Below are 123,529 nucleotides of genomic sequence, written 5' to 3'. Positions count from 1 at the left end.
ATATATATATATATATATATATATATATATGTGTGTGTGTGTGTGTATGTATTAAATGAAAGCAAAATATTTATTAAAAAATAAATAACATATTTATTATTCTGTATACAAAAAATCAGCAATAATATTAGGACGACGACAGTAAAAGTAAAAGAGAAAGCAAATTAAAAAAAAATAAGAGAAATTTATCGAAACTATTAAAAAACGAAAAAAAAAGCATTTCTGTAAATTTTATTACATTTTTTTTTCATGATTTCTAATAATAAAATATTCTTATTATTTATCTAGGTCGATAAGCTTCTATATTAGTCGTTACCAATCAATTTATATTGTGCTTACTTGTTTAGCTATGTAGATTTTGTAAATTGTAATTAAAACTACTTTTGACATAAAAAAAAATGTCTTCAATTTTAATCTAATATTAATTTTTAGTGTAGCTTTCAAGTATATTAACATTTAGGTTGTATTTACTACTTATTATTCTCGAGAAAACTATATTCTATGTTGATTTTACATAGGATTTTATATTATTTATTGACTCTGCGTAGAAAAATATGTCATTTCATGTTATTTGTTTTAACGTTGACTATAAATCTTCAAAATATGTCATTTCATGTTATTTGTTTTAACATTGATTAGAATATTGATAGATTTGGTAATCAATTTCGAATTATTAAATATATCGAAGGTGGTTCAAAATTCTGTATAATTATGATATATTTAATATAAAATGTATATTTTTATACACCAATTCAAATCCTTTTATTTTTATTTCTAAATTTTTTATTGGATCTTGTTTTTATCATCATAAAATTCATTAACATTACAAGAAAAATAATAAATTTTAGACGGAATACGCAAAGTGAATCAATAGTTAACTTAATGATCAATTTACTTATCAACTTGTGTAACTCGGTGTAAGCTTGATCACCAATGCTTAATGAACGAATCAATACTTAAATCAGTGATGAACTCAATCAACGATTTAATGACAAAAATAATTATTATTTTTTGATGTCAATCATTTAACAAGTTTATGATGTTTGATTGCAACACTAATTAAGAAATATCCATTATTGATGCAAGCCATTCATATTGTTTAATATCAAGGAACCATAAGCAACATTTTCAGGGATTAAATCTTATCCAAGAATTCAATATTAAATATAAAATCTGAAAAATGATTTACGTTTAGTAAAATTTAGAAAAATACTTTTATTTAATTTCAATTCATATTTCAGAAAATTCTTTAAAAATGAATAAAAAACAAAAGCAGCTCATATTACATTTTCTAAAACACATTAATCTAACATGTTATACACATTGTCATTCTAACTTTGTCTCGAACCTGACCAAATATGCCCTTATTTTCTTTTTGCGTCAGTCATATTTGTAGTTGGGCTTTTGCCTATTACATTTTACGGCTCATGGTTTAATTGTTTTGGGTCAGTAAATTAAATAGGATCAAGGGTTTGCCACTTCCTGCACCCCACAAATTTCTTTCTACACCCCAAACCTTTCTACATCTCTAAATTACCCCTAACAGCTTTTAGGTTTAACTAAGATTTAAAACCCCTTGCCACTTCATTCTATTTGCGCCTCATTCCTCACCAGCACCTCCTCTCGTCCCATTTGTGCCTCATCTTGTACTTCATTCCTTTCTCTTCTCATTTTCCTTCATCAAAGAGAAGTAAGATATCATTTTTCTCGTCTAAAACCACAATTTGAAATCTGATAAACAAAAATACTTAACACGTAATTGAATTTTGAAATCCATTCAACAAATAAATCCATAATCGTATTTAGAAATTTGGTTTCCGAAAATCTAAAACCGAATTCAAAAATATAGGAAAGTCCAAAACTTTATTTTGAAATTTGGTTTCGGAAAATTAAAAGTCAGATTCTGAGAGCTGAGAAAATTTAGAATCAAAATAAAAAATATGGAAAATCCATAACCTTCAAAATAATTTGGTTTATGAAAATCCATTACCGAATTTCAAAAATCGAAAAAACCCATAATTGGATTTCATAATCCAAGAAAATCCTAAACCATAGCTTGAAATTCAAAAAAATCTAGAACTAAATTTCAAAATTATATTAATAATTATAAAATAAATTATACCATGTCAAAAGACTTGTATGTATAGAAGAATTATATTGGACAATATATTCATTATATTCTCCATTTATAATTCATGTATATTTATACTTATATGATATATAGGTGTATTTTATTATCGGTGCATACATTTGTTATTTTAGATTGATACATAACTTAAACCTTTAATTGTAAATTTTAAACATATAACAATATTCTCATACTATATATTATTAATCAAAGTTTTAAGCTCAAATTCATGTTACACTCATTTTGTTTAATGGATTTACATGATACAATGTCTTGTATTTGATTTTCATGTATATCTTACTTTTATTTAAAATACTTCAAATTTAATTTCATTTTTTTCTTTGCTTTCATTTGGCCAATTCTTTTTCGATATTTCATTGACAAATTTTAACCTAAACTTCGTATTATATGTTAATTAATTGCCTTTTTTCTACAATTTTTATTATTATTTAAATTAATATTAACATTAGTTATATTATTATTATTATTGATTATTGATATTATTATTATTAGTAATAATATTAGTATTATTATTAGCATTCATATTATTATTATTATTATTATTATTATTATTATTATTATTAACCAACCATTCCTATATCTTAAATCTATGAACAAATGAAGAAGACCAATTAGAGAAACTAACACATTTTATTTCATAAAATATTTAACTAAAATGTCTAATAAGAAATTTTAGTCATATAAATACACATCACTGATAAATTATCATGTCAATTTTATAATTTAGTACAAATAAATTTATATATAAATGTTAGTTTTTTTTTTTCATTTTAGTATTTATCATCTAAAAGAATAGAAATTTCTTTGATTCATCATATGTCAATATCTTTTAGTAGTTTTGTATGAGTATCTGTCTATTTATCTTATGTCAATGTATGCATATGTTTTTATTTATAAATTTTAACATCAATTTTGTGTTTTTATTTTGTACGAGATCATTAATATTGTACGATGTACCTACCCTTTACTTTTATTTTGTATAAACATTTAATTTTTATTTTGTACGAGATCATGTATCAATTACTTGCATATTTTATTTTCTCTATATGACCATATTATTTGAATTAACATTAGCACATGGTAATAATATTAGTTATAATACTATCATTGATATTACTATTGTAGTAATGTTATTGTTATTATTATTAGCATTAACATTTAAGTTATTATTATTATTAGTAACAATTAATTTATATACCATAAATTCACAAAAGAAAACCTAGAACATTTCATTTTAATATAATATTTAATTTTAATGTCTAATTTGTATTTTTAATCATATATATATATATATATATATATATATATCACTGATCACTGACAATTTTATAATTTAGTTCAAATAAATTCATATCTAAATGTTATTTTTTAATTTTAATATTTGTCACGTAAAAAAAATCTCTAATTTCTTGTGTTATTGTCTTTATATATATATCTTTATTTGTCTATATTTGTATGTACTTCTGTATTTCTATTTACAAATTTTAACATTAATTCATGTTGTTTTCATTTTGTACAGTATCATTCGTATCTCTCAATATGTCCACACTTTACTTTTATTTTTTATATACATTTTACTTTTATTTTCTACATTTTGTACATACATTCTACTTTTATTTTTTACATTTTGTACATGCATTTCACTCTTATGTTTTACAAGATTATATTTTAATAAGTTACATATTTTCTAGATAATCATATTATTATTTGAAATAATATTAACATTAGTAATATTAGTATTAATAATAAAATTCATATGTGTGCTTAATTATTTTCTAAAACAACTTATATAGATTTTATATAATTAAAACTATTTTTAATTATTTATTTATGTCATATCAAAATATGATTAATTATACATCATAACAAATTTAAAACTTATCCGTGTTACATAGAATAAAAATGTCATATAAACTAATTAAATTATAGTAAAAAATATTGTTATTTTATTATAAAATATATTATTATTATAAACAAATTATGATTACATGATAGTAATAAATCAATTATTCTTACTAATTCATACACGTTAAATTGATTGATAGATATGACCAGGGAAAGTATATATATAACGATTCGTGGATACACACAAATATAATACTAGTTCAAAAATATAAAACAGTCCTTTGATTTTAATATTCGATTTCGGAAAATGAAAGGTCGGATTATGAAATCTGAGAAAATTCAGAATCAAAATTAAAAATATGAAAAATCCATAACCTTCAAATTTTGGTTTATGATTCATAACCGAATTTCAAAAATCTGAAAAATCCCATAACTGGATTTTATAATCCAAGAAAATCCTAATCCATATTTTGAAATTTGAAAAATATTTAGAACTAAATTTCGAAATTCAAGAAAATTCAGAACTAAATTTTGAAATTTAAAAAGTCATAAACCGAATTTTGAAATCTCGAAAATTCGAAACTAGATTCAAAATCCTGAAAAATCCCATAACCGTATTTTAAAATTTGAGAAATCCAAATTTGGTTGTTGAAATTAAAAAATTCTTTAACAGTTTTTCAAAATCTTCTAAAAATTATAAACTAAATTTTAAAATCTTGAAAAATCCAGAATTGGATATCAAAAATCAATAAAATCTTACACTGAATTTTTAAATTTGAAAAAATTCATAATTAAATTTCAAAATCCGAAAAAAATTCAAAATCAAATTTTAACATCGGAAAATTAAAATTAAAACTAGATTTCACAATACGTAAAATTAGATTTAGAAATTCGAAAAATTCGAAAAATCCTCTTTCCAACCTTTCAGAACCGGACATATTTCAAAATTCAGAACCAGATTTAAAAATTAAGGAAAATCTAGAATTAGAATTTCAAAATTCATTTTATATGGAAAAAAATTCTTAAACCAAATTTTTAAATTTGTGAATTATATATAATCTACAGAGTTATAATGGGTATCACAATCAAATTTGAGGTGCAAAGGAGGACGAAGGGTGCAGAAGAAAACGCCGCTTTATTTTAGTCATTGGAGTTTCTATTGTTTTGAAATTTCTGATACTTGTGTTTATCTAACTTATAGTTTAGCTTAAAGCTGAAACTATTAACAAAATATTAAATAATTAATATAAATAATATAATAATTAACATTTTAAATGGAGATAATTATATTAATTCAAGTAAACACAGTATTTATTATTTCTCTAAATAAAGAAAGTATCTTTATGTATAATGAAAATCGAACTTAAAACCTTTTAATGCACATAATCCAATCTTAGAATATTCCACCTCATCTCTATTGATGGACCAATCGACACTATCATTGCAAAGAATATGACACTTCAAAACGACGGCGTCAAAACTTTTTCGATTTGACCACTGACGTCTCTTCACCTATCCTCTGACGGTTACTACTTTTTTAGCCTTAACACTGTTCACCATACTTAAAGGCTGGGGAACTAGTGTATCACACCTAGCCGGTTCCGCTAGCTTATCAGCACATATCATCCTTAACCAACAACTCATATCGGACAAGGCTGGGGGACTGATATACCGCACCTAGCAAAACTCGACCAACCTACACATGTTTATGACCTCCACATTCTAACATTAGAATTGAAAAAGGTGTTGAAGTGAAGTTCTCCTTAACCTATGACTATTTATTTAAGCTATTCATTCATAATTAAATTTGAAGTTATTTAAATAAATTGCGCATTGATTATAAAAATGAAACAATTAAACCTTAGGATGACACAGTTTTAAATTAAACCGGTGCTTCTTATGTTAAGGTCAACTTCCAAGTCTATTTCATGTTGGATACGGATACATTAGCATCCATAACTACTCTATAATTATAATTATTTAATTAAAAAATTATTGAGGTACTTTTTTTACAATTAAAACCCATTGTTATATATTTCATTATTAAAAAATCATCTCTTTGTCAAGTGGTATGTAATTATATATCAAAATATAATTTTCCATTTTAATACTTACTGGCACTCAAAATCAGTTTATAATTATAATTTTTTTATAATACTTTTTCTTTTCTCAAAACCTCCAACTCAAACCAAAGTGTTTTCAATTAGGAAAAGATCCATTTGTGTTTGTTTTGTCGTGTAACCAACGTTCTATCTCGGTTAAGCATCAACTGGGCTCAAATGTTTTTAATGATTAATGTTTGAAATGTAGCATCTGTAGGTCCAAAAGTGGAAATATTTTAATGTTGAGTTTGCTTAAGAACATTTATTAATTTGGACAACTTGATGGTCGCTGCTACGTAATCAATCGGATATTGATCTGCATGCATAACAGTACTTAAGATAATATTGTTAATGTTATATGATATTTTAAATAATAAAATAACATAACACCGTAGAGAAAGAGATTTCAATATATAAGCATAACAATTTAGGTTTAGTTTTAATATTTTAATCTGCTTTATTATCTTACAGTATTTTCTTTATTAAATTTTAAAAATAGTTATTAAAAATACTTCTCTGATCTGTTTTTTTCTCTGATTTTAACAGGTTTTTAATAAGAGTAAATTATTTTTAAGGATGTTTTTTTCTTTTTCGCTGAATGAAGCTATTAGCAACGCACTAGAACAGGTCGCATTTGACAGTATTTGGTTTTAGTGGTTGCGGTATGGATCCCATTGACGGAATTTGGACTAAAATTGTAGGGGAGCCAAATTAGATTTGTTATATATAATTTTTTTTAGAAGAAAAATTATTCATTTTTTTCTCTTCATTTCCTCTTATAACAAACACATATAATAGTAGAATTCAAAAAAATATTACTATCATTCGCTATTATATCATGATATCAATTCATGAATACCATTTTAGATCAAGCATTCGTATTTTATCAATTTGATTTGGTGGTATTGTCAAATTTGATGTCGTTTTTTCCAGATCACATTCTATTGAATTGTTAAATTCATTATATGTAACTCTGATAACTTTAGAGATTTGTTTTATATTGTCTTAAATTTTTGGTTCTTATTAAATTTCTCAAGCTTAGTTAACGTAAATGCATTTCTTTTTTATCTTCATCACAAACCTTCCTCTTTGAAAAAAAGGAATCAATTTTTTTACTTTGTATCATAATCTTTCTAATATAAATTTATCACCTCTTACCTATTTAGAATAAATAAAATTTATATTCATAAATCACAATTATCACAATGTAAAACATAATAAAACTCATACTACTTTAATTAAATAAGCAATACTGTATAAATTCAAAACTTAAAAAAAAAATACCATAAGTAACGAAAAACACAAAATTCCTAAATTTCATAATTAAGGATTATAATAATTTAGGAAAAATTATAATTAGGGTTCATACCAATTTCATAAAAGAATCCCTAAAATCATAATTAGGGGTTATATTAATTTAGGATAAACTTAATTTGGAAGAAACATCCTAAAAAGAATCATAAACTAACATACATAAATCATAATAAGATACTAACCTTGATTTGTGATAGATCATGCAATAATGTATACATGAATCTCAATCTATGTGTTTCCAACCTCTATTTCCCAACCTTTGTATTTATCTCTCTTCACAGACTTTCATGATAATTTACATGATGGAAAGATCTTATAGTCAGAAAAAAACCTAATCTCTTTTATAAATTAATGTCTTTATTAAAATTTTTTATTTTATCTTTTATTATAATTTTCCATAATATAATTTTAATATAAATAATATATAATATAATTTAAAAAAATATATAAATATATATAAAAAAAATTAAAAAAAAAATGGGGAGCCGTAGCTCCCCTGTCACGTCCTAGGTCCGCTAGTGATGGATCCACTCATATTTTATATTTTTTGTGCGGAGAATATTGGTCATTCACTCGTTCACATATAATCAATTCCAAATTTTAACATTACATTTTATAAACATTTAATTTATCTTATCAGTTAGAACATATATCTCGTCATTTATTTAGCTATTAAAAGAAATGTAGAAGAATTTGGATTTTTTTGCTAATTTTTTACCGTGTTTATATAATATATTAATTATCAGTAATTTTAATATTTTAAAAAATATTAAAAAAATATTTAAAATATTGATATAATATATTTTTAATGTTGAACCCAATAAAAAATTAGAATAGTATTTAGATTCATAGTTGAAAGTGTAGAAAAGAACAACGTTTGGTAATGATTTGGGTGCTGATTAAGATGATATCGACATAAATAATAATCAAATAGAAGCTATATATTAAAATTAGTTTAAAACTTACACACTTGAAATTGTAGGAAATGTTTGACGAAATAACAAGCGTGGAGATGGGCTTGAAAAAACGTGTATTAGAATAACAGACGAAAATTAATATTTAGTCGCTCGTTATTTTTTAAATTTCATTTTAAGTCAGCATTTATTTTATTATTTTAATTATTCATTTATTTTTCATGCTGTTTAATGATTTAAATTGAGTTTTTCCTTTAAAACAGTTTCATTCAATACTAAACAGACCCTGATAAAGCATAGTATATTCTTGATTTGCATTTACATAGAAAGAATATATTAAAAAAATAGAAATTAGAAATGTACGTGAAATGAAATATTTTTATTAATAAAATAAGCAAAAATCACCCTTTATTTTCCACAAATAAACAGATAAAATGTAAATTTACTGATAAAAATACAAGACTAATTTTTTTAATTTCTACATAACTTTTTTGTTTAAATTTTTAACCACACCTTGACATCTTTGAAAATATTAAACGTAAAAATAAAACTTAACGTAATTATTATAATTTTCAGACTTACTTTAGTCATAAAACTTTTAAAATAAAACCATAAACAATGAACAAAATCAATACCTCCGTGCATGGTGAAACACGCTGAAAACGGACAAATAAGGGTTTCGGGTGAATTAAAAAAAAGTTTAAAAGATATTATATATAAAATGTGAAAAAATTATAGAAAGATAAAAATATGAAAATTTTATAACAAAATGTGTGTGTGGTGGGGGGCGGGGCGTAAACCCACGTAAAAATATTATACATAATTCGAATTTTATGGAAAAAAAAAACTGTTTGAAAATTTATATCATGTACAAAGTAATTAAATTCATAAGAATAATAAAATAATTAATAGAAAACATAATTCATAGCGACTTATTTTGAGTAATTTGTAATATATTCAGTTTCATATACTATATTGAATAAAATAGATTAACAAAATGAAAATCCTAAACTTAAAGGTGACATAAGAAAATTAATAAAATGTATCAAACATTCAAACTTCCCAGCTTTCAGTCTTTAATAACTCGTAGACATAATACATAAATCAAACTAATCATTGTAAAATTAAATTAAATTTTAAATTTTATTTAATATAATTAAATAAAATTGTATATTGTCTACATAAATTAGAGTGAGCTACTAGTGGATCTAATTAAACTAAGTTATTTCAAATTATCATTAAACTAGGTAAACTGTTATTAGTTAATGTCTTATTCCATAATATTTTTGTCGATAAATAATTAATAGTTGGATTAAGTTGAATCTTTTTATTTAGAAATAATTTAATTTTTAAAACATAAATTAAAACAATAATTAAAGGCATCGTTGAAGATAGCATTTAACAATAGGTTAAAAATTACAAGTGACGGTCCACAATTCTTTCTAAGGGTGTGTTCGATTTGTGTGGATAGATTTGAGAGAGAGTGTAAAAATGAATTTGTGTGAATTTGAGTTGATGAATATGTGTGTTTTATTGAATAGATTTAGAGGGTAAAGTGAGTGGATTTGAAAATAAGTTTTATGAAAGTTAGTGAAAGATTTGATTAATGTGATAGATAAAATAAATTGTAAAAATAGATAAAATTAAAAAGTTACTAAAATACCCTTGATGAAAAAAATGATTTTGTAATTTGATGTTATAAAAATAATTTGAAATAATTAATACTAATTAAAAAATTAAAATTATATGAAATTTAAAAATAAAAAATTAAAATTTTTATAAATATGAAAAAAGTTATACAATTAAATTTAAAATTTGTGCCTAATATAATAATGATAAATAAATTATATATGTATATAAATTTAGGATTTTTTTCTATTGAATTTTTTTTACTTACATATCACTCACCTGCACATATAGCATACTTTTGCCCACTGAAATTTATAAAGACATGGATATAAAGGACATAAAAATAAAAATACACTTAATTCCTACAAATCTTCACCCTTGTGAGATAGAATTATTAATGCATCTTTAAATTTGTCTTTGCATTCGCTTACAAATCATTGCATGAGAACACCATTTAACTTGCAAATCCATCTTCTGTAATTTATGTTTACGGTAAAGTTATTTCATACAAACACACGCTAAGGGCGTAACAATCAAAGTTGGTCATAGTTCCATGGTGACTTTAATCTCTAACCAATAAATCGTGAATAACCTCGTTAGAAGTCATATTTTTAAGTGTGAGTCTAAAACAAATCTATATAAAACACTAAAATATCAAAACTTTAAATCAATATGTTTATAAATTTATATATTATTTATCTTATTCATCTCAAACTAACACAATTTTTAAGTTACTTTGAATCTATAATTTCTGATATAGATGATATTTGATACATTCACCATGGATGGATGGTAAGAATAATTGCGATTTGAATTATTGTTGTCGCTGTTGGCTAATAGTGACCCACAAACAACTTGAAACCTAAAGGACAGAAAACTTTCAGAACCCTACCTTGGCCTTATTAGGATGTGTTGGTAGGTTTAGAATTAACAACATGTAAAGAACTCGGTTTTCAACAACACCTACCCAACACTATAATAAAATAGTATTTTTATTTTTAAATATAAATAATTTAGAGAATCAACTAATAAAAAATAAATAAAAAAATTATTAGAAGGGTAAAAAAATATTAAAATATACACACATGTAAAATTTTCCATTGCTAATAGATCTTGAGAGCAGGATGCTTGTTTAGTTATAGCTAATATTATGATTCGTCATTTTCATTTCATTAGCAACACATTTTATAGGTAATGATAAACATTTTTAATCAATCATCCTTTCAAATAAAAGGTATAACTTTGTCGTTTATATAATATCCAGGGAAAATAATAGCTAATTAATATATATATATATATATATATATATATATATATATATATATATATATATATATATATATATATATATATACACTAAACACTTTTAATTTTTTGGTTTGCAATAAAATTCATTCGTATTTCTAAGATATTTTTCGTTTTATCACAACCTTTATGTGTTTATGTTCAAAGGATATATGTCAATTAAATATTTGTTATGTTTCACATTTGAATATTTTTATTTATTGTATATTTTATTTTCACATGACAACATTTAAGTGTTCAATAGCATTAACCTCTCATTTATCAGGTAATATAAAAAAATAATTAATTTTTATTCTATTATTATTAATTTTTGTTTCATTTGAATAACTCATTTGTTTCACTAAAATAATTTTCATTATCTCTCAACTATCAACTAGGTTGATATTGATCAAGTGATATATTATAACAATGTTCGTAATTGCCCTAGATATTTTTATCACCATCCAACATATATTGAAGTTCAAAAAATAAAAAATCTACGTTAAAATTCTATTATTCTTAGTTTAATATTTGTTCTTTGTGTGATTTTGATAAAATAACGTATTATAACTTTTATTATGGTATAAAATAGAGATCTCATTAGAATTTTAAAACTAAAATAAACAGACATTTAAATATTTTTTTAATTTGAATATTTATTTTTCTTTTATATTTTTTAAATATTTTTAAATTTTCTAAATTAAGTTTCATTAAGGTTCGTAAATCTAATACATGTTTTGGTTTTCATTAAATTTATTTGGTATTTTAATTTAAAATGTATACAATTATAATTTCTTTATAAATATTTGATAGTGAAGAAACAACTCTCTTTTTAATATTGAATATTTGATAATATTATGTTTTTTTACCATAATTGTTTATTATTTTATGTGTGGATACACGTACAAATTGATGGGAAAAACAACAACACAACCAAAATACCACATAATGCAGCGGATTAATTTCCCCTAACTTGCAATAATTTATGAGGATCAACAACAATAAAATGGCAACAATAATCACAATCAAAGAACACACCAATTTTAGCGTGAAAACCCCTTAATTCAAGGGTAAAAACAACGGGTTGTCTAGACCAAAGAAATCGCTCCACTATAATCAAAAGAATGTACAAATAAGTCTTAACAAACTGCACAAACAAGTGCTAATATGCAGCCAAACACAAAACATCAAATCTTGCTAATTGAAGAACAAAGTGAGAAAAATCCCTAAAATAGAACTAGTGCGCGGGACCAATATCTCAAATTTGAGACCTCAGATTGACGATCCAAACGGTCATAATGAAGAATTATATTCTGCGAACTTTGTGTCAAAGTTTCAGCCCACAGTGTGAAAAATCTGCAGAATTTTCTCCCCTTTCTCTCTTCTTCTTGATTGTGTTTTTGGTCACTCAATGCTCTCACACTCTACTGACTTGGAAGCTCTCTCACTTACCTTAAGTGAGTCAAATGGGTCTGACTAAGTATATGGGCCTTAGCATAGTTGGGAGGTCTTAGCATAGTTGGGAGCCCAAACTCAACATAAATATATACCCGTTATCCGTTGTGAATGAAGAAGAGACATAAATTTTATATTCAATGAGTTTGGTGACGGGGATGGAAATGAAAATTTTCTTTGAGAAAAAATATGGGATAACAAAATCCATTTTCATCCCTCCCCGATTCCATCTCGATCTACAAGAAAAACCCGTAACTTTGTAATTAAAATCTAAATTTTATCAAACTCTAACATTTGTGCGTAACTATAAGGTTTATCTTAGTACAAACCGTACAATATGAGTCTTTTTAAATTAGTATCATAGAAAGTAATTCTTCTTTCTATTCTCGGCGTGATAAATTGAATGTATATCAACATGTAGTATAATTTTCAAATGGAAACAAAAGAAGGAAAGGAGAGAACTTTACTTCGTAACTATAAACCTATACTATATATAAAGTTGAAATATATATAGTTAATAGAATGTTTCATATTTCATAAAAAAGTTATGTGAATATCTCACAAGATTTATAAAATTGTAGAAAAATCTACAACCAACTTATATTTTTCAAGTTTTTTTAATAAAAAAAACTACAGTAAAACTTTTGTAAAATATGAAAAACACAGTAATTTATATACTTTCTTTTTATTAATTTATCGAGATATGATTGCCTACATTATCGATCTTGTCTTCTATATGTATACACTTGTAAAAAGAATCCAACTAAACATATAACCATAAAACATAATACCAATAAGAATAGTTTAAAAAACAAAAACAACTGGATATTATCATAAGCTGATAAAGTCAACAAGAAAACAAGGAAACAGTAGTCCTAGATGTATATAAAGATGTAGCAAGGTTTGGAATAAGGCATTGATGTGTATCAGCATCGATTAATTCATGCATTTTATGCTCCCTACAGCAATGCGTATCAAACTCTTTCTCCTTCTCCTGTTCATCTCAACTTCATCTGCTGCAGCCACAGATACACTTCTAGAAGGTTCGTCACTTTCAGTAGAGAAACAAAGCGACATCCTCTTTTCATCTAATGGTGATTTTTCAGCTGGCTTCTTCCAAGTTGGTGAAAACGCCTTCTGCTTCTCCGTTTGCTTCACGCGCTCCAAACAACCCACCGTTTTGTGGATGGCCAACCGTGACGAACCTGTCAACGGCAAAGGCTCCTTCCTATCACTCTGGAAAAACGGCAACCTCGTTTTGACGGATGCCGGAGGAACCGTTATCTGGGCAACCGCCACTCTTTCCTCCTCCCAACTTTATCTGAAGCTAAGAAACAACGGAAACCTCCTTCTCCTCAGTTCCAAAGGCACCATCATTTGGCAAAGCTTCGCTTCCCCCACCGACACCCTTCTTCCAACGCAACCACTCACGGAGCGAGCCGGTCTCGTTTCTTCAAGAAGTGCAACCAACCATTCCTCTGGATTCTACAAGCTTTACTTCGACAACGACAACGTTCTTCGCTTACTCTACAAAGCTCACACCTTCTCCAGCGTGTACTGGCCAGCTTCGTGGCAGATCCTAATTGACATAGGCAGATCCACCTACAATGTAACCAAAACTGCTATTTTAGATTCCTTTGGACTCTTCACTTCCTCTGACGGCTTTAACTTTCGCTCCACGGATTATCCCAAAAAAGTGTACAGGATACTCAAGATGGATTCTGATGGTAATTTGCGTTTGTATAGCTTCAACGAGGAGAGTAAGACGTGGGACGTGACGTGGCAGGTTATTTCCGAGCCGTGCATCATTCATGGAATTTGTGGACCGAACAGCATGTGCAATCATGATCCCGTTATTGGGAGGACTTGCTATTGCTTGAAAGGGTATAAGGTTAAGGATCCTAATGACTGGACTCAGGGCTGTGAGCCTGAGTTTTCTCTTTCTGATATTTCCTGCAACAGTCGCCAGTCATTTGGTTTTCTCCGTCTTCAAACCATGGAACTCTATGGCTATGACTGGAACGTGTCACGCGTTTCGAGCTTTAAGGAATGTCTGGATATATGCCTATCACTTTGTGATAATTGTGTAGCTGTTCAATTAAAGTTTAACGAGTTTGCTACCTATAATTGTTACCCGAAAACGATGGCATTGAATGGACGGGATATTCCTGGTTTCGTTGGAGAGGTCTATCTAAAGTTGCCGAATTCGATTTTGGGCTCTTCCACGAAGATTCTAAAGCATTCTCGGATGAATTGCTCCGTTGGTTTGTCTCAAAAGTTGAACAGGGTTTATCAATCGCCAAAAAAAAACTCCACATTGATTTTCTTGGTTTGGTTCGCTTGCGGGGTCGGGGTGTTTGAGTTTTCCACCATTTTCCTCGTGTGGTTCTGCTTGTTCAGAACAAGCAAGAACCCTGACCCGCTGGATAAGAAGCAATACCTTCTGTCTGCCACAGGGTTTCAGAGGTTCACCTACGCAGAGCTAAAATCAGCGACAAAAGGATTCAAGGAAGAGGTTGGGCGAGGAGCAGGCGGGGTTGTTTACAAAGGGACATTATATGATAACCGTGTTGCGGCTATTAAACACTTAAACGAAGCTACTCAAGGGGAAGCTGAATTTTTGGCTGAAATAAGCACAATTGGGATGCTGAACCACATGAATTTGATTGACATGTGGGGTTACTGCGTTGAAGGGAAGCACAGACTTTTAGTGTATGAGTACATGGAACATGGATCCTTAGCAGACAATCTATTTGGCAACACACTTGATTGGAAGAAAAGGTTGAACGTAGCTGTGGGCACAGCGAAAGGTTTGGCTTACTTACACGAAGAGTGTTTGGAGTGGATTTTGCATTGCGACGTGAAGCCACAAAACATTCTCCTTGACTCAGAGTTCCAACCCAAAGTAGCAGATTTTGGATTGTCAAAACTTTTAAACAGAGACGAGCGTGGAAATTCTAGTTTTTCACGGATAAGAGGGACTCGAGGGTACATGGCTCCGGAGTGGGTTTACAATCTCCGTATCACTTCGAAGGTGGATGTTTATAGCTATGGGATTGTGGTGCTGGAAATGGTGAGTGGAAGAAGTCCTGTGGCAATCCACAGTCTTGAGAACAGTGGGGACATAGAGCAGCACCGGCTGGTGACGTGGATAAGGGAGAAGATAAAGCATGCACCCACTTGTGCGTTTTGGATGGAGGAGATAATTGATCCCAGCTTGGAAGGAAACTACAACGTTTCAGAAGTAGAGGTTTTGGTTAAAGTGGCTTTGCAGTGCGTGGAAGATGACATGAATGAAAGACCATCCATGAGCCAAGTTGCAGAGATGCTGCAGGCCAACGAAAATAAACTCCTCTCTCGTTAGTTATATTTCGTCTTTTAATTTTCTTATTCTTCTTGTTTTTTCGTTTTTCCTCTACATGAGAACAGCTTCAAGATGAAGGAAAGAATGAATTACAAAACAGTAAAGTTTTAATATCAAAACTTTTAAACTATAAAAGAATTAAAAATATATTTCTGTAAGAGTTTTATATTTGGGTTGGAATACCTCTTAAATTTTTCTTCTTATTAGAAAATTGTTCACGAAGAATAAGGATAATTACTTCTTTTAACGATGGTTGAACATTGTGAATGTGGAGAGAATAGAGAGATTATGAATGAGGATTAGAGATAAAAATGAAAACAGCCAACAGTAAATAAATAACATTAACCAAAAACTCTTGGTTGTAATAGAGGGAAAGATTAATCTTGATTTTCTTACATAATTTTTCAACTTCCTTTTATACTTACCGTTTTAGCTTAATGTATTTTAACAAATCTTCTTAACTCAGCCTTGTTTTTTCAACGATAATGGTTCTTCATGCTTCAATCTGTTTCTCTCTTTTCTGTCAAATACTCTTTTGGTATAATATTCTTACAGAAGATATTTTTTAAAAAAATAAAATTCGATAACTTTCTCTTATAATATATTATATTATATTGTAATATTTTTTAAATAATTTTTTATTTTTATATATTTTAAAACTACTTAAAAAATATAATTTCTAACTCAAAATCTTATTTATTGCAGTTTAGCTTCTGTTATTTTCTTTCATTTTCCCGTTTTCTTCTTATTAAACAATTTGAAATGTTACATAAAAATGTAAAGAAGAATAAGAGAGAAATTATGTGAGCCAAACATTACTGCAATACTTGATGAACAAAGAAATCCGAGTTGCCATTATTAAGCGCCATTAATTCCAACCACATAAACTGTGTGATGATAGCTCATGGAAACCAAAACCACTGAACTAAACATCCACTGACAAATTTGGGTCAATTTGAGACAACTTTGGGTATGTTATAATATTTTACAAATCAGCAATGCAGACATATTTCATTTTCTATTTATTTGAGTATTTTTTCAGTCTAATTTCATATAGTCTTCCATTGGAGTCAAGCAACCAATAAATATATGTATATTATTAATTTAATCAAATAATCCAATAACGACCCAATTGGTATGTCCTATACATAGCAACTTGGCACATGACGATTATTCTATGCTTCAATTGGTAATGTTGGTCAAGTTTTTTGGCTTTCGGCAATCAACTCAATAGTTGGATTGGAGTTGTGCGTGAACTTTGCGAATCCAAGATTAGATATTGCAGAATAGAGGTCGTCTTACGGTGTAAAGTTGTGGACATTAAGAATGAAAATTTGACAGGATAAGTTGCAAACTCCAAGTGGCCAAAACGAAGTTCAATAATCAAGAAAAAGAGTTTTGCATCTGAATTCATGACCTTATTATGCCATGCAAAAGGCAAATGAAGGATTTAAAGAAGGTCTTCTGGTGGCAAACCATTCTCAAATGGACCTCCGTAGTCTCCTAACATTATATTTAGTTTTTCATTTTGTTTTTCTTTTCACTTCAATTTACTCTCATCCAATCATAGAAGCCACATTTTATATTTACAACAAAACTAGGTAATTTCATATTTAAAGATGTAAAAACAATTAAGCAAGGTAACAAGACAAACTAATAATCACATTATCAAGTAAACAACGACAGTAATTCAATTGAAAAATATTGAATTTTCAAGTATGTAATGGACAAAAAATAAATAATGGGAACTCGATTAAAGCCATTAAATTTATCATAGACTTAAAATTTAATTAAGTTTTGGGTGTATTTACCCATTTTCCATTTTCTTGAATCCTGTACATTTTTTCATGAGTTTAGATTCTCTATTGTTTTTTTTTACTGTCCTCTACTGAGTATTAAAAATACATTATGTCAGTATTTTAAATATCTTTTTAATATATTTTAAAATGTCAAAATTAATGATAATCAATGTATTATGAAAACACAGTAAAGGAATAACACAAAAAAAAACTTAGCAGAGAATCCAAATTCATTTTTGACTCTTATTTATTTATCATTCAACCATAATGAACTTAAATTTGGATATTTATAAAGGGGTACTCCTAAGATATTATATATATATATATATATATATATATATATATATATATATATATATATATAATTTTTTCACATTTTGTCAGTAAAATAGGCGTCTTTAAGTCTTGACCATGACGAAAATTCATAAATAATTAAATCTTTTTGATAAATTTATTAGTTACAATTTCTTTTAAATTCTTCGATGATTAAATTTTGTAAAAATCCTTCGGTAAATCAGTTGATAGTTTAATTTTTTAAAATTTATTTTATAATTCCACCAGTAGAATAAACACCAATTTGTGGGTTTTATCTAACTAAATATTTATTATAAAGTAATGAATAAAAAGAAGAAGAGACGGGGAAGAGAAAAAGAGAAAGAAAAAATAATTCTAATAACAAAATCATATTTCAGTATATAATTTAGAATTTAGAATTTGAAATTTAAAGGTTCAGCAATTTTAAAACAGTACTTTGATTGTATTTCCATAATTATGGACCCTTTCTTGTTTCTAAAATCATGCTCAAAGCACAATATGTGCTAAGAAAAATTCAAATATACCCTTTATGTAACATTGAAAAAATTACCATACTATGGTAAAAAAAAAGGCGGTGTACGAGTATCCACCTAAATATAAGTAAAATATTTCTGTGCAGAAAAAGGGCATTTAAGCCATTCTCAAAAGTATAATTAAAAAACCCTAAGCATTATGGACATGACGTCACCCTCTTCATTCTTCTCCTCTTAGTTGAAGATGGATCTTAACGGCATGTGTAATTATGATCTGTTACTGGAAGGCCTTGGTATTTGTGAACAGTTGAAACCTGCTGTGAGAAACTCCACCGTCAATTTCTTGGTTTGATTCGCTTGCGTTTGAGTTTTCATTGTTTTCCTTGTGTGTGCTTCTCTTGTTCAGAACAACCAAGCACCGTCGCACGCTGGATCAACAACGATACCTGCTTTCTGCCATGGAGCTTCCAAGGTTCGTATTCGCCGATCAAAAAGCCCCAACAAAAGGGTTCAGAGAAAATAGCTTGGGCAAGGAGCAGTGTATATAGAAAAGACTTTTTCCAAAATAATGATAATGACCTTTTCATCTATTTTTTTATTTATTTTTAATTCATTATTCTAATTATTATTTAATTATTTATTTTAATTTTTTTAATGATAAGATGTGATAATTTAAAGATAATTAAAGTGTGTATTAAAAGTGGGTTAAAATATCATTAATTTATTATAATAAGTTTTTTTAATAATTTTAAAGAATATACAAAAGAAATAATTTTTTGGAGATAGCTTCCTTAATTTGAATGAGTTTATCGAGATAAAATTTACACGTTAATATTTTTGTGACACAAACCTTTTTATTTTAAGCTCATTAGCTTATGGAGGTGACTTTTTTGTTTATTTATTTTTGTCTTATAATTATAATAATATAAGACATGGCTCAAAGAAGGCACTGATCGTCTTTTTGAGTTATGATATGTACCTGTATGAAAACACGAATTTGTGTGTTTGGTCTGGTTTAAGAAGGGAATATTTTTAATTTTGTTAAAAAAATTTAAATTGGTAATATCAATCCCAAATATTTCTTTCCACTTTAGATTAAAAAAGAATTATTAATAAGGTGTACATTTCAAATATGAGATTAAATATTAATAGGTATTTTGACAACGGTCTAAAGAGAATTAAATTCAACAAATAATATCTTTATTTATTGAATGCGTTAATTTAGTTTACATAATCTAATCTTGATGATTCTTTTACTAAATCAATTTTTAACTTTTATAATCTGTATGTTTTTCTCTTAAATTGAATCAAACATGATTTTTGCCACCATTAACATAAATAAGTAATCATAATTAGATAAATAAACGTAAATATCTTAAAAAAATATACTTAAACTTTTATTTTACTATTTGTAATGATTTGGTGTGCTAGCAAAAGAATTAACACATCTTCATCTTATGTGTAAATAAAGAATATAAAATAATTATATTTTACATAACTACTAAAAACACTAAGTCTAATCTTAATTAACGAAAAAAAAAAAAGTGGATCTGACTATAAAGTTTGAAGGAGAGAGTATACCCACCTTTATTAAGATATCCACCGATTATGAGAATTTTTTCTAATAGTATTTTTTCTCTTTATATCCAATTTTAGTTTCTCCTATCTGTAACAATAATGGCAGACATGGCACCAGAAAAACCAAAAACTCTTTGACAAAAAAGTAGCAAGTTGTGGTAAAACAAGAAGAAAAATACAACAAATGATGGACGAATGCTTGGCTTAGAACGTATGCGAAACAAAAAAACTTCACAACCTCACTGATTGAAGCTATAATAAGTGCCATTTGCCAAGTTACTATCCATGTCTTTATTAGATTACTTGATAAATATAATGTTTATACCAAATAAAATTAGCAATACATGACTGATCTGGTATTTTAAGTTCTACTTCGAGTGACAGAAAGTGTTAAAGATGAGATATTACTGATGGTGATTAATTATTATTTTTTTCTATAAAGATAAACTATTAATAAATGGATATTCAAAGTAAATACAAATGCATATTATATTGGTTGCTTGACTCCTATGGACAGGTAGACGAAAGTAGAAGACAAAAATACAGAGAGAAATAAAAAATGAAACAGGTTTGCAAATTATTTATTATAAACTAACAGCCGCCTTAAATTGACCTAAATTTTGAAGTGGATGGTTTTAGTTGCTTGCTCGTGGTTTCCACCAGCCATCACACTCTGTTTTGTAGTTGGAACTCAGATTTCAACGATAATGACGAGAACACAAACTTGGCGGATAATAATCTTTGCTCACACTCTTTTATATATTTTTTATATGAAATTATTTATAATGGATTTTCCAATTTCGTCCCTAAAGAACTGAGGTGCTTTTCACTTGTTTTTTAAGAATAAATCACTTATTAATGTATAAAAAATATATTAATAGTCAATATAAATTTATTAAAAACACTATTAATTTTTTTTTTTGTAAGAGTATACTAGTGATAACAAACTTAAAAAGAGAGAATAAAACTAATTATTTCATGAAATCTAGATAAATTTGATAAAACGATAAAATATATAAAACATCTTATATTAATTATTATTTTTTCTCTTTTTAAAGATTGTACAAATTTTATCTGATTAATTATACTAATGGCATACCAAATTTCCTCTCCACTTAATTACTATATATTTAAACAGATTTTAAAGAGTGACAAAGAATATCTAAAGAAAATTCACTAGATTAGTTGGATGAGATATAAAACATGATCTTCTAGGTATGAAAGATATGAAGTCCTTAAATGAAAGTCTCATAAAGAAATAGAAGTGATAATTAGTTCATGAGAAAAAATGTTGTAGAATTCTCCTATCTAAGTATGGTGATGCACCAGTTTGGTAAAAATACCGTATTTGCAACACCTTAAATGTTTAATAATTAATCATTCTTAAGATGGCTATGGGCTTATCACATCCGAGTTATTGGGCTTTTAAGTTCTTCAGTATCAGCGGACATAATTTTTAAAATTACTTCCCACAACTCTACATTTTCTTCGTGTACTTCCTTGTGTTGTGATACTCTACATAATACAACCAAGATTGAATGGGCCTTCATAGTAGAAGAAGGTACCATTGCTGCCTCCTTTTAATACAACATTAGTTGATTTGTTTGTTATTGCTTGTCTATCTTCTAACCACATCAACTTTAAAGATCAAATTGAGATATTTTCAAAATAGAAAACTAAAACTTCTAAATTTAACACAAAATTTAATTGATAATAATATATAAAGAGATATCATTTTTGTGTCCACTTTTATTTTTTCAGTTTTATCTTTAATTATTATTTTAATAATAATTTATTTTTAATCGTTATTCTATTTTTTTTAAAATTATTTAAAAAACTTCTTTTAGATATATATTTTAATTTTATAATTTTATATTTAACAAACTATTTTAAAAATTAATTATATATTTTTTATTAATTTGAACTCAAATTTTTTAAAAAATGTGGGGCTGAATTCGTTAATAGATGGCATTGGGGGCATATGACGTGAAAAAAGGGCACTAAAACTTTTCTAATATATATATATATTTGTTAAATAAGCATTTTATGACCTCTAAATTTACTAATTTTATACATGGTGTCCAATTTATTTTTATTCAACCATGAAACTAAAAGATAATGTATGTATAACTAGTACATTTTTTAAAAGTGATTTTATTTGAATGGAAATGTTAACAATGTGATTCAAATAGTGCCATTTTCCTTTTATTAGGGATACAAAATTCCTTTTTTATCAACTTTTCGTGTTTGATGCTAAAATTAAAAATAATAAAAATCTCAGCAAAAATCTTATACTTACCATTCTTTATCTTCTTTAAGTTTCAATGCTAAATATAAAATGATAATAACAATAGCTTAAAAGATAAATACAATTGTATACTATCTTATGGCAGTCATTAATTTTGATACACTCAACAACAAAAAAAAGGAAAAAGAATAAAATGGTAGACGTATATAAACAGGTATCAGGTTTGGAACAACGGATTGATTGGTGTATCTACATCCATTAATTCTTGCACTTTATGCTCTGTAGAGGAATGCGAAACCACCTCTTTCTCCTTCTTCTATTCATCTCCACTTCATCTGCAGCCAGAGACACACTTCCAGAAGGTTCCTCACTTTCGGTAGAGAAACAAAGCGACATCCTCCTTTCATCCAATGGCGATTTTTCCGCCAGTTTCTTCCGAGTTGGTCAAAACGCCCTCTGCTTCTCCGTTTGCTTCACGCGCTCCAAACAACCCACCGTTTTATGGATGGCCAACCGTGACCAACCCGTCAACGGCAAAGGCTCCTTCCTCTCACTCCGGACAAACGGCAACCTCGTTTTGACTGATGCTGGAGGAACCATTATCTGGGAAACCGCCACTCTTTCCTCCTTCCAACTTCACCTAAAGCTAAGAAACAATGGAAACCTTCTTCTCCTCACTTCCGAAGGCACAACCATTTGGCAAAGCTTCGATTCCCCAACCGACACCCTTCTTCCAACGCAGCCACTCACGGAGCGAGGCGCCCTCGTTTCTCCGAGAAGTGCAACGAACCATTCCTCCGGACTCTACAAACTTTACTTCGACGACGAGTCCTTTCTTCGCTTACTCTACAAAGGTCACACTTTTCCCGGCGCGTACTGGCAAGCATCGTGGCAGCTTCCCACGGGCAGAACCAACTACAATATAACCAAAATCGCTTTGTTAGATTCCTTTGGACTCTTCACTTCCTCTGATGGGTTTGAATTCCGCTCCACCGATTATCCCAAAAAACTGTACAGGAGACTCAAGATGGATTCTGATGGTAATTTGCGTTTGTATAGCTTCAACGAGGAGCGTAAGATCTGGGAGGTGACGTGGCAAGTTGTTTCCCAACCGTGCTCCATTCATGGAATTTGTGGACAGAACAGCATCTGCAATCATGATCCTGTTATTGGGAGGACTTGCTATTGCTTGAACGGGTATAAGGTTAAGGATCCTAATGACTGGACTCAGGGCTGTGAGCCTGAGTTTTCTCCTTCTGATTTTTCTTGTAACAGTCGTCAGTCTTTGGGTTTTCTCCATCTTCCAAGCACGGAACTGAATGGCTATGATATGTCCTATGAATTCGTTTCGAGCTTAAAGGAATGCCAAAATCGATGTCTGGCACTTTGTGATAAATGTGTAGCTGTTGAGTTCAGGTTTAATGAGTTTGGAGAACATGGTTGTTACCTGAAAAAGGTGGCATTCAATGGAAGGGTTAGTCCTAGTTACGATAAAGATACGTATCTAAAGTTGCCAAATGCGATTTTGCGCTCGTCCGCGAAGATTCCAAAGCATTCCCGGATGAATTGCTCCGTTCGTTTGTCTCAAAATTTGAACAGGGTTTATCAGCCGCTAAAAAAAAACTCCACATTGAGTTTCTTGGTTTGGTTCGCTTGCGGGGTCGGGGTGTTTGAGTTTTCCACCATTTTCATAGTGTGGTTCTTCTTTTTCAGAACAAGTAAACAGCCTGACACGCTGGATCAACAAAAACACCTTCTGTCTGCCACAGGGTTTGAGAGGTTCACCTATGCAGAGCTAAGATCCGCGACAAAAGGGTTCAAAGAAGAGGTGGGGCGAGGAGCAGGAGGGGTTGTTTATAAAGGGACATTATATGATAACCGTGTTGCGGCTATTAAACGCTTAAACGAAGCTACTCAAGGGGAGGCTGAATTTTTGGCTGAAATAAGCACAATTGGGATGCTGAACCACATGAATTTGATTGACATGTGGGGGTATTGCGTTGAAGGGAAGCACAGGCTTTTAGTGTATGAGTACATGGAACATGGATCCTTAGCAGACAATCTATTTGGCAACGCACTTGATTGGAAGAAACGGTTCAACGTTGCTGTGGGCACAGCGAGAGGTTTGGCTTACTTACACGAAGAGTGTTTGGAGTGGATTTTGCATTGCGACGTGAAGCCTCAAAACATTCTCCTTGACTCAGAGTTCCAACCAAAAGTAGCAGATTTTGGATTGTCAAAACTTTTAAACAGAGACGAGCGTGTAAATTCTAGTTTTTCACGAATAAGAGGAACTCGAGGGTACATGGCTCCGGAGTGGGTTTACAATCTCCGTATCACTTCGAAGGTGGATGTTTATAGCTATGGGATTGTGGTGTTGGAAATGGTGAGTGGAAGAAGTCCTATGGCAATCCACAGTCTTGAGAACAGTGGGAATATAGAGAAGCATCGGCTGGTGACGTGGATAAGGGAGAAGATAAAGCTTGCACCCACTTTTGGGTTTAGGATGTTGGAGATAATTGATCCCAGCTTAGAAGGAAACTTCGATGTTTCCGAAGCAGAGGTTTTGGTTGAAGTGGCTTTGCAGTGCGTGGAAGATGACATGAATGAAAGACCATCCATGAGTCAAGTTACAGAGATGCTTCAGGCTCATCAAAATAAACTCCTCCCTCGTTAGTTATATTTGTCATCTTCTTGTTTTTGGATAGTTGCCGCTGCTTCTTCTTTTGGAGGAAAGGAGGAATGACAAAACAATGAAGTTTTTTTTGTGCTGCATTACTACTGTTTCTTACGCAATATTATTTAGGTTTATTTTTTGGTTGAGATAGTTATAAAAAATCTCTATTTCGTTATAATTCTCTTTTATGATGGAATAGCTCTTTAAGTTTTATGTTTTTATTCTGTTTTGAACTTGTAAGAGAGTTTTATGTTTGAATTAGAATAGCTCTTTAAGTTTGCTTCTTTATAGAAAACTGTACGAAGAATAAGGATAATTAATTATTTCTTGAACAAAGGATTGTTAATATGGAGAAAATAGTGAGATTATGAATAAAGATTACAGATAAAGTTGAAAACAGCAAACAATAGAAAAACTCTTGCCGTAAATCTGTAGGGAAATTACCACTTTGACAAATTTAACAAAGTTTCTAAAAATAGAATTAAAACAGATTAAATTTTTATTTTTTAATTAAAAGAAAATAATAAAATAATTCTTTTTACCTAAATAGAAAACTTTGTCAAAAACTTTGTTAAAAACTTTGTTAAACTATCATAACTCATGGGAAGTGATTGGTTAACAAAGTTTTTTTAACAAAGTTTTTAACAAATTACCAATTTAAGTAAAAAAGTATTATTTTATTATTTTATTTTGGTTAAAAAATAAAATAATAATCTATTTTAATTCTATTTATTGTAATTTTGTCAATTTTGTCAAAAAAAATTTTGTCAAAAACATTATTTTCCTTATTAGAAACTTCGTTCACAGTTGCAACAGAGGGAAAATATTTCACTCTACTATCTTCTTTAATCTTGATTTTCTTACATAGTTATTTTACTTTCTTTTATACTTACCATCTTAATAATGACAAATTTTCAAAAATATTTTAAAGGTTCCCACTGATATGTTACGGGAAAATATTATTTTAATTTATTTTTTCTATCTATTTTTAATTTATCATTTCAATCATTCTTAAATTATCATGACATATCATTAAAATAATTAAAATAAATAATTTAAAAGTAATAAGAGTAAATTAATTAAAAATGAATCACAAAAATAAGTTAAAATATCATTATATAAATAGGACAATAATATTTTAAATCATCATTTCAATTATCTCTAAAATATTATATCATATTATTAAAAAAAATTAAAATAAATTATCTATAAATATAATAAGAATGATGGATTAAAATTGAATAAAAAAATTGGATTAAAATATTATCTATGTTAAACATTACTCCGATACTTGATCACAAATCCGAGTTCCACTTATATAGGTCAAAGTTGGGTTCTCATTATTAAGCGTCATTTCCTAGTTTCAAAGTCAAAAACAGTGAGATAGCTCACGGAAACCAAGACCACTGAACTAAACATCCACCAACCAATTTGGGTCAATTTGGACAACTTTGGCAATTTTTTTTACAAAATAATGTAACTTTTTTACTAAAATTACATATATAGGTATATTTTGAAAATTTTATGTAAATAAGTAAAGTTTAATACTGTAAGTATCACTTTAAAATATTAAAAGTATGAAGTAGTCTTTTACAAACACGACTTTTAATTTTAAAAGAAGTCGTAAACCTTATTTATAACTTCACTGATATATATATATATATATATATATATATATATATATATATATATTTATAATTTTATATGCTTCTCTTATTTTCATGAAGTCATGAATTTAATATACGATTTATTTTGTTTTATTTTCTAAATTTTTCTTATTTTGATTTTTTTATTCAAATTTATCTTTCTATATTAAAAATATTTCCTAATAATATGATTATTGAATTTTTTTAATATTTTTTACGTTTTCTTGATTTTTATACAATTGTATATTTTTTATTTTAAGATTTTTTAATAATTTGATTAATAAATTTAAAAAATGTTTTAAGTTCTTTTACTTTTTTAAAAAATGATTTATGTTTTTCTAATAATTTTATTATTAAATTATATATATATATATATATATATATATATATATGAATATTAATTAAACAAATTATAAATACATTTGTATTTTAAGATATTTTCTATAATTTGATTAATATATTAAAATTTAAAATGTATATCTATCATTGTTTTAATGACTAAATTGTATAAATATAATTTTGATGATTAAATTATTTGAAAATTTGAAAAGGATAAAGACCGAGAAAAGGAAGTCGTATGTTCATACTAGACTTCCATACGTTAAAATAAAAAAGAGACGTATAAAATTTAAATATGTAACATTAATAAGTGAAGTCGATGGTGACTTCTTTGTAAAATTAAAAATACTGTTTATAAAATACGATATAAAGGAGAAGAGAAAAGAGATAGATAGACTTTTTTGGAACCAAAATTACTGAATTTTAAAAAATGAAAAATGCATATCTACTAAGAACCAGAAAGATAATTTGTTTTTGGTTTTCATCTCCATGAAATTCAAGACCGAAACAGTTATTATAATAATAATAATAATAATAATAATAATAATTTACAAATCAGCAATGAAAATCTATTTCGTTTTTTATTTGTCCCTTGAATATTATTATTATTATTATTATTATGAAATATTCATCCATTTTATTAATAGTTGTTTTTTATATAAGAAAAAAACAATTGATCGTCTTCAATAATATTTCTTCTTTAACACTATTTTCCCACTAAAAATAAAAGTAGAAACTTACTTAAAATACAAATTAGGCACTACTTCAATCGAGTATATGTATTTAATTTGGTATAAACATTATATTTTTCAAGTAATCTAACAAATCTAATAGAGATAGGCTCCATGCCTATAGCAACTTGTCAAATGGAACCTACCTTTAATTTCAATGAGTAAGTTTGGTGAAGTTTAATTTTAGTAAATGATAATTGAATTTAAAGGTCGTTCTCTGAAAATAGTATAATTAAGATTCGAAATCTATGTAGAAATAGTAATAGACCTAAGACCCGAGTCAGTGGAAATGATTTGATTTTCAAATAATATAAATTAATAATAATTATCATCATGTAATTAAATAATAAGTATAAATTTTTTAAAGAGTAAGAGGAGCAGAATTAAGAAAATAAATAAATTATTTGAGGAGATAATTTTTTTTTTCAAATATTTAAAAAATATTTTAACAAAAATGAGGGAGAACGTTTGACCATACTTAATTATATATAGATCCGCCACTATGCTAGAAGTTATACAAATTTAATATTGAATCAAATGTAAAAATAAAATTGTTTCTAAAAAAGTGTACAGGTGGAAACAAACTTGAAAAAAAAAACTCAATATTTATAAAATCTAGATAAATTTGATAAGATGGTAAAATATATAAATCACCTTATATTTAGTTTTTCTCTCTATAAGGAACCATGATTGTTCAAATTTTATGTCATTAATTATCCTATAGAAAAATTCTTTGCCGCAGGAAATTCAAAATAGATTCTTAGGAGTGACAATGAACATATAAAGAAAATACATTGTATAATTGAGATATTAAACATGAAAGTTTGAGTGTAAAAAATATAGGGCCTTTTATGAATCTCTTATAAGGAAAATGGAAGAACATTTATCGAATGGGAACAAATCTAAATATTTATATAGTAATACTTTGATTTGGTGAATTCTAAAAGTATACGTGGGATTGATCGGCGTATGATCATCCATTAATTCTTGCACTTTATGCTCTGCAGAGGAATGCGAAACCACCTCTTTCTCCTTCTTCTCTTCATCTCCACTTCATCTGTAGCCAGAGACACACTTCCAGAAGGTTCCTCACTTTCGGTAGAGAAACAAAGTGACATCCTCCTTTCATCCAATGGCGATTTTTCCGCCGGTTTCTTCCGAGTTGGTCAAAACGCCTTCTGCTTCTCCGTTTGCTTCACGCGCTCCAAACAACCCACCGTTTTATGGATGGCCAAACGTGACCAACCCGTCAACGGCAAAGGCTCCTTCCTCTCACTCCGGAAAAGCGGCAACCTCGTTTTGACGGATGCTGGAGGAACCATTATCTGGGAAACCGCCACTCTTTCCTCCTTCCAACTTCACCTAAAGCTAAGAAACAATGGAAACCTTCTTCTCCTCACTTCCGAAGGCACAACCATTTGGCAAAACTTCGATTCCCCAACGGATACCCTTCTTCCAACGCAGCCACTCACAGAGCGAGTCGCTCTCGTTTCTCCGAGAAGTGCAACGAACCATTCCTCCGGATTCTACAAACTTTACTTCGACGACGAGTCCTTTCTTCGCTTACTCTACAAAGGTCACACGTTTTCCAGCGTGTACTGGCCAGCACCGTGGCAGCTTCCAACTGTTCCAACTGACATAGGCAGAACCAACTACAATTTCACCAAAACCGCTTTGTTAGATTCCTTTGGACTCTTCACTTCCTCTGATGGGTTTGAATTCCGCTCCACCGATTATCCCAAAAAACTGTACAGGAGACTCAAGATGGATTCTGATGGTAATGTGCGTTTGTATAGCTTCAACGAGGAGCGTAAGATCTGGGAGGTGACGTGGCAAGTTGTTTCCCAACCGTGCTCCATTCATGGAATTTGTGGACAGAACAGCATCTGCAATCATGATCCTGTTATTGGGAGGACTTGCTATTGCTTGAAAGGGTATAAGGTTAAGGATCCTAATGACTGGACTCAGGGCTGTGAGCCCGAGTTTTCTCCTTCTGATTTTTCTTGCAACAGTCGTCAGTCTTTGGGTTTTCTCCGTCTTCCAAACATGGACCTGTACGGCTATGATATGTCCTATGGAATCGTTTCGAGCTTAAAGGAATGCCAGAATCTATGTCTGGCGCTTTGTGATGAATGTGTAGCTGTTCAATTAAAGTTTAACGAATTTGGAACATTTCGTTGTTATGTGAAAAAGGTGGCATTCAATGGAAGGGATAGTCCTCATATAATTGTAGATACCTATATAAAGTTGCCAAATTCGATTTTGCGCTCGTCCACAAAGATTCTAAAACATTCCAGGATGAATTGCTCCGTCGGTTTGTCTCAAAAGTTGAACAGGTTTTATCAGCCGCCAGAAAAAAACTCCACGTTGAGTTTCTTGGTTTGGTTCGCTTTCGGGGTCGGGGTGTTTGAGTTTTCCACCATTTTCCTCGTGTGGTTCTTCTTGTTCAGAACAAGCAAGAACCCTGACCCGCTGGATGAACAACAACACCTTCTGTCTGCCACAAGGTTTCAGAGGTTCACGTACGCAGAGCTAAAATCCGCAACAAGAGGGTTCAAAGAGGAGGTTGGGCGAGGAGCGGGAGGGGTTGTTTACAAAGGGACATTATATGATAACCGTGTTGCGGCTATTAAACGCTTAAACGAAGCTACTCAGCGAGAAGCTGAATTTTTGGCTGAAATAAGAACAATTGGGATGCTGAACCACATGAATTTGATTGACATGTGGGGTTACTGCGTTGAAGGGAAGCACAGGCTTTTAGTGTATGAGTACATGGAATATGGATCCTTAGCGGACAATCTATTTGGCAACGCACTTGATTGGAAGAAAAGGTTCAACGTTGCTGTGGGCACAGCAAGAGGTTTGGCTTACTTACACGAAGAGTGTTTGGAGTGGATTTTGCATTGCGACGTAAAGCCTCAAAACATTCTCCTTAACTCAGAGTTCCAACCAAAAGTAGCAGATTTTGGGTTGTCAAAACTTTTAAACAGAGACGAGCGTAGAAATTGTAGTTTTTCAGGAATAAGAGGGACTAGAGGGTACATGGCTCTGGAATGGGCTTACAATCTCCGTATCACTTCGAAGGTGGATGTTTATAGCTATGGGATAGTGGTGTTGGAAATGGTGAGTGGAAGAAGTCCTATGGCAATTCACAGTCTTGAGAACAGTGGGAATATAGAGAAGCATCGGCTTGTGACGTGGATAAGGGAGAAGATAAAGCTTGCACCCACTTTTGGGTTTCGGATGGAGGAGATAATTGATCCCAGCTTAGAAGGAAACTACAACGTTTCAGAAGTAGAGGTTTTGGTTGAAGTGGCTTTGCAGTGCGTGCAAGATGATATGAATGAAAGACCATCCATGAGCCAAGTTGCAGAGATGCTTCGGGCTCATCAAAATAAACTCCTACCTCTTTAATTATATTTCGTCTTTTAATTTTCTTATTCTTCTTGTTTTTGGATTCTTGCCACTGCTGCTTATTTTGAAGGAAAGGATGAATGACATAACAATGAAGTTTTGTTTATGCTTCATTGCTACTGTTTCTTACGCAATATTATCTAGGTTTCATTGTTGGTTGAGATAGTTATAAAAATCTCTGTTTCCGTTATAATTCTATTTTAAGATGGAATTGCTCTTTTATTTTTATGTTTGAATTCTGTTTTTAGTATTATTTAGGTTTCAATTCTCTTTATTCAAAGGAAAAGATTCCAGTCATCTAGAGTCTTTATTTTACTCCCATTTCAGTCCTTCAAATAACACAAAAAGTTAACATATTAAAATTCATACTGATCATTAATAATATAACCTTTTATATATTGACAAAAAAAATATTCTTAAAAAATCAAATTAAAAGCACCTCTCAGGTCTTTAAGGACGAAATTGGAAAATGCATTCTAAATAAAATAATTTGATATCGTAGGTGGAAATATAAAGTATGACAAGGATGGTGTTTGCAGAACATTATTTTATTTCATCATTATTATCCGTCAAATGTGATGGTTGGTGCAAACCACGAGCAACCAACTAAAAGCGTCCACTCCAAATTTGGGTCAATTTAAGGCGGCTGTGAGTTTATTATAATAATGATAATTTACAAATCAGCAATGCAAACCGATTTCATTCTATATTTGTCCCGGTATTTTGGTCTTCTACCTCATAGGAGTCAAGCAACCAATATAATGTGCATTTCTAATTTACTTTAAATATTATTATTATTATTATTATTATTACAAAATATTCATTGTATTGATAGGTGGTTGTCATGAAAAAACAAGATTATCATTAGAGTTATACATTCATTTTCTATATAATCAAATAGTATAAAGGACTATGAATAGTGGCTATGTGATTATTGACCCGATCCTGGTTATCGATCCATTTCTAATCAATACCTTCCATCAAGTGGGAAATAACAAATTTTCGGAATAACTCATAATATAGTTCCAACATCAATGTAAAGTAATAAAGTCACCTCTAAAAAAATTTTTTTTTTTTACGACTACATTGATTAAATCAATAAATCATTATTTATTGAGAACAACATTTTTTAAATTTTGTGTATAATCGAAGTCCCATTCATATTAATATGGACATAGAATTTACTAAATTGGAATCTCTAGTCAAATTGACACTATTTTATCTCATTTAATATTTACATTTCATGTAGTTTTATGCCTTCATGAAAGCCTTATAAGAAAAAAACTCCTGGAATGAGATAAAAAACCTAAAAAAAAAAAGAAGAAGCAAGCAATCGATAATCAAAACGAAGATAAAAAACACATTTATTAACTATAAAAAAAATAAAAAATAAAAAATTTATAATGTTCTACATTTTTTTTTATGATTCTTTGGTCAAATGACTTAATATAATAAGGTTAAGTATGTCTTTAATTCCTGAACTTTGACTAAAAATTGAAATTTGTTTTTATTTGAAACTTTGATATATTTTTATTTCTAAACTTTAAAAATGAATTAATATAATATTTTAACTCAATTACTTTAACTTTTTTCTAAGGTATAGAATGCATTTCTCATCAAATATTAAACCGAAATGTGTCAAACAGTGTAAATAACTTCAACACTAACATGAAATGCATTCGACACTTCCAAAAAAATTAACGTAGTTTGGTTAAAAAGACTATATTTATTTATTTTTAAAATTTAGAAACCAAAATGTATCGAAATTTCAGAAGGAACGAATCCAATTTTGAGTTAAAATTAAGGTACTAAAAACATAATTCACTTATATGGTAATCTCTCACTCTAAATATTTCGATAAGGATTTATTTATCGAGATATCAATTTGTTATTCATTTACTGTAAAGGCTTGGGACATAGCCTCTTTTTCCCTTATGAATGAGAGTACATTATAATACTTTGATTTGGTGAAAAAATCTTTTAAAAGGAACAAATCTAAATAACAATTTAGTTTGGTGGAGAGTTTTTTCTAAAAGTCTACGAGGAGAAAGTCAATTAAAATGGTCTGATAAAATATATTTAGGAGTACAATATCATTATTGAGAATAACAAAAGTGGAAAGTTTTATAGTTATCAATAACATGGAGTATTTGGAAAATAAAAACAGGTTTGAAGGAAGATATATTGCCTATGGGCTTACGAAGTCAGAGTTACTGGGCCTTGAGTTCTTCAGTACCAGCTGAAATAATTTGCTACCTAAATTGATTAATTACCACAATTGATGATCCACTTTCATTTGAAATAAGATTGAATGATCTGTGGTGAACCCAAGAGAAGTATTGAATTTGTGTCATGTGGTTGGGGTCTTGAAGGTGCTTTAAAAAAATAGAATTTTATATTGTGATAACTAAAAATTATTCGTAAATATTAATTTTAATAATATGTTCTGATTTCAAATCTTATAAGTTTCAAAAGTTCCTAAATTATTGTATTATATTTAACATTTATAATGACATCAACTTTAAATATCAATTTGCTATATATTTAAAATAGAAATGTTTGTTGTGTGAAAATAATATATATATATATATATATATATATATATATATATATATATATATATATATAAGTGCACTATTTGATTACATATCAGTATTATTATTTTGTTGATATAGATTAATGTTATATCTTTTTTCATATAAATAATAGTTTGTTATTAACATCAATTGTATGTTTTGTTTGATTATTTTTTTTCGTTGAATCAATTAAGATTTGCTTTTGATTTATAATAGTTAAGATTTTTTTTAATTATTATATTAGGATATATGCGAAGATTATTTATCTTTTACTATTGATGAGAGTTGTTTCTATTAGTATTAATATAACTATTTTTTCTAGTAATATTGATTAAGTTTATTTAGATAGCATTGATAAGAGTTATTTTTCTTAGTTATCTACCAATACTTGACAAAACTATACTTTTTGTTTATATTCTCAATCCATATATGATAAGTTATATTGAAGTCTTTAATTATTATTTTTGTATGGATGCTTATTTGAATTATTTTTCAACAAAAGTTACCTTATTTAGGTGGTGTACGTTTTGTATTTAATGATAATTTAAATATTTTAAATAAGCAAATAAAAATTCAATAAATTTGAATTATATTATCTAAATAAAATATTTAAATAGTTTGATAAAAAAATAAATCAAATTTAATATAGTTAATTTTTTAATAAATTATAACATTTTTTATTCAAACATAAGATTAAAATCTTTCGAAAGAAAGATTGTTATTAGAGTTTTATTATGAATAGAATTATGCTTTTAAATTGTATTTCATAAATAAATATAGATGAAACTTACTTATATAGGTTCACTTTATTGATAAGGAGCTAGGCTTATAAGAGCACATTTAACATTTGGGCTTACAATAATTATCATTATTATTATTATTATTATTATTATTATTATTATTATTATTATTATTATATTTACAAACCATTACACTGAATTGTAGTATTAGTAGAAGTATACACTTTTATTGAAAAATTTATAGTTTTGTATAAATAACTTATTTTTATCTTTTTTACAGTCAAATTATTTATTTATTTATTTTACTATTTTTTATGTTTAAAATAAATAATTAATTCAAACTAATAAATATTGACATATATTTTTTATTTTAAAATATATAAAAATAACTATAATTTTGGTACAAATTTTTTAATTTCGTAATTTTATTTGAATTATATTAATAAGTGAACATATAATTAGTTTTAAGTAAATTTCAGGTTTTGATAAATGCCTTTTTTTTATAAATTTAAAATTCATAGTAATTTTTATAAAACATAGCATATATTAATCTAACTATTTTTTAAAAGGTTTATTTAAATATAATTATAGAAAGGAAATAGTTTTCATAAGCATATTTTATTGATCAACTTAACAAACGTTATTATTTAAGAAATTGACATTAACTATAAAATTGAAATTTATTTTATGTTTCAAATATTAATATATTTTAGTTCCTAAACTTCAAATATAAAATATATAATTGTTTTAATTCAATAACAAAGTTTTAGTTTTTCTTAATCATTAAATATTTTTAACTACCATTAAATTTCTTATATCATTTTGCACTTTGTCAATTCTACCATTTAATATTTAAAAAGTTAATTTTATGAATTAAAAAAATCATATTCATTCTTTTTAAAATTTTGTGACTAAAATGTGTTAAATTTTCGACAAAAGATAAATTTCAATTTTAATAATAGGAAGAAGTTATCCAAACAAATGTAACAATATCTTAACTTGTAATAAGTTTATACAATCAAATTCTTTTATTTTGTATACTTATATTTTTGGAAATAGACTGACCTATATATAGTTCTTCAAACATTATTTTCCTGTCCACAAACAAGCTTGATCACCTTGTTCAAATCACTCAGTTTCTGCGTAAACCGGCCATGGATAACATAAATTATGAGATGACACTCACGTGTGATGATCCCAGATTATCATCTTCGCGTCTACATTTCAGAAGCATTTCTACCACTTGACTCATTGTGGGTCTCTTATCCTTTTCTTCTTCAACGCATTGCAGAGCCACTCTCACCAAAGCTTCAATCTTATCCTCCTCGTAAACTCCTTTTACATTGGGTTTCAATATTTCACCAACCCAACCACATCCATTTTTCTCTTTATCTTTAAGCCACGCCACCATGCCCAGATGCTCTTTCTCCACTCCATTATCACTGCCATCAACATACTTCGTTGCACTCTTTCCTGTCACCATTTCCAAAACAACAATCCCATAGCTATAAACATCAACTCTGGACGTGATTCGTTGGTTCAAAACCCACTCGGGAGCCATGTAACCTCTTGTTCCTCGTATCCGTGAAAAACTAGAGTATGTACTACTATCATTTCTGTTTCGCAGCTTCGACAGCCCAAAATCCGCTACCTTTGGATGATAGTTAGAATCTAGAAGAATGTTTTGGGGCTTTACATCACAGTGTAGAATCCACTCCAAACACTCCTCGTGAACATAAGCCAATCCTCTTGCTGTACCTAGTGCTATGTCAAACCTTTTGGTCCAGTCCAATTCATCGGACTCGATATTTTGTGCTAGAGACCCTTGCTCCATGTACTCATACACCAAGAGTCTATGTTTTCCCTCAGCACAATACCCCCACATCTCAATCAAGTTCATATGGTTAAGCCTTCCAATGCTGCTTACTTCTGCAAGGAAATCTTCTTCTCCTTGATTCGCATCCTTCAGTCTCTTCACAGCCGCAACTCGTTGATCCAACAACACACCCTTGAATACAACCCCTCCTGCACCCCTTCCTATCTCCTCACGAAACCCTTTCGTGGCTTGTTTCAGTTCAGAATAGCTGAACTTTCTGAAACCATTCATGGCCAAGTTATAGACTCGTCTATCCACACCAGAATATTTCCTCTCCCTTGTTCTCACCACAAAAAAACAAATCACAAATATGCACAAAACTTCGAATGCCCCCAATCCTCCTACAAACCAAAGCAAGAACTTCACATATCTGTTCTCATGACTCATGTCATACGCTCTCTCAAGCTGCACCGTGCTCAAACTCGAAGAGCAATCAACACTGTGCTCGTCTGTGGATCCTTCAAAAGAATATGAACTATTTGCTGGAAGTTTCAAGTACAGATCAGCGTTGAAATACGGTGTCTGATACGCATTCCGCAGCTGCAACTTCGGGTAACAAGTATAAGTGCCACTGCCAAAGACATATGTATACTGAATGCCTTTACAGTCGCATAATTGAAGGCATAACTGCTGACACTGATGGAGAGTGTAATTTGTCAAAATCCCGTAGTCATAGCCATATAACTCCACGTTGCTTATATACAAAAACCGAGACTGGGTTTTGTTGCAAAGCGTAGAGAATTTCGGTTCACATCCAAAAGACCAATCGTGGTCATTCTTCCACTTATACCCGGGAAGGCAAGAGCACTTCACACTTGAATTTTGGTGGTAAGAGCACAAACTGTTAGGGCCACAAACACCATGAATACTACACGGTCTTGCTTTGGCTTGCCACGTAATAGACCATTTCTCTCCACCATTTTTGCGACTATGAACGCGAATGTTTCCATCATGATCAAGCACTAATCTTCTTTGGATCACAGTGCCATAATCAGATGTCAGAAAAGAGAAATCATCTGAAGAACTAAAATTGCCGAGTGTGTCCATCACCGCAACTCTACTGTTGTTGTAAGTGGAACGTCCAGCGTCCCAAGTGGCCAACCATGGATCTGGCCAGTAAAGGCCAGAAACTTCAGGACCATCGTAAAGAAGACGAAGAACGTTGTCGTTGTCGAAGAACAACGAGTAGAAACCGGAGGACTTGTTGGTCTCGCTTCTAGAAGAGACCAGCTTCGCGTATCTCGTGAACACCTGTTGAGGCAAAAGCGTGTCCGTAGGGAAATCAAAGCTCTGCCACAAGACGACACCGCCGCCCTTCGTTTCGCGCAGAACGAGGTTGCCAGTGTTGTCGAGAAACAGTTGCACAGACGACAGTGAAACGGTGTTTGTGGACCAAACGTGGGATTCGTCGGCGTCCCTTAAGGCGAGGTTGCCGTTGGGAAGAAGGGAAAGCTTGGAACCCTTGCCGTTAACGGGGTAGTCACGGTTCGCCATCCATACGACGGTTGCATCCTGGGTTTCGCCGTTGGTTTGGGAGTACCAAACTGCGAAGGAATATGCGTTTTGGCCAACGGCATAGAAACCCGCACAGAAGATGGCATTTGGTGAGAGCATGACATCGTTGGGGTCCTCCACCAAGAGGGATGAACCTTGATGCAGGATTTCTACTGCTGAAGATGAAAGTTGCAGAGACATAACGAGAGAGAGAAGGATGAACCACATGGTAACAATTGAGTTAAAAGTATTACACCGTTAACAATAATCTAAGTTCATCACTCTCAATGCATATATATATTTCCACTACCTGCAATGGTGTCCATGACTATTGACTATTATCCTTTCATCTCATCCATTGACTATTGATTTAGCTTCATATTCAAATTAGTTGCTTCCTGGTTTTGGCATTGGTTTCGTTCTGCTTCCCTGCGCAGACTCTTTGACAGTGATAGTTATGCTGTGTTCAAAAGAATCATAGGATGTGTTGAGAATAATTTAAAAATTTAATCTTAATCAACAAAGAATATAATCCAAGGCTCGGGATATTCTAATTTTTATAGCCAACAATTTTATACCAAACTAAATTCCATCACACATAAAAAATATCATCATGTTTAACGTTTTATTATTTATTTTTCTCGTACATGTCAGTCTTTTTTTCAAGTCAACTATCAAGGAATTCAGTATTTTGGAATAGTCTCATAAATACAATCATAAGGGAATATATATATATATATATATATATATATATATATATATATATATATATATATATATAATAATTAGAATAAATAGTCTGTATACAATGATTGTAAGAATTTTTACACTCTTATTCAAAGGATAAACTAACAACAGATCTATTAACTTTGATAATAATTGTTCTAGCGAAAGAATGATGATTTTTCGGTATTAAAAGTGTTATGTCCTTTTCATATCTTATGTATTCTTTTATTTAGAAAGTCTCAAGCTTTTAACTTTTAATCTGTAATGTAATTATTTAAGATTTTTTAAAAATATTTCTCCTCTTTTATTTCTTTATTAAAATCGCCTTTATTTTTGGAATCCTTGTATCAAATATAAAGATACTTTTACCCTTATGACACTGTCCTAGGAATCGATTCCATCTTTTTGAACTTATTTCTCGCAATTTTTAATTGACAAAACTTTTGATACCATTTCGTGAGAAAGACAAAGAAAAAAAGAGTACAATGGAGAGTTTGAGGAAGATGACAAATTCTCATCACACATTGCTCAACAAAGCGCTTGGCGTGTCATCATCCCAAGAATGTTGGTGAGTCCCACCTTTAGATAAATTAAACATTTTGAACTAATATTTTCTATTATATAAAGTATAATTAAATAAAAATAATTCTATTTAATATAAAAAATTACATTTTGAATTTATAAAAAAATGAATTTCGTCTGCTTAATAAAAGCTTCTAACTTAACTGTTGGGATATTAATGTTCTAAGATAAAATTATTCTAATTTAATTTTTGGATTATCAAAATTCAATGTATATTGGATAAAATAACTCTAAATGACTTCATTCCTATCCAAAAGATATATAAATCATTCTAATTAAAACACTTTTTCTTTATTCAAAAAGGATGTTTTAAAATATTTATCATTAAATCGTAGACTTTGAACTCGTATAAGATGGTACTATTTTGTAACAATTTGTTTTATATTCAACGTTTTAGGATTATTATTTGAATACCATAAAAATATTTAATAATAACAATAATCATAATAATAATAGTCGACTTCATGGCTATATTTAATAATAATCATCATGGTGTTAAAATTAAAATATATAATAGTTCAATAATGATAATACCAGTCAGAAAAATTGAAAGACGTGATATCCACATCCATTGTGATTTGTGATTCAATGATTATGATCACGATATTTTTCTTAAAATAGGAAACTAGGTGAACGATTTCATAGTTTAGTTTTGAATTTATAAGTTTTTTTAATCTTCGTTGTCTATATACACATATTCTCATGTATTTTAAAACGTGATTATTAGAATTGATTTAGAAAAAAAAAGTTACTGGTAGCATAGTTTCATTATTTTAAAAATATTGTCTTACTAATAAATATATTTATTTTTAATATTTTAATAATTTACTAATATAACTTACGTTTTAATTATATTTATAAAAAATATTTAATGTTTTAAAAAAATACAGATTGTTTTTATTTATTTTTGGCTGTACTTGCTATTCTAGTCTGGTATCCCTGGGTGGAAAGAAAACAAATGTTTGACTTACTAAACTTTCTCATTTGATGAAACCCTGGAATATATGGAATCACAATTTTGTTTATAACACTTCCTCACTTTTTTATCTCACAAGAAGATATTACAACCACCTACCATTCACAATGACCTAATTTGCAGGCATAAAGTTTATCATATTGAGGCTGCAGTAGGAAGTTAGGAAAGTAATTTGATTTTAAGACTTTGAACTGTGAAACCAGGGCATTATTTGTAAACGTTAAAATCTGAAACAAAACTAAATCAACTGGTATTTAAAATTAAGGATCAGTTGGCTAGTAATTTCCTTCCACAATTGGTAGTCTCCATACCCTCTGAAAACGTCATTTCCCAAAACTAGGTTTACACCAAATCTAATTTCACATCATATTGATAAAACGAAGGTAAAGGTGCAACTGTGACAAACATTCTATACCGGCAGCAGCTCTATGAACTATGTACAAAGCAAAATTAATTGTGGCTGACAAGCCTAGTCACCTTTTTTATCGGAGCTAATCTCCATATCTTCAGCAACATGATAAGTAGAAAGGAAGAGTGTGCTGTGATTTTTTTGCAAGAACCTGCAACATAAAGTGGATAGTTATGCATTAAAATTTGTTAGTAAAATGTCAACTGTCAACAGAGTTATTCTCTTATTCTCTCGTTTAAATCCATCACCAAAGAACATTGGGACATTGGTACCTGAGAAAGTCAAGAAACTGTGCCCGAAGCTCCGTCAATGTCTCCTCTTCAATGCTAGCATGGAACAATAACTCGGGCAACTTAACTTCAAAATTCAAATTCAGAAAAAAAGAGGCACCGATAATTAGAATCTTTAAGCATAATAATGATAATAACCACAACAATAATAATGATAAACACAATAAAGATCTACAAGATGTGACAGAAACATAAGCACATGGAAATAAGGCAAAACCAAAACGGCCAGCACTTTGCTGTCCACTCGGCAAAATAACCACACCACCGTCTGTATTATTTTCATTACAACTTGATGCAACAATAAGCTAAACTTGAAATCCTTCATCATATAGTAAGTTTGTCTGGTGGCAGACAATCGAGCATACCAAAGAGGCGTAACAAATGCTCAGCACCATATATAGCAGAAGGAAACACATTGGCTGGACAAGCTTCTTGGTACTGTTGGCGCTCGGTCTTGTACAAGAGCATCACTGGCAGTGCTTTATCAAAGTAACGACACAATCCTTTCATAATTTCTTCAACCGAATCAGCCATCCTATTTCAAATAGTAGAGATAAGAACCATGCGTAAAAAATATAAATACTGAGGTTGCACAAAAAACAGAGAGCCAGAGTAGTAGTAATGAAATTCAAGAAGATAAACAATTACAGAACTTAAGAAACAGATTGTCATCATCCTAATGAAACTGAAACTTTCCACTTGAATATGCATTGACTGGCCCAAAAAAAAAAATTTATTCCAAAACAATACTTAAAAAGATGCGTAAAAGATTAGTGAATAGGTTATGAGGCAGGGGGTTACTCTAAATAATAGTAACTTCAGTTAAAATAATTGCTGGCTCCAGGTTTCCGTTCAAACTGCTAAACTGTTTGAAATAATTTTACACACACTTCACTTCCCAATATAGAAAAAAATATTTCTACATCAAGCTTAAAAAATGGAGGGGTGTGCCAGTATAAACTTACGAGCCACATTTCTTCAATCTGTAATCAAAATAATTTTTCAATATGTCTTTCACATTAGGAGAACGAGGAAGTTTAACGAGCTGCATAGGAAAAAACATATATTCAACAATTTGAAAATGACTTCGCGAAAGTAAAACTGTGTTCAGTAACTATTAACAAACTATATATGCATGACACGCTCCTAAAGAAATGAAGTACTGAGTAATCATCATAAATTATATTAACATTTTCAAGATGATATCACTACCTTGCCGAGATGGTTAATAAACTCACAATCATCAAGTAGTTGTTTCTTCAGCGTTGGAGGAATTTGAATGGTGACAAGCTTGTCAGGATCAAGAGCAGTTTTGGGCTACAAATAATCAACCAATAAAATCAACTATACTGATTCTTTTGGGAAAAAGGAATTGTGAAGAACCATTGCCTTACCTCCTCACGGAACAAAACATCAGTGAAAAAGGTTTGCAATTATGTACACACGAATTGTCCAACTAATTTGACTAACAATTTGTATTGATGTTGAAGAGTTACGTGAACTTTGAGTTGAGTGGATATATGACAAGAGCCCTATATAAATTGAAATTTACAACGGGAGACTACCTTGATGACAGGTTCATTCCGTCGCTTCCGGCCTCTTGAAACTGCATTTCATATTTCAAACATCTCAAAAATATTAGGAACACAAACTAAGTAAAAGTTTATTTTTTACATATTTGCATTAGGTCACAAACCATAAAGTCCTTTTAATTTACAGCACAAACTACAATAATAACTAAATTAAAACAAGTAATGCATTGAGTATTAGATCAAATGACAACCAACTTTTAAGTAAAGAGAAGAACTTAGCACAGACACGAAGCATTGCACATGGCTAGATCTATGTTGAGTTGAACGAGTGATGCTCCAACCAAGCACAGTGATTTGTTGTAACTGGTCCCAATATTTGCTTAGAAATTCCTCATGGAATACAATATTTTTAAAGATAAGTCATTATACTTTACATATTAGCTAATTAGACAATATATAGTTCTATTTTGGAACTCACCCCCACTAAAAAAGTGGCAGTGGTAACTATTAATGAAAATTCTTGAGAATTAGTTTGCACAAATCCTTAGACATGGACTGCTTTGAAATTGCTTGTAGTTTATTGAAAACGGGTCTGAAATCATTTATTCTAATTAGCGAGAGTACAGAGTATAAGTGTTAGGATATAGGTATGGAACTTGAGACTTTATTGGAAGTATGGGATTCTAAAGTGGGGTTTACAAGATCTTGAGCTCTCCAACCACAAAGTATGGGATTCTAAAGTGGTGTGGTTCTTGCATGATTATTTTCAGTAGGGTGTAATCCATAAGATATAAGCTCCTTGCTCTTTTGTGCCCTCTATTAACTCACCATTATTGGGTACAGTGACTAATTCAAAACACAAATCCTTACTCTCTAACATGAGATTGACTAAATAAATCATACGATGTCGCTGGATATAATATTTATCATGAGATTCCACTTTCCAAATCCTTGGTATCTTTCCTCTTAACAGGAGTACAAATCATACAATCAGCTTTTCTCACCAGTATCTCTCGTGGCCTTCTTTGTGTGTCTCCAAACTACCTTAACAAATTTTCTATCATCTTTTCCTATATTAATTACACTAATCTCTCCTTGTATACAATCATTTTGTATCCTGTTTTGTCTTTTGTGCTATAAGACCCTTTTAATATTGTCATTTCTTTCACTCCAACATGTTTCTCTTGTCCTTTTAAGGCCCAACATTCACTACCGTAAGTATAGTCAATTCATAGCAATATGATAAAGATTCCTCAGAATTTGGTAGGTACATTGCAATCACAAATAAGCCACAACGTCTTTCTACATTTTAATCATCCCACTTGTATCCTGTGTTACATCTTTATCATTTTCTCCATCCTTTTGTAGAATTGATCACAAAATTTAACAAAGAAATTTGAGGTGTGGCATCTTCCAATTTTACTTCCAAATCATATTCCTCTAGTCTCTTACTCCAACTAAGGAAAAAACACTCTGTTTTCAACATATATTGACAGAAAAAAAAAAATAACTCAAGGAAATAATATTTTCCTCATTGCAGAAATCTTTTTGGCTCACCCACTGAACTAGGATACTATAAAAAGTTAAGTTAGAGATAGAGCACATAATATAATATATACGTGTATATATGGTGTGTGTGTGTGTGTGTGTAATTAGTTATATAGATTGCAAAAAGAAACGAACCAGTTTGATGACAGTCCCCAACTGCTCATGTAACCTTCAAGTAATGTCAATTAATCCCCAATTCCCCATAGGCCCAAATATTAGAGGATCCCAATTCCTGAACATGGTGAAGGTCCTCAACAAACTGTTTCTTACCATGCATATTGATTATTGTGAATAAAATGGCTCTGTAGAAACGAGCTAGAGAGCATCATTCAAGAACTACTTCGCTTCTAATACAACAAAAAAATGCATTAAACTGAATAAAAATCCTCATCATCAGCCTCATCCCAGTTAGAGAAAAATTAGTTGGTGGCTATAGACTACTAAAGTTGTCGTTAATCTTTACATAACATATAATCAGGTGTTATTAATTCTTTCTCATAAATTATAAAAATTGAATACGTATACAGACATTAGTTGGGACCATGAAGAAGTGGTGTTCCGAAACCACGGAATAATTTCCCCCTCGGCATACACAAAAGACATTGAGTCATCAGCAACTCATACTGCATCAAGAAAACTGTGATGAACCTTTTGGTAGAATTCCTTAATGGCAAGTCAGACAACATCAACCTCTACACTTTCCAGCCGATACAGCACATGCATAATCTAATTCTAGTACTATGCCTCAAATTAATTTGGCTTTCACAACACAGTCGCAAGCTCCACTATAGACAAGAAACACAGGAAGTCATTGGGGTTGAATCAATAAAAATGCAGAAGAGAACTGTCTGACCGTTAGTACTCTTGGATTTAGCCAGAGGACCACGTGGGACTTTCGGATTCTTGTCAATGCCATGCTTCTCATCAAGGGCACGTTTTTTGCGCATATTTTCCTCGGTGTGTTTCATCAAACGATCCATTCCAACCCATTCATCCCAACTGCAGCAAAAACTAAACACTTGAGAACTAAGCCAGAACCTCTCAATAGAACGTTGAACAAGACAATATATAACATACACGCTCACCTTTTCTTCCAACCCTGAAAATGAAAAAAAAAAAAAAAAAACACCATTTAAGAGAATAAATAAGATTGAGAAAATGTTAAGGGAAGAGTAAAACGAGAGAAACGTTGAGAAGGTTACGAGATAATGAACGAGGAACTGCCAGCCTTCAGTGATGTTGTACTCAACTTGCCTAACCTTTTAAACAAGGCAAATATTTGGGTTTCAAGAATGATACTTTTGAAATTTGGGATAAAAAAGAAGAAGAAGAAGAAGAAAACCTTGGCTACGTAAAGATGATTAGAGTGGGTGGCCAATAGCTTCTCTCCTTCGGCGTAGGGAGCAGGAAGGGAGATATGGTTGTCAGTTTCAGTCTGAGTGCTGCTGCTGCTATTGCTATTGCTGCTATCGCTATTGCTGTTGCTATTGGAATTGGAATTGTCGGTAACCTCAGTGCTTGTCTTGGAAATCCCCATTTTCATTACTTCCTCTTTCGATCAGATTCAATGCTTTTCTTTCTTTCTTCTTCCCTTCCCAAACAAATAAAGAATCAATTTCTTACTCTTTTTTCCTTCCCCTCCTTAAACCCAAACCCCAAAACCAACCAAGACGTCTTTTCTTTCTATTCAGTCAACTACGCCACACTTTATCTCAATGGAAATAAATCCAATCTTTTACTTCTGTTAACCTAAAATTAATCACAATTTACTTTAAGTGAATTCTTTCTCCCATTTATTTAAGTCCCACATATTTTACGTTTACTCTATCAATTCTTATATTCTCATTAGTCAATTTTTAACAAAAACATTTTACCTTCCCTTGTTAGCAACTCCCACACACACATTACCTCATTCAATAAAACCTATATATTTAAGGCCTGTTTTATAACCTTACATTTAAGCTTAATTTTATCTTTTTGTCTTTCCAATTTGAAAATATCTATATATATGGTTGGTGTTATCATTCCATTAAAATTTAAAATTTCACTTTAATAATTTATATCAATAAAATGTATTGCATATGACCCTCATAAAATTTTTAGAAATTTTGGAGTATATGGAACCATAAGAATTCAAAATTGGACTTAGACAAAGTATTTACTTTGTGTAGATGTAGATAAAGTATATGGATTTAGTATGGAAGTATTATGTAGCATGTACTCAGATAATTATTCACACTCAAGTAGAGTATAATAGATTATATGATGAGAGTTGCAGGAGGTCCTAATTATTATACTTGTTTGGTCCTAGGTGTGAACCAGATTTACCTTATGTGAGGTTGGATGATAACCCCCTAAGGTCAAACTCTTGAGAGTTTGGAAACCACCAAAAGTGCACACCACGTGAGTTCGATGTCAAGTGCATATATCCGGATAATTGAGTTTAGTGTCAACTACTTGTATGATCATAAACATGTATATGTTTTATATCATGTTTCATGGGTATTTAACATGATTTAATTATATATGAATATTTTTTCTATATACTAGCTTACCTTGTTATGTGTTTTGTATTTTCTTGTATTGTTTGTCTCTTTCTTTTGTGATGATCATCTATCTAGTAAAAACAAATGAAGTTGTAGGTTTAGAGGGACCTCTAAGAATTAAGAGCTATCGGTAAGAGTAATAAAATATCTTAGAAAGCTAGTTGTTAATTTGTATAAAGCTTTGTGGTTTAGTTTGAATATATAAATGATATATTTTTTTAGTTTTATTTTTTGTAAGACGTGTTTAATGCACTTTATACATTATGTTACCTATTTTGAATATTATAATGAAATATTTTATTTTATTAATTTTAAACTTCTAAATGGAATGTTAGAAAATTTGATTTTAAGTAGTTATGAATATATGTAATTGTTTAATATATGTTAATGCTTTTATTAAGCATATTCTAAAAATAAAAGTAAATAGGCACTTACAAATAAGATTTATAATATGGATATGGAATAAGGTGGTTCTGTATCATTGTCATCTTTAGGTTTGAGAAAAAAAATCGTATACAAATAAATTTGAATATGTGATCGGACTGTATTTGATAAGCGTATTATATTAAATAAATAAAATCTGGTCAAATGAATAACTATGATAGAAGAAATTGAAACTTTATTAATATCCAACTCAACGTGAATTTATATTTTGATATTTATAAATTTATAAATATATTTTAAATTTTAAATTATTTTTAATATGATATTATTTTATTAGAAATTAGTAGCAAGTTATATAAAATTATAGTTCATTATAATAATAATTATTAATATTATAATGTCAATTTTTTAGTTAAAGATTCACTGTATGAATATCATTTATTCAAAACAAAATTATTTTTTTCACTAAAAGCATTTACTTTAATATAAATTTGCAATCCAAAAGATCTGATCGTATTAACCTGTAATTCAATAAACTCGAATTCGACTGAACCGATAAGTTAAATAATAAAATATAAATTTTAAAATATTAAATTCAAATTATACCGAATTTAAATTGAAATTCGATCCAACATGACCTATCATCATCCTTAGTCATCTGGTAATTGTTTTATTACATAATAACATATTAGAAAAGAAAAAAAGATCAACATTAAATTTATTTGCATCTGTTAAAAGTTAAATCTAAACAATATAAACATTACGGGAACATCAGAAAATTGAGTAAAAGATAATCTGACAATTGAAAAAAAGTTGATACGTTGAAGAGAAAACTTCTCCCAAAATAAACTCATGTCTCTGAGAAGAAGGTGTGGGTAATCCATTGTTTCTTTCTAAATTGTAATCACAAACTCTAAGTTGTTGGAGCAAGTTCCCATGTTTGAATTCCACGGCTTCACCACATGGAACTCATTAGTTGGTTCCTTCTCAAAGTATTTAGGGTGACACCTCTGCCTCTCGTGTCGGTTCATTCACACTATTTTTTTATCTACTGCGTGCTTCGTTTTTTCGCAACAAAAGAATCTAAACGATGTTTGACCTAACATTAAACAATTTTTCCTTTTAGTCTTTCACAGTTTCTCCCATCATATCATGTGTTACGCTTTTTTAATGACAACCAAACACAACCAACAACGCCGTAAGGTCATTATTACCGCTGGAAAATAATTTTGTTAACCAGTATCGGACACGGATTGCTTCTGTTGCTAATGCCTAATGAGAAAGGAACACACATAGTTGTTCCTGTTAGTATTATTATTTAGTTGACCAAATTGTCTCATCGCACTCATCCAACAAAACCGATTTCATCATTTGGATTCTTGACCATCCCAAATTCCGAATCCTAATTCACTGCCAGAGTTTTTGTAAACAGTGTAACGTAAGCGCCCATGAAAGAATGGTAAGTAAAAGCGGGGAGGAAAAAACAATATATTCGTCCAAGAGAGTGTGTCTGTCTCTGTTGAGTTCACGGAGCTAATACTACAATATTGATAAAGCATGAAAAAATACAGTGGGAAAAACAAATAATAGGGATCCCCGTAGCGACAAATATCGTCCCTCCAGAAAAAATTTGGCTTTTGCAGAGGCAACAGAAGTGCAAACTCATTCCTGTGTCCTTTCTAAAGTTTCATTTTATATCAATTTTTTAGATTCTTATTTAGGGAACGCGTAAAAATTTCAGATTCTTATTTAGTTTCATTTTATATTAATTGTTTTTTTTTTTTAACAACATGATTGATTGTTGATTACAAAATAGTAAAAAAATGTCGATTTTTAAACTCTCATGCTCAAAAGATACAACCTCTACATAGAATTACCCAAAGCCAAGTCAAGATAAGATGTAATGCAAGTCAAGATAAGATGTAATGCATTGTCAGTGAGTCGAGGGAAAGAGGAATGGAATCACAATTCAAATAAAGCAAGTAGCACAAGATTAAGAGTTTTCATTGAGGTTTCTAGTACTATTTTTCTCGGAATTTCAGAGAAGAAGGTATAAGAACTGTACCAAACATTGCGATAAGGACATGAACGTCTGCCATTCTGCAAATTTGTGGGTATGAAAAGAACAATGAACAAACAACCATTCCTCCACCACAAATCCAGGTAAGAAATATAAAGTTTCTTTTTTCTTACAAGAGAAGCCGATAAAATAGAACATCATGCCCCAGATGCTGGATTTTTTTATCTTTTTGTTCGTAACTATCCCAAAACTCCATTATACATAGTCGACTTACAATGGACATCAAACAAGGATACCTTTGTCATCATGTTCTAACAAAAACACAGAGCAGGGTATAACGCATGCGAATCAATGGACTGCTTCCTTAAGACCACTCGAAAACTATATTTCATAATAAAAAAATAATAACGAAACATTTATGATATTAAGCCCTCTCGACAGAAGCTTAATAATGAAACAATAAGGATGCATGATTTGCTACATTCTTTTTTGTTTTGAATCTGGACTCTAATTCTGCATAATTATTCAACCACTGTTTTTTCATCTTTATTTTCTTCCATCACACCTTAACTCCACATGGTAAGTTTGTATTTATACGGAAAGTATAAGTTCAGAATGCAATGACTAGCAAGAGTACGCAATTATTACAAAATATGTTCATAACCAGCACACATCATAGATAATACAGATTATAGGCTCTCTCTACAACTCCATGAGAGAGTATTAAAATATGAATTGCTTCTCTAGTTCAGACCACCCTAAGCTACGGGTGCATGATAACATATAAAACTCCAAATGAAATATTAACCAAGTGTCATCTGAATCCACAAAACAGTATTATGTATGTTGCTTCCAACAAATTGCTCTGATCATTGAGCACACAGAACCATTTTAGCTCAATCGTTCATCATCAAATTCATGAATCATAACTGCAACGTTAGACAAACTCCATTATACAACAAAGACAAAGTCATCGAAGCACACGATATAATACAGACGATACACTCTCTCTACGACTCCATAAAAGATTATAAAAATACGAGATGCCTTCTCTAGTTCAGAAGCACCCTAAGCTACTGGTGCATGATAACATAAAAAGCTCCTAATGACATATTAAACGCATTCGTGTGTCTTTTACCCATTGGGCCGAAGTAAGAGCCAGAAAACATAGGCAGTAGCAGACATTTATTACGGAACAAGAAAACCTCAGCCTCTGTCTCCTTGTGCCTATTCGGAAAAAACACCATCAGAACCGCCAATCACTCCTCCTTCCACTCCTTTCGGCAATTCCCCCCACCATACCCAAATTCTTCTTACGTACACTCCCAAATCCCCTTTTCCACTCAGATCCACGCCCTAATCTATTTTTCCAACCCCCAAAACAAGAAATTTAAAACATCATCATAATCATAACACCATGGAGATACAAATACATTCCAATATTCATATATATTATATTATTAATCAAATCAAAGTACATACATACAGGTTACAAAACACATCCACCTTAGACTAATTGCCTGAATTAAAAGCAGATCTGGCAACTGAAATCTAAAAATCGCACCAAATAAAAAGAAGAAAAAAAAAGGGTCGAAAGCCGAAATTAGGTTTAGAAAAAGGTAACACATCGAATGGATTACGGATTATGGATCATGGATAGTGGAATAATAAGGAATCATCTGGTCCGGTTATTGAAATTCATCTTCTCGTAGTAGCGAATGGAGAGAAGCGAAAGAGAGAGGTGAACCTCGTCCTTCCCCAAACGAAGGGGCTTCGCTCGAATGACCTGGGGGATGGTGGGACCCCAGGGAGATGATGATGAGGATGATGAAGATGAAGAAGATGTTTGAGGCTTGGAGAGAGGAAAGAGATAAAGCGCGTGAAGGCGACGGAAGCCGCCGAGGGCAAGGACCACCGATCGTAGCTGTTGTTCCCCACATCCAGTGTTTGCCCACTGCTTCGTGCAGATCAGTTCCCACAGCCTCTCATCCTGCGCGGTCTTGTGCCACTGTTTGTTCACACACCCCGCCATCGCCAGCGTACGCGCGTCCACGTGCTTCAGAACTTCGAACAGCAGGTTGTCGTCGAAACGCCCCAACCCCTCCACGCGCTCCACCTCCTCCTCTTCATCCTCCACCAACACGGCCTTGGCCTTCTTCATCTTGGTCTCGTCGTGGTGGGCGGTGGCGGATGGAAGTGGACGCTTCATCGGTGAGAAAAAGAAAAAGAAAGGGAAAGAGGGTTTTGTGGGAGGTGTGTGGCGGTGGCAGAAAGTGAGGCGCTTGATAGAGGAGGAGGAAAAGGGGAGAAAGAGAAGGAGAATAAATAAATGGGAGTGAGAAGATAACGGTAACGGAATTGAGAGAGTTGGGTTTTGGTGGGAAGAGAAGGGATGGGGGTAATGGGGCAGGTGAAGTAAAGGTTAAGGTTAGGGGGGTGCACCTGCTTTTGATGGTTTTCGAAGACGACAAAGAGAGAAATGAATGCGTTTGGATTCTTTTATGTGATGGACAATTTTGTCCTCATCCTTCTGGTCTTGTCTTTATGTTCCCATTCGCCTTCTTACCGGGGGAATCGATGAATTAATGAAATGAAAGAAAGAAAAGTAAAGAAAAGATAGTGGTGGTGCGTGGTGGTGGGTGGGTATGAACTGTGAATCTTAATGTGAATGTGAAAGTGAAAGAACCATCCTCTTCTTCTCTCTACTTTCCCCATTCACTCCTTCTAACCAACCACCCCTCGTCTCTTCCTTTAAATATCCTCATTACTCCCACTTTCCTCTCAATTTCAATTATGCTTTCTGTTCCTCACTTTTCAAATAACTAATTACAATCTCATATCTGATTCACAGATTTTTATTTTATAAATCAATCAAATTTCACATATTTCAAGGAATTTAGTTTATGATTTGAAAAAAATAAAATAAATTTGGAATGTGTATTTTAATTAAGGTGTGATTAGTTCAAGTAGTCAGTAATCAGTCTTATTAGAAATGTTGTAAATGTGAGCCACATGCATACAAAATCTTGTCAGTGAAATTTATATTGTAAATATTTTTTACTCCTGTAAAATTGAAAAATATTTAATTTCATAAACACGCGTATATATACTGTACAAAATTCGCATTAAATGATACTGTGCAGTCATATAGCATTTTTGTCTTGATCGATCTTATCCTAAAGTCTTTTTTTCTTAAATTGATTTAATATCAATTCGAAGTAAAAACATGTCTTTGAATGATGGATGTGGTAAAATTGTATGTAAGATTATCATATTAAGATTAATTAAAATCAAATGTTAGAGTCTAAAAATAATCTAATGTATTTGAATTCAGTTATAAAAAACAGTTAAAAAAACGCATACTTATTAGAGATCAAGTACTTCAAAATTCAATGAAGAGTCAGTTGGATCTGAGACAGGTTTGATATAACGATTATATTCGAAAAAAAAAAGAGTATAAAATTGGAATTTGAATTGAAGATAGAAGGAGGAACCCTAAACACTTCATTCCCATAACTTGAAATCTAAAGACTAACTCTTATCCTCTAATTTAACCACTTTAAACAAAAACGTGTATCAATACTAAAAAATAAATAAAATATAATAAAATATAACAAAACTAATAAATAATGGAAAGAGACTTGCCATTAATAAAGTCGTTGTATTTTTACTACATGTAATTATTATGATAGAAATGAAAAGATGGTTAAAAGAAGTTGAGATTCCAATTTGAAATGAACTATTTTTTTATCATAAAAGTTACTTATTCTAAAGAAAAAAAATCCATCTCTTAAGATAAGTATATACTTAATACCGTAAAGAAAAAATGTTTAAAATACGATATAGAACCCTATTAGTGAGTAATTGTATAAAAAAACTAAGAAAATATAACTAACGAAATAAAACAATATTTTAATAATAAGGGTTAAATATATTTTTGGCCTCTTAACTTTCACTCAATTTTAAAATTAGTCTATTTCAAAACTTTGAACCAATTTAGTCCTTCATTTTTCGAAATACGTGGATTTAGTAATTTTTAATTATATTTTATTGAGTTTATTTAACATTTCAAGCACGTTTCATAATTGTATTTTAGTTAATATTAAAACAAAAATGTGTCAAACAATATAAACAACTAAAATACAATCCTAAATGCGTACCAAATATTAAATAAACCTAACAAAATTTGATTAAAATGACTAAATATACGTATTTTAAAAGATGAAAAACTAAATTGATCCAAAATTTTAAAATTGATTAATTTCAAAATTCATTAAAAGTAAGGAACTAAAAACATATTTAACTCTAATAATAATAATTGTGAGCAAATACTCTAAAACTAGACAAGGACTCAAAGAATTACAATACGAAAACTCGTAAATAATTTTTTGTCTTTATTTAGTTATCACACATTAAAATGTAAACACACAAGATATATTTCTTTTCCTTTTGCAATAAGTTGACATACTAAGATTGTAAATATGACATTTTGCTTGAATTTGTGTTGAAATATACCGTAACCAATGTCTGGTTATAAAGGTATTACTTAATGGTCAATGGTATAAGGTTGAATATGAGGATGTCCAACACATAATTTGAGCAAATTATGGTAGTTACAGTCATGTAGAAGGAAGTTGCCTATAAAAATTCAATAATATAAAAAATAATTGGACAACTTTAGGCTACAATGTTTCTCTCTCAAAAATTATTTGTGAATAATAAGGAAATAGTTAAAGTACAAAGTAAGTCAAAATTAACAATTCATAATGCCTTGCATGGTCATTCACCAACTTACGTGGTTCATTCAAATTAAAAGACACTTGACTCAGTCTTCATTACTTACAACCAACTCATATAATGTTACAAATTATTGAACATTAACGTACCCAAAAAAAAAGGTTCTTAGTCACATCCAAATATAATAATAATAATAATAATAATAATAATAATAATAATAATAATAATAGAAAACATATAACACTCTAAATAACTTGAATACTTTAATTTTGTTCATTTTCATGTTTAAAAGGTCTTACTCATGTAAATCTATTTGTGACAAGTATTATGGAGAACTTCTGAATATCATGGTAGTTACCTTCTTCCCATTCCCATGACAAGCAGGTGGAAAAACACGAATCTTTAGTTGTCAAAAACTTATTAAACACATTTATTTTATGCTAATGGCAAATTATAAATACTATCATCTATAAGAACATTTTTTTTTTCTTAAGCTTAACCATTACTTTTAGTTATATATCTGGCAAAATATTCTAATATTCTAATACTCAAGATTTTTTTTTTTAAATAAAATGAAATGTTACTCATGATTACCTGATAGTACATAACACATAGTTAGATATATCACTCGACTTTTCAAAAAAAGTGTGTGGCATAACATGTCATCAATAATTGGCACTAAGAACCACTTAATTAATTTACAAAGACAGCATTAAAGTTAAAAAATCATTATAAAAACATTAAATCAATGCGTTATGGGAGCTTAAAAATTGGAGACTTGGTTTATTTAATTGATCGTGTATACCAAATTTAATGAATCTAAAGTGGCTTTTTTTTTCAAATAGTTTTTGGTCTAACCCTTTTTTATCTTATTGGTCGAATTAGGGCAATTTTGACACCCTTTCACTTCTTTCACTTTCAGCTTATTTTGGGCACAACAAAGAGCAGAAAATGCAAAGTATGTGGTTAGGACCAACTCCACGTTGGTAGGAACGTGCTTAACCTCATGCAAAGCTTTAACAATGGCTTGCCAATCCCTACAAGACTTTCAACCAATATTTACAGAATCGCTTCTGAAAATGACTTCTTTGGCATTTTCTCAATCGCGTTCATTTCAATTTCATCTTCTTTCGGTTCTCTCTTTCAGTTTAAATCTTTATATAGTTAAGATACCCATGTCACTCATCAGTTTCCCTTTTCTATTATTTTCTACATTTAATTATTTTTTTTTTGCTATAATAAATTCAGGAAATAGAGTAACAGCATGAGTCAGAAAAAAACACGCTTTTGGACATTGATAATTATATAAGATATATATTTGTTTTATACTAATTGAATATTATAATTGTTCTGGTAAAGAGTTTAAGGACTTTCCGAGAACATGAAAAGATAAAAGAATTTGAATAAATTATGAAACTGAACATATATTCAAACCACCTCTCAATAACTGTTTTCTAATTTAGTTAATCGTGTCCATTACAAAATCAAGAGAGTATTGAACGTGAATATTGTTATTTTCTTTTATTAAAAAAGTATTTCTAGTTGAATACGACAATTATTTTTCTTTGAGAGTGCAGAAATATTAAATAAATAAACATATTTCTTTCAATTTTAATTTTGTTCATTTTGAAGAATTGGGAATTAGACTTGAGTCATTTTGGTTAATCACATTACATTTTAGTTATATTGTTCTATTTAAATTTTTTTTCTTTGGCGTATCGATCGGCGCACCATAAATAAAGTGAAAGACGCAAGATAGTGTGTATTAAATATAAGTTGTTTTGTAGGTCCTATAAAACACATAAAATAAATACTAGGTCCAATCGTTTAAGGTGCAAAGCAATGCCCTTAACATGTTCCATTTCGTATAAACATGGCCCAAACTATTTTAATCTTCCACAAATATTGGCTTAAAAAATAAATCAATAAATAGTCGTATAAAGTGGTGTTATAGTTTGGGATTACAAAAATATCATATGTACATATATATATATATATATATATATATATATATATATATATGGATAAAATATTTACTATGCACTGTGAGAATTGATATTCTAATATACATTTATTTTAACTATCCCCAAATATCTATTATATTCATAAAAAATTAAAATTAAAATTTAATTTATATTTTTTTAAATTTTATTTTTAAATTTTATAAAATACTTTTTTAAATATTTGTAAGTATTTAAAAATATTTGCAGATTAAACGAATATTCTAATATACATTTAATAATAGATTAATTTTTTTGTTACAGATTGAAATACAACTAGACAATATCAATATCTGATCAATTTATGTCATCTCTAATTATAATCATTATTATCCCACCCAGGCAACTTTTTAATAATTACTGTTTTAATTATTATTTATTTGACTTTATAAATTTTTTTAATATTTTTAATAAATTATTTCTGAAATATCCTCCACACGGCCACAGCGAGTATTCAAGTAAAAAGTTTGAACAGTTACAATTATGCAATGAATTGTTAGGGCCTGGGCCGTCCAATATTTAAAACCTTGGGCTGCAGATCCAAACGAAAAAAACATGACAATTTTTTTATTGGTGTAACTTACGCTGTTTAAAGAACCATATATATATATATATATATATATATATATATGCACCTTATATTTTCTTAAAAAAAATCAAATTGTTTAATTCTTTTTGAAACTATCAAATATTTTGTTTTCTAATTTATCTCAAACATCAATTGAATAGAACATCAAAATTTAAAGGTTTTGAGCAAATGAAAAGTGAATCTGAATCATGAAATTAAAAGTGACAGAGGGACTACATTAACTAATGAAAAAACATTAAACACAATTTACATCTATTGATATGAACTTTAGATGTAAGAGCAGATTTATTTATTTATTTTCTTTGCCAAGAATCACTGATAGAACAAGTCGTATGGTAATTAACCACATCAGATCTACAAGGTATCATTTATTCATTTGATAATTTAACTGTACAGAGGAGATTTTTAAATGCAGGTTGAGTTCTCAAATCTCAACAAATGTAAACAAAGCCTTTGCGGAGAATAAAGTGAGGTGCGGATGGATATGGAGACAGCAGAGAAAATGAACAATTTTATTGGAACATATTCTACTTTCTCTGCTTAATTATCTTGCAGATATAATTAATACAAGCTAATATGTATTATAACTTATTTGTTACTCAGATTAGTCACGGCTTTCAGGGACTTATTAATTAATTTCCCAATTAGAAGGAAAAAAAAAACACACTTCTCGGATTTTAATCAGATCTTCGTTTCAATATTAAAATATGAACGTGGAATATTGAAAACTCTTTTCTAAATAATATATTTTTTTGTGGTGTGTCAGTCATAGTCAGTGAATGAGAATGATAAACGTGAGAAGACCGAGTCTCATGAATGGAAGCTCACGAGATTGCATGCATTGATTGCAATTAGAAATATTTAACAGATTATTTTATCGGTAAGAATTTTAGGTAATTAGGTCTATGAATTGAGAAGCATGTATTTCTTGACATGGTTTCCTTTCTGTTAGGCAACGAAATATAACAAGACATTATGGGAACCTGTTTTGTCAACCTCACAAGGTTGTATTCACTATAACAAAATACAATGTGTTTTATTATAACCCAAGAGATTCCTTCACGTGTTATTATGAATCGGAAGTGGTTGTTGCATCGTTTCAAACTCCAGTTTTGAATACCCATATGCATTATTATTATGTCTTTGCAAATTATAAAAGAAATACTTGATAATACATTTCAAAATATAGAAAAATATAGAGCTGAAGAGCGAGTAATTTAAAAATAAACACACTTTCATTTATGAACTTAAAAATTAAGTTCAGCATTTAAATGATATTTTCTCGATTTTTTGTATTATGGAGTTTATTTAAATTCAAATTTATAAAAATAGGTCCGTTAATTTTTTTTTTCTTAAAAATAGGGTGAAATCGTTCATAATGTCGTCTATCATGACGACTTAAACCTATTTTAAAAAAAAATAAATTCTAACAGACTTATTTCTATAAATTTGAGTTTAAATGGACTCCGAAATATAAAAAAACCTATTTTCTCAGCTTCGTAACCATGGTTACCTTTTTGTGTCGTGAAGGGTATATACTATTGAAGTATGTGTTTGGAGACCTTTAAAAGTCATACTAAGATTGGAACAACTGTGCTAATTAGAAACGGGGTTAGTTTGGTGATTGCTCTTAACTAAGATCCAATTATGATCTTGTGAGAATAAAGTTCGGCGCAGTGTATATGTATATATTTGTTAAATGATTGCATAAATAGCATTATTAATCCAAAACATTGAAGGCCTTTTGGGGTTTTAAATCTCTATTTTATAAACTAAGAACCCAGGAACAGGCAAGTGGCTGCACGCTTTTCTTTTGTGGGGGCAGGGAAGGAGTACTAGTTCAAATTTTGTAGCATTTGTAATCATGAAAACTGTTATATAAGAAATATACGTAAAAGACATCTTATGTTTAGGTGATATTAATTGTCCATAATAACAGAAGTTAAGTGAATTGAGTTTCACTAGATTTGTAGGATAGTTACGCTATTAAATAGAAAGAATTATATCTTCATTAACAATTATAATTTTTGAAAATAAGTGTTCGATTCAATAATAATTGATATTAAAATCTAGATCATAAATTCAATTTTCAGTGAACAGTTGTTAAGAAAGAGTATTAGAGTTATACAATTATAAGTTTTGACATAGTTATAAATTCTTTATCGACACTTTTCGATTAAATTATCACTAAATCGCCCTTGTGAATCAGTAACCCTAAATTTTGTTATGTCGAGTAATGGACATATATAGATATAGATGGCTGTTTGTATGCGCATGGTTTTGATGGTATGGGCCACATACATACACCACCGTCATTGAACTTGAAAAGGCAACACACACTCTTTTTCCGTACTTGACAGGTGGACAATAAATTTGAAAGGACACGTTCATAGTTGTTAACTAGTGTGTGGAGCATGCAAAAAAGCACATAAAATGTTTAAAAACTGAAATATGAATGACCACAGCATGCACCGCTTAAGAGAAACACAACCACAAGTCAAAACAAAACCACAAAACCAGTGTGAAAGTGAAACTAATGGTTGAACGTGAACATGCAAAAGCAGACCCACCTAGACTACATCCTTAACAAGTTAACCTACTTTTCCTTATTTTGCATTCTTCATTGTCACTGTTTTTTATTATTGTCCTTCACGAGCTGGGATGTGAACTGGTACGTTATTGGTGAAAACTTATTGTTGGAATTTATTACAAGTCAAAATTTGGAGAAGTTGAAGAACCTCAAAGGAAAAGGATGCGCAACCCCACACGGGCGCCACCACCACAAAATCTTCAAGCGATGTCACCGGAAAGAAATAGCACAGCATAATAAAATCAAAAGTCAAATCAGAATGCAACTCTTAAGGGCCCACGTGGGAAAGCGCTTCACCGTCCTCACCAAAACTTTTGTGTATATAAACCAAGTGTGGCTCTTGGTTTAGACCAAAACATACAATAGCTGGAAATATACCAAAAAAAAAAAAAATACCAAGAGGCCTTTGAATAAGGATTATTATTATTTGTCAAAGGGTTTGTTTCCCGAACAACGATGTCGATGAAGAAGAGCCTTTGCATTTCGTTGGTTACCATAGTGTTTGTGTTGTCATCACAGTTTTGTTCCGTGCATAGCCGAGTTCTTCGATCGAAGGTGCTAACAGAGGTAGCTGAGGACTGTGTGGAGTTGAAAGGATCGGGTTTTTCTCTCTGGAGAGGGTTCTTTGCTGTATCTTCCAACAATTCAACCATTCGTGTTTCTAAACGCAGCTTGTCTTTTAGACTAGCTTCTGGACCCAGCAAAAAAGGACCTGGACATTAACTAACTACATTGAATCAGCCATTAAATTATTTTTTCTTTCGATTTTGGTTTTTACATTGTTTTTTCCCATGTTGTTACTATGTTTTTTTGAGAAGAAAAACAACTTCTCTCACAGACACTGATCTGATACGTTATGCAGTCTGTACTTTGCATAGAGTGTTTGCTCGTTGTAAAAACAAGGCGTGACAGATAGATGTTTGATGTTTTTAATCAATGTATATGCAGATCTTATTTTGAGTATTTGAGTTATTAGCATAAAAAGAGTATTTATATTTAGTTACATTAATATTTAAGTGGTCTATGTAGGAAAATTAATTATAACCCTACAAACGACTTCGTATCATCAACTTATTATTCATTGTAAACATGACGACGGGAAGATGCGTTAAAGTTAGTGAGGATCTTGAAATGTGGTTTTGACATAGGAAAATGTTTCTTTACAATCCATTCTTATCAGTATTTTGATTATTAAAAAAGTTAATTTTAATATTTGTAAAAAAATTAAAAAGTAAAATAATGAATATAAAGTATATAATAGACTATTGTTGCATTTTCAAAGCATAAATGTGGAAGTGTTTCCCAAATGCAGACCTTAACAAATCTCCTGAATTAAAGTCAAAGACAAGATAATGTTTGAATGAGGGACGCTGCGTCAAAACTTGACCATGTTGTGTATACACGATCGTATTTGGTTTTTCCGACAATTACTTTTTAAGATGAACATGTATTTGACAAGGAAAAAGATTTTTTTGACAATGGATAATCTGTAAAGGATAATGATATTTTATCATTAATTTTAATAATTTTATCACAAGATTTATATATATATATATATATATATATATTTTTTTTTTTTTGACAACTTTTTTAAATAGTTCTTGACAATGTTATTTTAATTATATAAAAAAATTAAAAGGATTAATATAACTAAATGTCATTGTTATCTTATATGTGTCTCTCTTGTACAAATAAACTCAGCATACCCTTGCGCGAACTTGTCAACTAGCAAATTCAAGTTCACGAACACCGGGCTATCGTGGACCGTGACTTTTTTACATTAATAAATTTTTTTAACATTATTATAATTTATACCTATCAGCTCCCAACAAAATTTAAATACTCAAATATAAAATATGTTTTTTTTTTACTGTTCATGTAATGAATTCGAGAATCTTAAACTCGAATCACAGCATACATTTGTTTTTTCTTTGAATATTATATTTAGAATTCCTGATTTCCCCACCCGAATACTGAACATCTTTGTAAAGTTTCATTTTATATAATTTTTTTCAGATTGTTATTTAGGGAACGTGTAAGTTTTATTTACAATAGATAATTTTTATATGCGGTATAATTAAAGATGCATTTTTGTGTTTAATTTATTTTTATTAACTATTATTTTGTGTTTTCAAAATAAAATATGTTTGTTTCATTTCAGGTAATAATGTACATGTACGATCTAATACTTTTATCAAATGAAATTATTTTAATTAAATATTTAAAGTAACCAGTATATTTTAATTTTATTTGTTTTATTAACTTTTTTAAGTGTACCCAAAATAAAAATAATGCATTTGAATACAGGTAGTTACATTGATAACGTTAACTTCTCCGTATTATTTGTCCTATCACTTCTTCAACCATTTTTAACTCCTTACGAAAACTTATTTGTTACATATTACTTCTAAAGTTTACGAAGTCTTTATCAGAATTAAAACACTTTATGAGCCTAAGAATACCATTGTTTAATAAAAGAAGGAGGCTTTTGGAGGTTGGGGGAATTGACAGAAAAATAAATTATAGTATAAGAAAAGAATTGAAGAAAGGAGTAAGAAGAAATCAATAGTAAAGAGAAAAAACCAAGTTAGGGACTAGGGTAAAAATAACACCACTCATATTGTCTTAATTCCAAGTTGTATGATATTTTTTAGAATAGAACTTTGTAAGTTCATACACCCATTACAAGTGATAGAGAGTCAAAATCAAAAGTGATTCAAAAAAAAAATGTCCAGTTAGAATATAACAAAAACAATGAACAGTCACCGTGTGAATCAAAAAATCACATACCAGCCAAGGGGTTGACATCTTGCATTTGAAAATCCACATAAAAGTAAATATCTAAAGGAAAGGAAAGCCACAGTTGGAAGCTTATACCATATTCATGACCATGGAACACAGATAACTGCATTCGCTTAGTATTCAACTGCATATCACCACAAATTGAAATATAGAAATGGCAAATAACCTTCAGTAAAAGTAGGCCACTCAAAAGATTGACGTATCATCGAATGAATTGTTTTTTTCTAACTCACATTATTGGTTGTTGATTACAAAATCGTAAAAAATGTCTATGTTTAAACACATGCTCAAAAGACACAACCTCAACATAGAATTACCCAAAGCCAACATAAGATGTAATGCATTGTCAGAGGGAGGCGAGGAAGGAGGAATGGAATCACAATTCAAATAAAGAAAGTAGCCCAAGATTAAGAGTTTCCATTCAAGATGTTAGTACTATTTTTCTCAGCATCTCAGAGAAGAAAGTATAAGAACTGTACCAAACATTGCGATAAGGACAAACATTGCGATAAGGACACGAGCGCCTGCCATTCTGCAAATTTGTGGGTAAGAAAAGAACCATGAAAAACCAACCATTCCTCCACCCCAAATCCTGGTAAGAAATATAAAGTTTCCTTTTTCTTACAAGAGAAGCCGATATAATAGAAAATCATGCACCCAGATGCTGATTTTTTTTTTCTTTTTGTTCCCAAAACTCCATTATACACAGTCATGTTACAAAGGACATCAAACAAGGATACATGTGCCATCATGTTCTAACAATAAATACAGAGCAGGATACAACACATGCGAACCAATGAGCTGCTTTCCATACGACCACTCAAAAACTATATTTCATGGTCATCCTTAAGAGTATGTAGTGGTCATCCTTTATTGTGGAATAAACAATAATGAAACAATAAGGATGCATGATTTGCTACATTTTTTTTGTTTTGAATCTGGACTCTAAATACTGCATAATTATTCAACTACTTTTTTCTTCATTTTTATTTTCTTCCATTAGACCTTAATCCACACGGTAAGTTTGTATTTATACAGAAAGTATAAGTTCAGAATGCAATGACTAGAAAGAGTACACAATTATTACAAAATATGTTCATAACCAGCACACATCATACATAATACAGATAATAGGCTCTCTCTACAACTCCATGAGAGATTATTAAAATATGAAATGTTTTTCTAGTTCAGACCACCCTAAGCTACAGATGCATGAGAACATATAAAACTCCTAATGAAATATTAACCAAGGTAAAGTGTTATCTGAATCCACAGAACAGTACTATGTACGTTGTCCCAGCAAATTGCTCTGATCATTGAGCACACACAGAAATATATTAGCTCAGTGGGTTCATCATCAAATTCAATCATAATTGCATCGTCTTATGGTATAGACAACTCTAATAGACAACAAAGACACAGTCATCGAAACACACAATATAATACAGACAATACATTCTCTAAAACTCCATAAAAGATTATCAAAATACAGGATGCCTTCCCCAGTTCAGAACGACCCTAAGTTACTGGTGCATGATAACATAAAATGCTCCTAATGACATATTAACCAAGGTAAAGTTGTTTAATCTGAATACACACATGGCCCAGCAAATTGCTCTGATCATTGAGCACAAATGGGAATATATTAGTTAAATAGATTAATCATCGAATTCATGAATCATAATTGCAGTCATAAGGTATAGACAACTTCAATACACAACAAATAAACAGTCATAAAGCATATAAAAAAACTTCAAGCTGTTCAACTCTCAAATATAAGCATGTATGGGTCACAACAAGATACAAATACTTGGCACAAACAATAGTAGAAATTTGACACTCCAACTAATAACAAAGGAGAATTTGTTTCTGAGAAACTAATGGTGATTTAAAATTGAAATCAAGTAAGCAGTAATATTAGACTCAACCCAAAATTTGATGAATAGGACCATGAAATCAGAAATCAACAAGACCTCACAGCACATGAAAAAGGATAATATAGATATAACTGTGTGTTGATGCACAATGAGGAATATTAATTATACAAGTCATTGAAGAGTCGCTATTCTGCTATTCTAAGTGTGGAAAAGTTTAATCTCAAGCTTGTGGTTTTAGTGTTCAATAAATTGTTGGAAATGATTACAGTTTATGCACTTAGGAAATACTAGTATGTTCATGATTAAATGTATTTAATGTTTAGATGTTTAGGGATCTGCACTAAAGTACTATTAGCCTATGAAACAAACAATCTCTATTAAGCTATGTCTGAGTTATACAAAATGCAATCTCTTTAAACAATGTCTCAAGATTGAAGGGGAGATTCCTCTAAAGGTGACTAGTCAAGTTCACTTAAGAAAATTAGTAATCGCATAGACAGTAGATATTTCTTATGAAAATAAGAATCTATATACATGAATGATATGCACACCTATGAACTACATTCTCTTGCATAATATACCATTATCATTCTCTAAATTCAAAAAGCAATTAAATTTTGTCATCCGCAATCAGCTCTAAGCATTCAAATTTTGGGATCCTATAAATAGATTTTTTTAAGTATGTTTCAACTAAGTAGAGAAGCCTTACCATGTATGAGTTTAACTTAATTATTCCTGTAGAAGGGCTGAAGAGCACGCCTTTTCCTTCTGGGACTAGATAGAAATCCTGAAGTCTTTTCAGATTTTGATCTAAAATTTACTCCTCCCATCTCCAAACCTATGCAACCCATTGTCACTTTCAAATAATACCACATTTCACTTTAAACCCCAGGTCTACAACACACATGCTTTGTTGTAACCTGTCACACAAGGGTATAGAACATGATACAACGGCAAGCCAAACTTTGAACAAGAAATTTATCCATTTACAAATAAAATATCAGTATTGATTACTCATTACTCACAGGTTATAGTTAACAACTCTGAACTACATTCTCTCGTTGTATATCTAATTCCAACTTACTACCAGTATAAACATAAAAAAAGCAAGCTTAAAGAGAAAAAGACACATGCACAACACAAGAGAGGAAAATACTGCAACAGAAAAGTATACAAGTTTAACCATCCATAAAGAGTTTCATGACTTGCAGGCTTACCAAAAGAATGTAAGACTGAGAGTCTGCAATAAACAATCAATATGCACCGAAAACAGAGACATAAACAGTAATGTTTGGAGGAAACAAAGAAAAACTAAGATGTTCAAGATAATATATATAATGAAAATTGGTTGCACGACAAATAAACTTAGTTTTACAGAAAGAACATCATCAGAGTATATAACATTAAAATATAAACCCTCAGCAAGGGAACCCTAAGATAATATACTATAATCCCGAAAGATCAGGTTTCAGACTCGGCAGCAGCGGCAGGATCGCTCTCTGCGGCAGGGGTAGGAGCAACTTCGGAGGTAGGGGTCTGAGCAACGCCGTTATCCACGGCGGGAGAGCCGGTTGTGGCTTTAGACTTGACGGTGTCGAGCATCCGTTTGCTGATCTCCTTGGAGTAAACCTGGAGGATCTCGATCCCGTCGCTATCAGAGGTGGAGGAGCCGCTAGCGACGGCGAAGGCCTCATCCTCGATCTGGCGCGCGGCAGCGGAGGCCTCCTCGGGAGGCATTGTCCCGTAGCGCTTGGAGAGGACGGACTGGGAGGACAGGGTTTCGATTAGGCGGTTGATGACGGCATCGCGCGTGCGCTGAGTGGGAGGCCAAATGGTGAAGGAGACGCTAGCGGGACCAAGCTTGGAGGCGGCAGCGGCAGCGGCGGGTTGGTCTTCAGTAGACAGCTTCGACGGCGGGACGGAGTCTTGCTCCGATTGGGGTTCGGATTGGGGTTCGGGTGCGTTTTCCGGTTCGGACATTTTGAGATGAGAGGAGAGGGAAACAGTGGAATTGGATTGGAGGCAAGACCTGCCTGTCAGACTAGTAAGGAAAGAAGTAGTGGCGAAACTTTTGGCTTTCAGGAAAGGACTTATATTACTTCACCAAGCGAAAAAAAAAACCACAAATTAATCATAGAAAAAATATTTCTTATTCGTTGTTTTAAAATAGACAAAAGAAAAAATAAATCATTTGTAAGTATAGAAATAAAAAGTAAGTTTGCACAACTAAGAAACTAGACGAGTAATTTTTTTTATTTTAAGTTTTGAATGTAATATACAAGTAATTGTTTCTTAAAATTAACTAATGGTAAAGGGAATTTTAGGACATATAATTCAAAAAAATTATTGAACTCATTTTGAGTTATATCTAATAAAAATATATAAAAAAGGAAAACTATGGGATACCAGAAAAAGAAGCCCAAACTTTAATGGTAAGAAATAGAAAAGCCCAAACGTGATTGCGACCCGGTATCCGCCCAAACCCCAACCCACCACCACCACCACCACCTCACTTCAACACCTCTTCTTCGAGCATTTTCTCTGCAGTTAACACTTGAGCCACTCAAGCTATTCCCTTAAATAAACTGATCAACAATCACAATGATCTCAATCACCTCCACTGAATTGAACTACTTAGTCTTCCGTTACCTTCACGAATCAGGCTCGTCCTTTTCCTAACCTTTTTTTTTTCTTTTAATTTTTCGCTTCTTTTCTTGCACATTACAAACTCTTAAATATCAATATCTATTACGGTACTTAGTTAGGAGGAACTCTTTCATTTTAGCTTCCATTTCTTTGCTTCACTTTTGTAAACCCAAAGCTTTAATCATTACCTTTGTCAACTAGTTTAAATGAGAAGTTTTTAAGTTCTCATTTGATATAATTTATTACTCGAAACCATGGTTTCAAGAAAGTTAGTAGATTCGGTCATGTTTGCAATATTAGGGTAATTATTATTTTAATATCTTGTCATAACCTTGGTTTCATAGTTACATATCATATAATTTTTCCTGTAATATGATTTTTGTTAAAAGAGGAAAATATACTGAAGATAACGTGTTCCCCTCTGTTGAATTTCTTCTCACATATTTTCTGATGGCTGCTTTATTTCAGGTTTTACACATTCTGCATTTGCATTCGGGTATGAAGCGGGGATTGATAGATGCAAAAATGATGATAATGTGGTTCCACCGGGTGCTCTTGTTACATTCATACAGAAAGGCATTCAATATCTTGAGCTGGAAGCTAACCTGAGTGGTGTAAGCATTTTTAATTTTTGTTGTTCATCTTCGTAATATGTTATCCGATGTTCAAGTCATTAGTACTAAATGCACATAATGAATGCATTGCTCGAGGACCTTAAGCTGATTGGTGTCTGTGTTAGGTCTCCAGAGTGATGCTGACATGGATGAGGATTTCTCGTTTTTACAACCTCTGGATCTTATCACAAAGGAGCCCAATGAGCTACACAATATAGTAAAAGCCAAAAAGGAAAATCTACGTCAACATAAATCCGAATCGAATAAAATAGTGAATGGCTCGACTCACGACAACGCAAGGAGAGAACATGTTCAGGAAAGAGAGAAGGAGAGAAAAGAAAAGGAAAATGAACAGAGACTGGAAAAAATAAGGTTAGAAAAAGAGAAGGAGCAACCAAAGGATGAATATAAAGAAACACAACATACCGATCAAAACCAAAACCATACAGAGAAACATGAAGATAAGACTACTGTTGAAAATCTAAACAATAGAGCACATGGAGGTAAATATTACTGTATAATGTTTTATTTAGTTTTTTTCCCATTGGCTATCAATCTTTATGAATATAGGATGTCATATAAGGGAAAAAGTAAAGCTGTTATGCACAGGGCCTGAGCCAATGGAGATTTCACAGAGCCCCATGTCGTCGCCTAATGATACTCCATGTGATGATGTAAAAATTTTGAAAGGTCATTCATCCGAGGTTTGTATTTTTCTGTTTTCTTATTTTCCGTGTAGGTTTTCCTCCTATTGTGAGGCTTATTGAAAGTTATTTCATTCCTGACAGGTTTTTGCCTGTGCTTGGAATCCATCAGCTCCACTTCTTGCGTCTGGGTGAGTACGAGCCACTTTGTAAAGAAAACACATTTGTTCACAAAAGTATATTCTCCCTGTTAATCCATTCTATTTTGAAGACAGTAGCTCTTCTTCTTTCTGTTTCTTTTATTGCCTGTCCTTTATTCTTCTATTCATGAATTGCTGGTTATTTCCAAATTTGAAACAGTGTTTTATAAGTTCCTTATGACAACCATCGTAATATAGGACACATAGTAATTCTCTAGCTACGAAGAATTTGAAATTTAGTTTCTTAATGTTTATAAGTCGAAGGAACTAGTTATGTATCAATATACAATTGGGTAGTATGCTTGTCATGACAAGCATTCCCTTGATTTTTAAGTTTTGTCCGTGGGCTTGTACTTCAAATTGATTGAAATTCTCAAATCCTCAAATTTTAATACTTTGATCCAATGTTGAATTATTTATACCTTCAGTAAAACTATAACTTAAACTACTTACGGAACATAGAGTATGACAGTGTAATTTGCCTACAGCAACAATACATGCTGTTTTCTATCATAAATTAATTGTGAAGTAAATATTTTATTTATTAAAATCATTTTAATGTTGAAGTAGCTCAGTTTGTGATGTTACTTATGCAGGATGAACACTTAGCAAACAGTATGAACAGCTATCCTTTTGTTTCCTTGTTTCAAATTTATGTTAAAATTGGCCAATATGTCAATTTTGTTTGATTAACTATTCCAGATCTGGAGATTCAACAGCTCGAATTTGGAAAATTGCTGATGGGCCTTGTGACTCTGGTGTGGAAAATGAACCAGTAAATGTTGTGGTGCTGCAGCACTTTAAAGAAAGCACCAATGAAAAGAGCAAGGATGTGACAACACTCGATTGGAATGTAAGTCTTTGTAGCATTACTGTGGTTGCATACGTACCATGAAAATCTTTGTACAATTAATTTTACCTTTTCTGGGTCTTCCACCCCACCTTAGTCAAACACTATGAATTTTGTCTTCAATTTCATTCCTCAGCTTATATCTTTTGCTATGCTTTTTATTACAAAGGGGGATGGAACACTATTGGCGACCGGTTCCTATGATGGCCAATCAAGAATACTAAGAATTTCCTCTTCCACTTATGTTTCAATTTTATTCCCCAGCTAATATGTTTTAGTGTGGTTTTTATTACAAAGGGAGACGGAACACTATTGGCAACTGGTTCCTACGATGGTCAAGCAAGAATATGGAGTAGAGATGGTGAGCTGTTAGATATTTTATTTTATAAATATGTATTTCTTGGCATGATATGTGCATTATTTGTGACCCTGGGTCTTGTATCCTTTGCTGTTAACTGACCTCTTCCTTTTTGAGGTTCATTAGGGGAGTTGAATAGTACACTAAACAAGCACAAAGGTCCAATATTTTCCTTGAAGTGGAACAAGAAGGGGGATTATCTTCTTAGTGGAAGTGTGGATAAGACTGCTATTGTGTGGAATATAAAGACTGGGGAATGGAAACAACTATTCGAATTTCATACTGGTAAGTTTGTTTTTTGCATATCTTCTGGTGAATAAAGCTTTTGATTTTCTGTATGAGTTTCCTTGTAGTCTTAGTTATTAGCAAATTGTATCAGGTCCAACTCTTGATGTTGATTGGCGAAACAATGTTACGTTTGCTACATGCTCCACTGATAAAATGATACATGTTTGCAAAATTGGAGAAAATAGACCAATCAAAACTTTCTCCGGGCATCAGGTATCTCGTCCTTGTCAACCAGTCCTCTGATAAATTTATTTTGTTAAACTACCAACTTTTAAATTGAAAGGACAGGGTGATTGTCCATAAAAAAAATAGAATAAAATGTTCATTGTATTAAGCTATGAGCATATTCAAATATGGTTTTTAATCTTTCCTCAAACATTCTGTAATGCTATTGTTTCAGGATGAAGTTAATGCCATTAAATGGGATCCAACAGGTTCTTTGCTGGCTTCCTGCTCCGATGATCACACTGCAAAAGTAATCAACAGAAAACTATCCCTTGGTTTCACTTGGTTGTTATATAATACAGAGATACATCAGTGAACTGCAGATGTACATTTTATTTTAAAAGAATTTATTTTAATGCTATAATATAATCAGTGAAGATCAGATAAGGGTCGTGAAGAAAAAAAAAATGGGAGTTGAAGTGAGAAAAAATATTTATTAAATTTAGTTTTTGATAACATATATAACAAGCAACACGAAATGTCTGTTTTTTTTTTTTTTTTGCATTTTAGGACAAAAAACATTGATAGAAAATTGTTTGTGGAAGGGTAAACATCACTGGCACTAATTATTTGTCATGTCCAATTGGCTGTTTCATGAAACTATGTTGCAGATATGGAGTTTAAAGCAGGATAACTTTTTGCATGATTTGAAGGAACATGTCAAGGTTTGGAGAGATGTTTGTCTGTGCGCTTTGTTCTTTCTTATTCCCTTTGTTCTCTTTCTAATCAAGAAATGATCCTTTAGGGGATATATACAATTCGATGGAGCCCTACAGGCCCTGGTACCAACAGTCCCAATCAGCAGTTAGTGCTAGCAAGGTAAATATGCTTTCAATATCATGCAAAATCAGCAATAGTAGTAAGATATGAAAATGTATCTTCGTGAAAAAGTTTTTGTTTTGAAAAAATGGTTTTATTAACTTGTGTCTTGGGAGTGGAGGTTAAAAACTAAAAATATATACTATTAAATGAAAAGTACAAGCATTTAATATCTTAAAAATCTAAAAAAATCAATACTTTTCTTTTATCTTTAAGTCCTTAATGCACATAATAAATGTTACTTGTCCTTGAACTGTGTCCCTGAAGGCACACATTAAAATAAACCCAAAAAATCTCATTATTTTGTATTTCCCTGTTACTTACGATTATTGTTCCCTCAAACAGTGCCTCATTTGACTCAACGATAAAGCTATGGGACGTGGAACTAGGGAGTGTAATCTACAGCTTAAATGGTCACAGGTGAAGAAACTATAAACATCATGCTTCACAAGCATAATGCACGCACAGACACTCATGCATATGCATTTGTAGGAATGGATGGATGCATTTTTTATCCAGGCTCATATATCATGTACCATATACTATTAATTGGTAATGACACAAAACTGAAGAATTGAAGAGGATTAATAGGCAGTTGCTAACAAATAGGAAATATTAAGCTTTAGAGAGAAACCAAGAGATCTATAAAGTCAAATGTTTTGGCAGGTAATCAAAAACCATCATTAACTGAAAAGATAACAGAATAATCGGGATCTGACTGTCACAAACCGTAATAAATGTTTTTATACTCCCCTAACATGGTTGGACTGTGGAGGAAGATTTCAAGGAATCTTACATTGGACATGTGGCCTGAACAAGTTTCTTAACAGAGCTTTTGCGAGGATATCTGCTTATTGGTGTTGGGATTTGGTGTGAATTATAGGAATCTACAGTAAACATGTTCTCAGATGAGATGGCAGTTAATATCTGTGTTTTGAGCTTTGATTGTGGATATCATAGAAATCCATAACTGCATCAGTAACTAACTCAAAGGACCTAAGTAGCTTCTTTGGTTATAGTGTACTGGTAAAACACACCAGACTCAGTACTCAACTTTTGCTGAAGAGTGAAACACCATGAGTTACTTTGATATAAGTTGCTTCTTTGGTTGTCGTAAAACACACCAAGCTTGGTACTCAGCTTTGGCTGGAGAATGAAATGAAATACCATGGGTTACTTTTTTAGTGATCCATGTTCCTCAGATAAATGCAGTAATAATATGGTTGAGAAATGTACTAAGGTGTGAAGTAAATGATTCTGTTGTGGGAACCAAAGCTTATGTAACTTGGATCTGTAGCTGCTGCTGAAGCTAGTGCTGATGTTCTTTTTGAGTCATGTAAAGAGAGCTATTGATGGATCACCTGATTGGTAGAGAAACAAGAATCAATCCAAGATTATCCAACGGGTGAAGAAAAAAGGGATTTGAAGCATCTACCATGTACACTGATGCCTACAGAAAGGACGAAGAAGCAAAATGATAGAGCAAAGATAAATAATCTCCTGTTACTAATACTGAGTTAGAGAGAGAAATGATGAACTGGATCTCAGTACAAAGAGGTTTATAAATACATTTCCAGTAATTGACAACCGACAATAACTGAAGTGAATGGTAACAGAATAACTGGATTCCAACAGGATTTCACCAGCGACAAGCAAATGCATTAAAAATCATTAATGTCCCTGCATATTACAATTTTAGCATTTTAATTAATACACTGTTTTCTGTTGTAACATTCAGGGATCCTGTATATTCGGTTGCATTCAGTCCTAATGGGGAGTATCTGGCAAGTGGCTCTATGGACAGATACGTGCATATATGGTCCGTGAAGGAAGGCAAGATTGTAAAAACATACACCGGAAAAGGTGGGATATTTGAAGTTAATTGGAACAAAGATGGTGATAAAGTTGCTGCTTGTTTTTCAAACAATATAGTTTGTGTTTTGGATTTCCGAATGTAAAGTATAGGGGACATACCTCTAGTACTCTAATATTCATTTCCTGTGTTATTTGTAACAGCATTTTTGTACAGGCTCATTTGCTACATTTCTCTACTTCCACGTTACCCGGCTTTACTTGTTAACCTTGTTTACGTTTTGGGTACTTATTTCAAAATTATTAAAATGATGCAGGATTTGTAAACTAAAATTGTAAGGTTTGATAAAGTGTCGAGAATTGCCAGGTCTCGGAAGAAATTTGATTACAGGAATCGAAAATATACCATTGACTAATGAAGTAATCAAGAATCAAATGATGAAATATAAAACATGTAAAAGTTCCAGAGATGTAAATTGAACAAATAGCTGAATTATCAAGAAAAGCAATTAAATGGAAAACTTGTAGATCGAGTAGTTGTAATATGCATATTTTTCAACATTTTAGTAAGCTTTTATCATTAAAATATAGTCCTATTTTGGTTTTGTTTTCTAAAATGACTTTTTATTTACTTTTTTTGTAAGTATTTTATCTTTTTCCTTGTTATGTATTTTTTATTTTGTTCTCTATAATATTTTATTCATTTTAGATTATTCCTTTAAAAAAATACTTTGTATGGACTGCAGCTAAATCATCTATATATATTATAAAAATTTGAAAAGAAATAGAAGAACTAAACTAAAAGGAAAAAACTTATTATTTTTTCAAATTACTTAACAACTCTAAATATTAATAAAATACTGAATTAAGTTAAATAATTAAAATATTAATTTAATTATTAAATAAAAATTGAATAAAAGTAATTGTAGATGGTAGTATAAATTTTGAAGAGTTTCCAAAATATAAATTTTATGAAAATTACAAAAACTGAGTGAAACAAAAAGGAAATGCTTAAAAAGAATCGAAACCAATAATAAATTTATCTATATTTCAAGAACTGAAATCATATTTAAACTTCTAGATATGAAACAAAATTAATGAATATTATAGCTATTCTAGGTTACGTACATGTATGTTCAATTTTTTTTATAATAAAATATAATTAATGAAATTTTTATAGATTTTTTTTTTATAAATAAAAATATTTTTTTATAAAAACTTATTCCATTTTTAAAAAATAATTACATTTAAAAAATAAAAATTATAAAATTTATTTAAGGAATAAAAAAAATGATTATATATATATATATATTACACATACAAGTGTAAAAAGATTTGTTAGGGCGGAAAAGAAGCGTCCCTTCCCGCCATGTGAAAATTCTCTTCTTTTTCTACGCAAACCCTAAACCACACTATACCTTTTGAATTTGGAACCAAAACGAAATCTCAAAATTTTCACCCACGCCAACTCCCAAAATTTTCAGACACACTAATTCATTTTGGAAACCCTCCAATCTCTATTCCCATTATACATAAACATGGCACCAATCTCTCTTCCCCACCAAAAACTCCAAGTCCATCTTCTTCCTTCTGTCTGTTCTCTCCCTCTCTTCCAAATTCATACCACAGAAGGAACAAGATGGAGACTCGTGCTGCCTCAAAGAGAAAGGCAAATGCAATGGTCTTGGTCCAAAAACAACACCCCAAAAGGCATAGGGTTGCGTTGGCTGAACTCCCCAATTTACCAAATCTTATTGTCCCAGGAACTCAGAATCCTTCCAAAGAGAAATCGCGAGGTGTGAAGAATCTCAATGCGAAGAAGCCATCTCCCAAATCTGACCACTCTTCTTCCTTCCATATAGATGAATCCATTGTTTCCGATCTCTATGAGTATCTTCATGAAATGGAGGTAATTTTGATTTCTTCACATTAACAAACTCTTAATCTTGTTTTTGAGAATTTCAGGTATCTCAGTTTTAAATTTCGTTTTTCTCAGATGCAGAAAAAGAGGAGACCAATGGTTGACTACCTTGAGAAAGTGCAGAAACTAGTTACACCTACCATGAGAGCAATCTTGGTGGATTGGTTAGTAGAAGTGGGTGAGGAGTACAAACTTCTTCCGGACACTCTTCATCTCTCTGTTTCATACATTGATAGGTTTTTGTCCATTAATCCTGTGACTAAATCGAAACTTCAGTTACTTGGTGTTTCCTCCATGCTCATTGCATCGTAAGGCTGCTGCTGATACTTTTTTTTTTATGTTGTTCAATATTTGTTCTCTTTAACTTACTTCAAAATTACAATTGTGTCTTTTTAATGTGTAGCAAATACGAGGAAATGGATCCACCTTGTGTGAATGATTTTTGCAGTATCACTGATTACACATATGACAAGGCAGAGGTAAAGATACAATGCTATTCTATTTTTGAGAGCACCAAATTGATTTCTTGTTTGTGATTTGTCTTTTTTATAACTCTTTGGTTTTCATGGCTACTGATTATATATATTCATATATGTATATATAGGTTGTTAAGATGGAAGCTGACATACTAAAGTCACTAAACTTTGAAATGGGAAATCCTACTGTGAATACCTTTCTCAGGTAAGGACTGAGAATTGTGAATATGAATATTTCACCTCTTTTGACATGAAATTAATTAAGTGTTTATTTATTCAGGAGGTTTGCTGATGTTGCTTCTGATAACAAATTGGTAAGTTAAACTGCTCCACCAATTGTTATTCATTGACTTAAAAGCTTCATTGTGTTGTTTACTAATTGCTTTCCTTTTATTTGTTATTTCAGACTACAAATTCACAGATTGAATTTTTGGGACGCTATCTGGCTGAGCTAAGTTTGCTGGACTATGATTTGTTGAGATTTTTGCCTTCTGTTGTGGCAGCGTCAGCTGTATTTCTTTCCAGATTTATTGTCTCGCCTGAAGTGCATCCATGGGTTAGTATTTTCATGTTATGACTAGTTATACGGGGATCTTTGAAATAATTTGAGCTATTAGCCTTTATTCAAGATACTTACAGTTGAAAACCTATTCCAGACCCCTTCTTTGAGTGAATGCTCGGGTTACAAACCATCTGAATTGAAAGAATGTGTCCTAACCTTGCATGACCTATACTTGTTACGAAAAGCAGCGTCTTTCAAAGCTGTCCGGAATAAGTACAAGCAGCAAAAGGTGATTATTTTTGTATTTGTTTAGTTATTAAGTATCTAATTCTCATTGTAACAAATGGATTGACCTGAAATATTTTACTGGAACAGTTTAAATGTGTTGCAAACCTGCCTTCCCCTCCTTATGTACTGAATTGTTACTTTGAAGACCAGTGATGCAGCAAATTTCATGATGAATATATATCTCAGTTGCTATCTCTTAAATCATGTTTGATAGAGCACATGTCAAAAGTGTGGTTAGTTTGATCATTGTTTGAACACACCTGGCGTTAGAAATTTTATGCATAGATTTGTCTTTAAAGTGCAAGATCGGCAGGTAGATAAGATATCAATGCTCAATTGCCTTTTCTGTTGAACAACCATGGAGAAGACCTCTAAAGATGCAAACGGCTTCATTAACATCGTAGATTGTACAGCTTCTTTGTCATCATTGATGCTTACTGCTGAACAATCATGATAGTTTTTCAATAGTATGATTTAGGAGGATGAGGCTAAACTTGTGTAGTTCATTGCATAGAATTTTATATGAACAAAGTCCCCATGTCAAAAATCGTCATTGGGATCTTGCGAGATGTCTTTGGTATCATTAATCCGAGAAATGGCTGCAATCTTGAGAGTTTGTGCTTCAATCAATAAAGAATGAGGGTTTTACTGTGCTTCTAGACAGCAAACCAGGAGTGTTGATCTTGGGATTTAGGGATGTTGTCAGCAATAAATTTGAATTTTGTTCATCATCTATCAAGCTGTGGTCATGGCGCGAAGGAGTTTTAGATGAAGAGAAAGTAGCGAAAACAAACATTAGAATTTTTGTTTAGAATATCTTTCTGGTTGGTTGAAAATGTCCTATTCTTTAGGGATATTTATTAATATTTGTTTTTTATCATTTTTTTTTTGTTAACATTCACATTTACATTTGTTTATCCAAGCATACTCTAATAAAAGTGTCATTCATTCTAGTTCTCCGTGCTTTTCTTTTTCTTGTATTTATTTTATATTCACTAGTTTTAAATTTATGCATAAGCACATATTGATATTTGTTTGTTTTTATTAATAGAGTTTAAGTTTATAGTTAAGTTTTGAATAGGTTTAGAAAGTTTATATAGTTATAAAAATATAAATAGTAAATTTTGTAAAAATGATATAAAAATAGAAGAAGGATAAGAGATGAAAAAATTAATAAATATCTTCTTTTCACGTCTTCCTATCTTCATCTAATTTTATGTTATTTTTGTTTCTCAGACTGTTAAGTCTCTAGAATTGTTATGTTTTTACTAATGTAATTAGGTATTAAAATTAAATTATCATGATTAATGTGTAAGGGCTTATAATTTTTTATTTGTATATATTTATAATTTAATATGATTACCTAGACTTATTGTAATTCATTGTTATATGAGCATCACATCTAAAATATTATTATCAGTTTTCATCATGAACAACATTATTTTTAAATTATTTTTATCAATTAATACATTTTAATTTATTAACTTCAAATTACTGACATTTTTTACATTATTTTCATCATTTTTAAATTACTTACATTTTAATTTATATTAACTTTAAACAATCACATTTCAATTTAAAATAATTTTATCAATTGAAATTATTATTTAATTTTATTTGAGTTAATTATCCGTAATTTCTTTTAACTTAATTTCTATCGATCCCATTTTATTTTAATAAAATTTCAACAATTTTTAACTTTTTATTTGAAGTAATAACTCACATTTTATTTTATCATAATTTACACTCATTATATTTTATTTTAAATTACTTTTATGATAAAGAATAAAATTGTAATCGTCCAATTTTAACAATTTTTTTAATCCATCCTTATCACATCTCTCACTAATTTTTATAAATTTTTCTTTCATTTTTCTTAATCCTTTTTAAATCCAAATAACTTCACTTTTATCTTTCTTTCTCCTTAATTCTACTTTTGTGTAAAGGCGTAAAATTGTATTATTGTGTTTTAGAAGTGATAATGGTTTAAAAATAGTAAGACTCGATTATTTAAATATAAAAATGATATCAAAAGGTTTTAGTATAAATAGTTTTTTATAAAATCGTTTTATTATTTTTAAAACACATCTTTCACTTTCTCTAAAGTTTTATGACTTCTTTCTAAGAGTTATTCCTTTTTGGATTGATCATCTCGACAAGCTCTTCGTGTAAATTAGTTTTCTACTCCTTTTCTTGGTCCAATCTGTTTTGCCCTTACATGCAGTCTTTCTTTTGGTTGCATGTGTCATTTAAATAATCAGAGTATGAGTCTTTGTTGATCACTGATTATAACAGTATGTTCTGATCGTTCTTATGAGAAGTGTTCGACATTTATAGAGTTGTCTAAGCTGGATAACAGGTCAGAGAAGCTAATTGCATTACTTTTAAGTTATAAACATGTTTGAATTACTAATTGCATGATTGTATTGATTGTACTATGATTTATCGACATGATTGAGTAGTGTGATGAGTTTTACCTGTTGAATTGGGGGTTAAATCCTCAAATTTATATGATTTGGGTTGTATGGTTGTATGATGAGATTTTGAAATGTATGATTAGTACTACAAATATGATCAATTGAGTTGATAAATGTTGTGAATTTGTAATTGATATGTTTTGATATCTGTAATGACTATTAGAATGTTTAGATTGGACTGGAATAACATAAGTATGCAGAATTAGGTTCTGTAGGATTATGTAGACTCACTAAGCGATAATACACTCGCTAAGCAAATCCACATTCAAAGAGTCTACTAACTTTGTAATAATGTATTTTATACAATGGATTATCTTATTTGAATATTATAATAAAACATCCTATTTTAATAATTTTAAAGTGCTGAAATTTGTATGTTACCTTCTCCATATTCATCTTCAAATCCAACCACAAGCTTAGAATGTTCTGATGTATGGATAAGGCAATGAGATGAGAAGTTCATAATTAATTAGTATGGATAAGTCGATGTATGAATAAGGCAATTGAATGTCTAAAAATGTTCTGTATCAAACATGATGAGTTCAATGACTTTTTCAAACAACGTGGGATTGAGAGGTTAACAATGGCTTATATCTGGAAATAGAACAATGTTTGCTATAAGGGAAAAAAAAAACAATTATGACCACTCTTCGTTCCGTGATAAGAAGTTCCAAATATATTTTATCCAGAGGGGATGGATTGGATTTATGTCCTAAACAAGTGCCTAACCTTCTCAATAATCTATTTAACTTAACACTATAAATTTTTTAAAAGAATTTCAGAACAAAACTAGAAGACAGTTTAAACACAATATATTAAGCTTGCCAAATTTTTCTTCCATCCACCCAATATCCCAACTTTTCTTAGGGACCTACCATTAAATTGCTCCTAAACGCATACATTCATGTCTCTCTTAAAAGCAACAAGGTTGAACTTTAAAAGATGAACAATTTCAATCGTATGTAAGACAAGACATACCTAATGTATTTAGGTTATTAGCTAGTGAATTGGTCAAAATAACATATTGATATGCGGAGGAAATAAAACAAGGATCAGCAACTTTTGACACCATCTAGAAAAATTGAACTATTAAGATTTTTTGTCCACTATAAACGTTACAAGGATTAATAGCCTCGTTATCTAGGGGGAGCTGGTGTTGTAAAAGAATAAAATCTAACCTCAGATGTTCGCGTTAATTGATACATCATTCATTCATAGGACCTAAATGTGGATTCTTCAAAGAGAATGTTTGATATTAATAAACCATGAACCAACAATACTAAAGATTAAGACACTATTCAATCTTCATCCCTTTTAGTTATCATACTCATTTCTACCATTCATTACACTTAAATTCCTAAGACTAAACCTAGATCTAATCCCTTATAATAGTTACAACACTAATTTAGTTCTGATTATCATGGTCATTGGCGGTACAAAAAAATCATTACATCAGTGATATCAACTTCAGTCTCCAAGAAGCATTCAATCTAAGATCCCTGCAATAATGAAATTGTTAGTTAAAGGTAGGACAAAACTTGAATAGAGCTCAGCATTTCCACTCAATCAAAATTAAGAGATCCAAAGAAGGTACCTATCAGATAGGTTGATTGCTAAATGCAACTTTGGGAAAGATTCTACATTAATATTCATAAGAGTGCACTTTAAAAAAGGTTTATGTTCAAAATTATTATTTGTCAAGGAATTGTCACTGCATCATCAATCTTCAAAGTAATAACTTGGTACATGTGGAGGAGAGGACAGGTTTGCCACACACTTGAACTGTTGACGCAGAAGACTTTTTGTCACTCAATTTGTCATAAAGAGAATTGAAGTATTTTATAACAAAAGAAATGCAAAAGCTTTACCTTGCACTGTTTATATTTATCCCTAACAGATCGGAAGGATGCTGCCTTTCTTGAAAAATACAAGTCATGCAAAGTGAGAACACAATCTTTCAACTCAAATGGTTTGTAACCTGACCATTCATGCAGGGAAGAAGTCTGCAATAGGTGGTGAAGTTTAAATTTCTCGAAACAAGAGTACTTTTCCTCTTTTAATGAGAAACATGAAGCACTATCCATAAGATAAATACTCACCCAAGGATGCACTTTGGGAGAGATAATAAACCTGGCAAGAAATAAAGCAGATGCAGCTATAATGGAAGGCAAGAATCTTATACAACCATAATCCAACAAACTCAGCTCAGCAAGGTAGAAACTCAGAAACTCAATCTTCAAATTTGGTGTCTGAAACAAAAAAATGAAATAAGATTACAAAACAACACAGTCAAATTTTAAGATAATTAAGAAGAATGAGGACAGCAGATCCCCTTACTTTTTGGTTCACAGAAGCAACACTCAAAAATCTCCTGGGACAATAACCATACCCAATTAGTCAAATTAATTTCATCTCAAGGAAGCTAGATAATGACATTTCAGTACAAATTTCATACTTTAGAAAAGTGATTGCAGTAGGATTGCCCATTTCAAAGTTCAGAGACTTAAGTATTTCAGCTTCCATCCTTACAACCTATGTCATGAACAGAGTGAGTAGAAAAAGAGGCAAATGACATATTTTAATAGGTCGAACAGACAAGTGTAATATTTACCTCTTCCTTTTCAAAAGTGTTATCAGTTATGCTGCAAAATTTGTCCACCCTGGGTGGTTTAGTTTCCTCGTACTTCCTGCAAATTTGAGAGGAATGTAATAGTGAATCTACATGTCTACATAATAGAATAAGGGTAAAAATCTTTACAAAACTCAACATAGACACTTACGAGGCAAGAAGCATGGAAGAAACACCTACTAATTGAAGCTTCGATTTTGTCACAGGACTGACCGATAAAAACCTATCTATATATGACACACATAGATGAAGAGTTTCAGAGAGAAGCTTATACTCCACAGCAACATCTACTAACCAATCCACCAATATTTGTCTCATGTTTGTGGTAACAACCAATTGAACTTTGTCCATGTAGTTAACTATTGGTCTTCTTTTGGTCTGCATGCCATAAATGGGTAAAAAGTAAGCACCAGTCGATATATACAAAAAAGCAAAACAAGAAAAAACCCTTGACTCACCTCCATTGCACGAAGATATTCATTGATGTCAGACACATAATGGGGGTCTATCTGAGGAGAAGATAGTTTCTTGATGTTGGGATTTTTCAAACATGGAACTTTCTGTTTGGACAGATTTTGATTTTCGGGGACAATAAGGTTTGGTAGATTGGGAAGTTCACCCAATACAACCCTATGCATTTTGGGGTGCTGTTTTTCCACCACCACAACAGCTTCTTTTCTCTTTCTCCCAGCACGAGTCTCCATCTTCTTCCTCGCCGTGTTGTTAATTTTGAAACAGATTGTGAAAAGGCAAGAAATGGAAGAGTGAAGAGTAAGCTAATGTTTTATCAATTTTGTGTATTGAGTGGAGAAGACAAAGAGCGGTTTTTTTTGAAATGAAAATGAAAATTTGAGGATTTGGGTCTGTGTATTCAGTTCAAAGATTTGTTTTTCTATGGGCGGGTGAGGGCGCGCCACTTTAGTTCACGGCATCAAATCAATACTATTCAAATATATTATTTAATTGATTCATTTCATTTTGTACTAAAAAATTACAAAAATATATCAAATTGTATGTACATGGAGAAAGAGTTGTGGTTATAAAATTGTCATGAGTAAAGAGTTTCTTCTTGACGTTTCAAAAATATGATTAGAGTATACAAATAAATTTTTTATATTGTATAAAAATATATGTAATTAACGTGTAAATGAAGATATGTGTAAGGTTTAAGATATCTATACTGATAAATCTAATTATAGTAATATGGTTACCAATAAATGTTTATTTACAACTTTTGAATTAAAAGATCACAAAACTAGAATTGGATAACTCTTTTACTTACATAGGAAAAGCCAACTTTTGGTTTAAAAAGCAGTAAATGAACTCCCTAAACACATCTATAAATGATTAGAAAGTATTAATAACCCACTTAAATTCATTTAAATTTATTTAATAATGTTCGAAAGATCTTTTATATATATATATATATATATATATATATATATATAAAGAGAAATCTATTTTGATCTTGTATTTCTATTTTTAAATTTATCTTTTAATAAATAATTATTTTTTAAAATTAAAATAATTATTTATCATTTTTATCTTTAATAATCATTTTGTTAGATTTAACCGTTTCATTTATTTTTTATTTTTTTTCAAATTAATTTAATTTAAATTATTTATAAAATAAATAAATAAATAAAATATTTATAATAAAATTTTGAAAAATATTTTTATTTATTTTTAAAATTAAAAAAAGTGAACACTGATTTCACTGGTATTTATAATAGTCATTCATTTTTAAATTAAAAAAATTACTATTGAATTTTTTAAATAGATTTCTTGAAATTTTGACAAAGAATTTTTTAATATAAGTGTTTTTATCCATGTAAGAAAAATTAATAGTTAGTTTAATAAAATATTTGATCTTTTAAGATACCAGTATATGTATATTTAAGTACATAATACTAGTGCCAGAATAATTTTTATGATGGTTAAAATATGTTTCTTATAATGATTTTGAACTCGTCAGATACAACCAACATAAATTTGTTTTATTTATGTCGACTTTTTAGACCTGTGATATAAAATTAACTCTCTAGATAACTGACATAGAAGATTAGAAAATTTTGTTATTGCAAATCACAATCACCAGAACTAAAACGATGCTAATTTTTCACTTACAAATAGACAATGGGAACACAGACATTGACGATCATGCAGCCATTAACCCCTTAATGCAGTTTGCATAAAATAATCAAATAACCAGAGCCTAATAATTAAAATCATGGATTCAAAAGTGAACAAAAAATAAACATGAACAAAATATTTCTGCATGCCTCCTAAACAAGTATTCATAGCTGTAAAAACTACAGATCCTATCCATGAAAGCTTTTGCCATAAAAGATAGAAATTCTCATTGATCCTAGAGGGTTGCAGATTTGCAAACTGTATCATCTCTAATTGCACAAACTCTGAATCCAATAACTTCGAACAACTGCAAACAACATGAAAACAAATTCTAATTATGCAGAATATATGATTGTTTCAAAACACAAGTTGATAAATGGTATGAAAATATTTACCTCCCACAATAATGATGATCAATGTCAGAAGAAAAATACAGTGACAAGGTTGAAATTTTCATGGAGTGGAATGTACATTGTCAATCGTACATAACGTTTGCTGATCATTCATATGCAACTGGTCTTCAAAGTAGTAACTTGGTACATATGAAGGAGAAGGTAAATTTGCCACGTATTTGAACTATTCAAGTGTAGACAAAATTTTGTCACTCAAATTGTCATGAAGAGAATAGAAGTATATTATAACAAAAGAAATGCCAAAATAATCACTTTGTGCTGCTTGTATTTCTCCCTAACAGCTTCGAAAGATTCTGCCTTTCTTGACAAATGCAAATTATGCAAGATGAGAACACACTCTTTCAATTCAACTGGTTTGTAACCCGAACATTCAAACAAGGAAGAAGTCTGTAAAAAGTTCTCAAAATTGAGTTACTTGAAACACATTTAGCTTATTCTTTTAAAATTAAAATTCTATCATCATCCATAACATATACTTACCCAAGGATGCACTTCAGGATCAATCAAAAATCTGGCTAGAAATAAAGCAGATGCTGCTACAACAGACGGCAAGAATCTTATACAATCATAATCCAACAAACTCAGCTCAACAAAATACCAGCCCAAAAATTCAACCTTCAAATTTGGAGTCTGAAATATAAAAAAAGATGTAAACAACACAAATAGTTCTTGAGACAATCAAGAAGAATGAGAAAACCAATTCAACTTACTCTTTGATTATCAGAAGCAGCCCAAGAAAAAAACCTGAAACGATATTATAACCAGAGTTAATCAAATTACTTCTATTTTGTGGAAGTTATATATTCATATTTGCATATAAAACTCCCACCTCAAAAAAGTGATTGCAGTAGGATTTTCCATCTCAAAATTCAAAGTCTTGAGTATTTCAGCCTCCATCTTTATAATCTTGGTTATCATCAACAACCATGGAAACCAAAGTTAGGAAGAAATAATCAAAAAATAAGAAACAAGAGTTTAATCTAGTAACACAAAAATAACATATTTACCTCTGTCTTATTACAGGTGTTATCAGTGACGTTACAGAACTCATTCAAACTGGGTGGATCAACTTCCTCATACTTCCTAAATGTATGGTGAGAAAGAAATTGTAATGCTAAAACAAATTAAGGAAAACAACCTTTGCAAAATTAAGAATGGACATGAAAAACTTAGGAAGCAATGAACATGGACGAAACACCCAACAATTGAAGCCTCGACTTAATCATGGGATGGACTGATAAGAACCTATCAATGTATGACACACAGAGCAGAAGAGTATCCGAGAGAAGATTGTGCTGCTCGGCAAGTTCTACTAACCAATCCATTAATACTGCTCTCATGTTGGAGGTAATTGTTCTTTGAACTTTCTGAATATAGTTAACCATTGGTCTTCTCTTTATCTGCATACCAAGAAACAAACAAGGAGAGAATTCAGACACCTCACAATATCAAAAAACTAAACTGATAAGTTTTGACAAAAATTAAGAATTTGTTAATCTTAAAAAAAAAAAACATAGTCACCTCCAAGGCACGAAGATACTCGTTGATGTCCCAAACATCAAGTTCATGAATTTGGGAGGAAGGAAGAAAGTTGTTCCTGGAATTTGATCTTTTAAGGTTGACATTATTCCACAGAGATTGCAGTTTCTCTTCGCAAAGACTAGAAGTTTCGGCAAAGTTTGGTAGATTGGAAGGTTGAGTGAAGCAAACGCGTTGCTTCTTGGGATGTTGTCTCTGCACCACAACTGAGGCCATGACATTTGACTTTCTCTTTTCTGCACGAGTTTCCATTGTTTCTTTCCTTGAGTGTGGTTAATTTGGATCGAAAAGTTTTTAAGATTTGGGGTGATTATATAGAATAGACAGAGGAAAGAAAAGTGTTTTGCTTTTCAACTTTCAATTTGGCTTGTGTTGAAAAAATACAGGTGTCGTGTGAGATGAGATATTTCTATTAAAATACATTTTAATACTCAATAATCTATATACAAAAATATTTTTAGTAGATCTTACTATTTAATATATAAATTATTTATTCAAATTACATTATAATAATATATTTTCCTTCATTACCATATTTATATAATATTATTAAAATAGATTCAAAACTTATTTATTCATAGATATGTTTAATTATATTATTTTTCCTAAACTTCAAAGTGACATATTTTACAGGCTCAAAGTTGTTTCAAGTATGTGAAATATGAATTTATTTGAGTTGTCTTTAACTTTTGTTTTATTCTCTAATATTTTTTTTAATTTGTTTTAGTTTTTATCATTAGTTATAAATGATTTAGTGTTACAAATGAAAAATATTAATGAGGATAATTCGGGTAACCCAAATCAAATATTTGATTATATTTTCAGGCACGTGATTCACTTAATTATTTTATATAAATAAGGTAACTATATATAAAGAAAAGAAAAGATAATTAGAGATACTATATATATGTTATATAATTTTCTTTATCATTAATTTAATTAAAGGAGATTATTCTCTTAATTAGATACAAATAAAACACTTGTGCATGTGTATTTATTTTTTTACTGTAATAAAAAATTGTTAAATTATAAATTATTAATAAAAATAGTTTTAAAGCTAAAAAATATTTGTCATAGGTATTTATAAAAATAAATTATTTTTATAATTTTATAATAAGTGAAATTTTTATTATGCAACTGTTTTTTTATTATAGACAATTATTTAAATTAAAAAAAATAGTTGTTAAAAAGAAAAAAAGTAAAACTTTTATTCTATTTAAATTTAAAAAGTAGTAAAATTGGAAGATATTTGTGTAGAAAAGAAATAATCCCTCATGGTGAAGATTTTCTTTTATAAGGTTTGATAAGACGCGTAGATAGATTGAAACATTTTCTGTGATAGTTTTTTTTTATCCAAACCAATAATATATAATAGTAAATTTGTAGTTTTCAAAAATTATTTATATTCGAACCCTTTTCTATTGATATCAGTCAAATTTATTACTTTTCAATTGAGAAACCAAATTTTTTCTTGACACCATTGCTTCTCAATGAATATTTAAAAGAATTATTTTTTGTCCACATCTTTAATACAACTATCAACTAAAACAAAAATTGTGTAAAGATACACTAGTATAACTTTTTAAATACTATCAACTAACAAAAATTAAAAGCCATTCTTTTTAACAAAATATTTAAAAATAAAACCATTTAAAAATTATACATATGTATTTCCTTCACATCTCTAGAAATTTCAACACCTTCCCCTTTGGTCTTCCTTAATTTCAGTGATTACATATTAATCTCCAATGTACAAAACTTCTACCATCCTCTTCGTATTCTGCTTAGAACTGCTGCTTTCTTGATTGAATTGCCGTCTTCCTCGATATTGCAACCATCATCATGTGAATCAGTGATGTGAGGCAAGATCTCAAATTCCTCTTTCACATACGACTTTGTTCAAATCTTTCAAAATTCAGAGGAATTTTTCATTAAGACAAACTCATATGTCCATTACCGGATACTTCACCTGAGAGTTCTCTTGGATGAACTTGTGAATTTTACTCCTTATTGAACCAGAATTACAACAATAATACACGCAACTGTGTCCAGTAGTATCCAGATCATGAATTTGCACATTTGATTCTTAAAGGCTCAGTGATAACAATGCACATAAAAGTTTTGCATCTTGTTAATCGACCCATCACATTTTTCCTTGATGATTCAGGCAAAGGTGACTGAACAGTGGTACCTAAACTTATCCTATTGCTCTTCCAGATCATATATACAAATCTTACTAATGTATTTTCTAAGAAAGGACATCAAAATAATGGCCAAACAAACCAACCTTTGGACACATGCCATATCAAGTAACATTTAACAGATACCAACTTCCATCAAATTAAATCACTATACAAAAATGATATCTTTTCTGATTGAGTTTTTTTTCTTTTTCTTTTTTATGAAGGAACTCCCACGGCATCACTGAGTTTCAAAGTAATGTCTTGGTATATGCGGAGGAGAAGGCAATCTTGCTACAAACTTGAACTGTTCCAGCAGAAAATTTCAAGTCACTCAATTTGTTCAAATCATAATTGAAGTATATCATAATAAATGAAAAAGATAAGTACCTTGTGGTGCTTGTATTTCTCCCTAACAGCTTTGAAAGACGCTGCCTTTCTTGAAAAATACAAGTCATGCAAGATGAGGACACACTCTTTCAGTTCAACTGGTTGGTAACCAGAACATCCAGACAATGAAGAACTCTGCAAAAGGTTCTCAACATTTAATCCCTTAGAACACAATTAACATTTTATACTTCTAAAATGACACTATAACATTAGACATTTACCCAAGGATGGACTTCAGGAGCAATGATAAACCTGGCAAGAAATACAGCTGAAGCTGCCACAATGGAAGGCAAAATTTTCAAGCAATCATAGTCCAACAAACTTAGGTCTGCAAGATAGCAGCTTAGAAATTCAAACTGTAAATTTGAAGCCTGGAAACAATAAGATAACGACAATTAGTAACAACACAATAAAGCTTTCAAGAGAATGAAAAATAATAAGTAGAACTATTTAACTCACCTTTTGGTTATCACAAGCAACATTAATAAACCTCCTGAAACAATGAGAACACTCAATGTTATTTCAATAAAAGCTAAATATTCATATTTACATTTAAAGTGTATATCCCCTTACCTTAGAAAGGTATTCACAGTAGGATTTCCCATCTCAAACTTTAGAGACTTGAGTATGTCAGCTTCCATCTTTACAACCTATATATTACCAGCACCCATGTAACTAGAGTAAGGGTAAAATAAAGATCACAAAAAATGAAAAATAATGACATAATTTGGTATTATCAATAACAGATAAAAGAGACAGTTAAGGAATTTACCTCTTTCTTGTGGTATGTGTTATCAGTAATGTTGCAAAAAGCAACAACACGCGGTGGGTCAACTTCCTCGTACTTTCTGAATAAAAAAATGAATGCAAATGTGATGTTTAAACAATTCAAATTGAACATTTGTTGCAAACTTCAAAAACTAACAAGGAAATGATGTCTTACGCAGCAATTAGCATGGAAGAAACACCCAGTAATTGAAGTTTTGACTTGCTAACAGGATTCACTGATAAAAATCTATCTATGTATGAAACAGAGAGATGAAGGGTATCGGAGTGAAGCTTGTACTCTTCAGCTACCTCCACTAGCCAATCCACCAATATTGCCCTCATGATTACAGTAACTTCTCTCTGAACTTTTTCAATGTAATCAACCATTGGTCTCCTCTTCCTCTGCATCTGAAAATCAGAAATTCAGAATTTGAAACAGACATCCAAGATCACCAAGTTGTCAGCTTGGGCAAAATTAAAACTTTAAAGACATTGATGAATGAGAATTACCTCCATATCATGAAGATACTCATAGATGTCGGAAACATAAGGTTGATCAATCTGGGAAGAAGAGGGAATGGACTCTGTGGGAGATGGTTTCTTCAAATTCGGATTCTTCCTACATTGCAGTTTCTGTTTGCGTTGATTTTGAGTTGCAGTCGGAAGATTTGAAAGTTCACCCAGCACAACACGCTGCCTTTTGGGATGTTGTTTTTCGACCACTACCATGGGAGCAGCAGCGGTTGCCTTTCTCTTTGCAGCTGCACGCGTCTCCATCTCGTTTCTTGTGTGTTGTTATTTTGGAGAACAGAAGAAAGAAAGAAGATGAAGATGGGGTGCTGGGTAAGGAAGAGATAGAGCCATAATGTTTATTTATATATGATGGGTAGACAAAACAAAGAGCGGGTTTTCAAATGAAAACCAAAATGATTTGGTGTGTCTGAAAATTTGAGGATTTTCACTTTGGTTCTAAATTCAAACATGTAGTTTTACTTGGACAAATGTTTTGAATTGAAAGTAAAAAATTCCCTGTGGCGCGCAACCGGGGAAGGCGGGCTTCTTTTCCGCGGAAGCCATATGAATAAAAAGTTCAGTATTTTTTTAGGCGCTAACCTAAATTATTTAATTATTTCATTTAATATATAGTAAGAGAATGTGACAGAATAACTTTGTTTTCATTTTTATTTGTTTTTTCAATCTTTATAAATTAACAAACTTTTCTTAGTCCCTGTGTTCCATAGTCATAGCCCCATTGTCTAGGTACCAATTTATTTTTATTATAAAATATTTTGTGTGTATATTTTTGTATGAAAACATTTAAAGTTATAATATATAGGTAGAAGGCTATGGATATAAAATATTTTCTTAATGACAAAGATAACGAGATCAAATTATATTTAATTCTTTAAAAACTATAAAAAAATCAAATTTTAAATTTCACATGATGTAATTTATTTATAATTATAAATTATATTTTTTCTTTTTATAACAGCTTTTAATACATGCATTAGTTACCATTTTTTTATTAATATATCTATTTTATTGTTTTATATTTTAAAATTTATAATTATTGTTTTATATTTAATTAACTGTTTATAATATTATAATATATATTTTATAACTATATATATATATATATAATATTTTTTTCATAATTAATTATTTTTAATTTATATTTTATAATATAATTATTTATTCATTTTATAAAAAATAATTATTATTTTTATATTAATTTCATAAAATTATACTAACAATTACTTTTTTATTCCTTCATTAATTATTCTTTTTTAAAAAGTATTGTATTTTATTTTTAATAAATATAAATTTATTTTAAATATTAACTTAATAATATTACAATATTACATTATAATTATCTACAGATATCATTAATTATTAGCATAATACTGTACATATCTAAAGAATATTTATATGTAAGCGAGATAGCGATAGTTTACATTAATAAATTATAAAAAATATTTATTTCATAATTATTTTTATAAATTTAATCATATTTTTTATTTAAGAATTACAGTAAAAATTATTTTGTTTTTTTCTGTTATCATGAAAATAAACACGTAACACATATAATAAAAATAAAGCATATTATCACACTTTTTAAACCTAAAATCAGATTTAAAATAAAAGATAAAACATATTTTAAATGAACAAATAAAAAAAATAAAATAAATTGAACAACTGAAAAAGGTAAATATATTTTAAGTGAACAATATAAAAAAGAATAAAATAAAATAAACAACTGAAAAAGGTAAATATATTTTAATTTTATAGATACAAAATATTTTAAGTGAAGATTTTTTTATTTTAGCTTTCTCTCTAGCAAAAAGAGTCTAGTTGAAAATCTGTATATCTTGCCCTCACTCAACCTTTTTCTTCTTTCACAACCGCTGTTGCCTCGGGTAGCCGCCGCTTATTGAACCTGCGGATAACTAAGACAGTTATTCTATTCTTGGTTGGTCTCACCTACTCAATCACTCTCTATTCCATTTCGATTATTGTTTTTGTGGTTTTTTAAAGGGTCTCTGTAAATTTTCTTTTGAACCAAAGAGGCTGAACCTCTGAATGGGATTTTGTTATTAGTCTGTGTAAAACAACTTTCTATTAAGAAATTGTATGTTTGAATTCGAATCTTATGCTGTGACATCACAACTGTGATTTTTTTTTTTTCATTTGTTTTAAAGTGACATTTATGTTGCTTTAATGCATAACTGTAAAAATATTTTAGTAGGAGCATATAGGATCATAAGATCATCCCCAGGTCAGGAGTTTTTACCACTCCTTGTCCTATATAGAATCCCTTGACGCCTTTATGCACAAGTCAGATGGATTCTAAAAAGCACAATTCAAGAACCTCATTTGTAGTTTTTTTCAATTTCAAAAGTTATCTTTATAACAACTGTTTCACTATATTTTATGTTATTTGTTGAGAGAGCAAAAATTGGAGAAAACTGGAGAGTGGTGATAAACCATAATGCCTTGTATTCATATCTGTAATTAGGATTTAATTATCATACTGGTTTGGAAGTTGGAAGATTAAATTTTTGGGATGTTGCAATTTGTAATTGTTGAAGTGTTTTACTATTTTTCTTGAATGGTCTAATCAGACCTTGACATATGAAATATTGTGACGAGATGCCACGAGGTTGAATATCACAGTAGTGCCATTGTGGTTTTTCTAATGCTTATACATCTAAATTTTCTTTTAGGCATACATAAAGATGCTCTTCCTTTGAATTCTAGTGCTAATCTCAATATGTTCAGTGTCAGGCTACTGCTCTGCTCTTGAGTTTGGATAACTGAAACTAAATGGCTTTGAAGGAAGAGAAGATGAATGAACTTCTTTTTGATGATATTTTCATGGTTGAGACTCTAGATCCGGATGGTAAAAAGTATGACAAGGGTATGGACACCTTTTATTTCTTTGTATCATTTCATTTTCATGTTTTTAAAGATGAAATTGCTGTATGATTTTGAACTTGAAAAGTTGTCTCAACAAGAATCATTGATTATTAGAAACTATGGCTCTATTCTGTTTATGTTAGCACTGCAGTAGTTTTGGCTAGAACATTATTCTTATTATTTTCCAAAATCATTATGGGTTTTCAGATAGATAAATAAAATGCTAGGTTCTATTTTTTTTTAGAAGTTTTAATATATGAAACAAACCATATTGAACTGAGGTCTTTTCAGAAAATTAAGGAGAATAAAATTTTGCTTTGGCTCCAACAGTAAAGCTCACCTACTAACAAATGATTATGAACCGGGTACAAGTGGAGAATTTAATTATGAAAACATTGGTATTCAGGTTATGGCAGACCATGATAGAGCTTTGCAATAATTTTATACTTTAGTTGTTACTTTAGGTGGATAGTAGGCCTATGTTATTACCTAGTTTTATTAGTTGACAAACTTATTTGATCTTATGTTATGAATAATATTTGCTAGACAAAGTTCTTTTAGCATTTACAGTATCGTAGCTATCTTTTTGCAGTTTCTCGGATTGTGGCACGGAGTGAGAAGCGTGATATGTACATGCTTCTAGATGTAAATACAGAGATTTATCCTATGAAGGAAAAAGAAAGATTCTTAATGGCTTTGTCTCCTTCACTTGTTTTGAATACTAAGGTAAACTAATTCATTTACAGTTCGGTGTGCTTAACTGTGGTTTTAGACAATATGAACTAGTTCTCTTTACTCAACAATTTATTTAAACCTCTTCCATAATCCAACTCTTATTTAGGCTTTGTTTTTTGCCTGATCATTTTGTGGACTTAGCCACAATTTGGCTCATTGTCACTCAGTTACGTATATTATGGGATGGCACTGTCTGATGGTGCTAACTAAACAACATGAACTGGTTAGGGTAGATTCAAACGAAAAGGCACCGAGTTAAATTAAATTAAATGCCTTCCATACTTTGAAAATACAAGTCATGTTGTAGTTGAATGTGGAGAAAGGTCCACAAAGTGACTGTTGAAAGTCATCTGCGTGCAAATGCACTTACTTAGAAACTGGAACAAATAGTTGTAACGCCTGTATGGTATTAAACAAATTATAGATGGTTAATGATTAGTGTCAGAATAAACAAAGAGAAATTTAGCAGTGTGTTTCAATCTTTAACTACCATATTACGGTAATATGTAAGTATGTGAAAGGTATCTGTTAAATTAAATTCAATGATTTATATTTGTCACCAAAGTAGTGAATACTGGCCTCACACTGAATTGATCTTTGTCCAGGATGGCTCGGTGTCAATTCAAGACAAGTTTGAATACATCATGCATGGAAGGCTGTATAATATTGAGGGATGTTCAAAACCTGAGGAGCTTGAAGTGTACGTACATTTTTTCCATATTGGTGTTTTACTCTTTTTGTTCTTGTTAAAAGTATCATTTGGGGATCTAGGATGTTCAATCAAATCGTGTTTTACATCAAATTGAATTAGCAGAGAAATAGTTTAGTTGCATATTTGTAAGCGCTATGTTTGTCTAATTATTTCATGGAGTTTGATTAGAATGTTATTTACATTTTACTTAATGGAATCTCGTATCTTTGCAAACACAGTATGATGGCGCATATTTTTCTTTCTTTCATAGTCCTACAGATTGGTCAATTCTTCAACCAAGTTTTTTTTTTCTTGCACCAGGGAGGTATATGCATCATTTGGCGGACTTCAGATGATGCTGAGAGGACATGCTTCTCATTGTGTTAAGTTTGCTGTTGATAAGAACTTGTTCTTACTAATAAGGAAGATTGGAAGTTGAAACTGATGGTGCTGTGGCCTGAAAAAGAAAGAGACCCTAACATGTTTTACTGAATTATTTTTTATATTGTATAAGTAATTTGCAAGAACTATGTTTTTAGTGTTTCTCTAAAGTTTTTTTTTTCATATTAAATGTGTTTGAGATCATTGCAAAATTATATTATTTCAATGATTAATTATTCTTATAATCGATTATAATCAGAATAAGTTTTTATTTTGTGTCAACATTTTATTAATATAGAATTTTGTGCATATAATTATATGAATTAACTTTCAAAAGTTTTACCTAGGTGGATAGAAATAATCACGGAGTCATGTTAATTTTTAAATGGTTATTATAATCATGGAGTCATATTATTTTCACTAATGATATTTTCACATTTGTTACTCTTTCTTTTGGTAGAGTTATTATTCAAAAATTTTATATTACATGAATTTTTTTACAAATTTGTTAAAATAAATTGTAAGAAAATATATATTTTTTTAAGAATTTAAATTGGTAGATAATTTTTTCATGGATAATTATTTTTTATAAAATTATAAAATTTGTAAGTATTATTTACAAAATTTGTTGCGAAAAGAATTTTATACAAATTATTTTAAAAAAAAGATAAGTAATTTTTTACAATTTTTTTTTACAGTAAAATTTATTTGTATTTTCAACAATAAAAAAATTTAAAACAAAATCGGTAAAAAATGAGTTTGTTCAGAAAACATAGACAGGTGAAATTACCAACCCTTGTTGCCAGTCTACACAAAATAGTTATTCCCTTTTTGTTCTTGTAGAAATGTTTGTCTTATTCTATCTTTTATATATTTTTCATAGACACGGTCTTTTTACTTGCTTTTAAACCTTTTCACTGCAAAACCCAAATATTTTGTTTCTTGTACTATAATATATATTGGCGTTTCTTTTTCTTCTTCAGCTTTTAACTTTTACATCATCTGTCAATCATATCTCAATTATAGGTTTCTCCGCCTTATCTGCATATCAGCGTGTGTTTTCATTTTTCCTGTTTGCACGTAAAAGACATGTATTTTGTTTGTCGTCACGGTTACTATCAGTTTGTACTGTTACTTAAAATCTTTGTCAGTCAGTGTTTAGCGTTTGATTGTGTTTACCCTTGAAGAAGAATATTAATAAAAGAAATGCAGAATTAAAGTAGTTGATGTGGAAAGTAATTAAAGTTATAGTAAGTAGCACCTAACGTTCAACATGCATGCCTGATACCAGCAATTCAAAGACCAGCCAATCACTCGCACCACACCTAACGTTTAGCTTCATAAAAGAACAGGCAAACCTCAATGGTGCTATCTTGAATTTTATCAATGGCTCTGTTACATCCACCCACGCGCACTGCACCATCTCAGACTCACCGCTGGCAACATGCGTGGATGCTGCCTCCTCTCGCCATTTGGATTTCTGGCATGTAATTTTTTCATCTTCTTTATGCTTCCCTCACTCCTTTCATCACTCTTTCTCACGCATTGCCTTTTTTTTTTTTTTTTCTGTTTTGCAGTTTCAGCCACACTCCGTTATGGATATTACGGGGATTCCCTTATCTTGCTTGGTCCCGTCTCATCCCGTTTGATTACAACCAGTTCTGTTTTTGTGAAGCAGCTTCAAGTGTCAACCAAGGACAAAAATCAAGTCTTTATTCACACTTTCAATAAGAAGCCCCAGTTGAGCTCCCAAACTAATTGGACGGCGTCGGATTTTTTCCTCGTTGAACCGTATAAAAACAAGGTAAACATTGTTACAAGGTTTGGTTTGGTTTGGTTTGTTCTGAAGCAATCACCCAGAAGAATGTCTTTGAAGAAATTGACTTTTCAACTTCAGGTGATTTCTCTGTGGTTAAATCAGGGTTCCACCATCCGTATTAGGTGGGAAGAACATACTACTACTGGTTTGGATAAGCTACATGGGATGGTGGTTAAAGGTCATGCCTGTCTCTCTTTTTATACATTATTTTTAGTATGAATTTCAGGTTTGCCTGAAGAATCATTCTTATTTCGCAGGAGACATGAAGTTTGAACAACTACAGAATTCACAGCCGACCTTCCTCAATGCAATTTCTCTTCGAGAGACTGTTAATGGTAATTGATTACAGAATTAGCTGTCTTAGCAGAAAATTGGGTCAAAAACTTCTTTAGTGCTATATTTTTTATCATGATATCAAAATTCTCTTCTACTTATATACACTATTTCATATTTATAATTAACGTGACATTCTTAACCTACTCTATTATTGACAAAGATTGTTCATTTGAGTTATTTGATAACCTGTTTGTTAAGTTTAACAATTATTAAGGCAAACTTTTACATCATCTTAAAATTTAACTCAACATTAAAAACTAATTTAAAAGAAGATAGTTGACTCTCATTTACCATACTATTTAGTCATATTACTAGTCAACTAGAATCGGCAAATACTTACTGTTTCATTATAAGTTGCTCCTCTCTTGTCATGATTTTATTATAAAGAACCAATCCTTTTTTAGAAAGCTTACGACCATCATTATTTCTTTCAATCAAGAAATTGTTACCAATTAAACAGCAATATGTCCAATTCTATTTTCTAGTGTTTCGCCCAATTATCTCTGATTTGCTAAGTATATGAAAATTTTGAAAGAGGAGGGCATTTTGATTTTTGTGGACATTGCTAGGCAAAGAAGCTGAATACTTGGTTGAGGAAGATGATAGATACCACATTGGGGTTCTAAACATGAATGCAAAGAACATATTCTTGACTATGGAAGTTAATGTTTCAGCAAAGGTATATGATACCACCAAAGCCAAGAAGATGTGCTCCACTGAAAATGGACCTTGTAGGCTCAGTGTTTTCTTCCCAGAAACTCATTATATTATTCTTACGGCAGCCGACAATGTAAGGCTCAAGAAACCTTGTCTGACTCATTTAACTTTGGAGATCTTCACCGAAGTAATTCAAAAATACATTGTTACGTCGATTGGTTACAGGGAGAAGGGATATCGTATGTTGAAATTTCTTTAGTGGCCCGTGTGTTTGTCTACATATTACTTCTAGGTACAATGATTAAAATTTCTGTTCTGAATCCTTTGGTCGAACTATATATACTTTTTGTTGCTAAAGATGCCGCATTTTTGCGTGTAGGAGTTATTGCGATTGTTGTTTTTCTGATTCTGAAAGTCCTTGGAGTTTATGATGATGCTGAGCAGCATAGTCATGTTACAATCGATGTTACATACAGAACAAGTAATGTGGTTGCAACACACACCGAAACTGAACCATTGATGCGAGTGGAGGAAAATCGAATGTCATATGGAACAAATGCAAAAGATGATGAACAAAATTCAGGAACGTATAGTAGCTCTTCGTCAGAGGAGTTATATGATGAAAAATTATGTTGCATTTGTTATGATGAACAACGCAACAGCTTCTTTGTTCCTTGTGGACACTGTGCCACATGCTATGACTGTGCACAGAGGTACTCACTACTGAATATTTTCATAGGTTTCAGTTTATACAAATTTAAGGAGATTCACATTTGAGTGCATTTTGCAGGATTGTCGATGGGGAGAGCAAAGTGTGTCCTATATGCCGAAGGCTTATTCACAAAGTAAGAAGATTGTTTATCATTTAGGCTTACAGACATGTGTCTTTTAGTGATTTGATTTGAGGGATCATGTAGATAGTTGGGAAAATTTGGTTGGGAATTAGACTTTGGGAGTGGGTTTTGTGAAGAGATTGAATGATGTTATTTTCTATTTTTTGCTTGAAGCTGCAGGGGAAATGGGTAACTATCGTTTCGGCATAACTAAGCAACCAAAAAAATGTACTTTTCTTATATATTCTTTCCATATTTTCGGCATAAGTTCACACAGATAAATTTGTTCTTACCCGTAACTGACACTTATATTTAACAAAATATGCTACTTCTCAACAACAATGCTTTTTTACTATATAAAAAGTCTGTATTTTTTTCTTGGTCCAACCATGAATAGCTTTGCGTTTGTTTGTTACAATTATGAACTAAAAGCTGTACTTTTATTCCCTTAAACTATTTAAAAGCATTTTTGTAAAAGAAATTTCTGAGAATAAAGGAACTCCGAGTCACTTCCAAGACAGATTTTTGTTCGGATTTGGCATCAGCTCAGTATTCCCTGCGAACTAATATCATTTTTAGTGAGCAGTAATTCATGAGTGAGGGCACGAATTTATCTATATCGAGCATGATATAGCTTATTCCGCCATAAAAAGCTTTTGTCAATTTTCTTTCAAAATCAAAGTCTATCACTTTGTATAGAAATATTCTACCCTATGATATAGTCCTGGCCCTTGAAGTCATTTTGTGTTGAAAGTTGTATACTCACTCTTCCATGTTGTCCTGATACTTTATCGGAATCCTCTGCAATAAACTGTTAAGCTGAAATTTACCAAAACATTGTTTGTCAGATTGCTGGAGCCACCATGGTACATAAACCACAACTAGTTTTATGACTTGGGAACAGTGGTTTGACCCAAAAACTATTAACCTTGTATCAGTTTGTGGCCACAGCCAAGAGATAGCTAGTGATAGGAAATGAATGATTATAACATGTTTCGAATTAAGGATAGAAAGTTCACACCTATTCGTGGAATTTTAATCTTCAATCTCCAAAGAAATATTCCGAGGATAAAGTGTATGGAGTGGTTTGCCAAAAGGGTCTACAAAGGAAACTAGTTGAGTGGCTTCAAATGGTGATGCAACTGTTCACATGGACTATTGCATGCCAATTTTTCACTTCAGTCGTTCTTTCACCTTTCAATGACTCCAACATGGTTCTGAGTGGAAAACAGATGTCATGTTTCTCTCTTGCAGTCTGACACAAACCCTCTTAACTCATAATACTCTCACATCATGAGAGTAACAAAAATTCTGGTGTAGATTTTCTGAGCTTGCAGGTGAATAAAAGCACGGGTACATAATAGAGAATCAGAAAAGGGAACCGGTGAAAGTGTATGAGGATGGCCCCCACTTGGCTTTTTCATCAAAATCTGATGGCTGGTGTTATGGTTGCAGATGCTACAATACAAGCTACAGACAAAACCGCCAAAATCAAAACTTTATGTGTAATGGTTGGAGTTGGACTTTCGATCTTCTTCCACAAAGAACACCTGTTCTATGGATTATTGTTGAGACATGAGTTTCAGACAACCATAAAATGCTCAGTATCAACTAGGGAAGACTGTATTTTCAGTTCATCACACTGTTTTACCTTTTGGAATTGTCTTCTTTAAACAGTATTGTGGCAAGAGACAACACTACACTACAATGCCACCATATTTTGGCTCCCCCAATGTTATATCTATATAATTAAAAGTTATAATTACTCTTTTCTTCTCCTAAGTTTTTTGATTTAGTTTAATTTGGTTTCCACATTTTTTTTTCAATCTAGTATCTCAATTATTTAAAAGAGTTTAATTTGATCTCTCCGTTAAGTTGAAGTTAACACAGTCATCAAAACACGTGTCAAGCTGTAAAATTTTTTAATTTTAATTATTTTTTAAATTTACAATTTGTTACATGTCAGTTACTGTCGTGACAGTTTACAGTCATGACAGTGATAAAATTTGTTTTTAATTTAGTCTTTTATTAAAATTTTTGATTCAATTTAGTATCCAATTCTTTAAAATCATCTAATTTTGTCTTGTCCAATTTGAGACTAAATTAATAAATAAGTTTAATTATAACTTATATACATATTAAAATAATTGTTTTGAATTTATACATCAAATCACACACCTAAATATTTAAATTATCTTACTTTTTAAGTGTAGAAAATGATAAAAGGAAAACAAGTTTTACTCCTACCACGTGGCAGGACAGTAACTTGATACATGACAAATTATAATTAAAAAAAATTAAAATTAAAAAAAAAAATAAAAAAATTCAATAGCTTGACACGTGTCTTGTACGGACACGATGTTAACTCCAACCTAACGAAGATGATCAAATTGAACCCTTTGAAATAATTGAGATACTAAATTGAACCAACCAAAAATATAGGACAAAATTGAACTAAAATAAAGAATTAGGAGATCAAATCAGTAATTATACCTAACTAAAATTACTCCAATAAATTTTAGAATATAAATACTTAGTGGTAATATATATATATATATATATATATATATATATATATATATATATATATATAATCATATATTTTTGTATAAATTGTTTAGTCAATTTAAAGTATATTTTAACAATTTAAAATATATTAAGATATTTTTTATTTTTTATTTAGTGTTAAAAATTTACTAGATTATATTTTTTAAAGAATAAATGAATAAACCTTGAAAGTTTTTTAAAATATGATAATTTTTTAGATATTGATGGACTTGATTTATTTTTAAAATTAAATATCTTCACGAGAAATTATAAGTTTGAAAAAATATAAATCAATTAACATTCTTATTAATAATATAAAAATAATAGATTATTTTTCAAATACATATATAACTTATAAAATAGTATTAACAATTTGAGTATTAATCACTTTAACAATAAAAAATTTCTCAAGCTTAAGATTAACAATATTTCAAAAAAATGTAATCTTATTATCTATTGAAAAGAAAAAATTAAATAAAATTAATTATAATAATTTAATAAATATTTTATATGAAAAAATTCAAAAAAAATTATAAATAATATCTCATCTTTTTAAAGTTTATTTTATATATTCCAAATTCTTGAACATCATTCCATTCAAGAAAATACAATTTTCATTTCACGATTGCCACACGCCTTCTAGAGATGTCAGAGATCTCATGGAAGTTTTCATTGTCCTTAAAACACCTCAACCTTATTTTGAAAAGTCCAAAAACACTTTCGAAAGTATTGAAAACTAGTCAATAAATACCTTTTAATAATTTATATAAATGTTAAATACAGTCACATTTTCTTACACCTCAATCCATCAGGGAATAAACACTCTTTTCTAGTATTAGATAAGTCCAATTTTGTTGAAAATCTATTTAAAAAAGTCTATATGTTTCTGACCAATAGAAGAAATTGAAAATTAAGCTCATATTACAGTCTGAGTATAAGAAAAAACTCAGCTAAATGGTAGATTCTGTTAACAGTTTTGAACAAAACTTTATATTATTAACTGCACACATACTTTCCACAAAAAATTACAAAATAGAGTAAATAACTTTCATTCTTATGTATAATTTGAAATATATGGATCTTCTCACAGATTGTATAATAGAAAAATAATATACTATTTTATTTTATTAAATATTAATTTAAAAATACAAAAATATAAATATATAATTATAAAGATCCTAACGTATAATGGATCTTGTTAATAAACTTATCAAAAGATTCTAAAAATTAATATTAGATATTTTTATGTTTATGTTCATGACATGCGAAAGTTTATGAAGATGTAAAATATGAATGACAACAAAGTAATTATATATTAGTTAATTTTTATTTTTTAATCAATGTTTTACGAAGAAATAATGTTCAATAAATAAAAAGTCCAAAATGCTCCTATTAGCTTTCTTAATACCGAACTATTTTAAAAATTATATTATTTATGACAGTAATTTATAATTAAACAACATAAATAATCATTAACAAAAATAATGTCAACAAGGAGACCTGAAGTGCACCATGTTTGGTGGAAAAACCAGAAGTCAGATACGATACGGGACTCGAAGTGTTTGTATAAATTGTAGTAATAACCGCGCACCTGACAAGAGAAGATCAAGATAAAAAACAAAAGAAAAGAATGATGGTGAAATAAATGATCGAACGGCCACAGACGCGAAGATGCAAGAAGAAACGACGAAAATAAACCCTGCAATTGTGACGTGTCGCTACGATGTTAGCTTAATCCGAACGATTGCATCTAGGATCGGAGTAGAGAGTAACTAGCCGCGGGACACATTGCTAGGCCAGACGGTAGATAGATCCGTATAAATAGGTGCGTCGAGTATGCACACGTAGCAGGTAGCAGGCCACCGCGAACTGGCTTCCTCCGTCGCCCGCGCACGCCGGAAAGTTTGATCAGAAAATGAGTGCTCCGTCGCGAGAAGATGGGTCGAAAGAAGAGGAGAAGGACGAGGAGGCGAACCGGCTTCTAGAGGAAGCAGGAGCGGTATCGTCATCATCGGAAGAAGATGTGGCATACGAAGCGGGGGAGAAGATCCTGGTGGCGGATTTCGAGTTTGACACAGTGGACGATGCGACTGTTCCTCCTTTCTCATGGAAGAAGCTGTGGCTCTTCACTGGGCCTGGGTTCTTGATGAGCATAGCTTTTTTGGATCCGGGGAATCTCGAGGGGGATCTCCAGTCTGGGGCCATCGCGGGCTACTCGCTCCTCTGGCTCTTGATGTGGGCCACCGTCATGGGCCTCTTGATCCAGCTTCTGTCCGCCAGGGTCGGGGTCGCCACGGGCCGCCACCTCGCCGAGCTCTGCAGGGATGAGTATCCCCATTGGGCCCGTCTTGTGCTCTGGTTCATGGCCGAGCTGGCCCTGATTGGCGCCGACATTCAAGAGGTCATTGGAAGTGCCATCGCCATCCAAATTCTTAGCCGAGGCGTCCTCCCTCTCTGGGTTGGAGTTCTAATCACTGCTTCCGACTGGTATCCCTCCTTGCTGTTGCTAACTCCTGTGTCATATAACTCATGTTTCGATAGGATTTTTTATATACCTGAAATGCATTTACCTCAAATTTTGGAGAGAGCCTTGCATTCAAAACTAATTTTAGTTGTTGGAAAAAGTTTGATTAATTTTACCCTTTTATCTCGTTTTTCTATTAATACAACTTTATTCAAATTCTTGATCTTTGAACTCCACCAGTCAAGTTTTGAGGTGGTTTTTATGATGTTAAGCGGCTATTTGTTAGGTATTGATTTCATGTTTTTTAATTCTAGTTTTCTTTTTCAAATTAGTTTCTCTACATGTTTATTTTTAATTGATGCATTCACGAGCTCATTTTAGTTGATGGAGGATTTTATTTTATTTTACTCTTGTTACTTTTCTTACAAATTATATGTACCCTTGTTTGTAGTATATTGTTCCCTTTCATTAATTCCTTGCAAGCTTCCCATTTTCTCGTCGGAACGTGTTTTAACTGTGGTATGTTCTCTGTTGTTGAACAGCTTTTTCTTTCTATTTCTCGAGAACTATGGAGTGAGGAAGTTGGAAGCTGCTTTTGCAGTTCTCATTTCTGTTATGGGTCTTTCTTTTGCCTGGATGTTTGCTGATGCAAGACCTAATAGAGAAGAGCTTTTAATGGGTAAATTTCATCTGATGTTGTGGTTGAAATATCACTTTTTTATATGACCCATGTGTTCTTTATTAGCTTGCCCTTCTCACTGGTGTTTCACAAGTTAAAAGATACCTAGCCTTTCATAGTCCATGGATATAATATAACTGTTTTTGTTCCTTTTGATAGGTATTTTGGTTCCGAGACTAAGCTCAAAAACAATTCGTCAAGCTGTGGGTGTTGTGGGTTGTGTCATCATGCCTCACAATGTATTCCTGCATTCTGCTTTGGTTCAATCAAGGAAGGTTGATCCTAATAAGAAAGGTCGGGTACAGGAGGCTCTCAACTACTATTCAATCGAGTCATCAGCTGCACTTTCAGTCTCCTTCATGATCAATCTATTTGTCACAACAGTTTTTGCTAAAGGTTTTTATGGAACAAAGCAGGCAAAAAACATAGGACTGGTCAATGCAGGGCAATATCTTGAAGAAAAGTATGGAGGAGGAGTTTTCCCTATTCTTTATATATGGGGAATTGGGTTATTGGCAGCTGGCCAGAGCAGCACCATCACTGGCACATACGCTGGCCAATTCATAATGGGGGGTTTCCTCAACCTTCGTTTAAAGAAATGGATGAGAGCATTGATCACTCGAAGTTTTGCAATTGTGCCAACTATAATTGTAGCTATAGTTTTTAATAGATCAGAAGCCTCTTTGGACATTTTGAATGAATGGCTCAATGTGCTTCAGTCCATGCAAATTCCCTTTGCTTTGATTCCCCTCCTCACATTGGTCTCCAAAGAGCAGCTCATGGGAACCTTTAGAGTTGGACCTGTTCTTGAGGTTAGTTAATCATCTAACTGTTCTTTCATTTTATTGATTGTTAATTATAAGATCTACCTGAAGCAACTTCCCTCATGGTTCAAAGTTATGTTTCAGTAAGGGAACAAAGGTAAAGCTGTCCAATGTTTTTGGTTTGTGTCTGCAGCTATAAATATATCTTTTTCTGTTGTTAAGGATGGTTGTCCGTCAGGCTTGACAGTCAGTGCCCAATCTGATTGTCAAATCTAAAGTTATTTAAGATGTGTGTTGGTAATTCAATAACAATCTATATCTGTTTGCTGGATAAAACTAGAAATAGATCTGCCAGTTATATTTAAGAGAGTGAAACGTGGTTGATGCCTGATATTTCTCTATAGTTGCTTCTATCCACTTTCTTTTCTTGTTTTTCTTCTTAGGTGCATTTGGTTTCAATGATTTTTATGTGAAGGTGAATTTAAAAATATATTTTAATTCTCCAGTTGAATTTCTGCAACAGAAATGATCAGCAAACATGAATTTAAGTTGCTTCAAGATCTGTTTCTGTGCAGTGTAATGTGGAGATGTTTTAATTTCAGTTCATTCTTCTATAGAAAATTTATACAGCTCCTTGCTTGAGTTCATGGATTCCTAAAGTTTTAAGGAATTGTCTCATAACTGTAAGGAAAAGTATTGCTACATATTGACTTCCATTTACATAAGTATCATATTGAAAATCCTGCACAAGATTTTTTCCTATAAAAGATTCACGTGCTTGTGGGCCTCTTTGTGGGAATTGGGTTGATGAAGAAGTAATTTAAGGAAAAACAATGAGCAAATACCATATTCGTTAAGTATACTGATTTCAAGATTACAAACTCTTCTCTCTTTTTTTCCATACTAAAGTTTACTTATTTTATACTTGTAGAGAGTAGCATGGACTGTTGCTGGACTGATAATAGTGATTAATGGGTATCTATTGTTAGATTTCTTCATTTCTGAGGTGAATGGCGTCATGCTTGGTCTTTTAGCCTGCTCCTGCACGACAGCCTATATTGCGTTCATAGTATATTTGGTTTCTCAGAGCGGTATTCTTCCTTCTGCATGGGTTAATCGTCTTCCCAAGGGATTTTCTTCAACTGGGAATTAACTCAACCAAATTCAGACTTTGATGAAAAATCTGGAAATAGTACAGCAAACTTCTGCTAGACAATTTTGCATGAGTTTTGCTTCATACACCATAGAGATTATAGAGTTTCTCTAACTATGAAACCTGAATTAAAGTGAATACAAGGTCAGGTAGGGAAAAACACTTAGTTTTAACTGCACTTCAATTTTGCAATAGCCTTACAAAGTGTACCTTCCATGTGTATGAAAATGGATATACCTTTCGGATGGAAGACGAGGAGAGAGCATGATTACAACTTGCAGGATAGATTATCGATTTACCGCTCAACATACCTACCATTATTCTTTTTCTAACAAGTTGTGAATTGCTCCATTATTCTTTGATGTATACAGTTTGTATGTAACTTGGAACTGGTACATGTTCCTTTCATGAAGGAACACGGAGTACATTCTACCTGCTGAGAGCACAAAGGTATTAAAACAGCAGACATAAGTTGTAGGGAGTACTCAATAGTAAAATCTGGACTACATTTATTTTCTATTATCTTTATGTTTTCTGGTTAGTTATGATCTCACCTTACTTGAAGGTGCTACTCAGTTGCTGAGGACACACTAGCAAACTGTTAGAGCCTTAATCTGATTAGAGTGTTGTTAATAGGTTAATTTTTAGGTGAAAAAGTAAAAAGATGTCAAACTAATTTGATGAATTACTTGTTAAATTATATGTAAAAGAACTCATTTCTCTTATTGCTATCCATTTTCTGACTCAATTTTGAATTAATATTACTTAGGATAACCATTTCATCATTTTTTTTTCAGTGGTTTCTTCTTTTACTAAATAACTTTAAATCTACCTCAAGACTTTATTTTAGAAAGAGTTAAGCTTGAATTGGCTTGTGTAGTTTCCGAGATTTACGAACAACCCTTGAACACAAAAGATACTTGTTCCCAAGGTGAGAGTACATGCACTTACCTCAAAAGATACCTATTCCCAAGGTGAGAGAGTACATGCACTCACCCGGGACATGAAGAGAAGAATAAGAGAGGTTTTCACTTCGATTGAATTGTTTGATCATCTTTTTGCCTTGACCTTTATTTGTTTAAATTATTTCTAATACACCTCTGAATCCCTAAACTTTGACGTTATGAAAAAAAAAAAAATTCTTGAAATTGGCGACTCAGTCTGTCGGTGTGTCGGATTTTGTTTGACTATTTTAAGTAGGCCAAAGTCAAATCGACGAATCAGATTAGTCTGTTTTGTCGCCCGTGGTTTTAGCCATGAACTCTCATAGACAAAGATTTTAAAATAATGTAACACAATCTTGTGTCTTTTAATATCATTTAACATCAAATTAATTACACTTGACGGAATGCGAAATGATGGAAATAAGAAAAAAAATGGAGAAATCAAGTTTAATTTGATGAAAAATGAAGGAAAAATTCAAAAAAGTTTAATTTGAAAGTTGTAAGATTATACTCTTGTCCTTGTGGGTAATATTAATTTTAAATAAATTTTAATTGGTTGAAATTAATTTGGAATAAGATGTGAATGAATAATTAAAATAAAAATGTTTTAATTAATAAAATTAATTTAAGTTAAAATATGATTGGCCCAAAATTAATTTAAAATAAAATATAAATGATTAGTTAAATAAAAGATATTTTAATTAATGAAATTAATTTAAAATAAGATGAGAATTGTTTTCACGTGCAAAACTTTATTACAAAATTTTTTAAGAGAGTATTCTTTAATTCCATATTTCATTTCTTGTGCAAAACTTGATTACAAGTCTTTTCAAGAGAGTATTCTTTAATTCCATACTTCATTTCTTATAAGATTTTGATGTGGGTAAAGTTTCTTCTCTAAACCAATTTTACATATTCAAATAAATTGCAAAACTAACACAAGCAATCCGTCCTTATTGATCAATAGTTGCAAATATTTTCTGTCATAAAAAAAAATCTACTCAACTCCACATCACCAATCACAGTAAAATGAGTCATTTTGTTAAAAAAAAAACTTGCAAATATAAGTAAACAACGACACTGTTGAGCCTCTTGGAGATGCAATCATCATCTTTAAACATAAGCACAATGGTATTATTTGAACATACAAAGTTTTCTACGTCCATGGTAGCTCCAACCCTTCTTTCGTGCAATTTGGAAACGCATCGAGTTGGTTCCAAGAACTTCTGAGTCCACCTTCATTACCTTGTTCTCCTGCCATTTTCTTGCAGCTTTAGCTTCACATCTTGATAAAACAACCACATAATAAAAAAAAAGTTTTCCTGTGATTATAAACTTGATTGAATAATCGATTATGAGAATCAAATGATCAACTATCATGCAAGATAATGTGCATTCTATAATTGATTATCTAACCCATAATCGATTAGAACATGCACTTCCAGGACTGCTCTTGGAAAGAGAATTCAGATATTACTGGATTTTTTTTTTATTTGCACTCAAGACACTGTAATCACTTTTTTATTACACATCTTCACTCTCATTTCCTCACACACTACCTGGTCTAAATGTCAATGCCAACCACAAATTAATTTTTGCTAACAATACTAACAGAAATTAAGGTTAGGATTATATAATTCTATAATTTGATAAACAATTAAATATAACAAAACAATAAAATTATTAATTAAAAAAGAGAAATGAATTTTTTTATAATAAAAATAATATTTACAAATATTTTCCATCTAGTTGTTATCCTATAAAATTAACAATAGTATTAAATTAACAATATATAATAATAATAATAATAATAATAATAATATTATTATTATTATTATTATTATTATTATTATTATGTATAAACATTCGTGTACGTTAGAGATAAAATGATTATTAGTAATAATTTTTAACATTGAACAAACTTGAACAATAGTTTTTTTAAAATGATAATTTTTTGTATTTTTTTATAAGTGGTTAATGTTATAGAATTGCAAGCCAGGTTGTTTAAACTATGATAATACTTGTCATTTTAAATTAAAATAATTCTATTTTTATGGTATATGTTTATACATTAAAATCATATGAGAAGATATTTTCCAATATATCTTATACCTCTCCCATCATATTAATCATAATCACGTGCCAAACCCAACAATATTAATGTGTCAAAGTGTAAAAAAGCAAATCAAGTTTTAGAGAACCTGAGAAGAGGATAGAAGTACTGTGACAAAATTTTAATTATTTTAAATATAAAAAAATCTAGAAAACGATACAAGAGCAATTGTAGTTTTTAAAAAGAGAACACTTTAATATTTTAATAATAAAAAGTTAAAACTATACAAAAAAATTATTAATTAAAGTTCATTTTATAAAACCTTATCTCTAAACTTTATTTTTAAACTTTAAATCTATCCTCTTTATAGATTTATGATCCCAATTTTCATCTTTTCGATGATGAAAGGCGTAGAAGTGTCGAAGAACTCTACATATCTAGTCAATAAAAAGAAAGAAAGAGTAAATTCACTTTTTATCTCTTTTTAGGTTGTTTTGCATTTTAAGTTGGCAGGGATATTATGCATGTGATTCAAATATGCTAAAAGCAAATCTTTGTTGTTATGTGATCATGATAATATGTTTAGATTGTTAATCAGGGTTTTATGTGTATAGTTTGGTCAGCCTGTGAGGAATAAAGTTCTAAATAAAATTTGAGTAATAAGACAATTTTAACCAATGTAAGAGAAGTTAGTGTTAATTGTTGTGTTTTTTACTTGTTGATAGATTTTATGATTGTGTTGGTATGAATTAATTGAAAAAATAAATGAAATTAATGGTTGGATTGAATATGTAAAAGTTTGATTTGATTTCTTTGTTACGAAATTGAATGTTTGTTCAAATTGTGAATTGTCACTAATGCAGAAAAAACCTATTACATCAATTATTTTGGGCTTATTACATCGGTCTCCGGATCCGATATAATATATAATATTTGTAACATATAAGGACATATTCTATTTGCGCTGAAGTAAAAGATATATATTGAGCCAATTGTACAAGTTGAATTGTCTTGTTCTCTTAGAATGGTGATATGGAGTAAAAGCTCTCGGGCACCACTTTGAAATGGCTAAGTCAGTGAGTTCCAATTGCCATTGCGTTGGGCACCACTTTGAGACCTACAGGTTCTTACATGACAGTGAGTTCCAATGCTCTGAAGTGTTGGGCGCCACGTTCAGACCATTGGATGCTCACTTGACACAGACTCCAGGGCTAGTTATCATTGGGCGTTGCTCAAAAACCACTGGGCACCATGAATTTAAATTCCAAAGAGTTCTAAGGCATGAGACATTGGACATTGGCTTCACTGCTTCGCCGTTGGGCACAAGAGTTCATCGTTGAGTAGAAAACCTCAAACCGTTGGACACAAGGTTGACTTTTCTCCCACTGAGTTCTCTACTTGGGTATGGTTGGGTGCTCTTGGAGTAATGCTGAGCAGTATGTATTTATTTATTCTTAATGGTAAATTGTGGAATCTTGTGATGGTGATTATGATTCAATTCAAAAGGTTATACATGAATTTAGTCTCTATGATGATGTAAAGGAATGTATGAATTGAAAAGTTAGTTTAAAAGAGATGTATAATTTATTACCATAGTGTTCCTAAAGAGGGAGACTACTTTTGTTAATTTAGTGTGTAATGAATATGGATACATGTGTTGTGAGAAGTCATCTTAAACTCTATTAGACTTAGAGACTCACATAAAGTAGTATTGTAGTCTAGGTGGTGAGAGATAAATAAGGCTTTTATGGTGAGATTTGGGGGTGGGCCCCTTTTTCCATAAATTTCTAAGTAAACTTACCTTGTCATGATGAGGTTGAGACCGTACAATTTGATATGGCTAGTCATGGTATTTGTTTCATGATCTTATGACAGGTGCAAGACTTTAGTATCTCAAGAAATGAATGTCTCTTTTGGTTGCAAACTAACAAGAATTATATTATTCTCACATCTTAAATCATTAGTTGATCCTCTTTCTTTTAGGTGCATTTATTGTTTCTTTTTTGAAATTATCGCTATAATAACGTGAGTATATGATTCTGTAAATGAGAGTGAAACTAGACCATGATGATTCATGTGAAATTTTGTCATATATATATATATATATATATCTATATATATTTTGTATTGTGTATATTATATATATGGTGTATTATGTACATTAGTCCTTTGTTTTTATACATTTGATTATGCATGTCTTATGCTCAATTGACTATATTTAATTGATATTCTAAAATTTATGCACTAAAAATGTATGCACTCTAGAGATGAATTTACTTTATTCTTTTTAGGTTGTTACAAAAGTATGTTTATTATGAAAAATCATAGAGATAATTTAGAATTTTATATAATAAAATCAGAGAAATAATATATATATATATATATATATATATATATATATATATTTGTGTATTCAGAAAAGAAAATGTTATTTTCCACATCCATTATTCTCCTCTAAGCCTTTTCCCAAAAATGATACTTACATATTTGTGAGCTAATTCTTTTCCCAAAAAAGAAAATATTGAGTCAACTGTTTGACTCCGTGTATGTGAAGTTAATTCCATATAATATTCAGCTGCTCAAAATGTTCACCTTATGCAATTGGTTCAAAATGTATCTGAAATAGCTACTGTTCTTTTTTTGCCATTTTTGGACTACTCCTACAAAGAGACTAACTCTATTGTGGAAGTTGGATAAAGTTTTGACCCAAACTAAAAAAGGTAAGGGATCAAACATACATTCATTTGGGTTGAAAAAAAAAACAAAATAATTATATATTATTCTTAGTTGGACGAGTTTGACCCAAATTTAAAAAAAATATATCCGAAACAGTCAGGCATTTAAATTGAAATCGATAAATAATTGTGTACATATTTGAAATATACTAAAACAAAAATAAAAACTAATTTTATATTATTAATATTTATTTATTTATTTTATAATAATGCCAATAGTATTTTAATATTAATTTTATTAGAGAAACTTATTTTAATAAATTAATATTTTTTATAGATTTACATTATAGTAATGTGTAAATCATTGAAAAGTAAGCTAAACATTGAATTTAAAGATTAAGAGATTGTGTACGTTTATATTGCTTTTTCAAGAGAAAACGCGTTGTAAAAAAAGTATATATACTTAGGCAAAGTGGAAAAAACATATTATTCAAGAGTACATAGTCATTTTCTTTAATTATTTTATAGTTTTTAATAAATGTTAAATTCGATCACGTATTTATTGTATCTTCACAAAATTCAAATTTGGTTACATAAGTGAAGAAATTCACAGAAGAAACAATAAATCTTATTTATAGTAAGGACTGAAGTTGGTTCAGAAATGGTTTTAACAACTACAAAGCCAGAATGTTTGTTAGAGGATTAATTTCTATATTTTGTATGAAGAAATTATGAGAATATATGGAGTTAATTTGGGAGGATAAAAAATATATTTAAATCATTAAATCTTATAACGTGCGAAAGGAAAGTTTGTAACATTTCTTGCTATTATACACTATGCAATTTCAAATTATAAAATAATGGTAGCAAGATTCACCTAACACTAATAAGAATTTATATTTGAAAAAAAAAAATTGTGAGATTGTGAGGATATATAAGAGAAAGAAAAGAAACTATGGTACACGAGTTCACATCGAAAGCTGCTGAAGCAGTAGTTTGTTTTGGGTTTTCTCGCATGTAATTTTACTATATATTGCATGCAGAACGGTACCCATTGGAGGACTCTCTTTACTCAGCTAAACAACACTGCCTCCTCACCTCCCACACTCTTCTTCTTCCCTCTTTCTCACCCTAATTCCTTTTTCCTTTCACTTTTTCACCAAATAATAGAAATCCTTCATTCCTTTTTCTAAAACCCCTTTCTATAAATCCTTCTTATTCTTTCATCAATTTCTTTGCTTTCCAATGATGTCGCATGGATCATCATCGTCTGCATTTCACAATGATCATTCAGTGTCCGCCTCTTCTCAACAACCTGTGGGACTGTCTCGGTTCTTCTCGCAATCCCACAACCCTTCCCAAACCCTAGAAGATGCTTTTTCTCGTCTTTGTGTTTCTGCCTCTCCTTTCAACTACTCACATTCCGCCTCTCCTTTCAACTACCCACATTCTGATTTTGTTGCCGATGGTCCTTATGGTATCAATGGTTCTTCCAAGATCCCCCCTTACAACAGTTGGAATGGTGGGATTTCCACTCCTCAGACGGCCAATCTTTGGCACCCCACATTCACTGTTAATAATTATTCTTATCATGGTGATGGGTGTCTTGATTCAAAACCATTGACGAGACAAATAGAAAATCCCACATTCAGTGGTGTTTATCCTGTTGTACCATTCTCTTCCAATGGAATGGTGTTGCAGAAGACCTCTGACAACAACGGTTTCTTGAATGGTGGTGTTTTAGGTGGTAATGGTTTCAATATTCTGGGGTTTACTTTTGATGAAAGGCGCCTCCGATGGTTCAATAATTTTCGTGGTTGCGTTTTGACGTTGGCTACGGATCAACATATGTGTAGGACTTTGCAGGAGACTTTGAAAACATTGACGAGAGAAGAGTTTGATATCATTTTCTTGGAGCTTATTAATCACGTGACTGATTTGATGGTTGACCCCTTTGGGAATTATGTTGTTCAGAGGATGATGGAACTTTGCAGCGAAGAGCAACGGACTCAGTTAGTGTTAAGACTGACTCAGTGTAATTTTCAGTTGGTCAGAATTTGCCTGAGTCCCCATGGGTATGGTTGTTGACTCTTCCATTTTCAAGAATGTTGTCTCGTTACTCTATTTTCTTGCTTTGTTTATTGGGTTTGAACGCATCTATATTTATATTTATGTACGATAAAGCCATTGGTATTTTGTTTTCTAGAACCCGGGCTGTTGAGAAATTATTGGAGTATATAACCTCCCAGGAGCAACGAAATCGTATTATGTCAGCTCTTAGTCCCGGTGCTGCTGTATTGGCAAAGGATGTGAGTGGTCATAGGGTGATTCTGCATTGTCTAAAACAATTCCCTAGAGAAGACAATGAGGTAACTATTGTTCACGGTTTGTTTTCAAGTGTACTTTGCCTTATAACATTCATTTCCTTTGCAAACAAGCAACTGGGGAAACTATATGGAGAAATTTTGTTTAATGATAAGGCTAGACATTTGGTTCTTAGAATGAATTAAGTGATGTGAGTTTAGCTCCGTGTATTATGGGATACAGATTTTTCCACTCCTGTATAATTATTTCAGAGCATTTTGAATTCGACCTTTATGCCATTTAAGTTGAAAGTTGTTTTCTTGGTTTCTGTTCATATGGTTATATACACTTTCAAGAAATAATTACTGTAACTTATAATACCTGTTATGTTACTTCTACTCCTTTGGTAGGTCTTAATTATAAGTTTCTTACTAGAAATAAAGTCTATGTTTATCGAATTAGTCTGTATAAAGATCTTCGTGCTGCTTCATTTCAAATACTTTTAAGAAATTTTTGTTTTTCCTTAATTCACATCTTCTTGACTGAACAGCCCTGTTTGGCTAAGTCCTACAGAAGTTATGGAAGTGATGTAGCTGGCTTATAAGCCTCACTATTCGATTTGTTTACAGAAATTCCAAAGAAAAATAAATTTATTATGTATGAGGTACATTGATCTGGTATTCCTGGCTTCATGAAGTTTTGATTGTAGACTTTTTCGACAGAATCTTCTGAATGTGGTGGCAAGCAAGTGCTTTGATATTGCAACAGATAAAACCGGATGTTGTGTGCTGCAGCCATGCATTAACCATGCACAAGGAGAAATAAAGAAGAAGCTGATAGCTGCTGTCATGTTTTACGCTTCACACTTAGCGGAAGACTGTTACGGGTCTCTTGTTTTGCCTTCTATATGATGTTTTCTCTTTTCTAGTCAATGAATTTTAATATGCTTGACTTTTACTATTGGTTTTATGTTTCCTGGCAGCAACTATGTTGTGCAACATTTATTGTCTCTGGGGATGCCAGGAGTTGCAGAATCTCTATGGAGACAGCTTGAAGGAAGATTCTTCTATCTGGCCTGTAACAAATATGGGAGTAATGTAGTGGAGAAGTTCTTTCAAGACTCGGTTGAACCGCATTCAACATATATTTCTCTGGAATTGCTCCACAATCCAAATGTTGCAATGCTTCTTGTGGATCCATACGGGAATTATGTCATCAAATCAGCACTGTCAGCATCAAGGGTCAGCGAACTCAAAAACACTTTGTGTTTTGTGATTGCATGTTTGTGCATTAATTTTTCCATATAATGTAGTTTGGGCAATTTCTCCTTTTGCTAGTTACTGAAGTTTGACTTGCAGGGTCATGTCCGGAATGCCTTGGAGCAACTGATCAAACAAAATTCGTTGATGATGCAGAGCAACCTCTTTGGCAAAAAGCTACTTGCTTGGTTTAACAAGGGAAGAATATAAACATGCATTGCTGTTACTTTGTATAGTTCCAAAGACAACTCATACCGCAAGGGGTTGCACGTGTCTCCATTGTTTGTCTGTTCCATTACTGTGGTACCAAACATTACATTGTTTATGTCTTGGCTGTGTTAGTTTTGTAGTTTATTTAGTTCTTTTCAATTTTGTCACCTTCGATGCGATAGTAGGACTTGCTACTGAAAACCGTTCAGATTGAACTACAGAGTGGACTATATTGAACAATTCTCTGCTGTATAGATTACTTCGCACCTACATGAGGGCTGAAGCATGTGATGAAACACAATGATAATCTAAAACTGTACTAGTGTTGTTCCTCTGTATTACATGTTCAATAAATGGATCCTGAGGATAATTTTTGTTAAGGGGATTTAGTGCGGTAGCTCTTTCTACAAACCTCCAACAAAAATGACAAATGCTTGGAACATAATTTTTTATGCATTTTTTCTCTCTCAATAATGTATTCTGTTATGATTAAATGTAATATGTGAGAATTAATTCTTTATTTTTCTTCACATTGGAGGATGGATTTGACGTAGAGTGAATGGAAAAATATGACGGGATAGATGAGAGATTGTAGTGTTGTTTAATTTATGGATTGAGAGGTGAAACTAAATGGATTTGAAGTGAAGGTTTTTGAAAGATTTGATAGATGAGATAGATAAAAAAAAATGATAATAGATAAAAATAAAAGATTACACATTTGTCCTTAGAGGTGGTAATTTGGACTTAAATTGAAGGGCGGGTTTCGCAGGTTTGGTATAAATATGTGAGGTGGACTGAGATATTGAACCTGCTAGCCCGCAAAAGCTCAACCCGCATAACCCGTAGTTTGCACGGGTTGGCTTGCGGTTCGTGTGGGTTGGCCTGCGACCTACGTCGATTGGCTCATGACTTGCATAAAAAAATTACATTTATGTATATTGGTTACTTTCCTTTTTGAACTAATGAACGTTTCAAATTATTGTATTAGTGCAAAAGATAAATGTTATGTATTGTTGAATATGCTATAATTTGAAGAACACATGTCAAAATGCAGAAATGAATATTATAAAAATTTTGAATTATCAATTTATCATTCAATCCCCCAAATCTTTGCTTAATTTTGTGAACTTGTTAAAATTTTTCAATTTGTTGAACATTTAAAGTTTTACATAAGAATTAAAAAAGAAAAGCGGGCCGCTCGCGGACTCACTTGCTAGAACTTATGCGAGGCGGACCAAACTTTTCATCCCCTTTCAATATGCGATGGGCCATTCCGGCCTGCATTTTGGAGTTAAGTGCAAGACGATCCTAAACAGCGGGGCCGACCTGCATTTTCACTCCTATTTATCCTTATGATTAAAAGTAATATAAAATAAAGATTTAATGAGTTCAACTTAATTTAAAAAATGCTTTAATATATTAATTTAAAATTAAATGTTAAAATCAAATTAAAATAAAAAATTATAATGATTAGTTTTATAATTAAAAAAATACAAATCTGTACATTACTTAGATAATCATGAGGAAGGCAATGTTGTGTGTAATTGCAGATAAATTGTACGATATTTAAGTAAAAAATCTAATATGAACAAACATCTCATAACATACCTGGATCTTATGGTTTACGTGATCGTGAGTGTCTTTTCACCATGGTATTTTATATATTTTATTTTATTGAAAATATTTTGAAAGAAGTCCTTAAATTTTTTTTAGAAAAATTAATGTCTATCTATTTATACTTGCACCCAAATAACTTTAGTGAAAGTTGTTTACCACAAATGCTTATAATAAAAGATATTATTTCAATATGGATGTTATATACATAAATTTCTTAAAATTAAAGTAAATTATTTATAAAATATAAACAAATTTTTTCTTTAAAAAGAGTTCTCTTTGAATGTAAGAAACTCATAAACCCTATATTTAAATAACACTTCTAATTATAAGCAATCTCAATATAATTCTTTAATCTGTCGAATTGTATATCTATCTATTATAGTTTATAAATAAACATACTCTTTAATGAATATCATCATTTTTTATTTTAAAAACTATTATATCACTATTTGAATATATAACTTTTTATTATTATAAATTTTTGACTAATTACTATATATACATTTTTTATAACTTTTTTAAAATTATAACATAATACGCTCATAAATTAATTTGCAAAATTTTATTAATTTTTCCTTCCATTTATTTCTTTTTATTATTTTTTCTCTTTTTTTATTAAGAGTTTAATTATAAAAACAATAATTAATATTATTTTAGAATTGTAAAATTACAAGTAGGAAAATTACTTGAAAGTGATAAAACTTGCATAACATTTTATTAACGAAATAATATTTTTTAATCATGAGAAAACAAACTATTCATCATCAAAGGAAAATGTTATGGTTGATATTATCATGGACCTTAAACTTTGTATATTATGTGAATATTTTTCTTTAAACATGATTTATTATAAGTATGTTCATCTATTTCATATGGCCGAATATATGTCGGTCCACTTAGTCATACTCATATGTAATTGGGCCTACCAGGTCATTGAGTCCACAAGTGATTGTATCTCACAAATAATGTGAATCTCTCAAGTAATTGGACCTCTTGGTCATGACCCAGTCAAGTACGAATCTACAAAATATACTAATATAAATAACATGTTAGAGGACACAAATAATTACATCTTCATTAATCATTAATCGAAACATTTAATTGAACGTTGAAGTGTTGCCCAACCCCTACACGGTGTTAGGGATAAGTACCCAAGAAGTGTCTACCGTGCTTTATAACAATTTTAAACAATAACAAGTGTATATCTTCAAGAACAAGTTAAAAAGATGAATATAACAATTTAAAACAATAACAAGTGTGTCTTTATATTTTGCAAAATTCTGTATACAAAGAAATTCTTCACAATTTATAGAGATAAAATTCGTAAAAATCGAATTAATTAAAACCGTAAAACATTATAGTTTGATTTTAATTTTTATGTTTAGTTCATGTGAGTTTTTAATAACAAATTGAACCAAGTTTATTTTATAATCAGATGTAATTCAAATATTTAACCACTTGCCTAAGTAACACAAAGTAATATTAGATAAAAGGTGATATTTAAATAAATTAGTTAATGGAGCTAGGTTTTATTTTAAGGCGTGCATAAATAATTACTATTTTAGGGTTTGTTTATGGCATGATAAGTGATTGTTATCTTTTGTAATTGGTTAAGAATTATAAATCAAATGAATACAATCATGAAAATTTGTAGCCCCATAAATTATGGGTCAAGTTCAAATCTGAAGGAAAAAAAATCATGAATGTAACTATTATTATTTGTAAGTAATTCAATTAGAACAAAATAAATTGAAATATTGGTAAAGGGATACGTGGTAGTTTGTCATTAGCAAGTACTATTAAAGCTTGATTAAGGGTGAAATACTGGTCCAAAATCGAGATTTTTTGCTGCTTCTACTCAAACCATTTCACGTAAAGGAGTGTTAATTAAGCCTAGTTTTTCTCAAATTGATGGATCAAATACCTTTCGATGGATCTTTAAAAATGTCAATTTTATGCACTGAATAACATGATTTAACTAATGTTGTAAAAGAAAAACAGGGTGCCTTAGTATCAAATAATGCTATCTCACACTAATCCCTTTACTTAATTTTTGAATTCTTTTTTTGTTTTCATATTATTTGTTCTTTCGTAATTTTGTTGCATGTCAACAACGACCTTCCTTTCTTTATAAGAAGAAATCATTTACTATGATATAAATATGTCATTTTGAGATTGATTATTTTCCTTTTTAATATATATATATATATATATATATATATATAATTTTCCTATATTATACTGTCCCATTATGCTTATCATAATCTTCATCATCATTATTATTATTGTTATTATTTAAAGATAAATTATTAATAAAATTATATTTAAATGATGATATTATATTTAAGTTAACATTATTTACTTGTGTTACTCATCACACCGTAATGCAGACTCCACCGGAAAAGTATAATTGTTGGGTATTGGGCTCCCTTTCTATATGGAGAAAAGGCCTAAAATTTGAGAAGCCCATGTCTCACTGAACCTAGTGGAGAAGAGGCTATAAAAAGAGAGAGGCAGAACAATAGAGTCAGAATACACTGAAAGCCCTAACACATAGAGGGAGAGGTAGAGGGAAAATTCTGTTCACGTTTTTCACAGAGCTGTCACAGTAAATTCGGCGCTGCGGATTCGTTCACCGTTGGATCGGGCTGAAATTTTTACAGCAGGTTCGGAACTCATTGCTCTTCATTCTGACCGGTCGGATCTTCGATACGAGGTCTGAGTTGGGAGATATTAATTTCGCACTGCAGCAGTGATTTGTAGAGGTTTTCCCCTCTTGTTCTTCTCTATTTGAAAGCTTTGTTGCTTTGTTATTTGGTTGGGTATTGGCACTAATTTGTGCTATTGATTGAGACTCTTTTGTACTCTTGTTGATCATAGTGGAGCTATTTCTTTGGTCTGGACGACTCATGGTTTTTACCCTTGATTTGAGGGGTTTTCCACGTTAAAAATCTTGGTGCCTTTATTTGTGTTTTTGGTGATTTATTATTGCTGCTCTTTGATTATTGCTCCTCATAGATTCTTGCAAGTTAGGGGAAATTATATCCGCTGCATTCTCTGGTATATTGTTTGTTGTTGTTTTCCCCATCAGAGTGGCATCAGAGCTCTTGGTTGGGTTATATTTACTTGCTTGAATGATGGAGGCAAATGCAAAGATGGTTGCTTTGAATGGTACAAATTATCATTTGTGGAAGGGCAAGATGAAAGATTTATTATTTGTCAAGAAATTGCATCTTCCGGTCTTTGCTACACAGAAGCCAGATTCTATGTCTGAAGAAGAATGGGACTTTGAGCACCAACAAGTATGTGGTTTTATTCGGCAATATGTTGAAGATAATGTTTATAATCATATTGCTAATGAGACACATGCCAAAGCTTTGTGGGAGAAGATTGAGTCTTTGTATGCTTCTAAGTCAGGCAATAATAAATTGTATTTGTTAAATTGCTTGATGAATTTGAGGTACATGGAGAATTCTTCTATTTCTGATCACTTAAATGAGTTTCAAGGGCTCCTAGATCAATTGTCAGGAATGGGCATAAAGTTTGATGACGAAGTTATGGGATTATGGTTGCTTAATACTCTACCAGAGTCTTGGGAGGTATTTCGGGTTTCAATTACGAACTCTGCCTCGAATGATGTTGTTTCTTTTCAGATGGCAAAAAGCGGTGCTCTTAATGAAGAGATGAGAAGGAAGGCACATGGTTCTTCATCTCAGTCTGAGATGCTTGTTACAGAAGTTAGGGGGAGAAAGCAGAAAAAGGAACATAAAGGTGGTAGAGAGAAGAGTAGGAGCAAGTCCAAGTCAAGATACAAGAATTTAGAGTGTCATTTTTGTCATAAAACTGGGCACATTCAGAAATATTGTTTTAAGTGGAAAAAGGAGAACAAAGACAGGAAGGGCAAACAGAGAGAGAATGATCATCATGATGATGATCGTGTCACTACTGCTACAGATGGTGATCTTGTTCTTTTTCGTGACTTTGAGTCCGTTAATCTTGTATCTGATGAGAGCATGTGGATTATTGATAGTGGTGCTACACTGCATGTTACACCTAGGAAGGAGTTCTTCACATCTTACACTTCTGGTGATTTTGGAGTGTTGAAGATGGGTAATGATGGTGAGTCTAAAGTGATTGGTGTTGGTGATGTTTGCCTGCAAACCAACATGGGAGTGCAGTTGTTGCTTAAAGGAGTCAAACATGCTCCGGATGTCCGTTTTAATTTAATCTCTGTGCAGTTGCTTGATGATTGTGGTTATGACAATCACTTTGGTTCTAGTAAATGGAAGCTCACTAAAGGTAACTTGGTTATGGCCAGAGGGGAGAAACAATCTAAATTGTATTGGACTAAAGCTTTGGTTGCTAAAGACAGTGTGAATGCTATGTATATGGAGGCATCTTTGTGGCACCGGAGGCTTGGTCATATAAGTGAGAAAGGGCTTAACTGCTTAGCTAAAAAGGATGTGCTTATGGGATTGAGAAATGCAGAATTGGAGAAATGTTCTCATTGCATGGCTGGTAAACAAACCAGAGTATCTTTTAAGAAGCATCCACCCTCAAGGAAGTCAGAATTGCTTGAATTGGTGCATTCTGACGTTTGTGGCCCATTAAAGGTAAAGTCATTTAGTGGTGCACTTTACTTTGTTACTTTTATTGGTGATTGTTCCAGGAAGCTATGGGTCTATGCTCTTCAGCGGAAAGGTCAAGTACTTGAAAAGTTCAAGGAATTTCATGCTATGGTTGAGAGGCAATCAGGCAAGAAGCTGAAATGCATCCGTAGTGATAATGGTGGTGAGTACCGTGGACCTTTTGATGTTTATTGCAGGCAGCATGGTATTAGACACGAGAAGACTCCTCCTAAAACTTCTCAGTTAAATGGTCTAGCGGAGAGGATGAACAGGACCTTGGTTGAAAGGGTTACATGTATGCTTTCGGAAGCAAAGTCGCCTAAGCACTTTTGGGGAGAGGCATTGCTTGCAGCTGTGCATGTTATTAATCTCAGTCCCGCAGTTGCTTTGAATACTGAGGTGCCAGACAAAATTTGGTTTGGTAAGAATGTTAGATATGATCATTTGCGTGTCTTTGGTTGCAGGGCATTTGTTCATGTTCCTAAGGATGAAAGATCCAAGTTAGATAAAAAGACAAGGCAATGTATCTTTATTGGCTATGGTGAGGATGAATTTGGCTACAGGTTTTATGATCCTGTTGAGAAGAAGCTTGTTAGAAGTCGTGATGTACAATTCATGGAAGACCAGACCATTGAAGACATTGATAAGGTGGAGAAGACCACACCCGAGAAAGACAGTAATCTCACTGATGGTAATCCGATGAGGTTGCCCGCTCACAATTTGGATAATGTTGAAACGGAAGCTCAAGACAATGAGCAACATGGTGATGTTGATGATCAACAGTTTGGAAGTGGAGTAGAGGTTCCAATTGATGATGCTCAAGAGAAACATGATGATGATGACGATCTTGGTGATATACCTGAATCACCTCAAGTCCAACTCAGGAGGTCTAATAGACAAAAACAACCTTCTACAAGGTATTCCTGTGATGAGTACATAACCTTGACTGACGGTGGAGAACCTGAGTGTTTTGAAGAGGCTTTGGATAGTGAAGAGAAGAAACAGTGGCTGGATGCAATGCAAGATGAGATGAAATCTTTGCTTGATAATCACACTTGCGACTTGGTGAAATTGCCTAAGGGCAAAAGGGCATTGGAAACTAGGTGGATTTTCAGGGTGAAACAAGATTCAAATTCTACGCTTCCAAGGTACAAGGCCAGATTAGTGGTGAAAGGTTTCAGACATAAAAAGGGTGTTGATTTTAATGAGATTTTCTCACCTGTGGTGAAAATGTCATCCATCAGAACTGTGCTAAGTTTAGCTGCTACTCTTGATTTGGAGGTTGAGCAGATGGATGTGAAGACAGCTTTTCTTCATGGTAATTTGGAGGAAGAGATATACATGAAGCAACCTGATGGTTTTCTTGTTAAAGGCAAGGAAGATTACGTGTGTAGACTAAGGAAGAGTCTATACGGTTTGAAGCAAGCCCCAAGGCAGTGGTATAAGAAGTTTGAGTCTTTTATGTGTGAGCAGGGTTACAAGAAGACTACTTCTGATCATTGTGTCTTTGTTAAAAGTTTTTCTAATGATGACTTTATTATCCTGTTATTATATGTTGATGACATGCTTATTGTTGGGAAAGATATTTCCAGAATTGACAGGTTAAAGAAGACACTTGGCGAGTCTTTTGCCATGAAAGACTTGGGAGCTGCTAAAAGGATTCTTGGCATACATATCTCACGTGATAGGAGAGAAAAGAAGATTTATCTATCACAAGAGCAATACATTAGGAAGGTGTTGCAGAGATTCCAGATGGAAAATGCTAAAGCTGTGAGTACTCCTCTTGCTACTCATTTTAAACTGAGTGTTAAACAGAGTCCTTCAAATGAAGTTGAGAAGACCAATATGAGTAGAGTTCCTTATGCATCTATGGTGGGCAGTTTGATGTATGCGATGGTGTGTACAAGACCAGATATTGCACATGTTGTTGGTACAGTTAGTCGATTTTTGTCAAACCCAGGTAGAGAGCATTGGAATGCTGTGAAATGGATTTTGAGGTATCTTCATGGTACAGTTGATATGAAGCTTTGTTTTGGAGGTGATAAACCTACTTTGATGGGTTACTCAGACTCAGATATGGCTGGGGATATTGATTCCAGAAAGTCCACTTCGGGCTATTTGATAAAGTTTGCAGGAGGAGCTGTGGCTTGGCAATCAAGACTACAAAGGTGTGTAGCGTTGTCTACTACAGAGGCAGAGTTCATTGCTATTACTGAAACATGCAAGGAGGTGTTATGGTTGAAGAAATTCTTGCAGGAGCTTGGTTTTAGGCAAGATAACTATTCATTGTTTGTTGATAGCCAAAGTGCTATCCATCTTGGTAAGAATCCAACTTTTCATTCTAGATCCAAACATATTGATGTGAGGTATCATTGGATACGTGATGCTTTGGATGCTAAGTTGTTGGAGTTGGAAAAAGTTCATACAGATGATAATGGTGCTGATATGATGACTAAAGCATTGCCAAGAGGAAAGTTTGAAGTTTGTTGTGAGATCGCCGATTTGGCGGTTATCTCCACATAGTTGTGAGGGGGAGATTTGTTGGGTATTGGGCTCCCTTCCTATGTGGAGAAAAGGCCCAAAATTTGAGAAGCCCATGTCTCACTTAACCTAGTGGAGAGGAGGCTATAAAAGAGAGAGGCAGAATAATAGAGTCAGAATACACTGAAAGCCCTAACACATAGAGGGAGAGGTAGAAGGAAAATTCTGTTCACGTTTTTCACAGAGCTGTCACAGTAAATTCGGCGCTGCGGATTCGTTCACCGTTGGATCGGGCTGAAATTTTTACAGCAGGTTCGGAACTCATTGCTCTTCATTCTGACCGGTCGGATCTTTGATACGAGGTCTGAGTTGGGAGATATTAATTTCGCACAACAGCAGTGATTTGTAGAGGTTTTCCCCTCTTGTTCTTCTCTATTTGAAAGCTTTGTTGCTTTGTTATTTGGTTGGGTGTTGGCACTAATTTGTGCTATTGATTGAGACTCTTTTGTACTCTTCCCCTGCTTTTTCAGGGTAATAAGAGGTAGAGAAAATGCCTCGAGCCAAAGTTCGAGTACCAGGCGCTACAGCGCTGAAGTAATCCATGCCCTACTCCCAGGAAAAGCTCGAACGACCTTCAACAAATGGGTACCTGTACCCGAAACCGACACAGGTGGGTAGGTAGAGAATACCTAGGGGCGCGAGACAACTCTCTCTAAGGAACTCGGCAAAATAGCCCCGTAACTTCGGGAGAAGGGGTGCCTCCTCACAAAGGGGGTCGCAGTGACCAGGCCCGGGCGACTGTTTACCAAAAACACAGGTCTCCGCAAAGTCGTAAGACCACATCATAGTGGAGCTATTTCTTTGGTCTGGACGACTCGTGGTTTTTACCCTTGATTTGAGGGGTTTTCCACATTAAAAATCTTGGTGCCTTTATTTGTGTTTTTGGTGATTTATTATTGCTGCTCTTTGATTATTGCTCCTCATAGATTCTTGCAAGTTAGGGGAAATTATATCCGCTGCATTCTCTGGTATATTGTTTGTTGTTGTTTTCCCCATCAATAATGAGTGGTTGCAAATGTAGGCTCAGATAAAAAGTATGATACTTATTATATATATAAAATAACATAATAATTGAAAGTA

At 31.2% G+C, this 123,529-nt stretch overlaps 16 protein-coding genes across 27 annotated transcripts; 9 read left to right on the top strand and 7 right to left on the bottom strand.

Moving 5' to 3' along the window:
- Positions 1–13,533: 13,533 nt before the first annotated feature.
- On the top strand, positions 13,534–16,214 carry LOC114164252 (putative receptor protein kinase ZmPK1). Its single transcript, XM_028048848.1, has one exon. It carries the CDS (start codon positions 13,636–13,638, stop codon positions 16,054–16,056), a length of 2,421 nt encoding a protein of 806 aa, XP_027904649.1. The 5' UTR covers positions 13,534–13,635; the 3' UTR covers positions 16,057–16,214.
- A 6,471-nt stretch (positions 16,215–22,685) lies between these two features.
- LOC114164801 (putative receptor protein kinase ZmPK1) lies at positions 22,686–25,367 on the top strand. Its single transcript, XM_028049569.1, has one exon. The coding sequence runs from the start codon at positions 22,744–22,746 to the stop codon at positions 25,144–25,146; it is 2,403 nt and encodes an 800-aa protein (XP_027905370.1). The 5' UTR covers positions 22,686–22,743; the 3' UTR covers positions 25,147–25,367.
- Positions 25,368–28,684: 3,317 nt separating this feature from the next.
- LOC114164458 (putative receptor protein kinase ZmPK1) lies at positions 28,685–31,480 on the top strand. The gene has a single exon (XM_028049133.1). It carries the CDS (start codon positions 28,859–28,861, stop codon positions 31,274–31,276), a length of 2,418 nt encoding a protein of 805 aa, XP_027904934.1. The 5' UTR covers positions 28,685–28,858; the 3' UTR covers positions 31,277–31,480.
- A 4,112-nt stretch (positions 31,481–35,592) lies between these two features.
- Positions 35,593–38,355, bottom strand: LOC114163883 (putative receptor protein kinase ZmPK1). Its single transcript, XM_028048256.1, has one exon. It carries the CDS (start codon positions 38,188–38,190, stop codon positions 35,761–35,763), a length of 2,430 nt encoding a protein of 809 aa, XP_027904057.1. The 5' UTR covers positions 38,191–38,355; the 3' UTR covers positions 35,593–35,760.
- Positions 38,356–40,474: 2,119 nt separating this feature from the next.
- LOC114163884 (protein MRG2-like) lies at positions 40,475–45,721 on the bottom strand. Its single transcript, XM_028048257.1, has 10 exons — positions 45,368–45,721; positions 45,228–45,284; positions 45,111–45,124; positions 44,879–45,024; positions 42,511–42,551; positions 42,158–42,262; positions 41,911–41,990; positions 41,311–41,480; positions 40,928–41,012; positions 40,475–40,806 (listed from the first exon to the last, which is right to left on the bottom strand). The coding sequence occupies exons 1-10, from the start codon at positions 45,566–45,568 to the stop codon at positions 40,716–40,718; spliced, it is 990 nt and encodes a 329-aa protein (XP_027904058.1). The 5' UTR covers positions 45,569–45,721; the 3' UTR covers positions 40,475–40,715.
- Positions 45,722–50,397: 4,676 nt separating this feature from the next.
- Positions 50,398–51,465, bottom strand: LOC114164488 (F-box protein GID2). Its single transcript, XM_028049182.1, has one exon. The coding sequence runs from the start codon at positions 51,182–51,184 to the stop codon at positions 50,651–50,653; it is 534 nt and encodes a 177-aa protein (XP_027904983.1). The 5' UTR covers positions 51,185–51,465; the 3' UTR covers positions 50,398–50,650.
- Positions 51,466–64,876: 13,411 nt separating this feature from the next.
- Positions 64,877–65,646, bottom strand: LOC114162267 (MFP1 attachment factor 1-like). Its single transcript, XM_028046092.1, has one exon. The coding sequence runs from the start codon at positions 65,548–65,550 to the stop codon at positions 65,032–65,034; it is 519 nt and encodes a 172-aa protein (XP_027901893.1). The 5' UTR covers positions 65,551–65,646; the 3' UTR covers positions 64,877–65,031.
- Positions 65,647–66,012: 366 nt separating this feature from the next.
- On the top strand, positions 66,013–72,240 carry LOC114196324 (WD40 repeat-containing protein HOS15-like). 4 transcript variants are annotated; one of them, XM_028086931.1, is made up of 14 exons: positions 66,013–66,232; positions 66,685–66,830; positions 66,964–67,333; positions 67,401–67,534; positions 67,619–67,665; positions 68,377–68,527; positions 68,822–68,885; positions 69,009–69,167; positions 69,262–69,383; positions 69,571–69,645; positions 70,007–70,060; positions 70,141–70,214; positions 70,560–70,634; positions 71,953–72,240. In XM_028086931.1, exons 1-14 carry the CDS (start codon positions 66,172–66,174, stop codon positions 72,170–72,172), a joined length of 1,752 nt encoding a protein of 583 aa, XP_027942732.1. In that variant the 5' UTR covers positions 66,013–66,171; the 3' UTR covers positions 72,173–72,240. The 4 variants fall into 4 exon arrangements, with proteins under 4 accessions (XP_027942732.1, XP_027942733.1, XP_027942735.1 ...); XM_028086932.1 differs by having other exon boundaries at positions 66,015–66,232; positions 67,440–67,534; XM_028086934.1 differs by lacking the exon at positions 66,013–66,232 and adding an exon at positions 66,377–66,517 and having other exon boundaries at positions 66,956–67,333.
- A 1,137-nt stretch (positions 72,241–73,377) lies between these two features.
- LOC114162454 (putative cyclin-A3-1) lies at positions 73,378–76,166 on the top strand. 2 transcript variants are annotated; one of them, XM_028046357.1, is made up of 8 exons: positions 73,378–73,935; positions 74,029–74,255; positions 74,351–74,426; positions 74,552–74,628; positions 74,704–74,737; positions 74,830–74,979; positions 75,080–75,214; positions 75,301–76,166. In XM_028046357.1, the coding sequence occupies exons 1-8, from the start codon at positions 73,666–73,668 to the stop codon at positions 75,364–75,366; spliced, it is 1,035 nt and encodes a 344-aa protein (XP_027902158.1). In that variant the 5' UTR covers positions 73,378–73,665; the 3' UTR covers positions 75,367–76,166. The 2 variants fall into 2 exon arrangements, with proteins under 2 accessions (XP_027902158.1, XP_027902157.1); XM_028046356.1 differs by having other exon boundaries at positions 74,023–74,255.
- A 2,741-nt stretch (positions 76,167–78,907) lies between these two features.
- On the bottom strand, positions 78,908–81,201 carry LOC114164370 (putative cyclin-A3-1). Of its 2 annotated transcripts, none has more exons than XM_028049019.1 (9): positions 80,778–81,201; positions 80,471–80,697; positions 80,302–80,377; positions 80,146–80,222; positions 80,028–80,058; positions 79,790–79,939; positions 79,559–79,693; positions 79,285–79,472; positions 78,908–79,189 (listed from the first exon to the last, which is right to left on the bottom strand). In XM_028049019.1, exons 1-8 carry the CDS (start codon positions 81,021–81,023, stop codon positions 79,410–79,412), a joined length of 1,005 nt encoding a protein of 334 aa, XP_027904820.1. In that variant the 5' UTR covers positions 81,024–81,201; the 3' UTR covers positions 78,908–79,189; positions 79,285–79,409. The 2 variants fall into 2 exon arrangements, with proteins under 2 accessions (XP_027904820.1, XP_027904819.1); XM_028049018.1 differs by having other exon boundaries at positions 80,028–80,061; positions 80,778–81,200.
- Positions 81,202–82,381: 1,180 nt separating this feature from the next.
- LOC114164363 (putative cyclin-A3-1) lies at positions 82,382–84,697 on the bottom strand. 3 transcript variants are annotated; one of them, XM_028049003.1, is made up of 9 exons: positions 84,387–84,697; positions 84,111–84,265; positions 83,873–83,948; positions 83,695–83,771; positions 83,576–83,609; positions 83,346–83,495; positions 83,118–83,252; positions 82,848–83,028; positions 82,382–82,759 (listed from the first exon to the last, which is right to left on the bottom strand). In XM_028049003.1, the coding sequence occupies exons 1-8, from the start codon at positions 84,654–84,656 to the stop codon at positions 82,906–82,908; spliced, it is 1,020 nt and encodes a 339-aa protein (XP_027904804.1). In that variant the 5' UTR covers positions 84,657–84,697; the 3' UTR covers positions 82,382–82,759; positions 82,848–82,905. The 3 variants fall into 3 exon arrangements, with proteins under 3 accessions (XP_027904804.1, XP_027904805.1, XP_027904806.1); XM_028049004.1 differs by having other exon boundaries at positions 84,183–84,265; XM_028049005.1 differs by lacking the exon at positions 83,118–83,252.
- A 1,282-nt stretch (positions 84,698–85,979) lies between these two features.
- On the bottom strand, positions 85,980–88,603 carry LOC114162348 (putative cyclin-A3-1). 2 transcript variants are annotated; one of them, XM_028046205.1, is made up of 8 exons: positions 88,253–88,603; positions 87,918–88,150; positions 87,747–87,822; positions 87,548–87,624; positions 87,434–87,467; positions 87,196–87,345; positions 86,975–87,109; positions 85,980–86,891 (listed from the first exon to the last, which is right to left on the bottom strand). In XM_028046205.1, the coding sequence occupies exons 1-8, from the start codon at positions 88,517–88,519 to the stop codon at positions 86,826–86,828; spliced, it is 1,038 nt and encodes a 345-aa protein (XP_027902006.1). In that variant the 5' UTR covers positions 88,520–88,603; the 3' UTR covers positions 85,980–86,825. The 2 variants fall into 2 exon arrangements, with proteins under 2 accessions (XP_027902006.1, XP_027902007.1); XM_028046206.1 differs by having other exon boundaries at positions 87,918–88,144.
- A 1,475-nt stretch (positions 88,604–90,078) lies between these two features.
- Positions 90,079–93,211, top strand: LOC114162669 (DNA-directed RNA polymerases II, IV and V subunit 8B-like). Its single transcript, XM_028046623.1, has 5 exons — positions 90,079–90,212; positions 91,022–91,160; positions 91,752–91,885; positions 92,500–92,594; positions 92,907–93,211. Exons 2-5 carry the CDS (start codon positions 91,067–91,069, stop codon positions 93,022–93,024), a joined length of 441 nt encoding a protein of 146 aa, XP_027902424.1. The 5' UTR covers positions 90,079–90,212; positions 91,022–91,066; the 3' UTR covers positions 93,025–93,211.
- Positions 93,212–94,166: 955 nt separating this feature from the next.
- On the top strand, positions 94,167–98,337 carry LOC114162616. 4 transcript variants are annotated; one of them, XM_028046564.1, is made up of 9 exons: positions 94,167–94,449; positions 94,544–94,770; positions 94,888–94,963; positions 95,043–95,120; positions 95,691–95,911; positions 96,004–96,070; positions 96,158–96,491; positions 96,569–96,623; positions 98,067–98,337. In XM_028046564.1, exons 1-9 carry the CDS (start codon positions 94,353–94,355, stop codon positions 98,118–98,120), a joined length of 1,209 nt encoding a protein of 402 aa, XP_027902365.1. In that variant the 5' UTR covers positions 94,167–94,352; the 3' UTR covers positions 98,121–98,337. The 4 variants fall into 4 exon arrangements, with proteins under 4 accessions (XP_027902365.1, XP_027902367.1, XP_027902364.1 ...); XM_028046566.1 differs by having other exon boundaries at positions 94,864–94,963; positions 95,796–95,911; XM_028046563.1 differs by having other exon boundaries at positions 94,171–94,449; positions 94,864–94,963.
- Positions 98,338–100,820: 2,483 nt separating this feature from the next.
- On the top strand, positions 100,821–104,740 carry LOC114163979 (metal transporter Nramp2-like). The gene is made up of 4 exons (XM_028048401.1): positions 100,821–101,645; positions 102,165–102,301; positions 102,461–103,113; positions 103,997–104,740. Exons 1-4 carry the CDS (start codon positions 101,074–101,076, stop codon positions 104,216–104,218), a joined length of 1,584 nt encoding a protein of 527 aa, XP_027904202.1. The 5' UTR covers positions 100,821–101,073; the 3' UTR covers positions 104,219–104,740.
- A 6,150-nt stretch (positions 104,741–110,890) lies between these two features.
- On the top strand, positions 110,891–113,915 carry LOC114164555 (pumilio homolog 12-like). Its single transcript, XM_028049270.1, has 5 exons — positions 110,891–111,965; positions 112,097–112,259; positions 112,917–113,080; positions 113,177–113,435; positions 113,553–113,915. The coding sequence occupies exons 1-5, from the start codon at positions 111,136–111,138 to the stop codon at positions 113,661–113,663; spliced, it is 1,527 nt and encodes a 508-aa protein (XP_027905071.1). The 5' UTR covers positions 110,891–111,135; the 3' UTR covers positions 113,664–113,915.
- The last annotated feature ends 9,614 nt before the right edge of the window (positions 113,916–123,529 follow it).

This window comes from Vigna unguiculata, chromosome 9 (assembly GCF_004118075.2).
Source record: "Vigna unguiculata cultivar IT97K-499-35 chromosome 9, ASM411807v1, whole genome shotgun sequence".
Lineage (NCBI taxonomy): Eukaryota > Viridiplantae > Streptophyta > Magnoliopsida > Fabales > Fabaceae > Vigna > Vigna unguiculata.
Note: the sequence above shows the minus strand (reverse complement) of the source record. Positions and strands in the feature narration are given on the sequence as shown.

What these genes read in the sequence shown, in the direction of transcription:
- LOC114164363 (XM_028049003.1), bottom strand. Translation starts at nt 84,656, where the DNA reads ATGGAAACTCGTGCAGAAAAGAGAAAGTCAAATGTCATGGCCTCAGTT. An exon ending in TGTGTGTCATACATTGATAG is followed by an intron (nt 83,949 to 84,110) that starts GTTCTTATCAGT and finishes CCATACATTTAG; the next exon opens with GAAGTATGAGGAAGTTGATC. An exon ending in ACTGCAATCACTTTTTTGAG is followed by an intron (nt 83,610 to 83,694) that starts GTGGGAGTTTTA and finishes ATATCGTTTCAG; the next exon opens with GTTTTTTTCTTGGGCTGCTT.
- LOC114164555 (XM_028049270.1), top strand. Translation starts at nt 111,136, where the DNA reads ATGATGTCGCATGGATCATCATCGTCTGCATTTCACAATGATCATTCA. An exon ending in TCCCTAGAGAAGACAATGAG is followed by an intron (nt 112,260 to 112,916) that starts GTAACTATTGTT and finishes CTTTTTCGACAG; the next exon opens with AATCTTCTGAATGTGGTGGC. An exon ending in TTAGCGGAAGACTGTTACGG is followed by an intron (nt 113,081 to 113,176) that starts GTCTCTTGTTTT and finishes GTTTCCTGGCAG; the next exon opens with CAACTATGTTGTGCAACATT.
- LOC114162348 (XM_028046205.1), bottom strand. Translation starts at nt 88,519, where the DNA reads ATGGAGACGCGTGCAGCTGCAAAGAGAAAGGCAACCGCTGCTGCTCCC. An exon ending in AGTATCTTCATGATATGGAG is followed by an intron (nt 88,151 to 88,252) that starts GTAATTCTCATT and finishes TCTGATTTTCAG; the next exon opens with ATGCAGAGGAAGAGGAGACC. An exon ending in AGAAATACAAGCACCACAAG is followed by an intron (nt 86,892 to 86,974) that starts GTACTTATCTTT and finishes CTGCTGGAACAG; the next exon opens with TTCAAGTTTGTAGCAAGATT.
- LOC114164488 (XM_028049182.1), bottom strand. Translation starts at nt 51,184, where the DNA reads ATGAAGCGTCCACTTCCATCCGCCACCGCCCACCACGACGAGACCAAG.
- LOC114162616 (XM_028046563.1), top strand. Translation starts at nt 94,353, where the DNA reads ATGGCTCTGTTACATCCACCCACGCGCACTGCACCATCTCAGACTCAC. An exon ending in TCTCGCCATTTGGATTTCTG is followed by an intron (nt 94,450 to 94,543) that starts GCATGTAATTTT and finishes TCTGTTTTGCAG; the next exon opens with TTTCAGCCACACTCCGTTAT. An exon ending in TTCTTACGGCAGCCGACAAT is followed by an intron (nt 95,912 to 96,003) that starts GTAAGGCTCAAG and finishes GATTGGTTACAG; the next exon opens with GGAGAAGGGATATCGTATGT.
- LOC114162669 (XM_028046623.1), top strand. Translation starts at nt 91,067, where the DNA reads ATGGCTTTGAAGGAAGAGAAGATGAATGAACTTCTTTTTGATGATATT. An exon ending in TGGTAAAAAGTATGACAAGG is followed by an intron (nt 91,161 to 91,751) that starts GTATGGACACCT and finishes ATCTTTTTGCAG; the next exon opens with TTTCTCGGATTGTGGCACGG. An exon ending in CACTTGTTTTGAATACTAAG is followed by an intron (nt 91,886 to 92,499) that starts GTAAACTAATTC and finishes ATCTTTGTCCAG; the next exon opens with GATGGCTCGGTGTCAATTCA.
- LOC114163979 (XM_028048401.1), top strand. Translation starts at nt 101,074, where the DNA reads ATGAGTGCTCCGTCGCGAGAAGATGGGTCGAAAGAAGAGGAGAAGGAC. An exon ending in TAGAGAAGAGCTTTTAATGG is followed by an intron (nt 102,302 to 102,460) that starts GTAAATTTCATC and finishes TCCTTTTGATAG; the next exon opens with GTATTTTGGTTCCGAGACTA. An exon ending in GAGTTGGACCTGTTCTTGAG is followed by an intron (nt 103,114 to 103,996) that starts GTTAGTTAATCA and finishes TTATACTTGTAG; the next exon opens with AGAGTAGCATGGACTGTTGC.
- LOC114164801 (XM_028049569.1), top strand. Translation starts at nt 22,744, where the DNA reads ATGCTCTGTAGAGGAATGCGAAACCACCTCTTTCTCCTTCTTCTATTC.
- LOC114196324 (XM_028086931.1), top strand. Translation starts at nt 66,172, where the DNA reads ATGATCTCAATCACCTCCACTGAATTGAACTACTTAGTCTTCCGTTAC. An exon ending in TGGAAGCTAACCTGAGTGGT is followed by an intron (nt 66,831 to 66,963) that starts GTAAGCATTTTT and finishes TTAGGTCTCCAG; the next exon opens with AGTGATGCTGACATGGATGA. An exon ending in GCTCCACTTCTTGCGTCTGG is followed by an intron (nt 67,666 to 68,376) that starts GTGAGTACGAGC and finishes TAACTATTCCAG; the next exon opens with ATCTGGAGATTCAACAGCTC.
- LOC114163884 (XM_028048257.1), bottom strand. Translation starts at nt 45,568, where the DNA reads ATGAAAATGGGGATTTCCAAGACAAGCACTGAGGTTACCGACAATTCC. An exon ending in TAAATCCAAGAGTACTAACG is followed by an intron (nt 42,552 to 44,878) that starts GTCAGACAGTTC and finishes TATGAAATGCAG; the next exon opens with TTTCAAGAGGCCGGAAGCGA. An exon ending in GCATTTGTTACGCCTCTTTG is followed by an intron (nt 41,013 to 41,310) that starts GTATGCTCGATT and finishes TGAATTTTGAAG; the next exon opens with TTAAGTTGCCCGAGTTATTG.
- LOC114163883 (XM_028048256.1), bottom strand. Translation starts at nt 38,190, where the DNA reads ATGTGGTTCATCCTTCTCTCTCTCGTTATGTCTCTGCAACTTTCATCT.
- LOC114162267 (XM_028046092.1), bottom strand. Translation starts at nt 65,550, where the DNA reads ATGTCCGAACCGGAAAACGCACCCGAACCCCAATCCGAACCCCAATCG.
- LOC114164370 (XM_028049018.1), bottom strand. Translation starts at nt 81,023, where the DNA reads ATGGAGACTCGTGCTGGGAGAAAGAGAAAAGAAGCTGTTGTGGTGGTG. An exon ending in TCTTCCATGCTTCTTGCCTC is followed by an intron (nt 80,378 to 80,470) that starts GTAAGTGTCTAT and finishes TCAAATTTGCAG; the next exon opens with GAAGTACGAGGAAACTAAAC. An exon ending in ACACTTTTGAAAAGGAAGAG is followed by an intron (nt 80,223 to 80,301) that starts GTAAATATTACA and finishes TTCATGACATAG; the next exon opens with GTTGTAAGGATGGAAGCTGA.
- LOC114164458 (XM_028049133.1), top strand. Translation starts at nt 28,859, where the DNA reads ATGCTCTGCAGAGGAATGCGAAACCACCTCTTTCTCCTTCTTCTCTTC.
- LOC114162454 (XM_028046356.1), top strand. Translation starts at nt 73,666, where the DNA reads ATGGAGACTCGTGCTGCCTCAAAGAGAAAGGCAAATGCAATGGTCTTG. An exon ending in TTGCTTCTGATAACAAATTG is followed by an intron (nt 74,738 to 74,829) that starts GTAAGTTAAACT and finishes TTGTTATTTCAG; the next exon opens with ACTACAAATTCACAGATTGA. An exon ending in ATAAGTACAAGCAGCAAAAG is followed by an intron (nt 75,215 to 75,300) that starts GTGATTATTTTT and finishes TTACTGGAACAG; the next exon opens with TTTAAATGTGTTGCAAACCT.
- LOC114164252 (XM_028048848.1), top strand. Translation starts at nt 13,636, where the DNA reads ATGCATTTTATGCTCCCTACAGCAATGCGTATCAAACTCTTTCTCCTT.